We start from the raw sequence: 144179 nt of genomic DNA on the forward strand, positions 1-144179 counted from the left end.
TTAAAGCTGCGTAAGGAAGCTGAATTTTTTTTTGGTGTAAACTTGGGCTCCGCTCCTTTATCTGTAGTATTGGACACGTTTAAAGCAGTCATCCGCGGGGAGTTAAGGAGTTGTTCCATCCAGAAACATAAACGGCAGAAAGAAGAGATTTATGCGCTGGAGCAGGAAATGCGAAAATATAAAGTCAAAATAATTGAAGCAGGGGAGACGGAGGCTTTGAGGTCCAGCTGGGATGGGTTGAGAAGTCAGTTGGAAAAGATACTACAGGGAAGAATTCAAAGCAAATGGGAAGCCAGCAAACTGGCCCATTTCGAATACGGAGAAAATGCGGGGAAGTTGTTAGCCTGGAAAGGCAAAGCTGACCGTGTTAGGAACTACATTAAGGAGGTTGAAGAGGAGCATTCAGGTGAAAAAAAGAACAGATGAGGCGGCAATAGAATCGGCTTTTCGAAACTTTTTTTCGCACCTGTATTCGGAAAGGCTAGAGGTGGATGAAGGTATGGTAACGGACTGGATAGGGGCTGATAGATTTTTAGGTTTATCATTTCAGGAGAAGGAAGCTTTGAACGCCCCAATAACGGCTGAGGAAATTAGGAGAACTCTGACTAGTAGTAAGTCGGGAATGGCGCCTGGCCCGGATGGTATTCCAGTGGAAGTTTATAAGGTATTAGGGGATTCAGTTATCCCAGTATTGACAGAATTGTTTGGAGGGATCCTGGAGTTTGGCAATGATATTCCTCTTTCATGGAATGAAGCGGTGATCTCCTTAATTTTGAAACCGGATAAAAACCCAGTGAATTGTGCCTCATGCAGGCCTATATCATTGCTGAACAGCGATTATAAACTGCTAGCTAAGCTTCTAGTGGATAGGCTGAGTAGGATAGCGAATAATCTAGTGCACCCCGACCAGAAAGGCTTTTCTAAAGGCAGATATTTGCATGAATTAACTTTCGAACTAATTGGGGCAATAGATATGGCCACAACGTTTGGTTCGCCTTTGGCAGTTATTATGTTAGACGCAATGAAGGCTTTCGACCAAGTTAATTGGAATTTTTTGAAATCGGTTTTGAGGCGGGCCAATTTAGGCTCCAAGTTTTGTGGGGTAATTGACCGGATTTATACATCCCCTTGTGCTAAGATTTTGGTGAATGGTAAACTTACGGGCCCTATTACTATTTCAAGAGGTACAAGGCCGGGTTGCACCCTGTCGCCGGTATTGTTCAATCTATATATTGAGCCATTTGCTAGAAAAATCTGACAAAACCCTCTTATCTCACCCTTCTGCTGCAATGGTTGGGAAAAGAAAATTTCTTTATATGCAGACGATGTACTAATATATACTAATAACCTGCCCCTTGCCTTTAACACAGTCAAAGATCTGGCTGAAGAATTTGGAAGGATATCAGGGTACCGGATTAATGTGGGGAAAACAGAAACTATGCAGTGGAATATGGAAGGAGGGTCAATAACAAATAAGCAGGAAATACGGTACCTGGGTATTTTAGTGACCCAAAATTTGAAGGACTTAGCAGAGAGGAATGCTCGAAAGTTATTAGCGGAATGTAAAATTATGCTACAAAAATGGGCATGTCTCCCTTTGACGATTCTTGGGAGGATAAATCTAATTAAGATGTTTATTTTGCCCAAATGGAACTTTGTGTTTTCAGCTATACCCTTGGCAATGCACAAGGGGCACCTAGATAAAATGCAACAAGCGATAAGTAGTTTCATTTGGAACTCAAAGGGGCCGAGGATATCATGGAAAAAGCTACGCAGAAGGAGGGAAAAAGGAGGACTGGCTCTCCCTGATTTGACATATTATGCGTGGGCTTTTTTGTTTAAAAACTCAAGGATGCTGTTTATATCCCCAGACGGCTCAGCACTAGGCAGAATGTACAAGGCTATGGTTTTGTCTGAAAAAGGGGGCTTACAGTCTTTTCTATTTAAATTTGGTGACCCTAAATTCTTCAAAAAAGTTCAACTAAAAGTGCTGCAAGGAATGGCAAGGAGCTGGTACCAGTTGAGGCGGCGGTTAGGTGTACATTATTATAGCTATCAGGCCCCTATCTGGGATTCCCCGGGCACCCCAGAATGCTACCAGGATATTCTCGCATTACCACTTAAAAGGGCAGGTGTGGAAAGGTGGGGGGAGATTGCGCGAGATGGTACTCTACTTTTTTGGGAGGAATTGGTAAGAATAACGGACGGTTCTCTGTCCAGGTTAAAATATTTACAGATAAGACAGTGGGGAAAAGAAACTAAGGGGGGATTAGGAGTGGTAAATGTCCTGGAGGATTTTTTTTTAGACCTGGCGGTCTCGGCTTCGGGGAAGAGGGTGGCGGTTTGGTATTGGGAAATATTAGAAACTCTGGATGAGAACTTTGACCTACCAAGCAAGTTATGGGGCAAGGTGATGTTAGGTGACAAGATTGGGTTATGGTGGAGGAAGTCGTGCTCGACACTGTATGAAGTAGTGAAACCGGCCCCATTAAGGAAAAATCATCTTTATACTTTACATAGAGCATACATATCTCCGGCAAAACTGTCCAAATTTAAGAAGGGGGAGGTGATCAAGTGTCCGAAATGTGGCGGGTTAGGAGCAACGGATAAACACATGTTCTGGAACTGCCCCTCTGTTTGGTTGTTCTGGGAGGAGGTTTTTAGGGCATTATCATCTATGTTAGGCTGGAAAATTAATGTAACACTCCCATTAATTATATTCGGGCAGCTCCAGGATGAGGGGATATGGAAAAGGGTGAACAAAACTAATCGTTCATTTTTGTTCTATGTAATTGTGTTGGGACGGAATGAAATTTGCAAAAAATGCTTGAAGGAGCACTCGCCGAGCTATACAGACTGGTTGAATGCGGCTCTCCGTGCGGCAAATATGGACTTAAATGTGCAGGGCTCAAAGAAAAGCGTAGAAATATGGTCACCATTATTAAATTGGCAGGGAATTGACTAAATCTGCTCCCTTGCTAAAGTTTACTGCGGGTATTTATGTGAAAAATGTCATAATTGAACTTTTCTCTGCTTTAGTCCAATGATTAAGCACCGTTCGACGCATCGGCGGATCTGTTTAGGCAGACCAGGAGTTACAAAGGTGCACCCCCTGACTTGAGTCTCTCTTCGTAGTCAAGAGGCCGAAAAGGTTACAGGAACGAAGAGGGGTCTCAGTAAGCGGGGCTGAATGAGGACAACAACATTTTTTTTATTATCTGGCAAAGCAACATTAGTGCAACTTCCATGAGGCTATTTAGACAATGGACATATTGTGAAGTGACCATTGGTGTGTTCTTACAGTGTGACATGGTTGTTTCCATGACACCTACTTCCTGCTCTTGTACTTCTTACTGCAACATGTCTAGATTATTTGTCCATCATTTCATCATGGTGTGATATTCTGTATATGAACATTTGCTGATTACAGAACTTTGGGCCAGATGTTTCAAGCATTTTTGCATTAGCAAACAGTGCGAATGGCCGTTTGCGAATGGGAACATTTCTTTCCTTAGGTATGAAAGGCGTTCGCAATGCAATTTTAAGGAGTCGCTAAAATAGCGATTCCTTAAAATTGCGAGCCCGTTTAGAGAATCACAAACTGCGATTCTCTGAATAAGAGATTGCAAATAAGGAATCCTTATTTCTTGAGCACATGTATCAAGCTTTTCCTTAATGCGAATTGGGTAATAAGGAATCGCAATTACCACCAAATAAAAATTGGTGGTAACCATGTACAAATTTTAAAAATGCATTAAAAATGCATTTTTAAAATTGACTTGTAATGCACACATGCCCCTTTGGCATGTGTGCGCCTTACATGTCCTGAAATATTTTTGGAGGCTCAGCAGAGGGGGCGTTAGGCCCCCAGCACCCTGGGGTTTTGCATTTCCTAAATTGCGAATTTCAGTTAGGAATTCGCAATTTGGGAAATGCAAAAAAATTGCAGATTTGTGCCTACAGGCCCATAGGTGCGAATGGGTTCAGAATCGCTATTTACGATTTGGTAATAGCATTTGCGATTTAAAAAAAATCACTATTACCGAATCGCAATATGATACATACCTTTTTGCGAATCAGAAATAGCGATTTCTTAAAAAACGCTCTTAGAGAATCGCAAAGTGGTTTCTTCATACATCTGGCCCCTTGTGTGGAATCTGGCATTGCCATGATATTTGATGCCAACAGGTTACTGAGGGGTCCTACAAGAGCAAAACCTTTCAAGGTGACAAGATTTCCTACTTGATCCATGGGTACTGTGATTGGACAACTTCACCCATACAATTTAAGTTGCCTGTGAATCTGATGTTTGGGCAGTTGTTTGCAGTTCATGTAGCATTTATGCATGTGGTGTTGCCAATGTTGAAGCCACTTTGGAGGTCCTTGTTTCCGGGGCTACTGTACATTATGGCAATGTTATCAAAGCTGTTGTTCAAGTGTGTTCAGGCACATTAAATGACCCTATTTGTCTTTGACATTTCAGCATCATCACAGGTAAGTGGAGGAGACAGGGTTGACATCAGTGGGGAAGCGAAGCAGCTGGCCATGGTACCATGGTCATAAAACATCTGACATGGGGGGGGACCCAGTGGCCCAGAGGGTGAGGGGAGTACCATTGAGGACACCGGTTCTATATCGTCTTCATCAGATTCGACCTCCAGTGTACACTTCCTAGTGGTGGCGGAACCCTCAGCACCTACACCTGTTCCATCCTTGTCCACCACACCCAGTTCCATCTCCACCTTCCACATTGCTCCCCACCCAGTTGGCCGGGCTCGCTCCCCCAAGAGGGTAGTTATCTCCTTCGTGCCAGGTGCCTTACCCCCATATATCTCTTGGTGTGTGAGAGATTAGAACGAATCAGTCTATGGATTTGTAGAAGACGTTTGGAAAAATGAGTAATAGCGGGCAAGGGAGTGGGAGACCGAGAAGAAGTAGGAAAAGAGGTAGGATGAAAACCATAAGAACAGAAAAAAGGAGTGGTCTTGGAGGCACTATGGACTGAATTATTGTAAGAGAATTCAGCAATAGGGAGATAAGTGTTCCAGTTGCTTTGAGTTGAGTTGCAAAAACAACGAAGGTATGTTACCCCTGCTGTCCTGAGAGAAGATGCTATTGACCTCCTCAGGAGCATCTCTGTGGGTCAGACCTGCCATTCTGAATGCCATCAAGGTGCCGGGCACCCAGATCCAGCAGATGGTTGCGTACCTGGAAGGCATTCACAATGCTATGTCTGGCCCACAGAGATCTTTTCAGGCTCTGGCCTCCTCTCTCACGGCAGCCTTCCACCCCCTACAAACTTCCCTCTTCCTCTTCCCAGTCCAATTTCCCTATTCCCATACCTGTCCCAAGCACACTCACACATATGCGCACACTTCCCCACAGCTACAGGCAGCACACATAAACACAAACATGACAAGACATACAAGCATGCAAGCACTCAGCAGACATTTAACCCACTTACACACACCATCATATGCCTCATCCTACTCCAATACCCACAGACACAGCTGCCACTTACACCATACCCCAGACACCACCTGAGCACCCACAGACACAGTTACCACTCACAACATACCCCCAGATACCTCTGAAACACCAACAGACACAGCAACCACTCACCCCATACCCCCAGATACCACTCCAACTGCCACAGACAGAGCACCCACTCACACCATACCCCAGACAACACCCCACCACCAACCACTCACAACATACTCCCAAACACCACCCCCACCCACACAGACATATCCTCCACTTCCACCTTACTCATCACATCCATTTCACAGTCTACCAAGAGACACAAACACCCACACTCACACATGCAACAGACACCAACAAAACACAAACATACTTCAGACAAACACACACACACACCAGCACCATCAACAGCCAGACCCACACCTGACAAAAGCACTTCCTTAACCTCCCAACCCCTAATCCCTCCTTTTCCCCAAAAAAAGTTTAATGTTTGCCCTTGCCCTTACCCCTGTGAAACCCCCCTCCCAAAGCAAAAAGACCCCATTGTTGGAAGGTGGGTCATTAGTTGTATGACCTGCACAAGTAATGGGTCCGCACATGATCACCACTGGGAACCAAACACCCCATTGTAGCGCTTGACTCTCATAGGGTAGTGTTGCAGAGCAGTCCAAGGCTTACTCAAAGGAGGTGGTGTGGGCTAGTAATCCCCATTCCTGTGCACACGCATGACACTCAATAAATGATTGTCCAGTCTGTGCTTTTTATTTTGATAAAGTAAAGGTACATTTATTACACACACACTATTCAATATTATGCAAGAATTTACAAGTATACACAACCTGATGGAATTACTCTTGGACGGCATTGTGTAATCATTCTTGTCCCCCCAACAATCCACATGGCAAAACATTTCCTGGTATCCCAATGCAATATTTGACTGTAAATTGGAATGAGCTTACCTAAATGTGGCAATAAAGTGCATTTATTTTAATAACTGATGGCTGTTAGTTTCATTGCTCAAATAGACATGAACAAGGAACACATAGAGACATATTGGAATAATTTGGAAACTAGATAACCTTTTAGATTACTCTCAGATAACTTTCAGTTTATTCTTGATTAACCTTGTGCAATACCATCCTACACCCCTAGAGAATGCAGTTGCACAAGCAACAAACAAATATTCCAAGAAACTTGTGTTCCACATTGCTTCGGAACCCTTGGGGGGTTACAATTCTTTTGTCCCACCCAACCTAGGGTGGGGACACAAACTTTGCATTGGGAGGAGGCTGTGCTGCTCCTGTGGCTCCCCCTATCCATGGGCACTTGGTTGGTGGTGGCTCCATTTTCCTGGGGCCACCATGAGCTAAGCACAAAGCTCAGAAAGATGTTGGGCCTCACAAGGTAATATGCATCAGTAATGAGTGGCTTTCCCACTGTGCCACGGAGAGCTGCGATTCCATCTGAGTTGGAGTTCTGCAGCTGGGGGGTACCCGGTCCCACCCAGACACCCCCACACTAGGTATGGTTTCCCTCACTGGGGGACAGCACATGGTGTCACGACTCACGTGCTGCTTGCGCCTGGAGTTTGCAGATCTTGAGGCGTGGATCTTGAGAGTTCGACTTTGGCCCAAAAAGGGGCGACTCTTTCTGGTAGCCACGGTGCTGTAGGCAAGGGAAACGCCAAGGACAGACCGTGACCGTGAGAAAGTAGCGCCAGAGGGAAAAAACCCCTTCAGAAGAAGAGGAAAAAACCTCCAAGAAGATTCGCAGAGGATTCCTGAAACAAGAACAGAGGAACAGGAATCAAAAAGAACTGACGTAATAACACAGAAATGGCGAAATCCAGAGCCAAAGGCTAGGAAATCAGGAGCGAGGACACTAACTGAACAGAGAGTGTTGCAGCGCAAAGAGGAAAAGAAAACACCACCCTTAAATACCATAAAACAGGAAGTGACCCACAGGAAGAAAAAGGGCACCATCTTGGATAGGGAAAAGTAGATAGAATAGACTGGAGCAGAAACCATAGAGAATAGGGAAGGAGGAATGCTGGGAAGACAAGGGTAACCTGGGAAGGGGAAAAGACATAAAGGAAAGAGTAAGAAACAGACCCAAAAAGAAAGAAGACAGAAGAAAGAAGAAAAGGAGCCCAAACAGGTAAGAGGGGTCAGGAGACCCCAACAAAACGGAGGGAGAGAGCAGCGCGAGGCCCCAAGTAAGCCTTGGGGCCTCGTAGGGTGCAGGAAAGGCTCGGGGCCCGCCGCGTCTTAAAGACGCGAAGCGCGGCCCGAGCCGAACGCGCGGCTTGTGCCGAACGCTCGGCTCGCGCCGCGCGGTGCGGCGCGACAGTAGGCCCCCCTCCCGAAGGCCCTGGTTTGAAAGGAAATAAACGGTGAAAGCGCTGAGTCAGAAGAGGAGCATGAACAGAAGATGCATCTTCCCAAGATCATTCACTGAGAGGATAACCCTTCCAATGAATCAAATACTGCAGACGGGTGTGAAAAAGACGAGAGTCACAAATCTCCTGAACCTCATATTCAGGAACATCATCCACTAAGACAGGAGGAGGACAGGAAAACTGACGAGAATACGGATCTGGTACATAAGGTTTGAGTTGGGAGACATGGAAGACTGGATGAATCTTCCACGTGTGAGGCAAGTGAAGACGGACAGTGACAGGATTAAGCAACTGGAGAATACGGAAAGGCCCGTAGTAGCGAGGTGTGAATTTGTTCTGAGAAAGACGTGAGGGTAAGAATTTTGAAGAAAGCCAAACTTTATCTTGTGGATGGTAGTCCGGAGTGGCCCTACGTTTCTTGTCTGCTACTTTCTTCATATATCTCTTGGTGTGTAAGAGATTAGAACGAATCAGTCTATGGATTTGTAGAAGACGTTTGGAAAAATGAGTAATAGCGGGCAAGGGAGTGGGAGACCGAGAAGAAGTAGGAAAAGAGGTAGGATGAAAACCATAAGAACAGAAAAAAGGAGTGGTCTTGGAGGCACTATGGACTGAATTATTGTAAGAGAATTCAGCAATAGGGAGATAAGTGTTCCAGTTGCTTTGAGTTGAGTTGCAAAAACAACGAAGGTATTGTTCTAAGCCTTGGTTCAGACGCTCGGTCTGTCCATTGGTCTGAGGATGGAAGCCCGATGACAGAGCTCTATCGATATTTAGTGTCTTACAAAAATACCTCCAAAACCGGGAAATGTACTGAGGTCCTCTATCAGATATAATAGTATGAGGAAGTCCATGAAGACGGAAGATATGTTCGATGAATATCTGGCTTAATTCTTGGGATGTAGGTAGCTTTTTCAAGGCAGTGAAGTGAGCCATCTTAGTAAAGGAGTCCACAGTGACCATGATTACCCGGTTTCCTGCTGAAAGTGGTAACGAACACATAAAATCAGTAGAGATGGTGTGCCATGGAGTTGGCGGGACCGGCAAGGGCTGGAGTAATCCTGCAGGTCTGGTTCGGGGAATCTTGACTTGAGCGCATGTGGGACAAGCCTGAACGTATGTTTCAATATCCTGTTTCCAAGTAGGCCACCAGAAAAATCGTGATAACAGTTCTTGTGTGGCCTTGATGCCTCTATGACCAGCAACCGGTGAATCATGACACATTTGTAATGCCTTTTCTCTAACTCTGTTAGTAGGGATGAATAACAGATCGTGATAATAATAGTATCCTTGTCTCTTATGTAAAAGAGGCCTTAAGTTCTCTACTTCATCATCAGATAGATTGGAGTATTCCAGTTGTGCCTCCTCCAGAAAAGACTGAGCTACCCCAATGATCTTATTAGGTTCCAGTAGGGGTTGAGCTGGGACAGGAGTACAATCTGGATAACGACGCGACAGAGCATCAGCCAGAATGTTTTGGGAGCCAGGAATATATGTAATGTAGAATTCATACTGGCTGAAGAAGAAGGCCCAACGAGCTTGACGACTATTTTGGCATACGAAATTTCGTAAACATTGTAAGTTTCGATGGTCTGTTCTCACTTCAAAAGGCTCCTTGGAACCCATCAGAAACTGTCTCCATTCAATACAAGCTGTTTTCAGAGCCAACAATTCTCTTTCCAGTACTGAGTAATGTTGTTCTGCAATAGAGAGTATATGAGACAAATAGAAAACAGGATGTTCAAGACCATCATCCTCTTGTTGTTGGAGTAGGACGGCACCAATGGCTTTTTCAGAAGCATCGGTGACGACAATAAACTGTTTGTTGGTATCTGGATGTCTTAAGATGGGAGCTTGTGTAAATGCCTTCTTTAAATCCTGAAAGGCTGTTTCGGCAGCTTTAGTCCAGACAAACCCTTTAATAAGATTTTCCTTCTTTAAAGTGTGAGTTATATGGCTAGTTTGTTTTGCAAAGTCTGCGATGAATTGTCGATAGAAGTTCGCTAATCCTAGAAAGCATTGTGTTTCTTTAATAGAAGATGGAGAAGGCCAATCTAGAATAGCTTGTATCTTTTCTTGATCCATAGCTACACCGGTGGTACTTAAATGATATCCTAGATATTTGACTTCCGTCTTGTCAAACTCACACTTTTCGGGTTTGCAAAATAGTTGATGTGCGCGGAGTCGTTGAAGGACTTGTTTCACATGGGAAGAATGGAGTTCGGGATTTCTAGAATAAATAAGAATATCATCAAGGTAAATTACAACTGTCTGATTCAGGAGATCCGAGAATACTGAGTCCATAAATCTCTGAAAGATTGCCGGGGCATTAGTAAGACCGAAAGGCATTACCCTGTATTCAAAGTGACCAAATGGACTCCTAAAGGCCGTTTTCCACTCATCTCCTTCTTTAATGCGTAAAAGGTGGTAGGCTCCCCGTAGATCTAGTTTGGTAAACCGTTGGGCCCCTCTGACTGCCTCTAAAATGTCCCTTATGAGAGGCAAAGGATAACGATCTTTAATAGTTATTTTATTCAGGCCTCGAAAATCCAGGCAAGGGCGAAGATCCTTTATCTTCTTGGGTACGAAAAAGAGAGGAGCCCCGGCCGGAGAAGACGATGGAACAATAAGACCACTTTGAATATTTTCATCCAAATACTCCTTTAGTACTTCCTTTTCAGTTTCCGTGAGGGAATACATCCTGCCAAAAGGAACGATAGTGCCAGGTTCCAAGGGAATAGCACAATCGTAATCTCGATGTGGAGGTAACACAGGTTTGGAAGGTTTTTGGAAGACATCTTGAAAATCCAAATAGTGTTCAGGAACTCCTTGGACTGTATTTATGGTCGAACCGGTAGTACCCTCCGTGATTATTGATCTCTTAGGCGACCAATACTTGTCTGAAGCAAAACAGTGCTCGTGACAGAACTGTGAAGACAAGGAAACCGTCCGGGTAGCCCAGTTCACATATGGATTATGTCTGATGAACCACGGGATTCCAAGAATGATGGTATGGTTGGGGGAAGTTATAAGATCAAAGGAGATGTGTTCCTGATGGTTACCGATCTGTAGATTCAGCATCAGGGTAGTTGTATCAACTGGGCCCGATGATATCAAAGATCCGTCCACCGTGTGTACTTGTTCTAGAATCTCCTTAGGTTGTATAGGAACTTGTTGAGTAGTGGCCCACTTCTTATCCATATAAATACCACTAGCTCCACAATCTAGTAGTGCCATAGTCTTCTCTTGACGGCCATCAGGTAATTGTAACATGACTGGTACAATGAACAAGGATGTGGTATTGTCATTGAAAGAACTGATGGAAGGTATAGCTGCTAATCCCGTCCCCTCCCTTCTTACAGAGGACAGGAAGCGGCGTTTCCGGATGGCCTTGGTGGACGTACTGGACAGGTACGCAGTATGTGGCCGGCAGAACCGCAGTATAAACACAAACCCTTCTTTCGTCTATCTTCTCGTTCGCTAGCGGAGAGAGGGCCTCGAGTTGTATCCACCTGCATGGGTTCTCCTTCGGTGTCTCTGACAGGAGGGCGAGGTTCCTCAGATCGATGCGGAAAAACTCGTGAGGTGCTTGGTTGAAAAGACCCTCTGCTCTTTCTCTTCTCTGCTCTCCGTTCCTGAAGGCGATACTCAATGGAGAGGGCTTGATCGATCAGGCCACGAAGATCTTCCACTCTGGTAGAATGTACTAGTTCATCTTTTATTTCTTCTTTGAGTCCTCTACGAAACAAAGTCACCAAAGTACGTTCCACCCAGGTGGTCTCTGCCGCTAGTTGACGAAAGCGTGTAATGTATTGAAGGACATCTTGTGAACCTTGATGAATATCGCATAAGGCTTCTTCCGCTGAAGCCTCCAATCCCGGATGACTAAACATCAGCTTGAAGCGGTTCACAAAGGCGGAATAATCCGACAATACCGGATCGTTAGATGATACCATCGGGGTTGCCCAGGCCAAGGCAGGACCGGATAAGGCACTGATGAGATAACCCACCTTTGTTCTGTCATGGGAGAATTGGGTGGGTCGGAAGGCGAAGTACACTGTTAAGGAATCAAGGAACTCACGCAGCTTGGTTGGTTGACCAGAAAAACGATGGGTAGAGGCGGAGAGCGTCGGAACATCACCACTACGGAAAGCCAAAGCCTGTCGCAGCGCAGCATTCTCACTACGTAGTTGCTGTAATTCTTGAGCTTGTTGCTGAATTGTAGTTAGAAGAGCTTGATCCGGATCTGCAGCAGCTACCACAGTGTCTTCCATGGTGTTAGAAGACGTCGGGATGGTTGGGCGCTGCAATCTGTCACGACTCACGTGCTGCTTGCGCCTGGAGTTTGCAGATCTTGAGGCGTGGATCTTGAGAGTTCGACTTTGGCCCAAAAAGGGGCGACTCTTTCTGGTAGCCACGGTGCTGTAGGCAAGGGAAACGCCAAGGACAGACCGTGTCCGTGAGAAAGTAGCGCCAGAGGGAAAAAAACCCTTCAGAAGAAGAGGAAAAAACCTCCAAGAAGATTCGCAGAGGATTCCTGAAACAAGAACAGAGGAACAGGAATCAAAAAGAACTGACGTAATAACACAGAAATGGCGAAATCCAGAGCCAAAGGCTAGGAAATCAGGAGCAAGGACACTAACTGAACAGAGAGTGTTGCAGCGCAAAGAGGAAAAGAAAACACCACCCTTAAATACCATAAAACAGGAAGTGACCCACAGGAAGAAAAAGGGCACCATCTTGGATAGGGAAAAGTAGATAGAATAGACTGGAGCAGAAACCATAGAGAATAGGGAAGGAGGAATGCTGGGAAGACAAGGGTAACCTGGGAAGGGGAAAAGACATAAAGGAAAGAGTAAGAAACAGACCCAAAAAGAAAGAAGACAGAAGAAAGAAGAAAAGGAGCCCAAACAGGTAAGAGGGGTCAGGAGACCCCAACAAAACGGAGGGAGAGAGCAGCGCGAGGCCCCAAGTAAGCCTTGGGGCCTCGTAGGGTGCAGGAAAGGCTCGGGGCGCGCCGCGTCTTAAAGACGCGAAGCGCGGACCGAGCCGAACGCGCGGCTTGTGCCGAACGCTCGGCTCGCGCCGCGCGGTGCGGCGCGACACATGGAGCCCAACCTTGGCCACCCCGCTGGCTTCCCACAAGGCTAGCACCTCCATGTGCTGCTGTGGGAGCCTGCCCTTTATTTGGTGTCTGCCCTCTCCTGCCTGGACTCCCCACTCCTCTCCTGCAACATCAGGCCCCGGGATGAGGTCTGGGGCCCCTTCTCACCTTTCCAGAGAGCGCAACAGCACTCCCCCCTCTCCTCCTCTTCACTGGACCTCGATATGGGCTCCAAGGCCCCAGGGACAGCTTCATGGGGGCACAATGGCAACCCCGACTTTGTCTTTCATATGGGGCCCTGGGATTTGGACAGAGGGCCCGTGAGGTACTTTCATGGGGAGTGCGACAGTGCTCCCTGGCTTGGTCTATGGCCACCGGCCCCTCCCGTAACTGTCAGCCATCTTCACGAGGATGCAATGGCACCCCCTGGATTTTCTTCTTGGTGTGGCCCTGGGATGGTGCCTGGGGCCCCTTCTGCACTCTTCACGGGGAACGCGACAGCGCTCCCCAACTCATACTTCTCTGTGGAGCCCTGGGATGGGGTCCAGAGTCTTTTTCAGCACCCTCATGGAGAGTGCAATGGCGCTCCCCGAGTTTACTTCTATTTGGGGACCCTGGGATGGGGTCCAGGGCCCCCCTGCTAGGTTTTGCAGGGGGTGCCACTTCACCCCTGGCTTTAATTCTTCTTGGGGGCATGCCCTGGCCCACCGTGGTGGCATCAACCAGAGCAGCAGCAGAGCCCCACATACTTCGCCGCTTGCTCTGAAGTAGGTCAAAGGTCACAGACCTTCTCCTCCTCATATCACGGGTCCCCGTGGGCTGTTTTTGACGATCTTGGTGTCATTTCGCTCTTGGTGACAATCCCTTGCCAGCAGGAGCACTTTTGTTAGGCCTTCTGACCTAGAAGGTCCCCAAATGGTAGGAAGCCACTCCCCTCTGACTCCCTGTGCCAGCCTTTCCTGTGGGTGCCTTTCTTTTCTTCTGGGCAGCTTTCCTTGCCCCAGTCCTGTCTTTCTCCCCAACTGGTCCTCAGGGTGGGTAAGGGGGCAGCTTACCTGGCCCTGGCATGGCCTCTCTGGGTCTCAAGTCATTCAGAGGCAGAGTCTGTGCCTCAGTGGGCAGTCAGAAGGTTCTTCCTTCAGTTGCCCATGACGCCCGTCTTCAGTCCCAGTGTCCAGAGGTGAAGCACAGCCAAGAGAGAGGCCCTCCCCTGTGCAAGCCCTTTTTAGGGGTAGCAGAAGTGAACAGGAGGCCTGCACATCTGGCCAATCCAGAGGTGTCACATCACTTCCTTACCCCTGCACCCTCCTTCCTGCACAGTCTTCGGGTCAAAATGGCATTGTCCATGAGCTAGGGCCACATGTGCTCTAAAGCACAGCCCCTCCTCCTTGACATTCCTTCTAGGACCTCTCCACCCATTTCCTGGCAGGGGCTGACAGCTGGCTGATTGATGCAAGGCCCTGCTCCAGCAGCTGGGCATGCCAGGAATCCTACCCGTGCAGCCCTCACACATGTGCACATGTGTGCGCTCCCGTGATCAAAGGGGAACCAGCACGGGGCCTCCTACTCTTGCTGCACCACAGCAACCTTTCCTTAGCAAGGTGGCACCGGCGGTAAACATGCTCAATCCATTTTACCATGAGTTTACTGTGCGTGAGTCCCCAACTATGAGGTTCCTCACAGTGAAAGGTCAAAAACCAGGTGATCAAAAAGTGAAAAATCAGGGTGGATCAGATAGTCAAAACCTTCCTCTCACACCGATCCACACACCAACCCATCCCTTCCATGTCCAAGTCCTCCCCTGTGGCACCTGCCCCCCGAACCCAACCATACCCCTACCAAAATCCAAAAGAAGCCCATCCCTCCCAAGGGAAAGCCACCCCTCCCAAGACCAGACCCCACCCCACCCTAGGGTGATCATTGAGATGCCTGAAATGCCCAGTAGATGCCCCTCCCTGTGGAGGTACCTGTGGCAGTGATATGTGAGGAAGACCACGGCTGAGCACACTGCTTTGGGGCGCAGCAGTGTGTTTAGCACACTTGAGTGATGGACTGGCCTTTGGCCTTTTCTCCATTTTTGGAGGCATGTAAATAAACCTCAATTGAATGCTTTGGTACACATTTGTCCTGCTGTTACTTTTCTACCTTTTTGATGTCCTTGAATAATTAGTGATGTATGACTACAGTTGTATTTGTTTCACCTTGTTTGAAGGTCCTTTTGATGTGGTTGGTAAGATCTGACTTTGGAACCAGTGCTGGAATCACCCAGGACAAAGGAAAATGTTAAATGGATGGATGTGTGTGATGTAAACCAATAGGGGTGACATTGCATTGGGTGGCGTTTCATATGGTAAGTATTTCATCTTGGCTTGGCCAATGTCAACATTTATTGGGTTAGTACAGATGTGTATGTTATGTCACAACAGGCCACTGTATGTGAACACTGTGAAAGTGTCACTTTAATTTTTAAGTGTGATAATGATGAGGATTTGCTGTTGTGTGACACAATGTTATGGACTTATCACTATGCTTGAAACTGGTAAACTTAGAACAAAAGTTTCAGTTTAGACAAGAAGTCTAAGTTTAGACATAGTTTGCCTTTGTGAATCAGGCTCAATGTTAAGAATATGTATATTAGTGAATGAATGTTGAAAAAATGCTAAACAATGGGAAAAAAACTGAAAGATTTAAAACATACAAAACTATTTGAAAATGATTAATATTGTTTTTTTAGTATTAAGAATTTGTGAAAAATGATTTAATTTATCAGGTTATAAATATTAAAATGTAACAATATACATTACAAAAACCTTGAAAAACGAATAATTGAAAAATGTGTTACATACCTTCATTCTATTAATATATTTAAAAAGTAATGATATTTGTTACAAATATTCAACCAACTACTATTCTCATTAACATTCTAAAAATCAACAATACAAATTAAATGACATAAACTGCCCCTACTAAATAATTTAACAAAGGAAATTAACACCTAAATGGGCAAAATACAATTTCCCACTGCAACGTAAACCATTTTGGACAAAAAAGTTGGACACTAAAGTGATAACATTTACTATTCACATTGTAATTTAAAACAATTTGGGGAAGGTGCTGGATACTGAAGAGGTGACATTTTTCCTATTTCGACTCCAACCTAAACCAATTTGGGGAAGGTGTTCAACACTTAAGCAGTGAAATTTACTGTTCCCACTCTAATCTAAACCAATTTTGAGAAAGTGTTGGACACTAAATGGGCAGCATATATTATCCCTACTCTAAATTAAACCATTTTCAGATAGGTGTGGACACAAAAGGGGCAACATTTACTATTCCCACAATAATCTAAGCCATTTTAAAGAAGGTGTAGGACCCTAAAGGGACAACATCTACAATTCCAACTCCAAACTAAATCATTTTATGAAAGGTGGTGGACTCTAAGTAAGGTACATTTACTATTTCAACTTATATCCAAACTATTTTGGGGAAGGTATTGAACACTAATGAGGCTGCATGTATTATTCCAACTCCTATCTAACCCATTTTGGGTAGGATGTTGGATGCTAAAGGAGCAACATTTACAATTACCACTCCAAACTATGCCATTTTGAGGAAGGTTTTGAGTACTAAAGGGTCAACATTTACGATTCCAACTTCAAAGTTAACATTTTGGGGAAGGTGTTGGAAGCTAAAGGAGCAACATTTACTATTCCCATTCCAATCTAAACCATTTTGGGGAAGGTGTTGGACACTAAAGGGGCAACATATGCTATCCCCACTCCAAATGAAACCATTTTGGGGAACGAGCTGGACGCTAGGGGGCAACATTTACTATTCCCATTCCAATGTAAACCATTTTATTCATGGCGTTGGACACTGAAGGGGGGACATTTATTATTTCTACTCCAATCTAAACCTTTTTGGGAAGTTGTCAGCCAAGGTGACACTTAAAATTCCCACTCCAATGTAAATCATTTTAGGGAAGGTGATGGACACTAGAATGTATACTCATACATAATGTTTTATGTCCAACATAAAATAAAGATTACTCAGAAAATACAATAACAAAAACGAAAACCTATATTTTTAAAATTAAACATTAATATATAAAACTATATTTATCATTGTAACATGTATATATATATATATATATGTATATATATATATATAAATATGTATATATTTATGTATTATATTGTTACAGCTTGAAACATAAAATAAAAAAATCATATTCCAAATTTACAAATAATTCAATATATAAAGAGACATATTTTTCTAATTATATAATAAATACATATTTTGTTACATTTACATTATTTTATTTTAGACTATGGTGGTCATTATGACTGGCTGTCTTCCTTGAAGACCGCCAAAGCCGCGGGCCGGAAGACCTCCAGTGCTGGTGGTCTTCTGCCCACCATATTACGGGTGCTGCTGGATTTCTGCCACACTTTGGGCAGAAATCCAGCAGTAGTTGTGCTGGTGGGCGGAGGCATTGGGGCGGTTCCACCACCGGCCCGCCCCTCCAGAAGGACACCGCCCACCGTATTATGAGCTATAATATGGCCTGGCGGTGTCCTGCTGCCGGGGAGCTGCCGGAGGTGGAAGTGCACCTTCTCGTTCCCTGCTGCACGACCTCATCCCCGGACCAGGTAAGTTGATCGTCTGACAGAGGAGGGGGGTGGCAGGGTGGGGGGTGTTGTGTGTGCATGTGTGAGTGTGCGTTGTCTGCGTGTGTACATGAATGTGTGTATGCATGGTTGTATGCATGTCTGAATGTAGAAGTGAGTGCATGTATGCATGTAAATGTGCATGCGTGTATATGCTAGTATGAGTGTTGTGGTGAATGCATGTTTGCGTGTGAGTATGAGTGTTTGGATGAGTGTGCGTGGTTGAATGTGTGTTTGAGTGCTGAGGTGAATGCGAGCATGGATGCGTGCGAGTGAATGCATGTATGGAAGTGTTGGTGAATGAGTGTATGCGGGTTGAATGTGGGTGTCTGTGTGCATGTGCATGTATGCTGGGAGGGGGGATGCTGTGTCTGGAGGGAGGTTGGGGGCGCTGTGTCTGGAGGTGGGAGGGAGGGTTTAGTGCTTACTGGGGGAAGGGAGTCGTCTACCGGTGACAGAGAAGAAATTCCCTGTCACTGGTAGCCTTTCTGCCAGGTTTTTTGTGGTGGTGCTACCACAGCAGAAACCCTTGTGGAAAGGCGGATCCTTATATCACCAGCGGTCTTCTGTGGATCGCCGGGTCAGAGATGCACAGCTCTGGCCCAGCGGATCTGACTGCCCTGGCAGTATCAGTGGAGATGTGGCTGGTTGGCAGAGGCAAACCCGTCATACTCATAATGTGGCAGTCTTCACCGCCACTTTCGCCCTGGCGGTCAGGAGACCACCAGAGTCATAATGACCACCTATATATTCCCAACAACATAAAGTATTCCAATAATAGAAATAATGGAAATGTAAGTATTATGTATTTAATAAAATGTAAATAAAAAAAATTTATATAACTATACAAATACATTTTAAAAAATGCATAAAAAATTATATATTATAATAATAAATCATAAATTATATATATGTATAGATAGATAGATAGTTAGGTAAAGATATATTTCATAACCACTCCACATTGAAGAAGAAAGGCTCAAGCACTCCTGGAATGTGCATACTACTGGTTTATTCGTGGCTTCTCCTGACGTGTTCGGCTCGACGGGGCCTTTCTCATTGGTAAACAGAATTCAGTTCCCCACAGTGAAGATAACTTAACAAACAACATAGTGAAAGGACTAATTCAGTACGGATTGATTCATAAGTAAACATGAGCGCCATATTGAACTGACAGCTTAATCATAGCCCCAACGTGGTTTGTATATATCAGTTGCAAGAACGTAATCCAATAGAACAAAGTCAGTGTGCAAGCATGTTCCAAATCACAGGATTAAACATGTTACAACTGTAAATATAGCAATAACATACATATCATCGATGTCATTTTACTATCAAAAATATTCTTTTCATACCCATTCTAAAATCATTGATGTACATCCTAAAATAGGATCTCTATAATAGCATTCTATGGCTCATGAGCGTCTTATAGGACACATTGGGGGTCATTCCGACCCTGGCGGTCCATGACCGCAAGGGCCGGGGACCGCGGAAGCACCGCCAACAGGCTGGCTGTGCTTCCAGGGCCATTCTGACCGCAGCGGTAAAGCCGCGGTCAGAAAAGGGCAACCGGTTTACCCCTGGCCCAAGGAATCCGCCATGGCGGCGCTGCTTGCAGCACCGCCATGGGGATTCCGACCCCCTTCCCGCCATCCTGGTCCTGGCGGTAAATACCGCTAGGAACAGGATGGCGGGAATGGGTGTCATGGGGCCCCTGGGGGCCCCTGCTCTGCCCATGCCACTGGCATGGGCAGTGCAGGGGCCCTCTCACAGGGCCCCATAATGATTTTCAGTGTCTGCAAAGCAGACACTGAAAATCGCAACGGGTGCCACTGCACCCGTCGCACACCAGCAACTCCGCCGGCTCCATTCGGAGCCGGCTTCATCGTTGCTGGGGCTTTCCCGCTGGGCCGGCGGGCGGCCTTTTGGCAGTCGCCCGCCGGCCCAGCGGGAAAGCCAGAATGGCCGCCGCGGTCTTTTGACCTCGGTGCGGTCATTCGGCGGTAACCGCATGGCAAGCGGCTACCGCCGCCCGCCGCGGTTGGAATGACCGCCATAATGTGCCACATATTCTTTAGAGTTTTTTCATGGTGTAACAATATTGCATGAACACATAGTAGCAAAGTACAGTGGTGCACTAAATATCAATCACCTGAATCACAAATCGCTCTTATTCCTGTGGCCCCCACAAAAAATATAAGTGTGCCCTAGTAACACATGGATAAAGCCCTAGTGGGCAGAATTACTGTACTAAACAGAAAGCAATCTAGTAGCCGATTACAATGAAAAATAAATTGTATCTCACTGACAGCGAATGTGACACGTCGATGTGATCATGATCCAGCCCAAGTGGGCATACTCAACAACATACATTCCCACCAGTAGCATCCAAAACATCATGCACTGACCTAAATGAAAAATAGAATTCAATTGTATTAAAAACAAAAGCTTACTGAACATCCTGTAAGTAAAAAAACAGAGAAGCAGCCCTTTACACCCCTTTAATATAACCATACTGCATCTCCTCAACTGAATTCAAACCCTGGGGTGTAAGGGTCTCAAAATCCAGTATGTATCTGGATTGTAATTTGCACAATTAATTGCTCTTATCTCCCCCATGCTGTTGGGTAAGACTGTGTCAATCACCATGAATCAAAGTAGGCTTGTATTACTGGAATGAGCATCTGCAAAATGTCTAGCTACAGGATATGCAACATCATGATGTCCTAAGGCCCTCATGTGTTCCAGTACACATTTTTAGCTTTATGGATGGTACTGCCCACATACAAAGTCTCACAGGGACAAATCAAGCAGTAAATACCATATTCAGTGTTACAGGAGTTGTGTTTTCTGATCACAAATTTCCTTACTGTCTCAGGTATTTTGAATCTTCTGGTGTCATGACTGTTGGTACATGCTTTGGATTTGTTGCAACAGAAAAGGCCCTGTTTTTATTTGGGGGGGGTACCATCTCAGTAAAAAAATATTCTGTAAGGTATTCTTCATTGAGCAACAACGTCTAAAAGTAATCTATGGTGTGGTGCCAATGTATTTGCTTAGAGTCCCATCAATGCATAATGTACGCCAATTTGTATTAGGAATCTTCCTTATTGCCTGGGCTTGGTTAGAGATTGTGTTGATAAATCTAATTACATTCTGCTCATCCTCTGGTTGTTTTTGCTCAGGTATAATAAGCTTGAGTTACTTCCTCCACTTTTATAGCAGCTTGATTAATCGGGCTACCCTATTTCTCTAAATCTGTCTTCCATGAGTTTCTTTTCACTTTCAAAGGCAGTAGGAGAACTACAATTGTTCTTGGCTTTTAGTAGTTCTCTATAAGGAATGCTAAAAATCAGACTCTTTGGGTATGCAATAGCAGCAAAAAGACGATTAGTACCAGAGGTGGGTTTGTTGAATAGTTTGGTTTCTAGATTGCCATCCCCTCCCTTGACTTTCACATCTAGAAACTCTACCCTGCATTTATTAATTTTGCTGGTAAAGTGTAAATTGTAGTTGTTATCATTAAAACCTTCAAAAAATGTCAAGTAGAGTCTCTATCACCTTTTCAAATGGCAAACACATCATCAATATGGGGGTCATTACAACATTGGCGGTAAAAGGCGCTTACCGCCGTGCAGAAGACCGCTAACACACCGCGGCGGCCGCAGAATTCCGCCACAGCTATTATGACCCACATCTTGAAATCCGACAAAATTCAGACACCCACACAACTCCGCCACACCAAAGGTCAGTGATAAACTGGCGAAAACAAAACCGACACCCTCACGCCAACAGAAATACGCACACACTATCACGACACACGAATCCACGTGGCGGTCTTTTAACCGCGGTATTCCATTGGCGGTACACACCGCCGCGCTCAAAATACACACACTTCTACAAAACACTGCCACATTGGACAATTCGAAATACACACACCTGATACACATACACACACCACTCCCACACACCCATTGCAATATATAACACACACCCACAAACCCCCACGAAAAAAAATACAGAAATAAGGCCAGAGAGAGACATCACCATCCACAAACTAGCAGCCACAGGCACACAACACCATCACCCACACAACTTCCACGCACAAAACACCACTGTAGGAGGCTGGCCTGGCTTGTAGTGGGTACCAGAGGTACTTACACCTTGTGCCAGGTCCAGTTATCCCTTATTAGTGTAGAAGAGGTGTTTCTAGCAGCTTAGGCTGATAGAAGGTAGCTATAGCAGAGCAGCTTAGGCTGAACTAGGAGACAGGCAAAGCTCCTACTATACCACTGGTGTCATATGCACAATATCATCCAAAAACACAATACACAGATATACTAAAAATAAAGGTACTTTATTTTTATGACAATATGCCAAAAGTATCTCAGTGAGTACCCTCAGTATGAGGATGCCAAATATACACAAGATATATGTACACAATACCAGAAATATGCAGTATAGCAAAAGCAAGTAATGCAAGCAGTATAAAGTTACAATAGATTGCAATAGGAGCACATTGGTATAGGGGCAACACAAACCATATACTCCAAAAGTAGAATGCGAACCACGAATGGACCCCAAACCTATGTGAGCTTGTAGAGGGTCGCTGGGACTGTAAGAAAACAGTGAGGGTTAGAAAAATAGCCCACCCCAAGACCCTGTAAGGTAGGTGTAAAGTGCACCTACAACCCTCAGAGAGCACAGAAGTCGTGATAGGGGGATTCTGCAAGGAAAACCAACACCAGCAATGCAAGAACAGTGGATTTCCGGACCTGACTACCTGTAAGACAAGGGAACCAAGTCCAAGAGTCGCAACAGTGTCGAGAGTGGGCAGGAGCCCAGGAAATGCAAGCTGAGGGTGCAAGGAAGCTGCCACCGGATGGAAGAAGCTTAGTGTTTTGCAAGAACGAAGAGGACTAGGAACTTCCCCTTTGGAGGATGGATGTCTCACGTCGTGACGAAGCTTGCAGAGGTGTTCCCATGCAGAAATACCACAAACAAGCCTTGCTAGCTGCAAGGGTCGTGTTTAGGGTTTTTGGATGCTGCTGTGGCCCAGGAGGGACCAGGATGTCGCCACTTGGATGAGGAGACAGAGGGGGCGCCCAGCAAGTCAGGGAGCCCTCACAGAAGCAGGCAGCATCCGCAGAAGTACTGGAACCGGCACTTAGAAGAGGAGTGAACCGGAGTCCACCCGAAGTCAGACAAGGGAGTCCCACGACACTGGAGGACAACTCAGAAGGTTGTGCACTGCAGGTTATAGTGTCGGGGACTCAGGCTTGGCTGTGCACGAAGGCCAGAAAAGGAGGTTTGGCTACCTAGGAAGGAGGATTGGCTACTAAGAGAGGTAAGAGCCTATCAGAAGGAGTATCTGACGTCACATGATGGCACTGGTCACTCAGGGCAGTCCAGTGTGCCAGCAACACCTCTGTTTCCAAGATGGCAGAGGTCTGGGGCACACTGGAGGAGCTCTGGGCACCTCTCTTGGGAGGTGCAGGTCAGGGGAGTGGTCACTCCCCTTTCCTTTGTCCAGTTTTGCACCAGAGCAGGGCTGGGGGATCCCTGAACCGGTGTAGACTGGCTTATGCAGAGATGGGCAGCATCTGTGCCCATCAAAGCATTTCCAGAGGCTGGGGGAGGCTACTCCTCCCCAGCCTTCACACCTATTTCCAAAGGGAGAGGGTGTTACACCCTGTCTCAGAGGAAATCCTTTGTTCTGACTTCCTGGGCCAGGGCTGCCTGGACCCCAGGAGGGCAGAAACCTGTCTGAGGTGTTGGCAGCAGCAGCAGCTGCAGTGGAGACCCCGGAAAGGCAGTTTGGCAGTACCCGGGTTCTGTGCAAGAGACCCGGGGGATCATGGAATTGTCTCCCCAATGCCAGAATGGCATTGGGTTGACAATTCCATGATCTTAGACATGTTACATGGCCATGTTCGGAGTTACCATTGTGACGCTATACATAGGTAGTGACCTATGTATAGTGCACGCGTGAAATGGTGTCCCAGCACTCACAAAGTCCGGGGAATTTGACCTGAACGATGTTGGGGCACCTTGGCTAGTGCCAGGGTGCCCACACACTAAGTAACTTTGCACCCAACCTTCACCAGGTGAAGGTTAGACATATAGGTGACTTATAAGTTACTTAAGTGCAGTGGTAAATGGCTGTGAAATAACGTGGACGTTATTTCACTCAGGCTGCACTGGCAGGCCTGTGTAAGAATAGTCAGATCTCCCTATGGGTGGCAAAAGAAATGCTGCAGCCCATAGGGATCTCCTGAAACCCCAATACCCTGGGTACCTCAGTACCATATACTAGGGAATTATAAGGGTGTTCCAGTATGCCAATGTGAATTGGTGAAATTGGTCACTAGCCTGTTAGTGACAATTTGGAAAGCAGAGAGAACATAACCACTGAGGTTCTGGTTAGCAGAGCCTCAGTGAGACAGTTAGTCATCACACAGGGAACACATACAGGGCACACTTATGAGCACTGGGGCCCTGCCTGGCAGGGTCCCAGTGACACATAGACTAAAACAACATATATACAGTGAAATATGGGTGGGGGTAACATGCCAGGCAAGATGGTACTTTCCTACAACCACACACCACTACACATCACCACACTTATCACCACACACACCACCCCACACATCACCTACACCACCCCATGGCACGGCAAAGACACCCCAGGTTTTCGGAGGAGGAGCTCAGGGTCATGGTGGAGGAAATCGTCCGGGTAGAGCCACAGCTCTTTGGAGCACAGGTGCAGCACACCTCAATTTCAAGGAAGATGGAGCTATGGCGAAGAATAGTCGACAGGGTCAACGCAGTGGGACAACACCCAAGAAATCGGGACAACATCAGGAAGAGGTGGAACGACCTACGGGGGAAGGTGCGTTCCGTGGTATCAAGACACCATCTGGCGGTTCAGCGGACTGGCGGCGGACCCCCACCTCCTCACCCACAACTAACAACATGGGAGGACCAGGTCTTGGCGATTCTGCATCCTGAGGGTCTCGCAGGAGTCGGTGGAGGAATGGACTCCGGTAAGTCAAACCTTTAACTACCATGTCCCCCACCCTGCCTGCATGCTATCACATACCCCCACCCTCGGCCCCACCCCTATCACTCCAACTTCTCACAAATGTACCAATATCACAAACCACACATCCCAACACCAAGCCCTGCATGCAACAACAACGCATGGACACTCATCACTAAAGCATGCCCACTGCACATACCCATACACCCCCCTAAACCATCATCACACAAGCCCCCACACAGGAATGCCAGCACTGGGGTACACGCTCACCCACCCATTGCACACCATGACCCACACAGATGCAATAATCATGCTTTTACACCCCTGCAGGACCACTACCCAACATCACCAGACAGGAGGGTCCAGACATCTCCACCCCACCCACAGAAGAGGCCCACAGTGATGACAGCAGCTCTGTCCAACTGGATCTAGATGACCAGCCCGGACCGTCGTGGGCCTCGGGACACTCGGTTCCCCTCATACAGGCACAGGCCACTACAGACCTTCCCCCCTCTGGTAACACCAGCACAGCACCCACCCAGCGGGCCCATACCTCCGCCCCCAGGACATGTCAATCAGCTGTGTGTCCACCACTACAGGGAAACCAGGATAACCCACCACCCCAACAACAACAGGGAACTGGGGGCAGTGGCAGTGGGCACACGGTCCAGGGGACCGAGGCCCATGAACACAGGGGAACTGGGAAGGCTGCTGTGCGACAGGGGGTGGACAGGCCAAGGGAACCCACTCTCCACGAGGCCCTCTCCTCCATCATGGGAGCATACCACCACTCCCAGGAGACAATGGCAACAGTCCTGGCCAAGTTTCAGGAGACCCAGCGCATGCAGGAGGAACAGTATTTGGGGTTCAGGGAGGAACTCAGAACCATCAGCTCTGCCCTAGGCATCATCGTAGGGGTGCTGAAGGAAATACTCAACACCAGGAGGGACACTGTGGCACTCCAAGGGGCCCCTGACACTAGCATGGATGATAAACTGCCCACCACCTCCGCCGGCGCTAGTGGACAGGAGGCACCGCCACAGGACCACCACACCAGCACCCCACCCCCTGCAGACGGAGAACCACCCGCAAACAGTCCCTGAGATCCAGGAACAAGACAGAGCACGATGCCAAGACCCCCGCCAAGAAATGAGACCACCCTGATTGTCAACCCACTGTCCCACTTTGTCCCCCTGTCCATATTGAAACTGCCCCAGCTCCACTTCCTATGCCCATATGGGCAATGCACCTATGAGACAAATAGACTGGACTCTGCCATGGACACTCCTCCGCCATCACCCCTCACCATTTAACTTCCCCCTCCAATATTTTGTATGTAAATAAACACACCTAAAGCACCAAAATATCTGGAGTCTGTCTGTGATTTTGAAATAGTGTATTTGCAATTACAGTGACAAAATTTTCAGGAAATAGTAATGTCAACATACCTATGTCACACAGCTCTAATCCCTGAGGAATCTAAGCAGATGACACACGTTGGGACCCACACCTGTAAAACCGTAAGGGAAAGTGACAACTCAGTGACCATACACTGGGTGAAATTGACAGACAGGATAGAGGTAGAAGTGTAAAAGTACTTGTAGTAGGCAGGAATGTATTCTCACCTGTGTGTCACTGGAAATATTGCTGGATGACTGAGTCCCTGTTGTCAATGTCTTCTTTCTCTGCTTCCTCCTCATCACTGTCCACAGGCTCCACAGCTGCTACAACACCGCCATCTGGACCATCCTCCTGCAGAAAAGGCACCTGTTGTCGCAAAGCCAAGTTATGAAGCATACAGCAGGCCACGATGATCTGGCACACTTTCTTTGGTGAGTAGAATAGGGATCCACCTGTCATATGGAGGCACCTGAACCTCGCCTTCAGGAGGCTGAAGGTGCGTTCGATCACCCTCCTAGTTCGCCCATGTACCTCATTGTAGCGTTCCTCTGCCCTTGTCCTGGGATTCCTCACTGGGGTCAGTAGCAATGACAGGTTGGGGTAACCAGAGTCACCTAACAGCACACACGGTGTCTCTGGAGTTGACTCATCACATAAGGGATGCTGCTATTCCGCATGATGTAGGCGTCATGCACTGAGCCAGGGAACATGGCATTCACATGGGAGATGTACTGGTCTGCCAAACATACTATCTGTACATTCATGGAATGATAACTCTTCCGGTTCCTGTACACCTGTTCACTCCTGTGGGGGGGGACCAAAGCCACATGGGTCCCATCAATGGCACCTATGATGTTGGGGATATGTCCAAGGGCATAGAAGTCACCTTTCACTGTAGGCAAGTCCTACACCTGAGGGAAAACGATGTAGCTCTGCATGTGTTTCAGCAGGGCAGACAACACTCTGGACAATACGTTGGAAACATAGGCTGGGTCATCCGTGATGCCATGACCACAGTTGTTTGAAAAGACCCACTTGCAAGGAAATGGAGCACTGATAGCACCTGCACTTGAGGGGGGATTCCTGTGGGATGGCAGATTGCTGACATCGGGTCTGGCACCAACTGGGTACACAGTTCCTGGATTGTGGCACAGTCAAACCTGTAGGTGATTATCAGATTTCTTTCCTCCATTGTCGACAGGTCCACCAGCGGTCGGTACACCGGAGGACTCTGCCATCTCCTCACATGTCCCAGCGGACGGTGCCTATGAAGGACAACAGCGACCAGAGAGTCAAACAAGTCAGCGGTATGTACCCACAGTCTACACAGAACACGATTCATACACAAAATCTGGCCTGTATGTGTGTTGAGAGTAGGCCTAGGTATGTGTGACGCAGTTGGTAATTGGGCCATGTGGGCCCCTGAAATGGCGGCTGCCTGACCTCTAAAGTGGGACAATGGGATGTGAGGTAACTGTTCTGGCGTCGTACACCGTTGCAGTAGGCGGTCGAAGACCGCGGGGCAATGCTGCATTGGTTAACATTGGACCCTATGGGTCCCAGGAGCCAATGATGATGTACGCCGGTGGTGATGGTACGCACCGCCGCGGACGTGACCGCCATTTTTTATCTGTTGAATCACTCGATACCTGATCTTCGACAGGAGAGGACCTACACTGCAAGTGCTGCTGTGACCTCGGTCTGGAAGAGACAATGGCTTGTGCATCTGGGGAAAGGGCCCCTGCCTTCACATCGGAGGAGTTGGAGAAGCTCGTTGACGGGGTCCTCCCCCAGTACACGCTACTCTACGGTCCTCCAGACCAACAGGTAAGTACACAGGGGGCATGTTGTATGGGCTATGCCTGTGTGGAGAGTGCTTGTTGTAATAAGGAAGGGGGCAGAGTTCTGAGTGCATGAAAGACGGTGGGTGCATGTGCCACATGGCAAGGGTAGGGATGGGGGCCACACACTTTGACGGCGCAGTTAGTAATGACTTCTCTTCTTCCCCTGTACATTTCATGTAGGTCAGCGCCCACCAGAAGAAGGATATTTGGCGTGCCATCGCCAAGGACGTCCAGACCCTGGGAGTGCACCACAGACGGAGCACCCACTGCCGGAAGAGATGGGAGGACATTCGCCGCTGGAGCAAGAAGACGGCGGAGGCTCAGCTGGGGATGGCCTCCCAACGTGGGAGGGGTGCCCGTCGAACCATAACCCCCCTGTTGTTCCGGATCCTGGTGGTGGCCTACCCGGAGTTGGATGGGCGCTTGAAGGCATCACAGGAGACACAAGGGGGTGAGTACACTCTCATTCAGCTGACTTTGCGCGCAGTGGAGGGGTCTGGGTAGGGGAGGAGGGCTGTGGGTTTCCCTAGGCCAGGGCGAGTTCCGTAGACTAGGCCCCTCCGTAAGGCATGGCCCTGTGGCCCCCACCCCACCTCTGTAGAGTGCCAAGTACAGTTATTCATGCACCTGTGTCATCTATGTGTGCAGATGTCGTCCATAGCCTTGTAGGCCATTTCCCAGGAATTGCACTGTAGAGCCCATCAGCGCGACTTAGTGCAGGGGGCTGCTGTGTCTGTCTTGTCCGCCAACGGTAGCGGTAAGCCATGCACTCAACCTGTCTTTCTTCTGTTTCCCCCCCTTTTTTGCGGTCTGCCTGTTCTTGTGTGCATTAGCATCATCAGGCGGAGGAGCAGTGGCACCGGAGCACGAGGGAGCTGCGTCCCACATGGCCATGGAGGGCCACACTACGGACTCTGAATACACCAGTGGGACGGAGGGCGAGGGGAGCACCATGGCGGTGACAGGTGCTGAAACCAGCGACACGGACTCGTATTCCGATGGGAGCTCCCTTGTGGTGGCGGCAACATCTGTGCCCCCCACTACTACAGGTACGGCCGCCACCCCCCCTACCAGGACCGCCCTCCCAGCAGCCCCTCAGCGTGTGCCCCGTGCCCGCTCACCCAGGAGGGTGGGCATCACCTTCACCCCAGGCACCTCAGCCCCTGCCCCTGTCACCTCTGCTGCCCTCAGTGAGGAGGCCATTGACCTCCTCAGGTCCCTCACTGTTGGGCAGTCTACCATTTTGAATGCCATCCAGGGTGTAGAAAGGGAGTTGCAACAAACAAATGCATTCCTGGAGGGCATTCATTCTGGTCAGGCTGCCCTTCATCGAACCTTTCAAACTCTGGCCTCAGCACTGATGGCAGCCATTGTCCCTGTGTCTAGCCTCCCCCCTCCAACTTCCTCCTCCCAGACCCAATCCCCTGTACCTCTGCCTATCCCAAGCACACCTTCAGACCAGCCTGCACACACCTCACCACACAAGGGTAGCTCAGGCAAACATAAGCACCACACATCCCACAGGCACTCACAAAAGCATCACACACATACAGACACACCAACATCCACTGCCTCCACTGTGTCCCCCTCCTCGTCGTCTCCCTCCTCCCTCCCAGTCTCGTCTACACTCACACCTGCATGCACTACCACTACAGCCACTACGTCCCGCACCAGCACACCCACCAGCACACCCCGCTCACGTGCAGTCACTACCCCCACTACCATTCACAGGTCCCGTGTCCTCTCCCAGTGTGTCTGTGACGCCCCCTCCCAAGATACACAAACGCAGGCACACACCCACCCAACATACATCCACCTCACGACAGCCTCCAGCGCATGCAGCTGCACCCAAAGCCACAAAAGTTACACCTCCTACAACCACCACCTCTTCCTCCACTCCCAAACCCCCACCAGCTACCCGTCCCAGTGTCTCAAAACAACTTTTCCTGTCCACCCTTAACCTATTTCCCACCACCCCCCGTCCAACTCATAGGTCCCGTACTAGCACCTCAGCCACAAAATCACCGGGACCAGTGGTGCCTGTTGCCACAGGTATGTGGAGTGCACCGGCCACCAGGCCAGACAGTGTTTCACGGAGCCAGAGCACAGCCAGTCCCCCCCCTGTGAAACACCAGAAGTTGGCCAGTGCCCGGCGGGAGAGGGGGAAGACTTCAGCCACCCAAGCGCTCACAGGTGTCCCGGGGGGAGTGTGGACTCAGCTGGGACTCCTCCCAAGGTGGGGAAGGGGCAGAAGAAACCCACAAAGTCTGGGAGGAGCAGCACGGCGGAGAAGACCGCCATCATTCCCGCTGGCCAGGAGGCCACCGCCAGCCCCATCATCACTGCCCAGGATGCCACTGCCAGCCCCATTGTCGCTGTCCAGGAGGACCCCGCCAGCCACAGCCCAGCTGCCCAGGAGGGCCCCGCCAGCCACAGCCCAGCTGCCCATAAGGGCCCCGCCAGCCACAGCCCAGCTGCCCAGGAGGGCCCCGCCAGCCACAGCCCATCTGACCAATGAAGGGCCGCCAGCCCCAGCCCAGCTGGGCAATGAAGGACTGCCAAGTCAAGCACCGCTGAACAGGGCAAGGACCGCCAAGTCAAGCACCGCTGAACAGGGCAAGCACCGCTGAACAGGGCAAGCACTGCCGAATCAAGCACCGCTGAACAGGGCAAGAACCGCCAAGTCAAGCACTGCTGAACAGGGCAAGCACTGCCGAATCAAGCACCGCTGAACAGGGCAAGGACCGCCAAGTCAAGCACCGCTGAACAGGGCAAGGACCGCCAAGTCAAGCACCGCTGAAAAGGGCAAGCACCGCTGAACAGGGCAAGGACCGACAAGTCAAGCACCGCTGAACAGGGCAAGAACCGCTGAACAGGGCAAGCACCGCCGAATCAAGCACCGCTGAACAGGGCAAGGACCGCCAAGTCAAGCACCGCTGAACAGAGCAAGGACCGCCAAGTCAAGCACTGCTGAACAGAGCACCGCCATCTCAAGCACCGCTAGCCCATGAGCGGCAGGGGCAGTGACGCAACTGGGACCGTCACGGGGTGAGTGATGCACTCTGGGCACCAGTCCCCCTCCAGAACCAGTGGGGACATTCATCCACTCCGTCTGTCCTGCACAGGATGAAGCACTCTGGACCCCAGTCCCCCTCCAGAATCAGTGGAGACATTCATCCACTCAGTCTGTCCTGCACAGGATGAAGCACTCTGGGCACCAGTCCCCCTCCAGAACCAGTGGAGACATGCATCCACTACCTCTGTCCTGCAAAGGATGAAGCACTCTGGGCACCAGTCCCCCTCCAGAACCAGTGGAGACATGCATCCACTCCGTCTGTGCTGCACAGGATGAAGCACTCTGGGCACCAGTCCCCCTCCAGAACCAGTGGAGACATTCATCCACTCCGTCTGTCCTGCACAGGATGAAGCACTCTGGGCACCAGTCCCCCTCCAGAACCAGTGGAGACATGCATCCACTACCTCTGTCCTGCACAGGATGAAGCACTCTGGGCACCAGTCCCCCTCCAGAACCAGTGGAGACATGAATCCACTCTTTCTGTCCCGCACAGGATGAAGCACTCTGGGCACCAGTCCCCCTCCAGAACCAGTGGAGGCATTCATCCACCCCGTCTGTCCTGCACAGGATGAAGCACTCTGGGCACCAGTCCCCCTCCAGAACCAGTGGAGACTGTCATCCACCTGAGAGACTGTGGCTTTGCACTCCCCAGGATTGAACAGTGGGCAAACCACCCACTGTAGAGACTTGAGAGACTGTGGCTTTGCACTCCCCAGGATAAAGCAGTGGGCAAACCACCCACTGGAGAGACTTGAGAGACTGTGGCTTTGCACTCCCCAGGATTGAACAGTGGGCAAACCACCCACTGTAGAGACTTGAGAGACTGTGGCTTTGCACTCCCCAGGATTGAACAGTGGGCAAACCACCCACTGTAGAGACTTGAGAGACTCTGGCTTTGCACTCCCCAGGATTGAATAGTGGGCAAACCACCCACTGTGGAGACTTGAGAGACTGTGGCTTTGCACTCCCCAGGATACATCAATGGGCATGGAGCCCCCTCGTGGATCTGGCGTTGTGCACTCATCCGGCTGAGGTGCCCCCCCTTCACTTCCCCCTGAGGTGCCTGTTGTATTTCTATCTGATGCCCCTGCAGTGTTCTCTCCGTCATGTTCGGGTATCTTGTGTGGGCCTCGCCCATGCATTTTGGGCCCAATGGTCCATGGACTATGAATGGTGCAATACCTGGACTACTAATCGTGGTGTATATTTTGTTAATAGTGTATATATGTATATATTTGCTTACTGACTTTTGATATTTTACAATGGTTACACTCATTTCCTTTTGTCTTTGCATTCTTCTGGGGGGGTTGGGGGGTGTTACTGTAATGTTTGGATATGCATTGGTGTGTGTGTTGTAGTGGGTGAGGGTGGGGGTGGGGGTTGGGGTGTTGCGTGTGTGTGTCCCTGTTTTTTGCCTCCCCCCTCCCCTATGTCATAGGTGCAGTACTCACCGTGGTCTTCGCCACCAGCGTTGGTGCTCCTGGTAGAGTAGCAGGAAGACTATCGCAGGAAGAATATGGAGTTCCGGCTCCATGGTGTCGTCGTTCCTCGTGGAGTGTGTAGAGGTGAGCGTTTTCCCTTCGAAATGCCTGTTCCTGCTGTGTTTTTATCCGCGGTGAATCCGCCCCGGAAAAGGTGGCGGTTTGGCCTGTCATAATAGGGTGGGCGGTACATTGTCTCCCGCCTGTCTGATGGCGGTGACCGCCGAGCTGTTTGTTTGTACCGCCGTGGCCGTCGGAGTGTTAAAGTGGCTGTCTTTGTTAGCGGTTTCCGCCATGTTCGTAATTGCAACATTTTTACAGCCGACCTGTTGGCGGTCTTACCGCCGATTTAACACAGTCCGCCAGGGTTGTAATGACCACCTAAGTCTTATCCACAACACGTGTTCTGCAAACTTTATGTGCCCACTCAGCACCTGCTACTCTCACCAGCCTACAACCAAATTTACATAGTTTGGGGCAAAGCAGATTCCCATACCTGTATCTTGAATCTGTCTGTACACCCTATTGTCAAAAATAAAAAGTTATTATTGAGGCAGAATTGAATCATCTCCAGTATCATTTCAGAATGCAAAAGTAAGATAGAGATCTAGCTCTCAGGAAATGTCTGCAAGCAACAAGACCTGTCTCATGTTGTATAGTGGTATAAAGGCTAGTAATGTCCAATGTTACCAAAACAAAATCATTTTCCCAATGAATACCCTCTATGATGGTAAGAAATGTTGTAGTGCCTTTCAAAAAAGGCTGGTAATGCTAAGACAAACAGTCTAAGGTAGTGATCAACATATCTAGACGTGTTCTCCAAAGGAGACGCTATAGAGGATGCAATAGTTCTCCCCGGAAGATTTGTAGCAACCTTATGTAACTTGAGGAGCAGATATAGGAAGGGAATCTTAGATTTATCATATTGTGAAAAAGGTATTCTTCCCATTCCAAAAAGCCCTTATCCCTTCAATTTGTAAGCATTTCAAGATATATTTGTACTGCCTGCCTAAATTGTGCCATGCTGGAAGCTTTATGGTATGTTCCATCAGCCAATTGTATTCTCTTTAGATAGTACAAAAACATTTCCTCCTTAATCAGACTGGTGTATAACCAACTCAGGGTCAGATTTAAGGCTCTTAATTGCTTTAAATGGGTTCAACATCAGATTTTTGTGTTTGTGAGACCGTCCATATCTAATGTTTTTGAGATCTTTGATTACACCCACCTCAAACACATTGATAGCATCACATGAAATTGTATGTAGAAAGGTAAGGTTGATTTAGGTTTAAAGTTACTGGGACAACTCACCCACATTAATGCCAAAATTAAGCACATTTAAGTACAGGTCTTCATGATGAGAACCACTATTTTCTAAGTAAGATAAAGTGTGCAACACTTCAATATCACCAATATGTAAATTACTGACACTCTCTGTAATTTGGTATGTTCTTGATGTCTTGGTTTTATTTCAAACCACTTTTTAAGTTTTAATTTCCATGTAAAGTGAAATCAATCCACCCTGCTTTTTTCCTATTTGAGATGTGTAGAAGGGCAAAAGGCCTGTCCTAAAGAAAGCAAATTAAAATCTGTATCGGTTAATGTATAGTTGGAAAGATTTACCATGTTCATAGTGCTTTTGCCTGTCCCCTCATTGTCATTCCCACTGGGGCTTTGCATTCCAATCTTTGGTTGTTTCCTGGCTTTCCTCTTCCTCTTTTTCTTCTGGATCCTCTGCCTCTTTGATAACTTTATTCTGAGCTTTGTTATGCCCTGTTTCGGTTTAATAGTTGGAATTGCTTAAAATTAATGTTGCCTTGAGCTTCTCTGTTCCATCCGAGTAAGAGTTGTTTCTGAAGCATCACAGCCTGAACTTTCATTCTTCGATGTGGTTTGATAACTCTTCCCTGGATTCCCCTTTTCAATTGGTTCCTCATCCTTGTATAGAAGGGAAAAGACCACAGACACACCTGGAGTAGAACTCTCAACATTCAGAGTGAGGGTCTGTGGCCTTAACAATTACACCACAGGTGACTCCTTGCCTTGCTGTTTCCATAGCTATGACATTCAACCCATGAATGTTATAGGAAAGAAACTTGAATGTTCCATCACTAGGAAGGTTTGACAGTCAAAACACTAGTGAATCCACAAACATACCGCCAAGTGATACTAGGGTTTGAACCTTCATCCCACTGAATGATAGCACAAGACCTTGACCATTAGGCCAGAAGTGACTCTGTTACACGCTCTTATTTTTTCTTCTTTCCTGCTCTCCTGGCGGGCCGAGGAGAACACACCAGCCTATCGGTAAAGGGCAGGAGCCCTTTAAAAACAGCACAGCGCTCCCGCCTCGCGGGACGCGCTCTTATTTTTTCTTCTTTACTGCTCTCCTGGGGGGCCGAGGAGGACACGCCAGCCTATCGGTAAAGTGCAGGAGCCCTTTAAAAACAGCACAACGCTCCCGCCTCGCGGGACGCGCTCTTATTTTTTCTTCTTTCCTGCTCTCCTGGGGGGCCGAGGAGGACACGGCAGCCTATCGGTAAAGGGCAGGAGCCCTTTAAAAACAGCACAGCGCTCCCGCCTCGCGGGACGCGCTCTTATTTTTTCTTCTTTCCTGCTCTCCTAGGGGCCCAAGGAGGACACGCCAGCCTATCGGTAAAGGGCAGGGGCCCTTTAAAAACAGCACAGCGCTCCCGCCTCGCGGGACGCGCGCGGGCAAAGCCCGGGCCAAGGGGGGGCCCATCCTGTGCCCGTCAGAGACCGGAGGAGACTGGGCTGGGCCCCCCCTCTTTCATCTATAGTAAGAGACCAGACTGCTACCCAGTATTGAGACTTTACATAATTTAATTTGGGCTATAGTATCTCTAGGCAGCTTTATTAATCTCCCTTCCAGCTCTCCTGTTGTTTGATACCTAGAATAACTTAAATAGTGTCACCAAGTAAGAGCCTAGAGCCCCCATATTAGATATTAGATTTAGTAAAAAGCGAAGAATCAAATAGTTGGCAAAGAGGTATGGGGAAACGCAAGGCACTAGAACCACCACGGGGAAAAGAGAAAACTACAAAAAAACGTAGAAATTCGGGTGAAAATTGTACGATATCCGAAATTGATGACCTCATAGAGGAGGTAGAATCTTTACTAAGTAATAGGACTACATCTCGGGAGGGTTCGGATAAAAAGATAACTTCATATTATACAAAGAAAACAGAAGTAGGGAAAGCGGAACCAATTGATAGGAAAGAGAGTGACAGCCAGCAAGAGGAAAACGTATCCCCCGTTAATAGGATAACTAGTCACAAAGGTGATATCAATCGGGCCAAGCGCCATTCTCTAATTACACTAGAAAGCATTAAGAAGAAGGACCATGTGCATAAGAGTGACATAGTGTGTTCTAACAAGTATGCAGTTCTGGCAGAACCTGTTATAAGTAAAGCGCAGAAGGCCCAAGAGAGGAAATCTGTGGGTATGCACGATCAAATCACCCCCTTGGAACAGAAAGCTACAGATAAGGCACCATTAGCTAATCAAGATCTAGAGACCTGCTTAAAATGCAAAACAAGGAGTTTAACAGATTTTTATGATCTAATGACTGGACTAATCCAGGAAGTTAGAGAGCTTAAATCCGAAGTGGGAAAACTATCAGCTCTTGTGAAAAAGGGTGTAGAAAGGGAGTTGCAACAAACAAATGCATTCCTGGAGGGCATTCATTCTGGTCAGGCTGCCCTTCATCGAACCTTTCAAACTCTGGCCTCAGCACTGATGGCAGCCATTGTCCCTGTGTCTAGCCTCCCCCCTCCAACTTCCTCCTCCCAGACCCAATCCCCTGTACCTCTGCCTATCCCAAGCACACCTTCAGACCAGCCTGCACACACCTCACCACACAAGGGTAGCTCAGGCAAACATAAGCACCACACATCCCACAGGCACTCACAAAAGCATCACACACATACAGACACACCAACATCCACTGCCTCCACTGTGTCCCCCTCCTCGTCGTCTCCCTCCTCCCTCCCAGTCTCGTCTACACTCACACCTGCATGCACTACCACTACAGCCACTACGTCCCGCACCAGCACACCCACCAGCACACCCCGCTCACGTGCAGTCACTACCCCCACTACCATTCACAGGTCCCGTGTCCTCTCCCAGTGTGTCTGTGACGCCCCCTCCCAAGATACACAAACGCAGGCACACACCCACCCAACATACATCCACCTCACGACAGCCTCCAGCGCATGCAGCTGCACCCAAAGCCACAAAAGTTACACCTCCTACAACCACCACCTCTTCCTCCACTCCCAAACCCCCACCAGCTACCCGTCCCAGTGTCTCAAAACAACTTTTCCTGTCCACCCTTAACCTATTTCCCACCACCCCCCGTCCAACTCATAGGTCCCGTACTAGCACCTCAGCCACAAAATCACCGGGACCAGTGGTGCCTGTTGCCACAGGTATGTGGAGTGCACCGGCCACCAGGCCAGACAGTGTTTCACGGAGCCAGAGCACAGCCAGTCCCCCCCCTGTGAAACACCAGAAGTTGGCCAGTGCCCGGCGGGAGAGGGGGAAGACTTCAGCCACCCAAGCGCTCACAGGTGTCCCGGGGGGAGTGTGGACTCAGCTGGGACTCCTCCCAAGGTGGGGAAGGGGCAGAAGAAACCAGCAAAGTCTGGGAGGAGCAGCACGGCGGAGAAGACCGCCATCATCCCCGCTGGCCAGGAGGCCACCGCCAGCCCCATCATCACTGCCCAGGATGCCACTGCCAGCCCCATTGTCGCTGTCCAGGAGGACCCCGCCAGCCACAGCCCAGCTGCCCAGGAGGGCCCCGTCAGCCACAGCCCAGCTGCCCAGGAGGGCCCCGCCAGCCACAGCCCAGCTGCCCATGAGGGCCCCGCCAGCCACAGCCCAGCTGCCCAGGAGGGCCCCGCCAGCCACAGCCCATCTGACCAATGAAGGGCCGCCAGCCCCAGCCCAGCTGGGCAATGAAGGACTGCCAAGTCAAGCACCGCTGAACAGGGCAAGGACCGCCAAGTCAAGCACTGCTGAACAGGGCAAGCACCGCTGAACAGGGCAAGCACTGCCGAATCAAGCACCGCTGAACAGGGCAAGAACCGCCAAGTCAAGCACTGCTGAACAGGGCAAGCACTGCCGAATCAAGCACCGCTGAACAGGGCAAGGACCGCCAAGTCAAGCACCGCTGAACAGGGCAAGCACCGCTGAACAGGGCAAGGACCGCCAAGTCAAGCACCGCTGAACAGGGCAAGCACCGCTGAACAGGGCAAGGACCGCCAAGTCAAGCACCGCTGAAAAGGGCAAGCACCGCTGAACAGGGCAAGGACCGCCAAGTCAATTACCGCTGAACAGGGCAAGAACCGCTGAACAGGGCAAGCACCGCCGAATCAAGCACCGCTGAACAGGGCAAGGACCGCCAAGTCAAGCACCGCTGAACAGAGCAAGGACCGCCAAGTCAAGCACTGCTGAACAGGGCACCGCCATCTCAAGCACTGCTAGCCCATGAGCGGCAGGGGCAGTGACGCAACTGGGACCGTCACGGGGTGAGTGATGCACTCTGGGCACCAGTCCCCCTCCAGAACCAGTGGGGACATTCATCCACTCCGTCGGTCCTGCACAGGATGAAGCACTCTGGACCCCAGTCCCCCTCCAGAATCAGTGGAGACATTCATCCACTCAGTCTGTCCTGCACAGGATGAAGCACTCTGGGCACCAGTCCCCCTCCAGAACCAGTGGAGACATGCATCCACTACCTCTGTCCTGCAAAGGATGAAGCACTCTGGGCACCAGTCCCCCTCCAGAACCAGTGGAGACATGCATCCACTCCGTCTGTGCTGCACAGGATGAAGCACTCTGGGCACCAGTCCCCCTCCAGAACCAGTGGAGACATTCATCCACTCCGTCTGTCCTGCACAGGATGAAGCACTCTGGGCACCAGTCCCCCTCCAGAACCAGTGGAGACATGCATCCACTACCTCTGTCCTGCACAGGATGAAGCACTCTGGGCACCAGTCCCCCTCCAGAACCAGTGGAGACATGAATCCACTCTTTCTGTCCTGCACAGGATGAAGCACTCTGAGCACCAGTCCCCCTCCAGAACCAGTGGAGGCATTCATCCACCCCGTCTGTCCTGCACAGGATGAAGCACTCTGGGCACCAGCCCCCCTCCAGAACCAGTGGAGACTGTCATCCACCTGAGAGACTGTGGCTTTGCACTCCCCAGGATTGAACAGTGGGCAAACCACCCACTGTAGAGACTTGAGAGACTGTGGCTTTGCACTCCCCAGGATAAAGCAGTGGGCAAACCACCCACTGGAGAGACTTGAGAGACTGTGGCTTTGCACTCCCCAGGATTGAACAGTGGGCAAACCACCCACTGTAGAGACTTGAGAGACTGTGGCTTTGCACTCCCCAGGATTGAACAGTGGGCAAACCACCCACTGCAGAGACTTGAGAGACTCTGGCTTTGCACTCCCCAGGATTGAATAGTGGGCAAACCACCCACTGTGGAGACTTGAGAGACTGTGGCTTTGCACTCCCCAGGATACATCAATGGGCATGGAGCCCCCTCGTGGATCTGGCGTTGTGCACTCATCCGGCTGAGGTGCCCCCCCTTCACTTCCCCCTGAGGTGCCTGTTGTATTTCTATCTGATGCCCCTGCAGTGTTCTCTCCGTCATGTTCGGGTATCTTGTGTGGGCCTCGCCCATGCATTTTGGGCCCAATGGTCCATGGACTATGAATGGTGCAATACCTGGACTACTAATCATGGTGTATATTTTGTTAATAGTGTATATATGTATATATTTGCTTACTGACTTTTGATATTTTACAATGGTTACACTCATTTCCTTTTGTCTTTGCATTCTTCTGGGGGGGTTGGGGGGTGTTACTGTAATGTTTGGATATGCATTGGTGTGTGTGTTGTAGTGGGTGAGGGTGGGGGTGGGGGTTGGGGTGTTGCGTGTGTGTGTCCCTGTTTTTTGCCTCCCCCCTCCCCTATATCATAGGTGCAGTACTCACCGTGGTCTTCGCCACCAGCGTTGGTGCTCCTGGTAGAGTAGCAGGAAGACTATCGCAGGAAGAATATGGAGTTCCGGCTCCATGGTGTCGTCGTTCCTCGTGGAGTGTGTAGAGGTGAGCGTTTTCCCTTCGAAATGCCTGTTCCTGCTGTGTTTTTATCCGCGGTGAATCCGCCCCGGAAAAGGTGGCGGTTTGGCCTGTCATAATAGGGTGGGCGGTACATTGTCTCCCGCCTGTCTGATGGCGGTGACCGCCGAGCTGTTTGTTTGTACCGCCGTGGCCGTCGGAGTGTTAAAGTGGCTGTCTTTGTTGGCGGTTTCCGCCACGTTCGTAATTGCAACATTTTTACAGCCGACCTGTTGGCGGTCTTACCGCCGATTTAACACCGTCCGCCAGGGTTGTAATGACCACCTAAGTCTTATCCACAACACGTGTTCTGCAAACTTTATGTGCCCACTCAGCACCTGCTACTCTCACCAGCCTACAACCAAATTTACATAGTTTGGGGCAAAGCAGATTCCCATACCTGTATCTTGAATCTGTCTGTACACCCTATTGTCAAAAATAAAAAGTTATTATTGAGGCAGAATTGAATCATCTCCAGTATCATTTCAGAATGCAAAAGTAAGATAGAGATCTAGCTCTCAGGAAATGTCTGCAAGCAACAAGACCTGTCTCATGTTGTATAGTGGTATAAAGGCTAGTAATGTCCAATGTTACCAAAACAAAATCATTTTCCCAATGAATACCGTCTATGATGGTAAGAAATGTTGTAGTGCCTTTCAAAAAAGGCTGGTAATGCTAAGACAAACAGTCTAAGGTAGTGATCAACATATCTAGACGTGTTCTCCAAAGGAGACGCTATAGAGGATGCAATAGTTCTCCCCGGAAGATTTGTAGCAACCTTATGTAACTTGAGGAGCAGATATAGGAAGGGAATCTTAGATTTATCATATTGTGAAAAAGGTATTCTTCCCATTCCAAAAAGCCCTTATCCCTTCAATTTGTAAGCATTTCAAGATATATTTGTACTGCCTGCCTAAATTGTGCCATGCTGGAAGCTTTATGGTATGTTCCATCAGCCAATTGTATTCTCTTTAGATAGTACAAAAACATTTCCTCCTTAATCAGACTGGTGTATAACCAACTCAGGGTCAGATTTAAGGCTCTTAATTGCTTTAAATGGGTTCAACATCAGATTTTTGTGTTTGTGAGACCGTCCATATCTAATGTTTTTGAGATCTTTGATTACACCCACCTCAAACACATTGATAGCATCACATGAAATTGTATGTAGAAAGGTAAGGTTGATTTAGGTTTAAAGTTACTGGGACAACTCACTCACATTAATGCCAAAATTAAGCACATTTAAGTACAGGTCTTCATGATGAGAACCACTATTTTCTAAGTAAGATAAAGTGTGCAACACTTCAATATCACCAATATGTAAATTACTGACACTCTCTGTAATTTGGTATGTTCTTGATGTCTTGGTTTTATTTCAAACCACTTTTTAAGTTTGAATTTCCATGTAAAGTGAAATCAATCCACCCTGCTTTGTTCCTATTTGAGATGTGTAGAAGGGCAAAAGGCCTGTCCTAAAGAAAGCAAATTAAAATCTGTATCGGTTAATGTATAGTTGGAAAGATTTACCATGTTCATAGTGCTTTTGCCTGTCCCCTCATTGTCATTCCCACTGGGGCTTTGCATTCCAATCTTTGGTTGTTTCCTGGCTTTCCTCTTCCTCTTTTTCTTCTGGATCCTCTGCCTCTTTGATAACTTTATTCTGAGCTTTGTTATGCCCTGTTTCGGTTTAATAGTTGGAATTGCTTAAAATTAATGTTGCCTTGAGCTTCTCTGTTCCATCCGAGTAAGAGTTGTTTCTGAAGCATCACAGCCTGAACTTTCATTCTTCGATGTGGTTTGATAACTCTTCCCTGGATTCCCCTTTTCAATTGGTTCCTCATCCTTGTATAGAAGGGAAAAGACCACAGACACACCTGGAGTAGAACTCTCAACATTCAGAGTGAGGGTCTGTGGCCTTAACAATTACACCACAGGTGACTCCTTGCCTTGCTGTTTCCATAGCTATGACATTCAACCCATGAATGTTATAGGAAAGAAACTTGAATGTTCCATCACTAGGAAGGTTTGACAGTCAAAACACTAGTGAATCCACAAACATACCGCCAAGTGATACTAGGATTTGAACCTTCATCCCACTGAATGATAGCACAAGACCTTGACCATTAGGCCAGAAGTGACTCTGTTACACGCTCTTATTTTTTCTTCTTTCCTGCTCTCCTGGCGGGCCGAGGAGAACACACCAGCCTATCGGTAAAGGGCAGGAGCCCTTTAAAAACAGCACAGCGCTCCCGCCTCGCGGGACGCGCTCTTATTTTTTCTTCTTTACTGCTCTCCTGGGGGGCCGAGGAGGACACGCCAGCCTATCGGTAAAGTGCAGGAGCCCTTTAAAAACAGCACAACGCTCCCGCCTCGCGGGACGCGCTCTTATTTTTTCTTCTTTCCTGCTCTCCTGGGGGGCCGAGGAGGACACGGCAGCCTATCGGTAAAGGGCAGGAGCCCTTTAAAAACAGCACAGCGCTCCCGCCTCGCGGGACGCGCTCTTATTTTTTCTTCTTTCCTGCTCTCCTAGGGGCCCAAGGAGGACACGCCAGCCTATCGGTAAAGGGCAGGGGCCCTTTAAAAACAGCACAGCGCTCCCGCCTCGCGGGACGCGCGCGGGCAAAGCCCGGGCCAAGGGGGGGCCCATCCTGTGCCCGTCAGAGACCGGAGGAGACTGGGCTGGGCCCCCCCTCTTTCATCTATAGTAAGAGACCAGACTGCTACCCAGTATTAAGACTTTACATAATTTAATTTGGGCTATAGTATCTCTAGGCAGCTTTATTAATCTCCCTTCCAGCTCTCCTGTTGTTTGATACCTAGAATAACTTAAATAGTGTCACCAAGTAAGAGCCTAGAGCCCCCATATTAGATATTAGATTTAGTAAAAAGCGAAGAATCAAATAGTTGGCAAAGAGGTATGGGGAAACGCAAGGCACTAGAACCACCACGGGGAAAAGAGAAAACTACAAAAAAACGTAGAAATTCGGGTGAAAATTGTACGATATCCGAAATTGATGACCTCATAGAGGAGGTAGAATCTTTACTAAGTAATAGGACTACATCTCGGGAGGGTTCGGATAAAAAGATAACTTCATATTATACAAAGAAAACAGAAGTAGGGAAAGCGGAACCAATTGATAGGAAAGAGAGTGACAGCCAGCAAGAGGAAAACGTATCCCCCGTTAATAGGATAACTAGTCACAAAGGTGATATCAATCGGGCCAAGCGCCATTCTCTAATTACACTAGAAAGCATTAAGAAGAAGGACCATGTGCATAAGAGTGACATAGTGTGTTCTAACAAGTATGCAGTTCTGGCAGAACCTGTTATAAGTAAAGCGCAGAAGGCCCAAGAGAGGAAATCTGTGGGTATGCACGATCAAATCACCCCCTTGGAACAGAAAGCTATAGATAAGGCACCATTAGCTAATCAAGATCTAGAGACCTGCTTAAAATGCAAAACAAGGAGTTTAACAGATTTTTATGATCTAATGACTGGACTAATCCAGGAAGTTAGAGAGCTTAAATCCGAAGTGGGAAAACTATCAGCTCTTGTGAAAAAGGGTGTAGAAAGGGAGTTGCAACAAACAAATGCATTCCTGGAGGGCATTCATTCTGGTCAGGCTGCCCTTCATCGAACCTTTCAAACTCTGGCCTCAGCACTGATGGCAGCCATTGTCCCTGTGTCTAGCCTCCCCCCTCCAACTTCCTCCTCCCAGACCCAATCCCCTGTACCTCTGCCTATCCCAAGCACACCTTCAGACCAGCCTGCACACACCTCACCACACAAGGGTAGCTCAGGCAAACATAAGCACCACACATCCCACAGGCACTCACAAAAGCATCACACACATACAGACACACCAACATCCACTGCCTCCACTGTGTCCCCCTCCTCGTCGTCTCCCTCCTCCCTCCCAGTCTCGTCTACACTCACACCTGCATGCACTACCACTACAGCCACTACGTCCCGCACCAGCACACCCACCAGCACACCCCGCTCACGTGCAGTCACAACCCCCACTACCATTCACAGGTCCCGTGTCCTCTCCCAGTGTGTCTGTGACGCCCCCTCCCAAGATACACAAACGCAGGCACACACCCACCCAACATACATCCACCTCACGACAGCCTCCAGCGCATGCAGCTGCACCCAAAGCCACAAAAGTTACACCTCCTACAACCACCACCTCTTCCTCCACTCCCAAACCCCCACCAGCTACCCGTCCCAGTGTCTCAAAACAACTTTTCCTGTCCACCCTTAACCTATTTCCCACCACCCCCGTCCAACTCATAGGTCCCGTACTAGCACCTCAGCCACAAAATCACTGGGACCAGTGGTGCCTGTTGCCACAGGTATGTGGAGTGCACCGGCCACCAGGCCAGACAGTGTTTCACGGAGCCAGAGCACAGCCAGTCCCCCCCCTGTGAAACACCAGAAGTTGGCCAGTGCCCGGCGGGAGAGGGGGAAGACTTCAGCCACCCAAGCGCTCACAAGTGTCCCGGGGGGAGTGTGGACTCAGCTGGGACTCCTCCCAAGGTGGGGAAGGGGCAGAAGAAACCCGCAAAGTCTGGGAGGAGCAGCACGGCGGAGAAGACCGCCATCATCCCCGCTGGCCAGGAGGCCACCGCCAGCCCCATCATCACTGCCCAGGATGCCACTGCCAGCCCCATTGTCGCTGTCCAGGAGGACCCCGCCAGCCACAGCCCAGCTGCCCAGGAGGGCCCCGTCAGCCACAGCCCAGCTGCCCAGGAGGGCCCCGCCAGCCACAGCCCAGCTGCCCATGAGGGCCCCGCCAGCCACAGCCCAGCTGCCCAGGAGGGCCCCGCCAGCCACAGCCCATCTGACCAATGAAGGGCCGCCAGCCCCAGCCCAGCTGGGCAATGAAGGACTGCCAAGTCAAGCACCGCTGAACAGGGCAAGGACCGCCAAGTCAAGCACTGCTGAACAGGGCAAGCACCGCTGAACAGGGCAAGCACTGCCGAATCAAGCACCGCTGAACAGGGCAAGAACCGCCAAGTCAAGCACTGCTGAACAGGGCAAGCACTGCCGAATCAAGCACCGCTGAACAGGGCAAGGACCGCCAAGTCAAGCACCGCTGAACAGGGCAAGCACCGCTGAACAGGGCAAGGACCGCCAAGTCAAGCACCGCTGAACAGGGCAAGCACCGCTGAACAGGGCAAGGACCGCCAAGTCAAGCACCGCTGAAAAGGGCAAGCACCGCTGAACAGGGCAAGGACCGCCAAGTCAAGCACCGCTGAACAGGGCAAGAACCGCTGAACAGGGCAAGCACCGCCGAATCAAGCACCGCTGAACAGGGCAAGGACCGCCAAGTCAAGCACCGCTGAACAGAGCAAGGACCGCCAAGTCAAGCACTACTGAACAGGGCACCGCCATCTCAAGCACCGCTAGCCCATGAGCGGCAGGGGCAGTGACGCAACTGGGACCGTCACGGGGTGAGTGATGCACTCTGGGCACCAGTCCCCCTCCAGAACCAGTGGGGACATTCATCCACTCCGTCGGTCCTGCACAGAATGAAGCACTCTGGACCCCAGTCCCCCTCCAGAATCAGTGGAGACATTCATCCACTCAGTCTGTCCTGCACAGGATGAAGCACTCTGGGCACCAGTCCCCCTCCAGAACCAGTGGAGACATGCATCCACTACCTCTGTCCTGCAAAGGATGAAGCACTCTGGGCACCAGTCCCCCTCCAGAACCAGTGGAGACATGCATCCACTCCGTCTGTGCTGCACAGGATGAAGCACTCTGGGCACCAGTCCCCCTCCAGAACCAGTGGAGACATTCATCCACTCCGTCTGTCCTGCACAGGATGAAGCACTCTGGGCACCAGTCCCCCTCCAGAACCAGTGGAGACATGCATCCACTACCTCTGTCCAGCACAGGATGAAGCACTCTGGGCACCAGTCCCCCTCCAGAACCAGTGGAGACATGAATCCACTCTTTCTGTCCTGCACAGGATGAAGCACTCTGAGCACCAGTCCCCCTCCAGAACCAGTGGAGGCATTCATCCACCCCGTCTGTCCTGCACAGGATGAAGCACTCTGGGCACCAGTCCCCCTCCAGAACCAGTGGAGACTGTCATCCACCTGAGAGACTGTGGCTTTGCACTCCCCAGGATTGAACAGTGGGCAAACCACCCACTGTAGAGACTTGAGAGACTGTGGCTTTGCACTCCCCAGGATAAAGCAGTGGGCAAACCACCCACTGGAGAGACTTGAGAGACTGTGGCTTTGCACTCCCCAGGATTGAACAGTGGGCAAACCACCCACTGTAGAGACTTGAGAGACTGTGGCTTTGCACTCCCCAGGATTGAACAGTGGGCAAACCACCCACTGTAGAGACTTGAGAGACTCTGGCTTTGCACTCCCCAGGATTGAATGGTGGGCAAACCACCCACTGTGGAGACTTGAGAGACTGTGGCTTTGCATTCCCCAGGATACATCAATGGGCATGGAGCCCCCTCGTGGATCTGGCGTTGTGCACTCATCCGGCTGAGGTGCCCCCCTTCACTTCCCCCTGAGGTGCCTGTTGTATTTCTATCTGATGCCCCTGCAGTGTTCTCTCCGTCATGTTCGGGTATCTTGTGTGGGCCTCGCCCATGCATTTTGGGCCCAATGGTCCATGGACTATGAATGGTGCAATACCTGGACTACTAATCGTGGTGTATATTTTGTTAATAGTGTATATATGTATATATTTGCTTACTGACTTTTGATATTTTACAATGGTTACACTCATTTCCTTTTGTCTTTGCATTCTTCTGGGGGGGTTGGGGGGTGTTACTGTAATGTTTGGATATGCATTGGTGTGTGTGTTGTAGTGGGTGAGGGTGGGGGTGGGGGTTGGGGTGTTGCGTGTGTGTGTCCCTGTTTTTTGCCTCCCCCCTCCCCTATGTCATAGGTGCAGTACTCACCGTGGTCTTCGCCACCAGCGTTGGTGCTCCTGGTAGAGTAGCAGGAAGACTATCGCAGGAAGAATATGGAGTTCCGGCTCCATGGTGTCGTCGTTCCTCGTGGAGTGTGTAGAGGTGAGCGTTTTCCCTTCGAAATGCCTGTTCCTGCTGTGTTTTTATCCGCGGTGAATCCGCCCCGGAAAAGGTGGCGGTTTGGCCTGTCATAATAGGGTGGGCGGTACATTGTCTCCCGCCTGTCTGATGGCGGTGACCGCCGAGCTGTTTGTTTGTACCGCCGTGGCCGTCGGAGTGTTAAAGTGGCTGTCTTTGTTGGCGGTTTCCGCCACGTTCGTAATTGCAACATTTTTACAGCCGACCTGTTGGCGGTCTTACCGCCGATTTAACACCGTCCGCCAGGGTTGTAATGACCACCTAAGTCTTATCCACAACACGTGTTCTGCAAACTTTATGTGCCCACTCAGCACCTGCTACTCTCACCAGCCTACAACCAAATTTACATAGTTTGGGGCAAAGCAGATTCCCATACCTGTATCTTGAATCTGTCTGTACACCCTATTGTCAAAAATAAAAAGTTATTATTGAGGCAGAATTGAATCATCTCCAGTATCATTTCAGAATGCAAAAGTAAGATAGAGATCTAGCTCTCAGGAAATGTCTGCAAGCAACAAGACCTGTCTCATGTTGTATAGTGGTATAAAGGCTAGTAATGTCCAATGTTACCAAAACAAAATCATTTTCCCAATGAATACCCTCTATGATGGTAAGAAATGTTGTAGTGCCTTTCAAAAAAGGCTGGTAATGCTAAGACAAACAGTCTAAGGTAGTGATCAACATATCTAGACGTGTTCTCCAAAGGAGATGCTATAGAGGATGCAATAGTTCTCCCCGGAAGATTTGTAGCAACCTTATGTAACTTGAGGAGCAGATATAGGAAGGGAATCTTAGATTTATAATATTGTGAAAAAGGTATTCTTCCCATTCCAAAAAGCCCTTATCCCTTCAATTTGTAAGCATTTCAAGATATATTTGTACTGCCTGCCTAAATTGTGCCATGCTGGAAGCTTTATGGTATGTTCCATCAGCCAATTGTATTCTCTTTAGATAGTACAAAAACATTTCCTCCTTAATCAGACTGGTGTATAACCAACTCAGGGTCAGATTTAAGGCTCTTAATTGCTTTAAATGGGTTCAACATCAGATTTTTGTGTTTGTGAGACCGTCCATATCTAATGTTTTTGAGATCTTTGATTACACCCACCTCAAACACATTGATAGCATCACATGAAATTGTATGTAGAAAGGTAAGGTTGATTTAGGTTTAAAGTTACTGGGACAACTCACTCACATTAATGCCAAAATTAAGCACATTTAAGTACAGGTCTTCATGATGAGAACCACTATTTTCTAAGTAAGATAAAGTGTGCAACACTTCAATATCACCAATATGTAAATTACTGACACTCTCTGTAATTTGGTATGTTCTTGATGTCTTGGTTTTATTTCAAACCACTTTTTAAGTTTGAATTTCCATGTAAAGTGAAATCAATCCACCCTGCTTTGTTCCTATTTGAGATGTGTAGAAGGGCAAAAGGCCTGTCCTAAAGAAAGCAAATTAAAATCTGTATCGGTTAATGTATAGTTGGAAAGATTTACCATGTTCATAGTGCTTTTGCCTGTCCCCTCATTGTCATTCCCACTGGGGCTTTGCATTCCAATCTTTGGTTGTTTCCTGGCTTTCCTCTTCCTCTTTTTCTTCTGGATCCTCTGCCTCTTTGATAACTTTATTCTGAGCTTTGTTATGCCCTGTTTCGGTTTAATAGTTGGAATTGCTTAAAATTAATGTTGCCTTGAGCTTCTCTGTTCCATCCGAGTAAGAGTTGTTTCTGAAGCATCACAGCCTGAACTTTCATTCTTCGATGTGGTTTGATAACTCTTCCCTGGATTCCCCTTTTCAATTGGTTCCTCATCCTTGTATAGAAGGGAAAAGACCACAGACACACCTGGAGTAGAACTCTCAACATTCAGAGTGAGGGTCTGTGGCCTTAACAATTACACCACAGGTGACTCCTTGCCTTGCTGTTTCCATACCTATGACATTCAACCCATGAATGTTATAGGAAAGAAACTTGAATGTTCCATCACTAGGAAGGTTTGACAGTCAAAACACTAGTGAATCCACAAACATACCGCCAAGTGATACTAGGGTTTGAACCTTCATCCCACTGAATGATAGCACAAGACCTTGACCATTAGGCCAGAAGTGACTCTGTTACACGCTCTTATTTTTTCTTCTTTCCTGCTCTCCTGGCGGGCCGAGGAGAACACACCAGCCTATCGGTAAAGGGCAGGAGCCCTTTAAAAACAGCACAGCGCTCCCGCCTCGCGGGACGCGCTCTTATTTTTTCTTCTTTACTGCTCTCCTGGGGGGCCGAGGAGGACACGCCAGCCTATCGGTAAAGTGCAGGAGCCCTTTAAAAACAGCACAACGCTCCTGCCTCGCGGGACGCGCTCTTATTTTTTCTTCTTTCCTGCTCTCCTGGGGGGCCGAGGAGGACACGGCAGCCTATCGGTAAAGGGCAGGAGCCCTTTAAAAACAGCACAGCGCTCCCGCCTCGCGGGACGCGCTCTTATTTTTTCTTCTTTCCTGCTCTCCTAGGGGCCCAAGGAGGACACGCCAGCCTATCGGTAAAGGGCAGGGGCCCTTTAAAAACAGCACAGCGCTCCCGCCTCGCGGGACGCGCGCGGGCGAAGCCCGGGACAAGGGGGGGCCCATCCTGTGCCCGTCAGAGACCGGAGGAGACTGGGCTGGGCCCCCCCTCTTTCATCTATAGTAAGAGACCAGACTGCTACCCAGTATTGAGACTTTACATAATTTAATTTGGGCTATAGTATCTCTAGGCAGCTTTATTAATCTCCCTTCCAGCTCTCCTGTTGTTTGATACCTAGAATAACTTAAATAGTGTCACCAAGTAAGAGCCTAGAGCCCCCATATTAGATATTAGATTTAGTAAAAAGCGAAGAATCAAATAGTTGGCAAAGAGGTATGGGGAAACGCAAGGCACTAGAACCACCACGGGGAAAAGAGAAAACTACAAAAAAACGTAGAAATTCGGGTGAAAATTGTACGATATCCGAAATTGATGACCTCATAGAGGAGGTAGAATCTTTACTAAGTAATAGGACTACATCTCGGGAGGGTTCGGATAAAAAGATAACTTCATATTATACAAAGAAAACAGAAGTAGGGAAAGCGGAACCAATTGATAGGAAAGAGAGTGACAGCCAGCAAGAGGAAAACGTATCCCCCGTTAATAGGATAACTAGTCACAAAGGTGATATCAATCGGGCCAAGCGCCATTCTCTAATTACACTAGAAAGCATTAAGAAGAAGGACCATGTGCATAAGAGTGACATAGTGTGTTCTAACAAGTATGCAGTTCTGGCAGAACCTGTTATAAGTAAAGCGCAGAAGGCCCAAGAGAGGAAATCTGTGGGTATGCACGATCAAATCACCCCCTTGGAACAGAAAGCTATAGATAAGGCACCATTAGCTAATCAAGATCTAGAGACCTGCTTAAAATGCAAAACAAGGAGTTTAACAGATTTTTATGATCTAATGACTGGACTAATCCAGGAAGTTAGAGAGCTTAAATCCGAAGTGGGAAAACTATCAGCTCTTGTGAAAAAGGGTGTAGAAAGGGAGTTGCAACAAACAAATGCATTCCTGGAGGGCATTCATTCTGGTCAGGCTGCCCTTCATCGAACCTTTCAAACTCTGGCCTCAGCACTGATGGCAGCCATTGTCCCTGTGTCTAGCCTCCCCCCTCCAACTTCCTCCTCCCAGACCCAATCCCCTGTACCTCTGCCTATCCCAAGCACACCTTCAGACCAGCCTGCACACACCTCACCACACAAGGGTAGCTCAGGCAAACATAAGCACCACACATCCCACAGGCACTCACAAAAGCATCACACACATACAGACACACCAACATCCACTGCCTCCACTGTGTCCCCCTCCTCGTCGTCTCCCTCCTCCCTCCCAGTCTCGTCTACACTCACACCTGCATGCACTACCACTACAGCCACTACGTCCCGCACCAGCACACCCACCAGCACACCCCGCTCACGTGCAGTCACTACCCCCACTACCATTCACAGGTCCCGTGTCCTCTCCCAGTGTGTCTGTGACGCCCCCTCCCAAGATACACAAACGCAGGCACACACCCACCCAACATACATCCACCTCACGACAGCCTCCAGCGCATGCAGCTGCACCCAAAGCCACAAAAGTTACACCTCCTACAACCACCACCTCTTCCTCCACTCCCAAACCCCCACCAGCTACCCGTCCCAGTGTCTCAAAACAACTTTTCCTGTCCACCCTTAACCTATTTCCCACCACCCCCCGTCCAACTCATAGGTCCCGTACTAGCACCTCAGCCACAAAATCACCGGGACCAGTGGTGCCTGTTGCCACAGGTATGTGGAGTGCACCGGCCACCAGGCCAGACAGTGTTTCACGGAGCCAGAGCACAGCCAGTCCCCCCCCTGTGAAACACCAGAAGTTGGCCAGTGCCCGGCGGGAGAGGGGGAAGACTTCAGCCACCCAAGCGCTCACAGGTGTCCCGGGGGGAGTGTGGACTCAGCTGGGACTCCTCCCAAGGTGGGGAAGGGGCAGAAGAAACCCGCAAAGTCTGGGAGGAGCAGCACGGCGGAGAAGACCGCCATCATCCCCGCTGGCCAGGAGGCCACCGCCAGCCCCATCATCACTGCCCAGGATGCCACTGCCAGCCCCATTGTCGCTATCCAGGAGGACCCCGCCAGCCACAGCCCAGCTGCCCAGGAGGGCCCCGTCAGCCACAGCCCAGCTGCCCAGGGGGGCCCCGCCAGCCACAGCCCAGCTGCCCATGAGGGCCCCGCCAGCCACAGCCCAGCTGCCCAGGAGGGCCCCGCCAGCCACAGCCCATCTGACCAATGAAGGGCCGCCAGCCCCAGCCCAGCTGGGCAATGAAGGACTGCCAAGTCAAGCACCGCTGAACAGGGCAAGGACCGCCAAGTCAAGCACCGCTGAACAGGGCAAGCACCGCTGAACAGGGCAAGCACTGCCGAATCAAGCACCGCTGAACAGGGCAAGAACCGCCAAGTCAAGCACTGCTGAACAGGGCAAGCACTGCCGAATCAAGCACCGCTGAACAGGGCAAGGACCGCCAAGTCAAGCACCGCTGAACAGGGCAAGCACCGCTGAACAGGGCAAGGACCGCCAAGTCAAGCACCGCTGAACAGGGCAAGCACCGCTGAACAGGGCAAGGACCGCCAAGTCAAGCACCGCTGAAAAGGGCAAGCACCGCTGAACAGGGCAAGGACCGCCAAGTCAATTACCGCTGAACAGGGCAAGAACCGCTGAACAGGGCAAGCACCGCCGAATCAAGCACCGCTGAACAGGGCAAGGACCGCCAAGTCAAGCACCGCTGAACAGAGCAAGGACCGCCAAGTCAAGCACTGCTGAACAGGGCACCGCCATCTCAAGCACCGCTAGCCCATGAGCTGCAGGGGCAGTGACGCAACTGGGACCGTCACGGGGTGAGTGATGCACTCTGGGCACCAGTCCCCCTCCAGAACCAGTGGGGACATTCATCCACTCCGTCTGTCCTGCACAGGATGAAGCACTCTGGACCCCAGTCCCCCTCCAGAATCAGTGGAGACATTCATCCACTCAGTCTGTCCTGCACAGGATGAAGCACTCTGGGCACCAGTCCCCCTCCAGAACCAGTGGAGACATGCATCCACTACCTCTGTCCTGCAAAGGATGAAGCACTCTGGGCACCAGTCCCCCTCCAGAACCAGTGGAGACATGCATCCACTCCGTCTGTGCTGCACAGGATGAAGCACTCTGGGCACCAGTCCCCCTCCAGAACCAGTGGAGACATTCATCCACTCCGTCTGTCCTGCACAGGATGAAGCACTCTGGGCACCAGTCCCCCTCCAGAACCAGTGGAGACATGAATCCACTCTTTCTGTCCTGCACAGGATGAAGCACTCTGGGCACCAGTCCCCCTCCAGAACCAGTGGAGGCATTCATCCACCCCGTCTGTCCTGCACAGGATGAAGCACTCTGGGCACCAGTCCCCCTCCAGAACCAGTGGAGACTGTCATCCACCTGAGAGACTGTGGCTTTGCACTCCCCAGGATTGAACAGTGGGCAAACCACCCACTGTAGAGACTTGAGAGACTGTTGCTTTGCACTCCCCAGGATAAAGCAGTGGGCAAACCACCCACTGGAGAGACTTGAGAGACTGTGGCTTTGCACTCCCCAGGATTGAACAGTGGGCAAACCACCCACTGTAGAGACTTGAGAGACTGTGGCTTTGCACTCCCCAGGATTGAACAGTGGGCAAACCACCCACTGTAGAGACTTGAGAGACTCTGGCTTTGCACTCCCCAGGATTGAATAGTGGGCAAACCACCCACTGTGGAGACTTGAGAGACTGTGGCTTTGCACTCCCCAGGATACATCAATGGGCATGGAGCCCCCTCGTGGATCTGGCGTTGTGCACTCATCCGGCTGAGGTGCCCCCCCTTCACTTCCCCCTGAGGTGCCTGTTGTATTTCTATCTGATGCCCCTGCAGTGTTCTCTCCGTCATGTTCGGGTATCTTGTGTGGGCCTCGCCCATGCATTTTGGGCCCAATGGTCCATGGACTATGAATGGTGCAATACCTGGACTACTAATCGTGGTGTATATTTTGTTAATAGTGTATATATGTATATATTTGCTTACTGACTTTTGATATTTTACAATGGTTACACTCATTTCCTTTTGTCTTTGCATTCTTCTGGGGGGTTGGGGGGTGTTACTGTAATGTTTGGATATGCATTGGTGTGTGTGTTGTAGTGGGTGAGGGTGGGGGTGGGGGTTGGGGTGTTGCGTGTGTGTGTCCCTGTTTTTTGCCTCCCCCCTCCCCTATGTCATAGGTGCAGTACTCACTGTGGTCTTCGCCACCAGCGTTGGTGCTCCTGGTAGAGTAGCAGGAAGACTATCGCAGGAAGAATAGGGAGTTCCGGCTCCATGGTGTCGTCGTTCCTCGTGGAGTGTGTAGAGGTGAGCGTTTTCCCTTCGAAATGCCTGTTCCTGCTGTGTTTTTATCCGCGGTGAATCCGCCCCGGAAAAGGTGGCGGTTTGGCCTGTCATAATAGGGTGGGCGGTACATTGTCTCCCGCCTGTCTGATGGCGGTGACCGCCGAGCTGTTTGTTTGTACCGCCGTGGCCGTCGGAGTGTTAAAGTGGCTGTCTTTGTTGGCGGTTTCCGCCACGTTCGTAATTGCAACATTTTTACCGCCGACCTGTTGGCGGTCTTACCGCCGATTTAACACCGTCCGCCAGGGTTGTAATGACCACCTAAGTCTTATCCACAACACGTGTTCTGCAAACTTTATGTGCCCACTCAGCACCTGCTACTCTCACCAGCCTACAACCAAATTTACATAGTTTGGGGCAAAGCAGATTCCCATACCTGTATCTTGAATCTGTCTGTACACCCTATTGTCAAAAATAAAAAGTTATTATTGAGGCAGAATTGAATCATCTCCAGTATCATTTCAGAATGCAAAAGTAAGATAGAGATCTAGCTCTCAGGAAATGTCTGCAAGCAACAAGACCTGTCTCATGTTGTATAGTGGTATAAAGGCTAGTAATGTCCAATGTTACCAAAACAAAATCATTTTCCCAATGAATACCCTCTATCATGGTAAGAAATGTTGTAGTGCCTTTCAAAAAAGGCTGGTAATGCTAAGACAAACAGTCTAAGGTAGTGATCAACATATCTAGACGTGTTCTCCAAAGGAGACGCTATAGAGGATGCAATAGTTCTCCCCGGAAGATTTGTAGCAACCTTATGTAACTTGAGGAGCAGATATAGGAAGGGAATCTTAGATTTATCATATTGTGAAAAAGGTATTCTTCCCATTCCAAAAAGCCCTTATCCCTTCAATTTGTAAGCATTTCAAGATATATTTGTACTGCCTGCCTAAATTGTGCCATGCTGGAAGCTTTATGGTATGTTCCATCAGCCAATTGTATTCTCTTTAGATAGTACAAAAACATTTCCTCCTTAATCAGACTGGTGTATAACCAACTCAGGGTCAGATTTAAGGCTCTTAATTGCTTTAAATGGGTTCAACATCAGATTTTTGTGTTTGTGAGACCGTCCATATCTAATGTTTTTGAGATCTTTGATTACACCCACCTCAAACACATTGATAGCATCACATGAAATTGTATGTAGAAAGGTAAGGTTGATTTAGGTTTAAAGTTACTGGGACAACTCACCCACATTAATGCCAAAATTAAGCACATTTAAGTACAGGTCTTCATGATGAGAACCACTATTTTCTAAGTAAGATAAAGTGTGCAACACTTCAATATCACCAATATGTAAATTACTGACACTCTCTGTAATTTGGTATGTTCTTGATGTCTTGGTTTTATTTCAAACCACTTTTTAAGTTTTAATTTCCATGTAAAGTGAAATCAATCCACCCTGCTTTGTTCCTATTTGAGATGTGTAGAAGGGCAAAAGGCCTGTCCTAAAGAAAGCAAATTAAAATCTGTATCGGTTAATGTATAGTTGGAAAGATTTACCATGTTCATAGTGCTTTTGCCTGTCCCCTCATTGTCATTCCCACTGGGGCTTTGCATTCCAATCTTTGGTTGTTTCCTGGCTTTCCTCTTCCTCTTTTTCTTCTGGATCCTCTGCCTCTTTGATAACTTTATTCTGAGCTTTGTTATGCCCTGTTTCGGTTTAATAGTTGGAATTGCTTAAAATTAATGTTGCCTTGAGCTTCTCTGTTCCATCCGAGTAAGAGTTGTTTCTGAAGCATCACAGCCTGAACTTTCATTCTTCGATGTGGTTTGATAACTCTTCCCTGGATTCCCCTTTTCAATTGGTTCCTCATCCTTGTATAGAAGGGAAAAGACCACAGACACACCTGGAGTAGAACTCTCAACATTCAGAGTGAGGGTCTGTGGCCTTAACAATTACACCACAGGTGACTCCTTGCCTTGCTGTTTCCATACCTATGACATTCAACCCATGAATGTTATAGGAAAGAAACTTGAATGTTCCATCACTAGGAAGGTTTGACAGTCAAAACACTAGTGAATCCACAAACATACCGCCAAGTGATACTAGGGTTTGAACCTTCATCCCACTGAATGATAGCACAAGACCTTGACCATTAGGCCAGAAGTGACTCTGTTACACGCTCTTATTTTTTCTTCTTTCCTGCTCTCCTGGCGGGCCGAGGAGAACACACCAGCCTATCGGTAAAGGGCAGGAGCCCTTTAAAAACAGCACAGCGCTCCCGCCTCGCGGGACGCGCTCTTATTTTTTCTTCTTTACTGCTCTCCTGGGGGGCCGAGGAGGACACGCCAGCCTATCGGTAAAGTGCAGGAGCCCTTTAAAAACAGCACAACGCTCCCGCCTCGCGGGACGCACTCTTATTTTTTCTTCTTTCCTGCTCTCCTGGGGGGCCGAGGAGGACACGGCAGCCTATCGGTAAAGGGCAGGAGCCCTTTAAAAACAGCACAGCGCTCCCACCTTGCGGGACGCGCTCTTATTTTTTCTTCTTTCCTGCTCTCCTAGGGGCCCAAGGAGGACACGCCAGCCTATCGGTAAAGGGCAGGGGCCCTTTAAAAACAGCACCGCGCTCCCGCCTCGCGGGACGCGCGCGGGCGAAGCTCGGGCCAAGGGGGGGCCCATCCTGTGCCCGTCAGAGACCGGAGGAGACTGGGCTGGGCCCCCCCTCTTTCATCTATAGTAAGAGACCAGACTGCTACCCAGTATTGAGACTTTACATAATTTAATTTGGGCTATAGTATCTCTAGGCAGCTTTATTAATCTCCCTTCCAGCTCTCCTGTTGTTTGATACCTAGAATAACTTAAATAGTGTCACCAAGTAAGAGCCTAGAGCCCCCATATTAGATATTAGATTTAGTAAAAAGTGAAGAATCAAATAGTTGGCAAAGAGGTATGGGGAAACGCAAGGCACTAGAACCACCACGGGGAAAAGAGAAAACTACAAAAAAACGTAGAAATTCGGGTGAAAATTGTACGATATCCGAAATTGATGACCTCATGGAGGAGGTAGAATCTTTACTAAGTAATAGGACTACATCTCGGGAGGGTTCGGATAAAAAGATAACTTCATATTATACAAAGAAAACAGAAGTAGGGAAAGCGGAACCAATTGATAGGAAAGAGAGTGACAGCCAGCAAGAGGAAAACGTATCCCCCGTTAATAGGATAACTAGTCACAAAGGTGATATCAATCGGGCCAAGCGTCATTCTCTAATTACACTAGAAAGCATTAAGAAGAAGGACCATGTGCATAAGAGTGACATAGTGTGTTCTAACAAGTATGCAGTTCTGGCAGAACCTGTTATAAGTAAAGCGCAGAAGGCCCAAGAGAGGAAATCTGTGGGTATGCACGATCAAATCACCCCCTTGGAACAGAAAGCTATAGATAAGGCACCATTAGCTAATCAAGATCTAGAGGCCTGCTTAAAATGCAAAACAAGGAGTTTAACAGATTTTTATGATCTAATGACTGGACTAATCCAGGAAGTTAGAGAGCTTAAATCCGAAGTGGGAAAACTATCAGCTCTTGTGAAAAAGGGTGGGGAATACAGGAACCCTTAGAGACCAGAGCACAGAGGAGACTTTATTAGTATCATCACATGTACAAGGTAAACGCATGTCCCCCCAAACTCTGAATGCCCAGCCCAACTCTATTTCAACTACAGCCAGTATAACACATGCACCACAAGAATGTGTGAGAGGGGAAAATTAGTGTAGTAGAGGGAATCGTATTTACTCCGCAGTTAAGGCAGGAGAACTACGACAAGAACCTGTGAATCCCTTAAGGGAGTCACACTTGGGAATAGGGCCACAAGAAGAGAAGATGGAAAGTATATTTAAACCCTATACTCTATCACAAAATGGTAGCATGGATTCTCTTATAAGGAGTAGACACCATGAGGGAAAAACAAGGTCCCCTAGGACTGATGTAGTTTACTTGTTAAATGTTCCGAAATTGGCTCAAAACCGTATTGAGGATGAGGATTCCCTAAAGAATAAACTTACACATTGGATCAGACATAAACGACACTGTTTATCCTTAATCCGCTCAGATATTATGAGGGCGGAAAGGATTCCAGGAGAGGTTGGGATGCAAGACGCTGTCGCTCTGACATTAAGGGATGAAAGACTAAGGTGGTCATTCTGACCTCTGTGGTAAAAGGCGCCTACCGCCGGTCAGAAATCCTCCATAATTCCGCCGCGGTCGCGGTAACCCGCCACGGTCATTCTGACCCGCAGCAGCCAAAACCTCCGAAAATCCGACAGCCACAACAGACCGCCAGACCAGCGGTCGGCGGAAAAGTGGAGGTGACCAAACCTCCACCGTCACGCCAACAGAAATACGCCCATGCCATTACGACCCACGAATCCACGCAGCGGTCTTTCAAACGCGGTTTTCCATTGGCTGTACACACCGCCGCGGTCAGAATACACACACACGAACAAAACTCAGCCACATTGGCCGATTTGAATTCCACACACCTGATACACATACACACACCACTCCCACACACACAATACAATATAAAACACACACCCACATCACCCACAAACCCCTACGACCAAAAATTCAGAAAGAAGCACTGAGAGACACATCAGCGATCACAGAATACCATCACACAGAGGCACACTACACCATCACCCACACAATATCCACACACAAAACAACACACACCACCACACTCAACACACTTAACTACACATACTCCACCCCACACATCATACACACCACTCCATGGCACCCCAAAGACACGCCCGCTTCTCAGACGAAGAACTCAGGGTCATGGTGGAGGAAATCGTTCGGGTAGAGCCCCAGCTCTTCGGCACACAGGTCCAATACACCAGCAATGCCCGGAGGACGGAGCTATGGCAGAGGATTGTCGACAGGGTCAACGCTGTGGGACAGCACCCCAGAAATCGGGAAGACATCAGGAAGCGATGGAACGACCTACGGGGGAAGGTGCGTTCCATGGTATCCAGGCACAACATCGCCGTGCAGAAGACTGGCGGAGGACCCCCACCTCAACCCCCACAATTTACAACATGGGAGGAGGAAGTCTTGAACATCCTGCATCCTGACGGCCTCGCAGGAGTCGGCGGAGGAATGGATACTGGTAAGTTGAAGCTTCACTACTGCTTCCCCCCCACCTGCATGCCAAATCATACCCCAACCCTCACCCCCATCCTCGAACCCCACCCTCACCCCCACCCCCATCCTCACCCCCACCCTCACCCCCACCACCATCCTCACCCCACCACCATCCTCACCCCCACCCCCAGCACACCTATTCCCTGCCAATGTCTCACCATCACAACCCACACATCCCAAAACCTAGGTCTGCATGCGTCCACTAAGCATGGACAACCATCACCAAAGCATGCCCAATGCATATACACATCCCCCCCACAAGCCACCCTCACCAAAGCCCCCACACACGAATGCCAGCACTTGGGGACACGGGAACCCACAGATACACCCATATGCCACACATTGAAACTATAACCATACCTCTATACCCCTGCAGGACCCGAACGTCAACACACCGCCACGGAGGGCCCAGAATTCTCCACACCCCCCACCCAAGAGGCCGTCAGCGATGACAGCAGCTCTGTCGACCTGGACACTGATGACCAGCCCGGACCATCGGGGACCTCTGGACAGTCGGTTCCCCTCACACAGGCACAGGCCACTACAGACCCAAACCCCTCTGGGAACACCAGCACAGCTCCCACCCAGCGGGCCCATGCCTCTGTCTCCAGGGCGCGTCAATCTGCGGTGTGTCTACCACTACAGGGCACCCAGGATAACCCACCACCCCAACAACAACAGGGACCTGGGGGCAGTGGTAGTGGGCACACCGGCCAGGGGGCAGAGGCCCAGGGAAACAGGGCAACTCGGAGGGCAGCTGTGCGACAGGGGGGGGACGGGCCCAGGGAACCCACTCTCCACGAGGCCCTCACCACCATCATGGGAGCATACAACCGCTCCCAGGAGACGATGGCGACGGTACTGGCCCGGTTCCAGGAGATCCAGGTACTGCAGGAGGAACACTATCGGGGGTACAGGGAGGACATCAGAGCCCTCACCTCCACCCTGGTTACCATGGTAGGGCTGCTGCAGGACCTCATCAACACCAGGACGGACACTCAACAACAACAAAGGGCCCCTGCCACTAGCCTGGACCAAGAACAGCCAACCACCTCCGCCGGCGCTAGTGGACAGGAGGCCCCCGCACAACAGCAGCCCACCAGACCCCCACCTCCTGCAGGAGAAGAACCACCCCGCAAGAGGGCCCTGAGATCTCGCAAGAAGACAGAGTAGGATGTCAAGACCCCCGCCAGCAAAGGATACCACCTGATGTCATCCCACTGTCCCACATTGTCACCCTGTCCATCCTTGAACTGCCCATGCTCCATCTCTCCACAGGCCTCTGGACAATGCACCTGTGTGACTGTTACTCTGGACTCTGCCATGGACATTCCTTCACCATAGCCCCCACCCACTTGAAACCACCCATCCCATTTTGAGCACTGAAATAAACACCTATTTTCCACAAAACTATCTGGAGTCTGGCTGTGATTTCAAAATATTGTAATTGACATGACAGTGCAAATATGTCCTTGTACATAGTGAAGTCAACAAACAGCTGCCACAAAGCTGTAGTCCATGGGGAAACGAAGCACAGGACTCGTAGTGGGGACCCCAGATCTGAAATAGGGACTGGGGCAAATAGACAGGCAGCAGAGATGCAGGAGAGTAGTTCACATTTACTAAATTATGTTTGAATTGTTACCTGTGTCCTATTGGAAGTACTGTTCAATGATTCTTTCCCTGTTGTCTGTTTCAGCCCCATCGTCTTCCTCCTCGTCACTCTCCACAGGTTCCACAGCTGCCACAACACCACCGTCTCGACCATCCTCCTGCAGGAAAGGCACCTGGCGGCGCAAAGCCAGGTTGTGAAGCATGCAGCAGGCCACGATGATGTGACACACCTTCTTAGGTGAGTACATTAGGGATCCACCTGTCATATGCAGGCACCTAATCCTGGCCTTTAGGAGGCCAAAGGTGCGTTCGATCACCCTCCTAGTACGCCCATGGGCCTCATTGTACCGTTCCTCTGCCCTGGTCCGGGGATTCCTTACTGGGGTCAGTAGCCACGACAGGTTGGGGTACCCAGAGTCCCCCAATAGCCATACACGGTGTCTCTCTAGCTGTTCCATCACGTAAGGGATGCTGCTATTCCTCAGGATGTAGGCGTCATGCACTGACCCTGGGAATTTGGCATTTACATGCGAGATGTACTGGTCAGCCAAACACACCACCTGGATGTTCATGGAATGGTAACTTTTTCTGTTCCTGTACACCTGCTCCCTGTCTCTTGGGGGAACCAAAGCCACATGGGTCCCATCAATGGCACCAATGACGTTGGGAATATGTCCAAGGGCGTAGAAATCACCCTTCACTGTAGCCAATTCGCCCACCTCAGGGAAAATGATGTAGCTCCTCACGTATTTCATCAGGGCAGACAACACTCTGGATAACACCTTCGAAAACATGGGCTGAGACATCCCAGAAGCAATTCCCACTGTTGTCTGAAATGACCCACTTGCCAAGAAATGGAGTACTGACAGGACCTGCACCAGAGGGGGAATCCCTGTGGGTTGGCGGATGGGGGACATCAGGTCGGGCTCCAGCTGGGCACACAGTTCATGTATAGTGGCACGGTCAAGCCGGTAGGTCAGGATAATGTGGCGTTCTTCCATTGTCGACAGGTCCACCAGCGGTCGGTACACGCGAGGATTCATCCGTCTCCTCGCCAAACCCAGCGGACGGTGCCTAGGAAGGACAACATGGAGCACAGAGTCAAGCAACCCACAGGTACGTACTCACAGCTTGCACAGTAAACGATTCTCTATGCAGTGAATGGCGTGTCTGAGTGGCTATGCAAGGCCTAGGCCTGTGTGACGCAGTTGAAATTGAGCCATGTGGACCCTCGAAATGGCGGCTGCCTGACCTGTGAAGTGTGACAATGGGATGTGAGGTCAATGCGCTGGCGTGGCACACCGCGGCGGTCGGCGGACGAAGACCGCGGCGCGTAGCCGCATTGGTTAACATTGAAGCCTATGGGTTTCAGGAGCCAATGGCGAAGGGCGCCGGCGGTGGCGGTACGCACCGCCGCGGTACGCACCGCCGCGGGCGTGACCGCCATTTTCTATCTACTTATCCACTTGCGACTTGAACTTTCACAGGAGAGGACCTATACTGCAAGTGTTGCTGTGACCTCGGTCTGGAAGGGACAATGGCTGCTGCGACTGGGGAAAGGGCCCCTGCCTTCACTGGAGAGGAGTTGGAGAAACTTGTGGATGGGGTCCTCCCCCAGTATGCACTACTCTACGGTCCTCCAGACCAACAAGTGAGTTTAATTCAATATGGATTTGGGGCCACTGGCTGGCTTGGGGGCCTGGCGGGGGGCCTGGCGGGTATGGGGGGCATGTTGGGGCTGGCGGGGGGCCTGGCGGGGATGGGGGGCATGTTGGGCCTGGCGGGGGGCCTGGCGGGGGGCCTGGCGGGGATGGGGGGCGTGTTGGGCCTGGCGGGGGGCCTGCAGGGGGGCCTGGCGGGGATGGGGGGCATGTTGGGGCTGGCGGGGGCCTGGCGGGGATGGGGGGCATGTTGGGGCTGGCGGGGGGCCTGGAGGGGGGCCTGGCGGGGATGGGGGGCATGTTGGGCCTGGCGGGGGGCCTGGCGGGGGACCTGGCGGGGATGGGGGGCATGTTGGGGCTGGCGGGGGGCCTGGCGGGGGGCCTGGCGGGGATGGGGGGCATGTTGGGCCTGGCGGGGGGCCTGGCGGGGATGGGGGGCATGTTGGGCCTGGCGGGGGGCCTGGCGGGGGGCCTGGCGGGGATGGGGGGCATGTTGGGCCTGGCGGGGGGCCTGGAGGGGGGCCTGGCGGGGATGGGGGGCATGTTGGGGCTGGCGGGGGCCTGGCGGGGATGGGGGGCATGTTGGGGCTGGCGGGGGGCCTGGCGGGGATGGGGGGCATGTTGGGGCTGGCGGGGGGCCTGGAGGGGGGCCTGGCGGGGATGGGGGGCATGTTGGGCCTGGCGGGGGGCCTGGCGGGGGGCCTGGTGGGGATGGGGGGCGTTGGGCCACTGGCAACGAAAATGCAGACAAACTTGAACGTGGTATTTCTCCCTCCCTGTACGTGTCACATAGATCCGCGCCCATGAGAAGATCGGGATTTGGCGTGCCATCGCCAAGGAAGTCCGGACCCTGGGGGTCCACCATCGACGGGGCACCCACTGCCGCAAGAGGTGGGAGGACATCCGCCGCGGGACCAAGAAGACCGCTGAGTCTCTGCTGGGGATGGCCTCCCAACGTAGGCGGGGTGCCTGCCGTCAACTGACCCCCCTGATGTTCCGGATCCTGGCGGTGGCCTACCCTGATTTGGATGGGCGCGTGAGGGCAGCACAGCAGACACAAGGGGGTGAGTACAAGCATTATCTACTCTGTTGTCGCGCAGTGGAGGTGTCTGGGTGGGGGAGGAGGGCTGTGGGTCCCCCTAGGCCAGGGCGATATCTGTAGGCTGGGCACCCCCGTAAGCCCCTGTGTCCCCAGCCACCACCCTCAGTAGTGTGTCAGTACAGCCATCCCTGGGCCGTGTCATCCATGGGTGCAGTTGTCAACTCTAGGCGTGTAGGGCATGTTCCCCGGAATGCGTAGCGGACCCCAAGTGCGCAACTTAGTGCAGGGGGCATCTGTGTCTGTCATGTCCGCTAACTGTACCGGTGATCCATGTACTCAAAATCTCTTTATTTCTCTCTCCCCCCCCCTTTTTGTTTGTCTTTCTGTGCTTGTGTGCATCAGCATCATCAGGCGGAGGAGAAGTGGCATCGGGGCAGGAGGGAGCTGCATCTCACATGGCCCAGGAGGGCCATGCCACAGAGTCTGACTGGACCAGTGAGACGGAGGGCGAGGGGAGCTCCACAACGGGGACGACTGGACCCTGCAGCGACACGGACACGTCCTCGGAAGGGAGCTCCCTTGCGGGGGTGGCACCATCCGTGCCCCCCGCCATTACAGGTACAGCCGCCACCCAGCGCACCATCTCCGCCCTCCCAGCAGCCCCTCAGCGTTCGCCCCGTGCCCGCTCTGCCAGGAAGCCGGGCATCTCCTTCGCCCCAGGCACCTCAGGCCCTGCTCCTGTTACCCCCGCTGCCCTCAGTGAGGAGGTCATTGACCTCCTCCGAACGCTCATTGTTGGGCAGACTACCCTTTTGAATGCCATCCAGGGGGTGGAGAGGGAGGTTCATCGCAGCAATGCGTACCTGGAGGGCATTCATTCGGGTCAGGCTGCCCATCAGCGATCGTTCCAGGCTCTGGCCTCAGCACTGACGGCAGCCATTGTCCCTGTCTCCTGCCTCCCTCTACTAACTCCCTCCTCCCAGTCTCCTGTTCCTCTGCCTGTCCCACCCACACCATCAGACCAGCTTGCACACACCTCAACACCCAAGAGCAGCTCATCCAAACATAAGCACCACAGATCACGCAGACATTCACGCAAGCAACATTCCGATGCAGACATGCCAACAGTCACTACCACCTCTGTGACCCCCACCTCCTCGTCTCCCTCCTCCCTCCCTGTGACGTCTACACTCACACCTTCATTCACCTCACCATCAGCCAGTGTTTCCATCACCAGCATACCCTCCACTACAGTCCGCACACGTGCAGTCACCACCCCCACTGCCATTTACACATCCCCTGTGTCCTCTCCCACTGTGTCTGTCACCCCCTCTTCCACACCACACAAACGCAGCCACCCACCCACCCAACAGCCATCCACCTCACGACAGCCTCCCGCTCCTGCACCTGCACCCAAAGACAGCAAACTTGTCTCGCCTACAACCACATCCTCTCCCTCCACTCCCATACCCACTGTACCTACCACTCTCCATTGTCCCAAGAAAATCTATCTCTCTACTGCTACCTTCTTTCCTGACCCTGAGCCCCCCCCTCCTTCTCGTCGGGGTAAAAAGAGCACCTCAGCCACCACCAGCCCTGCAGCCCCCTTGACAAGGGTGCAGGGGTATTGGAGCCCACCAGCCCCCAGGTCTGGATCTTCGCCCAGCAGCAAGGGGACAGCCAGCCCACCCCCTGGGAAGAGGAGCAGAAGGCGGAAGGGCCGCCGCCGGAGCCCGGATTCGATATCCCCCCAGGACACTAGCCAGCCACCGTCAACAGCCACAGCTCCAAAGGGAGGAAAGGGCCACAGACTCCCGACTAAGGAGGGCAAGGGCAGCAAGGCGGAGAAGTCAGGCAGCAGGCCTGCTGCCCATGGAGGACCCGTCACAGCTGCCCAGGAGGAGCCCGCAACCCCCATAGCCGCTGCCCCGGGATGAACCGGCACAGCTGCCCCGGGAGAGCCCACCACCCCCATAGCCGCTGCCCAGGGAGGACCCAGCCCAGCTGGCCAGGAGGGCCCCACCACCCACAGCCCAGGTGGGCATTGAAGGAGCACCATCCCCGCTGCCCAGGAGGGCACCACCAGGCAATGAGCAGTTGGCCATAGAATGGCCGCCGTCTCCAGCACCGCTCCGCTGGGGACCGCCGTCTCAAGAACCGCTGAACTGGGCCCTTCAAGGCAAGAACCGCTGAACTGGGCCCCGCCGTCTCCAGCACCGCTCCGCTGGGGACCGCCGTCTCAAGAACCGCTGAACTGGGCCCTTCAAGGCAAGAACCGCTGAACTGGGCCCCGCCGTCTCCAGCACCGCTCCGCTGGGGACCGCCGTCTCAAGAACCGCTGAACTGGGCCCTTCAAGGCAAGAACCGCTGAACTGGGCCCTTCAAGGCAAGAACCGCTGAACTGGGCCCTTCCAGGCAGGAACCGCTGGCCCTTTGGCAGACGTGGCAGGGCAGGATCTGTCTCGGGCAGGGCTGCAGGATGTCCTCTGGCCAACATGCCTCCTCCAGTGGCAGTGGAGTCTGTTATGGACTGTTTGGACTGTGGCTTTGCTCTCCCCAGGATGGCCCAGTGGACAGGCCACCCACTGTATGGACTGTTTGGACTGTGGCTTTGCTCTCCCCAGGATGGCCCAGTGGGCAGGCCACCCACTGTATGGACTGTTTGGACTGTGGCTTTGCTCTCCCCAGGATGGCCCAGTGGGCAGGCCACCCACTGTATGGACTGTTTGGACTGTGGCTTTGCTCTCCCCAGGATGGGCCAGTGGTCATGGAGTCCCCTCGTGGATCTGGCGTCGTGTACTCAAGTGGCTGAGGTGCCCCCCCCTTCCCCCTGAGGTGCCTGTCCTTTTTTCTTTCTGATGCCCCTGCAGTGTTCTCTCCGTGGAGTTCTTGTCATGGGACTGGGCCTTGCCCCTTTGCTCAGGACCCCTGTGGTCCACGGACAGTGGTTGGACTACATTTAGTAGCTGTATATATTTTGTACATAGTTTATTTATTTATTTGGATTACTGCTGTCCATTTTTCAATATATCTGCCCGTTTGAGATCTCTTCTTTTGGTCTTTGCATTATTTCGGAAGGGGGGGGTTTGTGGGTTGTGACAGTGATCTGTGGGAATGCATTGATGTGTGTGTTGTAGTGGGTGTTGCCGGTAATCTTTTCCCTCCCCTGTGTCGTAGGTGCAGTACTCACCGATGTCTTCCGCGCCGCCGGGCGTGCTCCTGGTACAGGAGCAGGTATAGGAGTGCGGGGATGACCTGCAACTCGGGTTCCATACTGCCGGAATCTCGCGTGGTGTATGTGGAGTTGAGCGTTTTCCCGTTCGTAGTCTGTTTCCGCCGTGTTTTTATCGGCGGTGCTCCCGCCCCGGAAAAGGTGGCGGATTGGTGGGTCGTGATAGGGTGGGCGGTACATTGTCTGCCGCCTGGCTGTTGGCGGGGACCGCCGCGCTGTTTGTTTGTTCCGCCGTGGCGGGCGGAGTGTTAATGTGGCGGGCTGTGTTGGCGGTTCCCGCCAGGGTCAGAATTGCATATTTTGGACCGCCGGCCTGTTGGCGGGTTGGCCGCCGCTTTATCACCGACCGCCAGGGTCAGAATGAGGGCCTAATTGAAGGTTTGATCATCATGGAACAGAGAGCCAGCGCACCCATGGAAAATGCTATGAGATTTAGCATGGATCATTATATTTGTAAGTCTATAGCACAGAGGAGCAAATCTGGGGATGGGAGAGCGCAAATGAGAAAAAGAGATTCTCACCTTGAAACAGTTGATTGACTGAATCAAGTATTTCTGAGACCAATTAGAGACCCAACAGTAACAGAGATCCAGGAAGAAACTAGTTATCAAGACACAGGGGGAGGAAGTATTGAGGAGTACTTACCCTGTAGAAAGGAATTGACTATATCTCAGAGCCCTACTACCAGTGAAATGATTACAATTAGAAGGGGGTTGGTCTCTATGGTCTCCTGGAATGTAGCAGGCTTAAAAAGTAAGCTTATAGATCCTGACTGGCATGTTTACATAGAACAGTTCCATGTCTGTCTCTTTCAAGAGACTTGGCTAAAGGATCTACCGCATAAGCTGGGATACAAAACTTTTTTTATTAGAGCAACTGCTGCAGCGAGAAGAAGGCTGTCTGGGGGGCTGGTTATATGGGTAAAAATGTCCCTTAATATCGAGATATGTAAACATGATACAGAGTCTGCTGACATTCTGTGGCTAGAATTAGGGGGAAAAAATAAGGTGCTATCCCATTTGTTTAATGTGTACACAAGGCCCAGAAGATCAAACCTGGAGTCGCATGAAATAGAAATATTAGATGGCACGCTGAAAAAAATCTCGGTAGGGGAGGCAATCAAGATTGGGGGAGATTTTAATTGCAACTATGAGCCTATAATTGGTCTTGAGCATCTGGCAGAAGAGGAAGACCTAGCAAGAGCAGTCACCCGCCTTTCAATCGAAGAGTCGGTCCACGGTACGGTTGCTGCATTGCAACTCATGGGCCTCACATTAAAGCATGGATTGAGGGCGTGTAATGGTAGAGTGGGCCAAGGTGGTCTTAATATGGACACTTTTCAAAGAGGTAATATAGGTTCAAAATTATATTATATTATGCATAGTACTAGTACGTGGGAGAGAATAGTGACCTTTAAAATAGATAAGAGGAGGGAAAGTGATCATTTTCCGCTAGTAGTTGAACTCAAGGGTTACCTCACGGAATTGAATTGCATGGAAAAGGATAAGGTGGAGTTGCAACCCACTCTTAGTAATATTCGAAGGGCAGTAAAATGGCCGGTGATATTGGGCAATTTGGGTGCCATGACTAATATTTATAATACATACATAGAATTAATGGAACCCCACACCCATAAAATTTGTACTGATATCCCTATCATGGATATTTATCAATTCATGAGTATTGCACTAAGACCTTATTTCACTAAACAGGCACAACAACAAAATAAAAAGGGCAAGGAGCAAATTACCTCATCTAATCCTTGGTATACCATTGAATGCAGAGAGAGGAAAACATTATTGGTAGAGGCCCTTAGACAGAAAAATCCAATAGCCGTGCAACAGGCAAGGGCTGGTTACAAGAAAACTTTGGCTACAGCACAAAAAAACTGGGAGGTTCAAAAATGGCATGACCTCTTAGAGGCAGCCAAATGCAATGATACAGTTGCTTTCTGGAAAATAGTTACTCACGGCAGGAAAGAGGGAATATACAGCACTGAACATCATATAGATCCCAGTGCCTGGGTCAACCATTTTACGTATCTCTACTCTGACTCGACCAACTTTGATGTATATCTTGCCTGGACCAAAGAAGTATCTTTTTTGAGTAGTTTTCCTATTATACAGTTTAGCCTGAAAGAAACGTTGGCTGCCATTGAAGCGATCAAACTTGGCAAAGCCCCAGTTTTGGACAAAATCCTTGGGGATCTGTTCAAGCATAACATAGAAATCTGGGCACCTTATGTAAATTTACTCAGTAACGCCATAGCAAGGGGGGAGCCAGTTCCTGAGACATGGAAAGGTTCAGAAATAATCCCTGTCTATAAAAAAGGATCTAGGGAGGACCCTGGGAATTATAGGCCAATTAGCCTTATTGATGTTATGCAAAACATTTATGCTAGGCAGCTGCTGAATAGAATAGGTTATTGGATAGAGGAAAAAAAAATCTTGACAATATACCAGGCAGGCTTCAGGCAGCAGACAAGCACAATTGACCAGGTCTTCAGGCTACTAGCAATAATGTGGAAATACACAAAACTAAAGAAGGGCCACTTGTACATTGCATTCGTGGATTTGCGTGCGGCCTTTGATCTGGTTCCAAGAGATTCTCTATGGACTGCACTGGAGAAGCAGGGTATGCCGGGGAGTCTGCAGTTCCAGATAAAGAGGTTGCACAAAAATACTTACGCAAAAGTACGGTGGGGCCCAAATGGAGAGTTGACTGATCCAATACCTATTAAAAGGGGAGTGAGGCAGGGCTGTGTGCTTGCTCCGACTCTCTTTTCGTTGTATATCAACGACCTGGTAGAGTATTTAAAAGAGAGTAATCATGATTTGCCAATATTGAATGGAGAACCAGTTCCTGCTCTCCTCTTTGCAGATGATACTATCTTATTACCGCAAACTCCCATGGGTCTACAATCCTTATTAGGAATGTTTAGCAAATACTGTAATCTGAAGGGACTGGAGATAAACGCAAACAAAACAAAGTATTTGACTGTTAAACCTCACAAAGCACTTAAAAGGAGTATTGTGGTTAATGGGCATGAACTAGAACGTGTAAAAAAAAAAAATTACCTAGGGATATTGCTGGATGCTAAACTGTCCTGGACGCCACAGATTAACAAAGCTGCAACTTCTTTAATCTACAGCTCTGCGGCTATAAACAACAACTATAAAAGTTCAAGAACTGGGATTGTTTCACCAGTGTTTGAGGTCTATAGATATAAAGCGCAGGCTGCTGCCTTATACGGTGCCGAACTTTGGGGAAGTGTAAATCTAAACTCACTAGTATCCCAAGAAAACAGCTTTTTGAGGGGGGTATTGGGAGTGCCACCATCTACTCTGTTAATCCCTCTCATTTATGACATAAATGTGAAGCAAATAGGTAAATTGGCAGTTTTGAGGCCATTACTTTACTGGTGTAGACTTTGGACAATTCCAGAACTGACTCATTACAAGCAAGCACTAATGGAGATAATGGACCTTGATAAATCAGTCTCTCTCCCGTGGCTACATCATGTAAGGTACTGGTTCTATAACTTAGGGCTGAAACCCTATTGGGACGAACCCCATACACTTACGCTACAATCCAAGATTAGATTAAAGCAAGTCTACTGGGAATTTTCCTTGAGTACTCTTTTTCGTAACAAGGACTTGGGTAGATTGACGTCGAGCTTTTTGGATATTAAACCAATACCAAGAGCTGAGGACTGGCTAGATACAATCCACCCTAGGCGAGCGAAAACACTATTCATGAAGTTTTGATATGGGATCCTTCAGATTAAGGCTTTTACTATTAAATGGAGTCCCCAGAGTGAGAATAATCATGAGGTGAAGTGCGGGTTATGCAATATGGAGACTATTGAAACAGTGGACCTTGTTTTGTTATTCTGCAAAGCCTACGATAAACCAAGGAAAAAATGGATTCGACCTATCTGTAGGAATGAAGGAATTAGAAATTACAATGAAGCGACCAGATTGCTTAGGTCTACCATCACCCCATCCATTGTATTTGGAATAAGTCGCTTTCTCTTAGCGACTTCATTTATCAGGGACAAGGAGGGCCTGAGGTTTTAATAAGCTCAGATTTAATAAACATCTATAGATAAATTTTATGAAGATCAAATGGTTAATAGGTTCTCCTTCAAGCAAGTAAATAGACCCTAGGAAATTACCTTGTCTAAGATGTAATTTGAGTCTTTTATATGAAGGAAAATATAGGTATTTATGCATTTTATGAATATTCTTCTTATCTATTTATTGTCTTATATAATGGTCAAATAGCTCTCTATTAGCTAGCTAATAAAGTAGTGGTAGTATTTTGGGCAGGAGATTAATTTTAAGAATTTTTATAACTCTCAATCAAAGTAATGATGAAAATGATTGTTATTTATTGATTTTAGGAGCGTCATCTGTTATTTATTTATGCAAATTGGTTTTACTATTCATGTGAATAATTGCTGCTGAAACAATGTTGTTTTTTCTTTGATTGTACTTTCCTTTTATGGCTCATAGCCGAATAAAGGTGTGATGATGATGAGACTCTGTTACACTCTGCATCCAAACGTAACTATAACATTTGTACCAAACATATTTTATTTAACCAAGAGCTTAAACCAGCAATATTCATAGACAGTATTTATCCGGAGGAAAAAAGGGCTCTCTACTTTAAATTCCGTATGGGCACACTACCAGTGACAGCGGTGGTCAACAGATGGCAATCCGCTCCTCCGTGTAGTTTAGAATGTTGTCCATGTCTTCATGGTGGTCCGGAAACACTTTCCCATTTCCTTCTACTATGTCACTTTACGCTCAGACTCCGTAAATTGTACCTTCGTCCACTTTTCAGAACTTTCGGAGTTAGGAAGTGCAAGGAGGCGGAAGCGCTATGTATGCGTTCAGATGAGAAATACATTGTGATAAAGGTCTCAACTTATATCTTGGAAGCATGGAAATTACGTCTATCAATGCACCTACAGTTGGCACAGGCACAATAGCCTATGTTATCCCGTACCTATTTAGCTTGGGAAATCGGTGCAGGGCAATGTAAACTGGGTTAGGCCTCGGTCTTTTATTAAATGGCTGGAAGGCAATGCAAGGCCCCAAATGACTCGTCCCATAATAAGACATTTTAAATATTAGATTCATAATGTTTTTCTAGAATAAGTTAAGTTTTTATGTAAATTATGGTCAAATCAGGTTTTACGATAATGCATGGTAAATTGGATACATTTTGGCACATGTTAAATCTAAAATTCAAGCATAGTTCCTTTTATTGAGATGTTTTTATCTTAATGTGATTTTTATTGAGTTCGAGGGATTGATATCTATTGTGTGATTATTGTTAAGGCCGGATAGGCTAATAACAATTAAATAAATGGTAATGGTAATGGTACCAAACATCTTGCTAGTTTTTGAAGTCATTGCATGGAGAGACCATTGAAATGAAAATCTCTCACTCTTCCATCCCATTATGGGATTAAAGAGAGAGAAAGAGAGGACCACAGAGGAGCCTCAAGGCCTCCACGGTCCGAGCCGGCGTCCCACATCCTGTGGGAGCCGGCATTGCTCCCACAAGCAGGGAGCTACATTGAATAGCAGCTCTCTCCTTGCGGGAGCAATGTTTTCTTCTGCTTCCCTACACGCATATTTGCGTAAAGGGAAACAGACGAAAATGTCATTTTCTGCAAGCGAGAGCTGTTTGGCAGCTCTTAGTTGCAGAAAGTGAAGTATTTGCTTTGACGTGGCGAGAGCTGTCAAAGCTCCCGCCAAGTCAGGGCAAACAGCTATGTGCTGGGGGTGAGCATCCTGGAACATAGCAGGATTTGGCTATGGGGGTGGTGGTCCTCAGGGCCATCAGTGACTCCTCGAGGGGCGGCGTGTGGCATACCTCCAATGTAGATAGCCCCATGATGGTGGTGTTCTATGGAGCTATGGGGGGTATGTGGCCCCCCACAACCATTTTGTTTGAAGCCTTGGGGAGGTGGTGGTCCCCAGGGCTACACATTCATTTTGTTTGAAGCCCTGGGGAGGTTGTGGTCCCTGGGCTGCCCTAAGGAGGTAGTGGTCTCCAGGGCTATGCAGGGTCCACATGGCCTTCTGCAGTAGATTTAATTTGAGCCCTGGGGAGAAGGCCGTCCCCGGGGCTGAGGGGGGACTGCATGACCCCTGCATTCTCTTTCATTAAAGCCCCATGAGGAAGTGGTCCCTGAGGCTGTGGGGGGTCCACATGGACCCCCCCACAATATATTTCATTAAAGACCCAAGGAGGTAGTGGTCCCCGGGGCATGGAGGCGCACCCCGCTACACATATTAGAAATGATAAGCCCCAGGGGGTGGCTGTCCACTGGCCAGTAATAAGCTCAGGAGGGGGAGCCTGTGCATTTTTTTATATGCCCCCAGGACCTTGCCCACCCGGGGGCTGTTATACAACAAGCGAGGGAGACAGCAATTGATTTTTTCTTAATGTTTACAGTAAATTTGCAGCAGCATTGCAAATTCACAGCAACATTTTTTTTTTAAAGTGCTTTTTGGCCTGGCGTGGTCCCTCTTGGACCCCTGCACCAAAGTTAAGGAGTCAGGGTATCACTTGCCTGGCCTCTTGCCCTTTTATTACTATTTTCTAGTGGGACTCGGCTGAAGCTGAGTCTCAGTGTGGCTGCCAACACTTCCTGGTTCAAGTGTTGGCAGCTGTGCATTTCCCTGCACGGGCTCATCATTGTTCGCGAAGTCAACGGGGAAGCTTGTGGCTCTAGATACACAAATTTATTTTCCCTTTAATATCTCCAAAACTACTGGACAGATTTACACAAACTAAGTAAACACGTAATCTGCGTACTAAAAGCTAGCTTTCTGACAAATTTGGTGTAATTCCATCCTGCGGTTCGGCCTATAGTCGTGTCGGGAATTAACATGGGAGATGCAAAGTTTTTGCCCCCCCCCTTTTTCTCAGCCCCAGATTAATGGATCACCCCGAAACTTTCTGTGCGCAACAAGAATCACAGGGGCACTTTTTCAGGAACATTTCATGAAGATTTGTCAAACAATGCTAAAGATATAGGCAAGTCAAAAAATGCTTTTTCTATGGAAACATGGTCCTAACTATAAGTACTGACTGGCGACCACCATGATGTAAGATATAGCTATAACTCTTACTATAACTGGTAAATTTTTATAGTTCTGTACTTTTAAAATGTGAGCCTATCTATAACATCCCTGTAACTATAGGTTTCTTAAGTGAATTTCTATGGGTTTTTTTTAAATTCTATTTCCTAAATATAACGTCCCTGTAACCTTGGATTTTTTTCAGTGAATTATTTTTTTTTTTTATACAGTAAAGTCATTTTCATTACTATACGTTAATCCAATCACTGCTGCGCATGACCTTCGGCCTGTGACCAACCCCCTATATCCACCCAATCATGTGCCATTCATGGCAGTCAGTCCTGCACGGTGGGGATGGCCACAGGCATGGCCTGCACCCAGTCCCTGTGGCCAACACCCCTAACCACATAACTCTTTGGCCATGTACAGCAGGAGTTCGTCGCAGATCTGCATGGTCCCCCTCCCTCTGAAGATTTTGGTCCCGGGGACCCAATCCCCCGGAGCCCAGCCTTCTAAAAAAAAATTGGGGGGAAGGGGACCATGCAGCCACTCTTCCCAGGCCGAGTTTGGACCTGTGGACTCCATCACCAGGGTCCTGGCATTTATATATATATATTTTTTTAGGGGAAGAGGACCACATGGCCCTCCTCCCAGGGCCAATCTCTGCCACAGGTACCTCATCCCCCTTCGGACAGCCTTATAAATTTTTTATTTTAGGGGAGGTGGGTCACGCTACCCACTTTGCCGGCCGATTTCTGCCCTCAGGATCCCATCCTCTGGGTCATGGCATTAATATACTTATTGGTTTGGGAAAGAGGGCCCCCAGTCCTGGGCCGATCGCAACCCCAGGACCCCATTCTCAGGGCGTAGCCTAAACATTTTATTTTTGGGGGCTGAGTGGGGCCATGTGGTCCCCCTCCCCATGTGAAAATCGACCCTAGGGACCCCATGCCTAAGGGCCCAGACATGTCACCTGGGCACCCAGTCATAATGGTTGGGGACTGCTGTTGGAACCTAAAGGCCCCAACAGTCCCAGCCAGCTTCCCACCTCCTCCGGGAGCCAGCATTGCTGTCACAGAGAGGGAGCTGCTAAAGCTGCAGATCCTGTCCGTGAGAGCAATAAGTTCCTCTGTTTTTCTTCCAGCATCTCTGTAGGCAAGGAAACAGAGGAAACCTCCACTTCCAGCAAGTGAGTTGTTTAACAGCTCTCTCTTGCTGAAACCAAAGTGTTTGCTGTGAAACTCCCACCAAGTCAGAGCAAACAGTTATGTCCCGGGGTGGGCATCCTGGGACGTAGCAGGATCCAACCCTGGGGAGTGGAGGTCATCAGGGCCATCTAAGGCTCCTTGAGTTGGGCTGCACAGCTCCCACCAATTTAAACAGCTCCGGGGAGGTGGTGATCCGTGACCGTCCCCCTTAATTATTTTAATTCATCCCCTTGGTGGTGGCTGTCTCAGGACAGTGGGGCCATGCAGCCCCCCGCACACATAATTTCTTTGGCCCCTGGGAGGTGGCAGTACCTGGGGCTGTGGGAAGGGCCATGTGGGGAGGTGGCAGACCCCGGAATGCGGTGGTGCCACACAGCCTGTCACATACAAAATGTATTTTGCCCCAGGGAGATAGGGTTTCCCAGGGCTGCAGGAAGCCATGCAGCCCCGCATTCATAATGTATTCAGCCCCGGGGAGGTGGCTGTCCCCTGGAATGCGGGTGGGGGGGGCTTTTTCAATATCCTCGGGACGTGCCCTACCAGGAGCTGTTTACAAAACAAGAGCAGCGCCCCACACTTGTTTTTAAAAAAAATTATTTTCACCAGCTCCGTAGATCCGCTGCGACTTAAAGCTGAAGCTGAGATCCAAGATGGATACCAACACTTTCTTGTTGAAGTGTTGGCAGCCAATCAGATCTCAGCACGAGATCGAGAGAGAATGCGGAGCCTTTGTGTCCCTATTTATAAATTTGTTTTATTTCTTTCATTTCTCAATAACTACTGAACGGATTTACACCAAATACCAAAATGGGCACTCTCTGGAATAAGAGCTACCCTTCTGCCAAATATGGTGTAAATCTGTCTGGTCGTTGGCCGCTATTCTGGTTCAAAGTCCCTATGGAAAAATGGATGGGGAAAAAGCATTTTGGGACCATTTTTCTTGATGGATCACCCCAAAACTTTCCAGACAGGAGCTGAAGTGAGTGTTGTATTTTGTTTGGAAAGGTAGAACAAAAAAATGATTTTTCTACAGAAACTAGGTCCCACCTACAGCTACATAGTGGCGACCATAACAGTGGTATATGTTTTTTTAATCAACTATTGATTTAGGGATGGCCTTGAATTAAATGTTAAATTCTTTTTTGGTATATTATGCTTTTCTATAAAGTGAGCAAAGAATTTTGATGGGGTAATTTTTGATGCGTTTTTGAGATGTTTGTGGCTGGTGAATTTTTAAGGTTGACAGATAATACATTTTCCTTTTGGTATTGGTGAATGGTAGTGTTTTCATTTTTGTTTACTATGTGTCCTTTCATTGCTGGCCGAGTGGCCAATTTTTTTGTATGGTCAGTGTATGTCTGTGTTTGCTATATGTCTCCATTTTGCCTTTTCTCTCCATGTCATTTGGCAGAGTGGCCATTTTGTTTTGTGTAATCAGTGTGCTTTGCTATTGCCATAGGCCTGCAAAATGCTCTTTGTTGTCCATGTCTTCGCCTTTGGTAGTCATCTGGCCTGCAGAAATTTTATGTTGCTGTGGGCTCCTTTTTGCACCTACTTTTGCCACCCTTATTTTTGGTCTAGGCCCGTAGTCTATGCCCTTTTACACACATACACATTTATTTGTTTATTCATTTTATTGTATTTCAGCACAGTGTGCTTTTCAGCTTGATTGTTTATATATTTTAATCAGCTGCCTTTCTGAGAAGGCACAGTTGTTTGTGTTTTACATTGATCAGTCCTTTGCACGCATTTCTTTCTGTGCCCCTCTCAGCATTGTCATGTTCTATACACAATAAGCTTTCCAGGGATTGTCACTACAAGAGTTACGGAGTCAAACCTCAACCCTAGACATATCATCACGTCAGGCCTGTTCTTAGAATAGAACATATTTTGTTATATAAACACTGTATAGGCTCAAGGAGGACAGAGGACATTCGATCCATGGCCGTTTGGGAATGTACATCTTTCCACTGACAGCTTTGCTGATCCTAACCTTTTCTTTCCAGCCAACCGAGAGGATTGCCAGCAGACAACAGGAAGACCTTTACCCACCTTTCAGATATGGGGTTGAGGCTCCTCCCATAGACAGGGATGGGCAGAAGGACCAATATCACTATTCTCTCAGGTTTAGACATGAGGGTGTAGGTGGGAATCATTAGATTTTATGATTAGATCAGGATAGTGTGACTGATAATATGTCTTACTCTAATGGTCACAATAATACCTGTATTAGGTTTCATCTTCCTAATAGTTGCAGGTCATGCTTTTTATCATCAAATGCAATTGCTTCAATAAATATTGAAACTTATCCTGAATCTCTTTGTCTGCTTTAGAATGTGTGAGACTTTGTGCAACTGAGAAAAAGGGAATATGGTCTGTTCTACGACAACTTTCCTGAGGAGTCAGGGTGTCATGATTCTGGGCTGCAACAAATCACCTTTACTTTCCAGGTTTTGGTATGGTGCTGCTTGCTAGCAGACAAAGTCAGGCTGACAGCTTTCAGTTGGTATAGAACTAACTCAGTCACCCATACTCTCTGGTGCTGCTGCCCTAAACTTAGCAGTCTTACCCCATGCTAAGACCCCTACAACAATGTAGTCAGTGTGCTTTTGCCATAGGCCTTAATGTGTTCTTTGCAATCCATGCCTTTGCCCTTGGTGCTCATGTTACCAGCCAGCTGGCAGCCATTTGCTATTCAGTGGGTTTCACTTTTGGCTTAGGCCTGCATGTGTTCTTTGTTATCCATGCCTTTGCCTTTGGTGGCCATATGTCCGGCAGCCATTTCGTAGTCAATGTGGCTTGCTTTTGTCATAGGCCTGCATGTGTTCTTTGTTGTCCATGCCTTTGACCTTCGTGGTCATACGGCCAATTGCCATTTTGTAGTGATTGTGCTTTGCTTTTGCCATAGGCCAGAATGTGTCCTTTGGTCCATTTCTTCTTCCTTGTTGTTCTGAACATGTGGCCAGCAGCCAATTTGTGTAGTCAGTGTGTCCCATAGCATTACACCAGCAATACTTTTTTAAAGAATTTTTACATTTTCCCCTGGCCTGACCTTCACTTGCCCCCTGCCATAGATGCACATTACTAATAGGTTTTTTGTAAGGATCATAGGTTATAGGTGCACAATACATATTTTTAGGAATCATTAATCCATTTTCCCCTGGCCTGCCCTGCACCCACCCCTTGCACTAGGCCATAGTAGCACACCACAAAAAAAATGTAAGCACCAATGATCCATTTTCTCAGGCCTTGCCTGCCCTGCACCTGCAGCCTGAGTAAGCCACAGGTGCACACTGGCAATCATTTTTTGAAGGAGCATTATTACATTTTCCCTTGGCCTGCCCTGCACCAGCCACATTCCACAGGCATCTCATAGGCTTAGAGGCACATAAAGTAAACATGATAATTTGTATGTTATAGAAATGTTATCTTAACACGGTTTGAAATACATACTCTCCTGTTAACTATTTGTCATGCCACCTCACTATATTATATTGTATGTAGATTCACACTGTAAATGCCATGTTTCACTGACTTTTTACATTTTTTTCTTGTCTTTTTGCTTTTAGGTGCACAAAAAACATTATCGCACACAGTACAGCCAGACAGAAGGCGGTCAGTGATACTTGTGCAGCTAAATGGCAACTGCAGGACCTAAGAATGAATTTGAAAATGGCTTCAAGGAAGGGTGCTCCTGCAAATAAAGTGCCAGTGAGGAGAATAAAGGTGATGGTGCCCCCACTGGTGTGCCAGCCTCCACTTTTTCAGGAAACATGATGCACCTGCTGCACCCTCTTCTGTTCAACAAAAGGCTGGGAGCAGCACTCCCACACTATCTAAAGTACAACCCCAACTCAAGTTGAAGCTCAAACTCATGTCTCTCAGCCACTGCAGTCATGATAAAGAGCAGTGAGTGTGAATTAGATTTGTCTCAGCCTCAAACCTGTACCCAATCATTGCAGGAAAGTGGACAACAGGAGCTGCAGCCAGCAACAGTTCTTCTTGAAGTAGGAGTAGAACAGGAAGTTGAGCTTCCTTCAAAACAAGATGTTGCTCTTCAATCATTGGCAAAAAAAGAAAGGGCACTCCATTATCTTCTCCAAGTTCTCCGTCTGATGATCACAACATGTATTGGACCCCGACTGAGTCTGAGACTCACTCTGAGGGGCATGGGAAAAGGAAAATTCCTGAAAGACTTAGGGGCATATTAACAAGGAAGTAGCGCATTGGTCCCGATGCTCCACTTTTCTTATGTCTCCCCTGCCCCACCTAAAAACACCATGGTTGCACCAGATTTACAATACAGTGCACCATGGAGGTCATTAAGACAATAGTTTCAAATGTTTTGACACTATTGTGGTGTTTAGCTGCACTAGCAACAAAAATGTTGACTCTAGTGCAGCAAAGCACAGGGAGACCCATTGATTAAAATGGGACCATCATCTTAACGCCTGGTCTGAGCAGTCATTAAAAATGAAGTAAAAAAATAGTGCAGTGAAATTAATATTTTCACTGTGCTATTTTTTCATGCCTCCATGCGTCAGAAGGCCCCCCTTACATACATTATGCCTGGCGCAGGCATAATGTGGTGTAAGGGTTTGCAAAGTGGCGCAATGCAAGCATTGCGCCACTTTATAAATACGGCATTGGAGAAAGACCACCTTACCACCATCTTAGTGTAAAAAAAAATGATGCTGGGGAGGAGCAAGGTGGAGCTAGGGGCTTGTAAATATGCTCCTTAGAATTATTGAAAGTGACAGTGCTGACAACGAGCCAGTGATTTTCAGAATGGAGGGCTGTTTAGAGGATACCAGGGTGACACCACATATTCAACCTGCTCAGGGATGTGATTCCACCACTACCACCGCTGGTTTCCATATTTGTGAGACCCCCATGAAGACCTGCATCCTCCACTACCTAAGTTCGCCATACAGAGAGGCAAAGAACACACCCACCTATCTCCAGTTTATCAGGCATTGGCAGTGGCACATTAAAAAAGTTCTCCTCCCCAGTTTGTGACTTCTATATGATTAGCAAGTAGAAAGATAATATTGCAATATGATCCATTTGCCATGCGAATGTACATCAAGGTAAGCCAGGTTTGCACTATACATACAGTGATTGCCCCAAAATGCACATTGAGTCTACCACCTCCTGGTTCTCTCCGGAAGTTGCCTGTGTGAGTGGCACCACAAACTAAAAAACATCCAAGCTACTATTACAAGCATGTTTAGGCAGTAGATGCTCCACGAACCCAATCACCCAATAGTACATTTATACACCAGAAGTTGGCTAAAATGGTAGCAATAGATATCCTACCTTTTTCTTTTGTGGAAGGAGTGGGATTTTTAGAATATGTGGCGGCCATCTGCTCAAAATGGAAGATTCCTAGCCTGACCTATTTTGCAAGAGTTGCTGTTCTAGCACTCTATCATGATGTGTTGCAATTGGTTTGCCAAGCTGTGCAACAGAGTGCCATTCATGCTATCCACCTGACCACAAACATGTGAACCAGTTGTGAAGCAACTGATTACGAGTGTATCACTGCACACTGTATCTCTTTTGTGGGAGTTAGTCAATAACTATCTGCAAGTCTCAGTGCTGAAAAATGTTTTAAGGACATTTGACGGCATGCAACAATAGTGAGGTACATCATGGAGAAATCACATACAACTGCAAGCATCACAGAAGAATTTAACAGCAAAGTATTAGAATGACTTCTACACAGAGGGTTCAGAATTTGATTTTTTGCCACAGACAATGATAGTAATATAGTTAAGTTCCCCTCCCCCTCCCCAGAATCCCCACACCCTCCCTCTCCTGCCCCCTGCAGATCTACACACCCCACCCATATACACACATGCACACATGCATACCCACCACCACCTACGCATACACACATACATACTCACACACCGCAACACACACCAACATACCTTGTCGCACACATGCATTCACAACACACAACATACACTCACATTCAGTCATTCACGCATGCATTGAACGCGACTCACACCTGCATGCACGCATACCAAAACATACACACAACACCCACCACATACACACAACACCCCTCACCCCCCTCTCCTGTCGGAGAACCCGAATTACCTGCTTGCAGGGGGTCCTCCATCTGGAGACAGTCCGCGGCGCTGCTGTCAGCAGCAGCGTCCGCCAGCTAAAAACCGCCAGGCCGTATCATTGGTCATGTCACCAGCGCCGCCTTACCGCCGTCCTCCGCCATGACCGTTGGCGGTATTCCACCAGTCGGCGGTCATAATACGCGTATAATAAGGGCCATAGTCAGCAACATACAGGCCACCTGATGAAGAATCTGCACTCATTTCAATCATTCTTTAAAAATCCAAAACCAGTTGAAGATCATTCAGTGTGCTAATAGAGTACTGGTTAAAGCCCTCATACAGGAGGTGTCAACACATTGGAAAGTGACTTCCTACATGTTGCAATGCCTGTTTGAACAATATGGGATGATCATAGACTATGGTGGTCATTATGACCCTGGCGGTATTCCGACCACCAGGGTTAATGTGGTGGTATCACCGCCAACAGGCTGGCGGTAAGGACCGTCAAATTATGACCATGGCAGAGATCCCTTCCATAGACAGCCAATGTACCACACCAACCGTCAGCATGGTACGAACACAGAAGACGGTGGTAGCCACCTACAGGCAGGCGGAAGACAAGGATGCACCCACCATATTATGACATAGCACACTGCCAGGATTTCCGGTGCAGTAGCAACAACACCAAAAGCCTGGCAGGAACACATCATTTAAAAGGAGAAACTCACCTCCAAGGACACACAGGAGTCCACGTCCGCCATGGAACCAGAGCTGCAAGTCTTCCTGATGCTGTACCATGCCAGGGCCGTCCTGGAGCACCATCTCCGACGAAAACGACAACAGTGAGTACAGCCGCCTAGCACACAAGGGTGGAAGAAAGGTGGGGAGAGTGAGACACACACGCACAACACACGCCATACACACACCACACACCCAGAAACACATGCCCAGGAATATAACTGTAACAGGATCCCAAAGTAAATAAATCCAGGACACATACACAGTTCCAACCACTGTATTCCTTTTGTATGAATATGTAAAATACAAAAACATGCACAACTGCAGAAATAAATAAATGCTGGACCAAATGCCAGTCTAAAGTCATTAATGCCCAAAGGGCAAAGTCCAAGCCCCAACTTGACTCCTGACATCGGGACTCCACTGTTCAGGGGCATCATATTGGAATCGGGCAGGCACCTCAAGGGGTGGAGGGTTTGGTGGGGTTGCAACTCATTGTGAGGGGGCTTCCTGCCCACTGGTTCTGGAGGGGGCTGCTTGCCCACAGAATGAGGAGGGGCCTGCCTTCCCACAGGATGAGGAGGGAGCTTCCTGCCCACAGGATGAGGAGGGGGCTTCCTGCCCACTGGTTCTGGAGGGGGGTGCCTGCCCACAGGATGAGTAGGGCTTTTCCTGCCCACTGGTTCTGGAGAGGGCTGCCTGCCCACTGGTTATTGATGGTGCCCCTTGGCCCCTGTTTCCGAATGCTGCTCCTTGGCATCTGGTTCCAGATGCTGCTCCTTGGCCTCTTATTCCGGATGCTGCTCCTTGGCCTCGGGTTCCGGATGCTGCTCCTTGGCCACAATTTTTAGTGGGGGATGCTTGGCCATAGTTTCCAGTGGGGCCTCCTTGTCCAGGGATTTCTGTGGGGCCTCCCTGTATGGGGATTTCTGGGGGGCCTCCTTGGCCTTTGATTAATTGATGGCCTCCTTTGCCTTGGATTTCTGAGGGGCCTCCTTTGCCTTGGATATCTGTGGGGCCTCCTTGGCCAGGGGTTTCTGGGGGACATCCTTGGCCTTTGATTTCTGGGTGGCCTACTTTGCCTTGGATGTATGTGGGGCATCCTTGGCCAGAAATTTCTTTGGGACCTCCGTGGCCCGGGGTTTTGGAGGTGGCCCCATGGTCTTGGCAGACTGTTTTGGAGGGGACGGCACTTTAACCCTCCGTTTTGGGGGGAGGGGTGTCCTTGTTGCGGGGGCCGGCTTCTCCCTCGTGTGTCCCTTAGTGGCAGCTGGAGACTTTGGGTTTGGAGCTGTGTCAGACTGGGTGCTTGAGGTACTGGGCTGGGTTGGTGTGACCTTCCTCTTATGGACAGGAGGGAGGGAGGGAAGAGGTTAAGGCAGGCAAGGAAAAGCGTCTTAAGAACAATGGGGTGGGATGTGGGAGGAGGGATGGGAGTGGAGGTAGAGGGAGTGGTTGTAGAAGGAGGAGGTGTGCTGGACGTGGGTACAGGTGCGTGTGTGAGTTGGATGGCTGGGGGAGGACAAACGTGACATGTGTATGGATATTGTGATGGTGTCTGCAAGTGAGGTGGGTCTGCTGCATAAGGTGGTGGTCGTGGTGACTGAGCAAAAACAACAAGTGATGGACGGAATGCTGAACATTGTCAAACATTCACCCCCAGTACAGTGATCTGGGCCTAAATCCATCGTTTTTTTGCTGCCCATGCCATTCCAGTTTGGACCCAGCCTTATGCAAATCAGTCTTGACCCTGTTCCCCATGGGAACAGTCCAGCCCGAACTGCTAGGCCAGGTCTTCCCTGGACTGGAAACAAGCATCCTGGGATCGGTTTCGGGGTTTCACCCCTCATCAGCCAGGCTAGCTTGAATCCAGTGGCATGGGAAGCACGGGTCGTGACTGCACATGTGGTGTGTGGGGTGCATGTCTGCGGGTGTGCTGTTGTGGTGACTGTGGGCAAGGCTGTGCAGGTGGCAGGATCTGGGACTGTTGAAGCAGTGCATGCAGGTGTGAGTGCAGATGTGACTGTGAGGGAGGAGGAGGGGGAGACAGTGGAAGCAGTGGATGATGTTGTGTGTGCATCTAGGTGTTGGTTGTGTGAGTGCTTGTGGACTTAAGTGTGCTGCTTGTGTTTGTGCGAGTCGTGTGTTGTTTTGGGTGCATGCTTGTCAGAATTTGTGCTTGGGATGGGTTGGGGGTGAGGAGACTGGGAATGGTAGTGGTATTTAGAGGGGGGACGGATGAAACAGGGACACGGGCTGCCATCAGAGAAGACGCCAGACCTCTGTAGTGCCACCTACCAATCATGGATGCCCTCCAGGAAGGCATTACATTGCTGCATCTGGGATGCCAGTCCCTGGATGGCATTCACTATGGTTGACTGCCCTACAGAGATGGATCTCAGGAGGTCACTGAGGGTAGCAGGGCTGACCAGGGCAGGGCTTGAGGTACCTGTGGCATAGTATATGCCTACCCTCCTGGGTGAGCAGTCATGGGCAACTCGGTGGGGTACTACTGGGAGCGCGGAGCTGGTACAGGAGGTGGTGGTAGAACCTGTAGCTGGGGTGGTCCCAGAGGCGTCCGCCTCCAGTTGGGAGCTCTCTACGGAGGACGAATCAGAGTCAGTGGTGTCACCTCCTGTCCCTGCCGTGGTGATCCCCTCGCCCTCCATCCCACTGGTCCCCTCGGCATCGGTGGACTCTGCCTCCTGGGTCCCATGGGCTGCAGCTCCCTCACTCGCCGATGCCCCTGCTCCTTCGCCAGATGATGCTAATGCACACATGGACGGGAAGACAAAAGGAGAGAGAGGGGAGAGAGAGAAAGGGAGCACAGGGTCAATCTCAGCACCAACAGCACAGATGGCAGACACATCACTGTCACACACTGAGACTGAAAATGGACAGTATGGACCATACTGGTATACCACTGGCTAAGTACCACAACCGGTAGGAGCCAAACACTGTCTGATACACACCAAATGGGACCAGCTAAGCCCCGTCTGAGATCGGACGCCACCTACCTAGCTACCTAACACATGCTTTCTACCCAATTGCCCTGAGGTGGACAACACAGCAATATCTGAACTGGCATCTTGGAGCATCTACTGACTAGTACCCTGCACAAAAGTCCCATGCCAGGCAACAGAGATGGTTGACAAACACACTGTAATCACCCCCTTTTGGCTGCTGTGATGCCCTCAAGAGCCCATCCAGCTCTGGGTAGGCTACTGCCAGTATGCAGGCCATCAGGGGAGTCAGGTTCCGTCGGGAATCCCTCCCTAGTTGAAGGCCACCTCAGCTTGGCCTCCACGGTCTTCCGGACCCAGCATCTCATGTCCTCCCACCATTTCCTGCAGTGGGTGCTCCATCTGCTATAGACCCCAAGGGTCAGCACGTCTTTGGTGATGGCACACCACAATCCCTTCTTCTGATGGTCACTGACCTGCAGAGGAAACACAGAAGGCGGTACACCATGAACCTGACATTCCAGGCTGTCCCACATATGGCCCACAAAAAGCATTTCCCTTCATCAGGCACACACTTGACCCGTACCCCTGCACTGAGGCTGCCACCAGCCATACTCCCCCAACTGACACACTGCCAACACACACACACATCTCTATGAAGTCATGTCACATGCAAAGTATCCATGTTGTACTCACCTGTTGGTCTGGAGACCCATACAACTGGCTATACTGGGGTAGGACGCCGTCCACGAGGCACTCCAATTCCTCCAACGTGAAGGCTGGGGTCCTTTACCCTGTTGTATGAGCCATGGAAGGTTCCTGACACAGGTCACAGCAGCACACGCAGTGGAGATGTCGTTCTTTGGAAAGTCAGGAATCAAGTGAAGTGGTAGAAAGGAAATGGTAGTCACGTCCGCGGTAGTGAGAAACGTCAACGTCGGTGTTGATCGTCATTGGTTCCTATCGTCCATAGAGGGCCATGTTAGCCAATGAGGTATTGCACAGCGGTGAAGACCACCTTGCGCCATGACGTGAACGTCAGCGGTGTGGGGTCACTTCCACCTGTCTCTGAATACAGGGCAGGTGGGTGCCATTTTCTAATGCAGTTACACATTTACAGATTAACTAGTGCATCATTGTAGTCTAACGTACTCACCTACACAGATCCAGTGTCATTCATACACACATGCTCTGTGTACACTGCTGTTATGTGTTCATGGTTCCTGCTGTCACTCCTTTCTTACATTTGGGTCCCTTAGGTACCAGCCACTGTGGAGGAATAGGAGGAGGCACACACCGGTGTACAGACCCCTTGTGGACTTGGCTACACTGGTGGACCGGCACATCATACTCACCTATTGTCTGGATAGGACCACAATCACAGAGCTGTTTGAACATTTGGACCCTGATCTGCTACCTGCTATCCGTAGCACCACAGCAATCCCCCCTCTTGTGCAGGTACTCTCAGTGCTCCACTTCCTGGCAACTGGCTCTTTCCAAGTGACAGTGGGTTTAGCTGCAGGGATGTCACAGCCAATGTTCTCTATTGTGCTTGTAAGGGTTTTGTCTGACTTGCTTAAACACATGTGCAGCTACATCGCATTCCACCAGGTAGATGATTTACCCACTGTGAAGCCTGGATTCTATGCAATGGGACATATACCTTATGTTATTGGGGCCATGAAGTTTCCACTCACTCAATGTCCAGATGGTGTGCCTGGCTAACCAGTACATCTCCCACATCACTGCCAAGTATCCAGGGTCAGTGCATGATGCCTTTGTCCTGAGGAATAGCAGTGTTTTCCACAGCTGATGGCACATTCACAGAGGCACAGAGTGTGGCTAATAGGTGAGCCTGTGTCCCCACCCAATGTATGTTAGTGTATGCCTTCCGGAGTCATGGCCCATGCTATTGTGCAGGGCTAATGTGTGTCCCTTACTTCTTGCAGGTGATTCCGGCTATCCAAACCTGTCATGGCTCATGACCCCTGTTAGGAATCGAAGAACAGGAGCTGAAAATAGGTACAATGATGCCCCTGGGCGTACCTGGAGGTTTGTAGAAAGGACCTTTGGGCTCCTGAAGGCTAGGTTCAGGTGCCTCCATCCAACAAGTGGATTCCTATGCTACTCCCTTCAGAAGGTCTGCAGCATCGTTGTTGTGTGATGCATGTTGCACAATTTGGCGCTAAGATGGCATATACCCTCTCTGTAGGAGTAGGGGGTGACAATACAGATTGGCAGCAGAGGACACTAAGGACAGTGAGGAGGAGGAAGAGGAGGAGGATGTGGACAACAGGTCACATTTGATCCAGCAGTACTTTCAATTACACTCGGGTAAAACCATTGAACTGAACATTTCTACATTTTAGTGTTGTACTGTGTGACTGCAGCATAATGCCAGTCATTCCCTTTGCGTCCCACCCAACTGTCACCTATGCCTTCCCTCATTGCAGATGTTGGTGTTGTTCCAACAGTATACAGATGTGATGCGTACAGACTGCTGAGACACATTTGTTGGATGGATCAACATATTACTGGACACAGGATCATGCAGTTCATTACTGTTGATTACATTGTACATTACCTGTAGTTAAAGCACTATTACTCAAGTTGTGTCCAAGGGTGTTTATTGAAAATTGTTCTACAATGGGAAGTACAATAGAGTGGGGTGATGGTCGGGAATAGCCCAGGGTAGAGGTCCAGCCTGTTTGTAGCACAGGTCCAGTGCCCAAGGGGCCATAGGAAGGGGAGCAATGGCAGTTCAAAGTGGACAAGGTGACACATTGGAACACAAGGGGGACATTCGGGAGGGTCTCATTTCCTGGCAGTGGTCTTGGTCTAGACAAGTGTCTCTGGTGTCTGTCTGGGTTGCAGGGAGCGCTTGCGGGGTAGTTCACCTTCTGCAGGGGGATGAGTGCTGGTGGCCTGTGGGTCCTGTGGCAGGGCCTCCTGTCCATTAGCTGCAGCAGATGTGGAGGGCTGGTCAGTTGACTGGCTAGAGGAAGGGGACTGCTGCTATGATGTGTAGTCCCTCATGATGATGGCCAAATCACCCAGCACCCCTGCAATGGAGACCAGGGCGGTGTTCAGGGCCTGCAATTCTTTCTTGATCTCCTGGCGGTATTCCTCCAGCAGCCGCTGGTTCTCCTGCATGATGTCTGTCACCTGACCCATCTTGTCCTGGCATTGTTGGTAAGCCCCCAGGACACTAGTGAGTGCCAACACAGGCATCTTGCACCATAGTGCAAGAGTGTCTGTGTTGAGGGGATAGATTATTTACGTGCAGGAAGGGACACCTTCCTGGGCATAAACAATCATCCATGGCATCTTGCTTCTTCAATGTGTGCTGCACAATGCAGCACACATATAAAAAGCAAAAAATGAGGAGGAATAAAAGCATTCCTCCCTGTTTTGCCATGCTAACACCACCGCTGGGGTGGTGTTAGTTTTTGGCGCTGCCACAGATTTATAATTTCTTGTAAATCTGGGGAAACGTCAAAAGCAAAGGGTGTTGTGGTGGAACGCCAAATGTAACACTCACTGCATGCCCCTCTGATGCAGAAAACTGCATCAGAGAGGCCCATATTTACAAGGAGGCGTAACGCCACAAAAAGTGGCATTATGCCTCCTTGTAAATATGGAGCAGTGGTTAATGCTGGTGGTGCTAGGGGCTCTTAAATCTGCTGCATATTGTTTTACATGAGGAAACCCACCCTCTCCACCCACACCAGGGACACTCCCTCCCCAAGCAAAACCCCTCAAATGTCTTAAGTCTGACCCTTTTCCGAACTCCCTTCCCAGTTCCCACCCTCTCTACCCACAACACATTTCCACCCAACAGACAAAGTTCAATGAAAGGGCCTTGAGGTCATCCATTTCAAAGTTTAGGTGGCCATATGCCGAGCCAGGTTCTGCTGCCCATTCCAGACCAGTGCTAGCTCATGCAGGGCATGGCACAGAAGGCAGTCTGTAGATCACAAAGTAGAGGGGAGGGGTGGCGTTCTTCTGGCAGCAGTGGACCCCGGCTGTAGGCAGAACCGGTGTTGATGTGGTTGGAATGGAGGAAGGACAGGCTGGCAGCCCAAGGAACTGAAGGCTTGTGCCTTCTCTTCCTCTGAGGCCATCAGCTAGCAGTATTTGGTCACAATGGCCTCCAGGCTCTGGTACCGCAGCTGGGTGGCTATCTCCTGCTGGGAAGGGTGACCTTTAGCAGAGAGGAGTAGCTATATCAACAAAGAAGAACATGAAAACCACAAATTGTAATACTCAGAGTAAACACTTGCTTGAAATATAGTGGGACAGTAACATAACATTGCTGCTTACCAAGGGCCCTTGGAATTGTTGATGTGATTAGTCACATGGCCACCTTGTTCCTGCACATGCATCATATAATACAATAGCATTGACTGCAAGGAATTAAGCCAGAATACCAACATTATGAAAAAGTGATTTTCATTTAAAGGATTTAATTGAGAAACTGAACACTTTGGGCCAAATTACAATCTTAGCGGATGTGATACTCCATCACAAATATGACAGATATCCTACCCACCGTTTTACGGATATAATGGAACTTATAATACAGCGGGCGGGATATCTGCCACATTTTTGACAGAGTATACCACCCGCCAAAGTCGTAAGCAGGCCCTTAGTGTGTTATGATGAATAGTCTCTCATTAATGAGTAAAGCGTATATTCCTGGTCGCCTGGGGGCTGAGGGGGACTCCAACCCCCAGGATTCTCTGCTGTGACTGCCATCTCCCCAGCAACGTGGACGCTTTAAAGCATACCATGCATCGCACGGCTGCTCTTCCTGGTCACCTGGGGGCTGAGGGGGACTCCAACCCCCAGGATTCTCTGCTGTGACTGCCATCTCCCCAGCAACGCAGATGCCTTAAAGCATACCGCGCATCGCGCGGGACGCGCGCGGGCCAAGGGCAGGCCCGTCTGTGCCCGTCAGAGACCGCCTGAGGCTGGGCTGGGCTCCCCCTTTGGGCCCCAAGGTATTGTTTTGGGCTCTCTTTGTGACTTTTAAAAGTATTATTGTTATCAGCGCAGAGTTCCTTATTCATAATGGGGAAGCGTAAGGTGAAGGGCAGTCCTGATCTGAGCCCTGTTAAATCGAAAATTTCAAAATCCAACAAAGTCAAGCAACCCCACACAAATTGCGTGTCCAAAGAGATTGACAATCTGATAGAAGAAGTGGAACTGATCCTTAACAAAAAAGAGAGAAATGTACGGAAGGGGCTGAAATCGGGTACCCTTATTCCGTTTTTAACAGCTGGATCTTATTCCATCTCTGATGTCCAACCTACTAGTGCCCTTCCTCAGGTACTGCTCCTCAAAACTTCTCTCGGAATGTTAGTCCCCCCACACATTCCGTATCCATCCCCAATCCTGAAGTTTTAAAAACTGATGCAATCATTCATGGGATCTCTTGTTCCAACCGCTTTTCCATACTGGAATCGCAAGACTCTGATAATGTCCAACAGATTCTCTCTGTACCATTACCTCCTGAATGTGGCCCCCCCAGAGAAGACCTATTAGTACTGGTGTTTAGTTTAAAGAGTGAAGTAGGTGAGCTGAAGCTTCTATTGTCTGAAGTTCTTAAGCTTCTTAAGAAGAACGACTCACCTCCTTCTTGCGAACCCAAGTTAATTCCCTTGTCAACCAATCATCTTCCCGCTTCCGGACCACTGCGAACTGGTTTGTCGTTGAACTCTGAGGTTCTTCTAGGTTCCAAACAAAGGACTTATTATAGGAGACCTGCTGCGCCCCTTTCCGGAAAGGTTATGCCTCCTCTTTTCCATGCAGACTTAAAATGGGACACTTCATTGGTACCCGGTCGGAGCCTTCATATGAACAACGACAACTGCATCTATATGTGCAATGTCCCTCCACTTCCAACAAAATCGTGGGAAGACAAACTTTCACTTATCAACAAGGTCTCATATTGGATTCGCCATGACAGGTTGTGGTTCAATTATCCATGCTGACATTGTATCGGCTGAACGGTTAAGCGACCTACCCGGTGGGCGGGACACCATAAAACTTAATCTTACAAGTCCCCATCTTGTGACGGGCCTATTGCACATGGAAGCACGTAATCATATGAGGAAGGAACATGATATCTTTTTTAGCAACAGTTGCCCCGTTTCTGGAAATACGAGGCCAAATCTTCCATCATGCATGACTATCCACTACCGACCTCAAATCTGCACTTCATGATGAGCATGCCAATAGCTACCACCTAGATGTGACATCTAGCGAACCCAACTGTTCCTCCGCACACCCAACTGGGAAGCTTCTGTCCTGGAATGTGGCTGGCATTAACAGCAAACTAGCTGACTCTGAATGGGGGGTTTATGTTGATGATTTTAACATTTGTATGTTTCAGGAAACATGGGCCATGCACAGTGTGTACAGGCAGGGGTACTGCTCTTTTATTAAAAAAGCTATGCACCCTTCTGCAGGTAGAGCAATAGGGGGATTAAGTACCTGGGTAAAAATGACAGAGGTGGGCGAAGTAAAGGAGATACATGTAGATTCTCCTGATATTTTAGCTATAGTAATACAGCCAAATCTAGGCATCCCTGTCCTGTGTATAAACATCTACAATAGACCAGGCCCTTTTAACCAATGGTCTGCCACCATAGGTCTCCTGAACACTATAATTTTAGATCGCCACCCTAAATATTGCATCATTATTGCGGGTGATCTTAATGCGCCAATCGAACTTAACTCTGCTTTTATTGAGGCTACTCAGACTGAAGATGAAGCATGGAACATTCCTTCTCTCCTAACCCAGCCAGTTTTATCTACTGTTTGCAGCAGGGTTTTGCAGATAACAGACCTCATGATACTTCATGGCCTTCGTCTTGGTTATGGCCGCTTTCCAGCTGACACCCCTGCTAGGCCAACTTTTTTTAGGGGATCATATAGTATTACCCTGGATTATATTCTCCTAGATTTAAGGGTATGGCATAATATAATAGATGTGAAAGTGGGCCATCCGTATACCAGCGACCATGCGCCTCTCCAAATTGTATATGACAGAATCTTTCTATCAGGAGCTGTGTCTTTCCCTGCTCCGGAATTTCCTGGCGTCTTGAAGCTATCTAGCAATAGGTGCACAGTGAGATGGGATTCTTTCCAGAGGTCTAATAAGTTACAGGACAAACTCCATGTATTAGTCTCTAGACATCAGCTCTTTGACGACCATCTTTTACTAACTCCGTTGGAAGTCATGTCCTCTCACTCGGACCTCTTTGCCGCGCTCAAGGAGCTGTTTTTCAAATCTGTTAGGAATCCAAGCAACCCTTTTTTTCAATCTAGCAGCAAGTGGTTTGACAAGAGGTGCACAAAGGCCAAAAGTACTCTGATTAAGGTGTTAAGATCTAAAGATAGGGAAGACATCGTTGAGGCAAGAAGAAATTATGGGCCTCATTATGACCCTGGCGGTAGAGAACCGCCAGGGCCAACGGGGGCGGGAGCACCGCTGACAGGCCGGCGGTGCTCCCTTGGGCATTCTGACCACGGCGCTTTGGCCGCGGTCAGAAAGGGAAAACCGGCGGTCTCCCGCCGGTTTTCCACTGCCCCTAAGAATCCTCCAAGGCGGCGCAGCTCGCTGCGCCGCCGAGGGGATTCTGACAATCCTTACCGCCATCCTGTTCCTGGCGGCTCGCCCGCCAGGAACAGGATGGCGGTAAGGATTGTCGTGGGGCCCCTGGGGGCCCCTGCAGTGCCCATGCCAATGGCATGGGCACTGCAGGGGCCCCCGTAAGAGGGCCCCGCTAGTATTTCACTGTCTGCATAGCAGACAGTGAAATACGCGACGGGTGCAGTAGCACCCGTCGCACCTTCCCACTCCGCCGGCTCGATTACGAGCCGGCATCCTCGTGGGAAGGGAGTTTTTCCCTGGGCTGGCGGGCGGTCTTTTGGAGACCGCCCGCCAGCCCAGGGAAAAACTCATAATACCCTCTGCGGTCTTCTGACCGCGGAGCGGTATTATGGAGGGCAGCATCCTGGCGGGCGGCCTCCGCCGCCCGCCAGGGTCGTAATGAGGCCCTATGTCTCCGTATGAAAGATGTGTAAACTCAAGCATGAGGGGAGACTATGGGGTGAACTGGCAGAGGCTGCAAGGGCCCATGATTCTAAACGCTTCTTGTTCCTGGTTGCCCATAGCGACCGAAACCAAACATTTAAGCCAGAGTTCCACATCGCCCCTGACATCTGGCTCTCTCACTTTAAGGAGCTGTATGGCTCTATATCTGACCTTTATGCCATCAGCTCTGGAGAGACGTTGTTACTCCATTCAGCAGCGATTCCTTTGCCTCCCCACACACAAAAAGAAATTGAGTTGGCAATCATCGCTCAAAAAACAGGGAAGGCTCCTGGTTCTGACGGAATCCCCTCAGATATGTATAAAGCAGACCTGAATAATTGGACCCCGTATGTAAACAGGATTTCGAATGTTGTTTTGACTAACAGGTCCTATCCTGATTCTTGGAAGGAGGCAATCATTGTCCCAATATACAAGAAAGGGGAGAGAGGTCTACCAGGGAACTATAGACCCATCAGCCTATTAGATGACTTACAAAAAATATTTTGTTATCAGCTATTAAGTAGTTTGAAGAAATGGATAGCGAACAATCAGGCAATAAGCCACCTCCAGGCAGGGCTCAGAGACAAGGTCAGCACTATCGACCAGGTTTTCCGTTTTACTACCATAAAGTGGAAGACTGTAGATGTGGACTCAGGCCATCTTTTTGTGGCATTTGTAGACCTGAAATCCGCTTTTGACCTAGTCCCACGCCACAAACTGTGGGAAGTTAAGAGTAAAGCAGGGGTTCCCTGTTCTATGTTAAATATAATCAGAGATCTTTATACTGGCAATCGCGCCAGAATTCGATGGGGACCGGAAGGTGAACTGACTCCTGAGTTTCCCACAGATCATGGCGTAAGACAGGGTTGCGTACTTGCGCCCACATTGTTTCTTTTATTTATTAACGCATGTATTCCCTACCTTTTGGATTGCTCTAGCGATGCCCCTAAAATGGGAGGGCAGAAGATTCCATGTCTTTTATTTGCTGACGACACTTTGCTAATATCCCAAACAGCTAGAGGCCTCTCAAACCTGCTTGCGAGGTTTATGGATTTCTGCAAAGACCACGGTCTGGAAATTAACTCATTAAAAATAAAATACATGGTGTTTGGAGATAAAAAGCATAAGATGAGAAGACCCGTTTGCTTGGAGGGTGTCACATTGGAAAGAGTGGGCACTTTTGACTATCTAGGCCTCAAACTAGAAGATTCGTACAAATGGCAAGGCCATCTTCAGAAATCAACAACGTGTCTGAAACAAAGGGCGGGTGGTATTGTGAGATTTGCAGCTAGATCCTCCAGATTTGCTTTGACTCCTGCTCTTGAAATATATAAATCTCAAGCTGGGGGGGCTTTATGTGGAGCTGAGTTATGGGGCCATTGCAATCTGGAGGATTTGGCAAGGGTGGAAAACTTGTTCTTAAAGATGCTGTTAAGAGTTCCTTCAAGTACCCCTTCCTTGCCCATTCGAATGGACCTAAATATTCTCCCAATTAACCAGATTGCTGCCCTAAGGCCACTGTTGTTTTGGATCCGCTTATGGTCATTAGACGTTCTTATTCCATTTAGATGCAGGCTGACCAACTTGATGGGCACTAATTTTACTACTAGAATTAAGTGGTGTGCCTATGTTGAACGGTCTTTATTTCATCTTGGTTTGGGGTTCTATTGGAAGGATCCTTCCTCTATTCCCAAAAATGCCGCTCAGATTTTGAAGGACGCATTCTGGCATAATGTCCAAACTGTGCAACAGGCCGAAGTCTCGCCCTTTTCTATGACCAACAGTTTTCTCCAAATCAAATGCCATTATGAGTTCGAGCACTACATGGATGTAGTACTCTCTCCATTCGTGCGTGCCCTCTACACCAGATTTAGAATAGGGTCTCTTCCTCTGCGCACCCTAACTTATAAATGGTCCAACATAAACAACAGGTCCAAGTTATGTCTGATGGGCTGTGAGAATGAAGAGACTGCTACCCATGTTCTTTTTCAATGTCCTGCATATCGTAAACAGAGGGCACTCTGGATTATACCTTTATGCAAACAAATGGGCTTTAGGAACTGTTTACCTGCTTTGAGAGTACTCAAGTTAGATTCATCTGTACAAATTGTGTGCCCTTTGGCAACATTTTTTGAATCTATTTGGCACTTTAGACTCGGGATTTTAAAGAACAAAACTCAGTAGTAGACACTAGAAGTAGGCACAGCAGAGCATAGCTGTAATACATAAGTACATGGACACCAGCTTATTGTATTTATTATCTAGCTGAGGTTGTATGTTTTCTTTATATTTTATACTCATGGACATTTTTTTAGCTACTGTTTTACTCTGTCTTAAACTTCCTTGATTTTAGAGTTCGATTCCAATTTTACTTATTTTTATTCCTATTTGATTTTCTGGATTGTTTTGTACTGTACTTTTATGGTATGTTTTTACCGAAATAAAGTGATGATGATGATGATGTTGCAAAATTATATTTGATTATAGTATATGTGCAGCATTAATGGGGGCATGCTGGCATGTCTGCTACTCTGCTCCCTGTTTTTGGGGCAGCTGTGATGGCATGATCATTTATTAATGTTATAATTAATTGCACCTTCCTTGCTCTTCTCTTCCTGCCTCTACAAATCTACCCTGATTCCGAATATAGGGGCAAATTGGATAGTCCGCCACACACCTGAGGTATAACGGATATTCCATCCACCTTAAGTAGAAAGGGCACAGATTATAAATGATGCACTGCAGCACATCGAACAGGATATATTTGATTTGCTACATTTGTCACCGAGTAACCTATCTACCAAACTCTAAATTTGGCACTTAGGGGCTCATCACGAAGCTGGCGGCCATGAGACCAGCAGCCTTGCGGTGATGGTCAGACTACCTCACTCCAGCAGTCCGACCACCCCTTTATGACTCTGGTGGTCTGACCACCAAGGGACCTCTGTCCACCCCAGAAACATGGTTCCCCATGGGCTGACAGCAGTCTGAGTTGTGGTCAGCCATGGTGGTGCTGTGCAGCGTGCCGCAGAGGGGTCCCTCCACTGTGCCTATGACATGGGCATGGGCAATGCAGGAATACCCCTGCCCAGAACCCTCAGAATGCGGACTGTATGCTTTGAGAACAGTGCACATTCCGAGGGTACTGGTGTGCTATGGTTTTGGCCTTGTCTTACTTAAGGGAGCCAAAACCAATACTGTAGCACTGTTCCCACCCGGTGAGAACATCATAATACAATGTTACCACTGGTCACCCCGGAGGAACATTGTAATGCAACGGGGGCATGGGCGGCATGACAACAGCGTCCTCCCTGCAAGTTTGGTGGTCAGCTAGTTCGACCTCCAAACTCATAATGAGGCCCTAAGACCCACATTACACCCTGACCTCCATCAAAAATGATTTTCAATAAATACCTTCACTTGGAAGTAGAAAAAGTTATTATGCAAGAAGGTAAGTTAGAAGAATTAAACTAGGTGGAGGTTAGTTATGGAATGGTTGGGTTAGACACATTAGTTGATGACTTGACAGAAAGAAAAAGTTGGAATAGGTGTAAATCCATCATGGAAACCATAAAATATAAGTAACTTGGGCAGAGAAATGTGGCACATGCAGTGATGAAATTTACATTTTTTGGCAAGTTGGGAAAGAATGATGACGTGACCTAGTAGTACGTGACAGAGTGAGCACTTGGAAACACAACTTGTGTTTGGTTTGAATACTTTACAAACTTTGTAATGCTGCACTGTCAACTGAAGTGATGGACATTTCAACACCTACACTGCAGAACCAAATTAAACAAGGCTCCAGTTTTAGGTGGTGAAATGCAGTGAGCAGGGAAGTAATGGGTGGAATATTTGCCTTGCTTAAGAAATACAGTATTTTAAATCAGAAAGCAAGATGACTTACCACTTGTCCTTGCCACTGCTGGGACTGCTCCTCCTCCAGCTGCCTGGGCCTCCTCAGTCCCTGGCTAGCTGCTGGCACTTGCTGAGGTACTGGTGTTCTGTGCGCCTAGAGAAAAAAGATGATGCATTCATTTTAGATACCAGATTAACCCCCTAAATCATTATTTTGCACTAAGTACAACAGCAATACCTCACTACAGGTTTGGTTAGCAGTTTCTTCCATCAAAACTAATACTTTTGGAGGTTTGTTGGTTGAAAAGATTTTAAAAAAGCCAGGTAGTCAAGTCAACCAAAAACATTTTCTACTAGTGGAAGGTTAAGGCTAGGAAAGGAGGATGAGAGTGAAATACAATGAAAGAATGGAAGGGAATGATCAATGAAGGAAAGGAAAACAAAAAACAAAGTACATACACAGAAATGTAACTACACACAGGGAAAGACAGACAGTATTAAAAATAAGTAAACAAAACTTGGGATTGGGAAGTGGGTGACCAGATGAGGGTGGACTAGATAGATTTGAGTTGAGAAAGAAAGCAGGCAGGAGTAGCTTGGCAGAAGGAATGAAACAACAAAATGGCTGTGCACTTGCACACCACGTAGTGCTGTTGACACCAATTTTTCAGAGCGAAACATGCTACCAGCACAAAAACTCAGCCTGAGTAGCACAATGTTTATTTTTATGTCTGTTCACGGAAATCTGAGGAATCCCACTGAGTTGTTTTTGTAACTCTGCAGAACACCATAGAGTGAAATTCCTCAAGTTCTACCCCAGCCTACTTATGACTGAAATGTTGTTATATATTTTTGCTATGGGTAGCACAATGTTTATTTTTATGTCTGTTCACGGAAATCTGAGGAATCCCACTGAGTTGTTTTTGTAACTCTGCAGAACACCATAGAGTGAAATTCCTCAAGTTCTACCCCAGCCTACTTATGACTGAAATGTTGTTATATATTTTTGCTATGGGTAGCAGATATACAAACAAAATACAAGAGCAGTAATAAGACTATTTTTGCTTTTCACACACCTGTCTCAAACATTTGACAAACTGTCTCGAATATTTATCAAACCTACTGTAAAACACAAATTTATCTTTTATGTTGAAAGGTTGAGAGGGAGAATCACTGTTCTTCGGAGGGTTATAAAACATTTAAGCCTTCATTACAAGTTATACAGAGTAGGTGAGTGTTTGACCTGGCTCTCTCTGCTGGGTCACCCCCAAACCTTTTGCCTTCACCATTCCTGTTTTCTGAACCCATTTATGCTAGCTTTTAGGACTCTGTGCACTTTAACACAGCTAACAAGGGCTATAATGCTTATTCCTGCTCCTTTCAACATGAAAAAATTGGTTTACACCCAATTGGCACATTTAATTTGCTTGTAAGTCACTATTACATTGGTACTACAAATACCCAGGGCTGTAAATTAAATGATATAGTGTGCCTGCAGTGCTTTTTGTGCCTTCCACTTAAGTAGCCTTTTGAAACAGGTCACAGGTCTGCCATTGCAGCCTGTGTGTTATTTTAAACTGTCAATTCAAGTTGACAAAAAATACCTTTTGCCAAGCTCAAAACTCCCTTTTCAATACATAAATGTCAGTCGTAGGGTAGGCCCTGGATAGCCAATATGGCAGGGTGCATTGTATTTAAAAGTTGGACATGTAAGTTTAGGTTTTCTAGGTCCTGGTACTATAAAACTCCCAAATTTGTTGTTTTACTATTGCAATACCTAGCTATCCCACAGGATAACGCTGGGTTTTCTTATTACATTTATCAAGGGACAACTTTTGTTTGGGAGCAGGTAGGAACATCATGTTTGGTGTCTGGAGAATTGTAATTTAAAACCTTCCTTAATGGTAAAATCAGTTTTTGAGTCCTGATTTGGAAAAGGACACTTTTAGAAAGTTGATATTTTCTTGTCCTAACCATTTAGCATCTGCAGCCTGTTTCTTGGGTCACGTGATTATGTGCAGTTTGCAGTAGGCTTTTGTGTATTCCTCACGGGCAACTACACAATAGAGGGTATGGGTGTTTGAAGAATTGGTCATCCAGAATTGACAAGAGGGGCAGAGTGTCACCTGTCACACTTGCACTTCAAAGACACTGCCTCATCTCAGACGCAAAAGACTTCACACTAAGGGAGGGTGAAATATACTTTTCTTCTGATGGAATTGTCAGAATTTCGGCAACTAATGGGGCATTCTGGACAAATTACGCCAATCGCTGCATAGCAGAAATTATTCTAATGCAGGGCTCCACAACTGTAAGTTGGTGACCATGAAAAGAATTTGGTTCCCCTAGCATGATTTTTAGGAGCTCGGAGGCCATCTGGCAATTTTTTTTTAACATGGACAGGCACCACTATTCATGGTCAGAGGGCTGCCACTCAAGGAGAAAATCTACTCGACCAGCGCAGAATATGCCCTCAACATAAGACCACAGTGCTAGCAGCACGATGTGCCTATTTCCACCTATATGCTGACCTCCGCAGAATCTTGCTGAGTTTTTATGTAACTCAGTGGAATTCCATAGAGTCAAATTCCATGAGTTCCACCTACCCCTACTTCACAAAAGACTATTGTGCCTGCAGAAAAACTGAGACCAGGACAGAGAGGTAGACATTTCAGACAATTCTATAGGGGAAAGGCTCCAGAAGTTTCTTTGACTTCAAAGAAGATAGCAGCTATAAAAAGAGGACCCTCAGACCAACTCTTCAGTATATTCCTGGACCCGTGGATATTATAGGAGAAGAAATGCCTTGCTGCCAAGGCACTACCCTACTGCTTGAGGATTGCCCTGCTGTCTGCGTAGGAAGACTAGACCTGCACACTTCTTCCCAGGCTGAAGTGTCTCTAGGGGTCAACTGTCAGAGTCACCAGATCCTCGGGGTCTGTGCACATTCGCAACACGTCCACCACTGAACAGCTCCAAGACTCTGATAGATAAATCACAGAGGCTAAGAGAGTTCAAGAGGGGAATAGGGGATTAGGAAGGGAAACAGCTGGGAAGGAGAACTGTAGTAAGAAAAAGGTTAGAACACACAATCTGAAAATGATATCTCCTGAAATCAATACTAGACTATGATTCTAAGCATAGTCATTCTGAAAACATGAACAATCTAAGAATTAAGTTTAAAATGACTACGTTTCAAGATGGCCAGATACCTGTAAGGGAATCAAGATGGATTAAATGAAAACCTTCTCATTCAAGTACTTTCCTTTACATGAGAATCAGAAAAAACATTCTGACTAAATTTTAAACCAGTCATATAAATCCTTTTTGAGAATGCATACTAGGACCGTACAATATTGCATCTAGAAACTCTGATCTTCTGTGTACTCTTAAAATGTTTCAACACAAATTGCGCATATTGTAGATTTATATATATATATATATAGTAAACACCATAAAAGGATTGTGCACCATGAATAACACAATATGGATTCAGGAAAACAAATCACATAACTTGTCAACTCGAATATTACATGATAAATATCTTAGAATAGTGGCATACAATAAACAACATGAATTAAACTCGAGGAGAGAATCGTGCGTCTTGCCTATTCGAGTATCACCATGTAAAATGCCAAGAAATGTTAGTACGCAATGAATATCAAAGTCAAATCATCATTAAACGAATCGCGCGTCTTGCCGATTCGTAAACCACAATGCAAATGCCAAGAAATAACAGCTCACAATGAATAACAAGATCAAAGTACAATTAAACAAATTGCGCGTCTTTTGCCGATTCTGAAGCCACCATGTAAAAGTCAAGAAATGGTAGCGCACAATGAACAACAAAGTTAAAACACCATAAAACGAATCGCGCGTCTTGCGGATTCTTAAGCCACCATGCAAATGTCAAGAAATGGTAGCATGCAATGAATAACAAGATTAAATTATCATGAAACGAATCGCGCGTCTTGCCGATTCGCAAGTCACCCTGCAAATGTCACAAACACTCAAGCGCATATGTCACACGCGCAATGTACTCTGTCAAATCATAAAAGAATTAGGCCCAAGAACATGAGAGTTCTCGATAACGGCGTCGGGAGGCCAGCCCAACCACCGTCTTACCGCCCAGAACAAGGATCTCCAAAGAAGAATGAAAGTCAGATGTCTGAAAGATCAATTAGGCCACCGGGACAGGAGCTCAGGAAATAGCTGCTGCTATGCACCGGGACCTCTGAATAGTGAGCACTTGGAGCTGGGCTGGCTCCTCTTTATAGAGTCTTGGCCCAGCCCACAACCACACCCAGGCATGTTGCAGGGAAAGTCTCTAGAAGGCCCTGGAAAGGGGCCAAACCCTAACACACTCTGAAAGCCTGCAGCAATACATTGCAAATGAACAGCATTTGTAAGCACATTAAAAATAAGTCTTCAGGATTGAACTGCAAAAGGTTAAACAACAACATATCAGCACAATGCATAAATTACATTGTTTTGAGAGTGCTGGGTTTTTGCTTTCTAGTCGCCAATAGAGCGCACACTGCCCTGGTGTTGACATCAACTGACTGATCTCCTTTTCAGAGCCACAGGGACACAACAAGCTCCAGAGGCCCCCTTCAACTGACCCGCTGACCAGCTGCACTGGCTCTGCCTGGACCTTGCTGAGTCCTGCTGGCCTCTGCTAGAGTGAGTTCCTGATCCCCAAGAGGTGCCTCGCAAATCTTGGATCCTTGGTGTAGCGTCCGTTAGGCTCCTCCTAGAAGAAAAGGAGAAATCCCAAAGCATTGGGATCTATGCATCTAGGAACAGACCCATTCACCCCAAGGTCATACCGTTTGCACCAACTGCCAATGCGAAGATCCGGTGAAATGAACTTTTCATGCTACAGTGACTGCCAGCAATGACCAGCAATGCAAGATTCTATCTGATGTGAATGCTAATGCAAAGCTCTAGCAACGACCATCGACAATGCCCAGCCAGCTCCTTAGGCTACAGTGATGACCATCCACAATGCTTTCCATGCTCCTTGCAGCTTCCTCGAACATGTACTGAACTCGTTGTGATGGGCTTTACATGGTAACTTTTTCCGCTGGACTAACCTGATCCCTGTATCCGGCCTACATGCCATCATGGTTAGCCTGAACTTCTGACTTTCACCTGGTCTCACATGACCACATAACCACAGGTGGCACTTTGTGCTTTTAGGCACCATGCTTATCTTAAATTCTTATAATTGCTCATCTCTAGTTCTACTGAATCAATTGTTGTCATTTTAGTGTGAAATCATTTTAAAAACGTTACTCTATTTTTCTGAATTGGTGTGTGATTTTTCTGATGTTATGTTTTCAATTTCCTACTGTTTAAATGCTGAAGAAACACTTTACACATTGCCTCTATGTTAAACCTGACTGCTTTTGTGCCAAGCTACTAGAGTGTTAGCACAGGTTAATTTGGTGACTTTCTGTGGTTCACCCTGACAGGGAGCAAGGCTGTTGCTTGAGACGGGCTCACATCCCCCTCAAACTACAACCCAATTTCTCACAGTGATGTATTTACCACATGTGGTAATTACCTTACCCCAGAGTAAGGTATTGACAATGTGTGGTAAAGACCTCTTATTCAGACTTTTTAACTGGCAAATGAGGCATAAAATGTGGAATCTGTATTTGATGCACCAAAATCCTCATGCCTTGCCTTTTTTGTGCAGCTTTTCTACCAATGTATTTTTACAGGTTTGGCGTGTTGGAGTTTATCAGGTCAAAACTGTGAAAGTGTGATGATTACCACACAACTCATAATTCCTAGCCCTGTATGAACACATGGTAAGACAGGGATCAGAATTTAGCCCTGTCTTTTTATTTAAAGCCTTAGCTAAAAGTCAGAGTCATAAGAGTCACATGAAGAAATACAGAAAGAGAACTTGGTTTATTAAGCTAAAGAGAAATATCTGTCAAACAGGGTGCCTGTCCCAGATAGAGAAACAGAAATATGCTTGTTGCAGAGGAGAAATACCTAATATAATTTCATTTTATTGATGTTATGTTCACCTTTCCATTAAAGCCCTGACCTAAAAATTAGATAATCAAAATTACAATGCTGATGCACTAATATGATTGCAGGTGGCACAAGGCAAAGAATATAACAAATACACCTTGCATGGATTGTGTACAGAAAAATGTACCTGAGTAGAAGAAACTTTACAAGGAGGAGCATTGCATAGCTTACAAAGAGGATGAAAGAGCAGGTATAACAAAAAATGAACTATAAACAATTTCTAAACTATAAATTATTTAATCTAACAATGTAACATTTAAAATAATTTTTAATGTGGACATAACGTTTACTATTAAAGTTCAGTTAGAAAAGGGAAATACATACATTTGAGGAAGTCAGATTGGAAAAAATGCAAATATTTGGGAGAGGACATAATTACTGTTCTATCTCCAGTCCAATGGATATTGCAGAAAATGGTCACATTTGAAAATGTCAAATTTACTATTTTAACGCCAGTCCCACTAAGACTGTGGTAAGGGCTTATGTTGGTGGCAGCTTATTTACTACTTTACATCTAGTCCAGCAAACATTGAGGAAAGTGCATGTATTGATGGGTGGTAATATGTATAATTCTAACATAAGTCATACAAACATTGGAGAAAGTTCATAGGGCTGGGGACTTATGGCCAGATGTAGGTAGGTCGAAAATTGCGACTTGCACTTGCAAGACACCTTCTGCAACTCACAATGGGGTCGCAAAGACCCACCTCATTAATATTAATGAGGTGGGTCGCAGTTTGTGACCCCATTGAGAGTATGGGCACTCACAGGGATGGTGGCCTGCTGGAGACAGCAGACCACCATGTCCGTGACTGCTTTTTAATAAAGCATTTTTTTTTTTTCCATCTGCAGCCCGTTTTCCTTAAAGGAAAACGAGCTGCAATTGGAAAAAAATACCAAAACCTTTAGTTTCGGGTTTTTTCAGAGCAGGCAGTGGTCCATTTTTGTTTCCATTCACAAAAGGGAAGGGGTCCCATGGGAACCCCTTCCCGTTTGCGACTGAGTTACCATCCACTTCAAGTGGATGGTAACTGCGATTTCATTTGCGACCGCTTTCGCGATCGCAAATGAAATTGCATAGCGTTGCGAGTCGCAAATAGGAAGGGGACACCCCTTCCTATTTGCGAGTCGGAAATTAATTTTGTGAGTGGGATCCAACTTGCAAAATGCATTTCTGCATCGCGGGGCGGCTTTTGCACCTCGCAAACAGCGTTTTTCGCCGTTTGCGAGGTGCAAATCCTTTCCTACATCTGGCCCTTATTTACTATTCCAAATCCAATACGAGAAACATTGATATAAGTGCATATATGTGTGCTGTCAAAATTACTATTCTAACACCAGTCCCACTAACATTAGGATAATGGCATTAATTGAATATAGCACACATGTATATTCTAACTCCTGTCTTATAAACATTGCAGTAAGTGCATATAATCAGGTGAGGGAGATAGTTACTGTTCTAACTCCAGTCATATAAACAGTGGTGAAAGAGCATGTTTATACTTATTATTATGAATCCTGTCACACAAATATTGCAAACAGCACTTATATTTTTGATTTAGATATATAGTACAAATTCTCTCTTGATTAAAACTTTCACATTTTTAAAAACATTTTGGTGTGTCACAATTAATAATGACACTGCATCCCACACACATTACATAGAAAAATAAATGATGCAAAATATTTAATTGGAACACATTCATTGAGTATAAATTTAGCAAATTGTTAAAGCTGGAGCTTTGAAATTGTTTATTATATTTTGTTTTTTTGTTTTTTTCTAACCTAATTTTATATATATGTTTAAATTAGATATAATATTTCAAGAGAAAATAAAAACAACATTATTAGTAATGGTAAACATTAGAGACATATTTTGCACAATGTTTAAAATAATTATGCTTTACGTTTGAATTATTGTAACAATCACTGCATATTTAAAATATTTCTAATTTTTTTTAAATCAACATAAACATCTATAGTTAAATACATTTAAATAGATATATGTGCTAATCTGACAAATTCATAATATTTAGACTATTTTAAAATATTACCCCCAAAAACACATTACCACAGATGGATACTCTCCAAACCAAAGAAAATAACTTCCTCAGACACATATCTAGACTGGGGAGGGGCACGCCAATGCTCCCCCTCAGACTGGACCTGGGCTTAAATAGTATCAAAGACATAGCATATCTAAGACCACTCCTGTATTGGGTCAGACTATGGAAAACAGACGAACTTGAACCCTACAGGGCAGCAGTTAAAGAACTATTACCACCTCATCACGGATGGGAAAAGGTACGGTGGCTCAGGGAGATGAAAGCGGCATGGACCAAACTGAGTCTATCCCAGTACTGGGAGAACCCCGAGATGATTCATGGCAGTGCTAAACGCCTGATCAAAGAACATTATTGGGCAAAAATCAACGAGGAATCTCTCGGTTCAAATGTGTCAGGTCGGCTGACAGCAGAATTCCTGCTGGTCAAACACGTTCCCTTCCCTGAAAGCTCCCTGGATCTACCCATACCAGCCCGTGCTCGCTCTCTACTACTCCAGCTCAGGTACGGGACATTGGCGGTTAATAGCTACACGGCTGGTTGGTCGACTAACAGTTCCCCATCGGACAAATGCATAAATTGTCATTTATGCAAGGAAACAGCTGAACACATCCTATTCTTCTGCCCTCTGTACAAAGGTCCCCGAGGGAAGTGGATTATTCCCTTGTGCAGAACACTCCAACCACTATCCCGCAACAGTCTATTCAGAATATGTAAATACGACACTTCCATACTGATAATCAGCGCTGTTTCTAAATTTCTGGCAGCAGCATGGAAAATTCGTAATAGGACTATTCTAGACTTTAACTCACTGTTTGAAGAGCTGTCTTGAAAACAGTAAATCAGCATCCTGTTATATCAGCCTTGGGCTCTAATTGTAAACCGCGACTTATTGAGCCCAAAAGACCGTATTTCTGAATTAGTGCTACATTGAGTTATTTTAACTAAAGTGTTTTATAAATTTAAAATTATATTTAATTTTATAACTGTCAAGATGCAATTTATTGGATTAATTAACCCAAAAGAACTAATTAACCTAGAGCATCTTCTACCACTGTCTGACTTCTTAAAATTTTTAATCAGTTTTACTGTCTGGAGTTTCAATGCCTGATTTTATATAGAGATGTGCCACACAACAGCTTTTACGTTATTATTATTTTACTGTTCAGGGTTATGTACAGGGTAAGATCCAGAGCCTATTCCGAGCACCTCTTTCACCCCACCTATTTATGTAATCTTTCTCAGGCAGCTACTGGACCCCTACTTTTTTTTACTATTGTTCCTTTTATTGTGTACTGGTTTATGGTTTTTATCTTTTTGTACGTACGTATGTATATATTTTTTTTAAATCTTTTAAATGGCCCAAATTTGGACCGAATAAACTATTGATTGATTGACATTACCACAGTAAAAATCATAACAAGTGATTTTGAAATTATTACAAAAGAAAAAAAAATCATAAATGATTAATAGCTACCAAGATTAATTAAACTTCAAAACAAAATTCAAAATAATACATATTTTGATATTAAATCTCTTTTTAAAAATACTCTCGTCCACCTTCTATAATAAAACCCCATAATAATAAACTAATTAGAAAGTAATACAATTTAACAAATTAATACATTATTAGTACTTAACATAATACATTAAAACATCAAAAAAGTTATCCACCAAATATTTCAACTCCAGAACCTGAAAAAAAATCTATTGAAAAGTATATATTTTACAAATAATTGCATGCGATGATTTTACAAATTTATCAAAATATATAGTAAATACCATCAAACACAACAATAATTCACATAATATTGTAGTAATCAACATTTAAATCCCTGTTTTTATTGCTAAAAAATAATTATTGTTAAAAAAAGGCATACCTGTCCCCAATATTCCAGTCCTCAATATTTTTGTAGTGCCAATATTCTGACAAAAATATTACGGTCAGTTGATATACTGAAGTCATTATTCACAAGCCATACCCTGAATAATATAACTAGCATAACTACCCATTATACAATTCACAAAAGCTTATACAGAAATACGCGCACAGTAGTTGCAAGCATTTCTTAATTTGTCATATAGCAAATTACATACACAATAACATATTGACAAGGTGTGAATGTGGGTCTGTTTAGGAACAGACCCAAAAAGAGAGAATGTCTCCTCCAACGTGAGTGTGCCAAGTGAAAAATTAAGGAAAGGCATGTGGAGGGTGATGTAAACAGAAGTGTAGAAGAAAATATACATTTTACAATACTTGCTCACCCATGCCAATCCAGCAGGGTGCTTTATTAATAACATCAGCACCACACTCTTCCATGGCTGCTTTTCATCAACCCACAAAGCAACCACACATAGATCAGCACAATAGTTGAGCTATCCACTGGCATAGGAACATTTCAACAGTGTTGATGTGTTTTTGCATTGGCCTTCAGACATTTGAATCAATAAAGGGAGAGGATATACAGACTGATATTCACTCTCTTTGGTATGTCTGAGAAGGAGGTAATAAGGAAATACAACAGTGTCACTTATGGCAGATGACACAGACTCACAAGTGTGTATGGTATCTCTAACAAGTTCTCAGTGCATCAAGTACTGTTATGTCCCAACTCCTCCTTTATTTTTTTGTTAACAAAAGGTTATTGCATTTTCATATTATCAGTGGACATAGCAGCTTGAGTTGACATCCATATACATTGGAAAACATATCTTCTATTCTATTTAAGCAACATACTGGACACATCAATCAAATATATAGCATAAAGAAGCATTCAGGATGGTTAACTCGCTCCCAAGGTCCCCAAACCGTCCTTCCCACCTCCTCCTCTTTCCATCATTTAATCCCTGCTTCTTTGCACATCCTCAACAGTGTATGTGACTATATTGGTCACCCAGTGATGAATCATTGTGTAGACCAGCCCACAGTCTTTCAGCTTGTATGATCCTACATATGTATTCAGTTAGACCACAGCCTTGTTTAGTTCCTGGTCATATAACAAGGAGCTGTCAGGGGATGCCGGTTCAGGGTCCTTCAGTGACTCCACCAGATTATTCCATGCCATGGTCTTATCCACTGTACAAAAGCCATGCTTCGATTCCCTGAACAAGACAGCACTTTCATACCCCACCCGTAGCAGTAGGGCATCCTTCCATGTATCCACCTGAGGGCTTTTGGCTGCCTTCCAGCATATCATAAGTGCATGTTCGGCAAGTATTAGGGTGAGGTCCACAAACGTAGTGGTCACTGATTTTTGCGTGTTGTGGATATCCTCCAAATAGATATGCCAAAGGGGTGCAAGGGACCACGCTCTCATCACCTTGTTAATGCATTCTACTACCCCTTCCCAGAATGTAGCCAATGCCAAGCAAGACCACACCCTATGGAGTATCTCTCAATCAATCAATCAGGGATTTTTATAGTGCGTCTACTCACCTGTGAGGGTCTCAAGGCGCTGGGGGTCATGGGGGGTGTGCTGAGGATAGGTTGAAGAGCCCCATCTTCCCTGCATCAGGGACAGAGGGCCTGCCACACCCAAGTGTTCATTTTATCTTGTCCAGTGGAAGGTATGCCCTATGTAGATTTTAAAAAAATATCCATTTAAACCTGGCATTAAGGGAAATATTATTTGTATTCATTAGAATCTTCTCCCAGTCAGTGTCTGCAAACAGGTTTGCAAGGTCTTCCTCCCATTTTTGGTGCAGGCCTTCCAGAGGGGTGATAATATTTGTTCTTAATGCTTGGTAGTAGATAGTAAATGCTTTCACCCTGCCAGATGTGGTACAAATTACCCGACAACTGTTACGAGCCACTGGTTCCACCACTCATATTTGCCAATGGTTCTGTATTGTCTCAACTGCTGCACAATGAGCCAGAAATTGTCCTTTGGGTAGGTCAAACATCCCTGCGAGGTTGTCAAAAGTGAACAGTCCACCCTCTTGTATAGGTCTCCTATTTGCCTAATGCCAAAAACCAACCAATCCGTCAGTTCCCTCATCGCACCCCTCCTATTCAGTATTGCTAGACTACTCAGGGGAAGTTCAGGCATACTAGTGCACTGGAGGCATCGCCACAATCAATGCCACGCCACCAGCAGTTCAGTGGACTCCTCCATAAACGGACACCCAGGGGTCAATAGCATGTGAAGTAGCACCTGGTGCTCCAGAGTCCTCTACAGGATCAATCCATCTGGGTGTAGGCACAAGTGGATCCACTGAGTAAGCAACTGAAGATGGGCCACCAGGTAGACGTTTTCCAGATCTGGCATTGCCAACACCCCGTCAGTGATAGGGCAGAGTAGCTTAGCCATCACCACCCTGAGTCTCCAATTAACGCCTGTGAGCTCAACCATTAATGAGTCCAATTCCTTGAACATTTTGTGGGGAATGGAAATGGGCAGAGTGGAAAAAATACAACACGTGAGAGAGAGCCACCATTTTTGCCACTGAAATTCACCCCACCACTGATAAGAGGAGACATTTCTAGAATCCAACATGGGCACGCAGTGACCGTATGGCCACCCCCTATATTGCCGTCTAGTACATTGCGGGAGTTATGATAAATTCGAACTCCCAAATATTTCATACATATTCCTTCCCAGGAGAGTCCATGCAGGTTTCTAGGTTGGGTCACATCCTGCTTAAAGGTAATCAATGTGACTTCTTAGTACAGAGGCCAATGGCGGTCCCAAATAGCTCTAGAAGGGATATGGCCCCCGGTAAGTCACATTCTGCATTGTGGAGGAACAATAGCATGTTGTCTGCATATAAGCAATGTGGTATGATATGCCCTTTTGCTCTAACCCCCAGAAGTAAGGCCCCATGCACGCCCTGCTAGCCAGGGGCTTCACCGCTATTGTGAACATCAGTGGCGAGAGAAAGCACCCCTGTCTTGTTCCTCGTCCCACAGTGTAGGCATCAGCAATGACCCCACCAGTTTGGACCTGCGCCATGGTAGTGATGTAAAGCAAATTAGTCCTTTGGACAAAGCCCCATTTCAGTCCCATTTTGATCATTATCTGATACAGGTCTCATCGCAGGCTATCAAATGTTTTTTTGCTGTCAGCTGATACCACCACTGTACCAGGATCGAGAGTAATTTATGAATAATGAGTGCTGTGCTGCATTTTGGGATGAACCCACTTTGATCAGTTTGGATGAGTGCAGTCACATGTGTTAACAGTCTAATAGCCAATATCCGGCTCAGGAGTTTATAGTTCATGTTAAGCATTAACAATGGGTGATATGCCCTGAAATCTCAGGCAGGTTGTTCCGGATATAGCAGGGGGATCACAACGCCTCACGGGTGGTGGCTGGAAAGTGTCACGTCTCACTGTGGCAGCGTAACGATCAACCGGTTTGGCTACCAACTCCTCTTTATATGTGGCCTAGAATTCTACTGGCAGCCCTTTGGTCCTGGGGACTTTGCCACGAGCAATGGATTTTAGAGCGGATCAGATTTCATGGAGTGTGATCAGACCCACCCCAATGTCTCCCCACCTCTTCTCCCAGTTGCAGCAGTACCACCGGATCCAAAAAGGCAGCTGGTACCTCCTGTGCCAAGGCATCTGGGCAACATACAACCTGGGTACAATATTCTTCAAATCTATGTTAATATTTTTTTTGTCCAAATGAGCTCTCTCCCATGGTGGACTCTACCTCCAATATTTACAACCCTCTGGTCGTGGAGCTGGAGAGCCATGCTAACAGTGTGCCTGCTGTGTCCTGTTCTTTGTGGGCTCTGACCATGTATTCATGGCAATTGCAGCAGCAAAGCTTATCTGTGACCACAGTTAAGAGTTCCTTCGCGTCACAGAGCAGCTGTTGGAGCTCCGGGCTGCCAGAAAGTGCCTTCTCTGGCCTTCTCAATTCCGCCTCTTGGACCTCTACCTCCTTTATCAGGGTGCATCACACTCCAACTACATCTGCAATGCAACATCACCTTGAGGCCACCATAAAGGCATCTCATTCCAGCAGTGGAGATGCAGTTGAATGTGCTTTATCTACAAAGAAGTCTTTGATATTCTCCCCATGGTTTGGCGAAAGACAGATTCTTCCAGGTTTTCCACCCCTAGATGTCAGCCAGGGATACAGGGATGCTCCCAGTGCCAGACAAGGGATAACACGAGTGGGTTATGATCTGATATTTTACGATAGACAGATTCTGTGTTACGGACAATATCATGTACCCATGGGGAGCTAAGAAACATGTCTATGCCAAACATGGCGTGGTCTTTCCTGTCACAATCCAGGGGAGATTTCAAATGTTCAGGCTTCCCTCTTTGGACACTAGGGTTATCGCAGGGGCCAGATCTGCAATATTGTGGAATGGGGCAGGTTATGCAGGTCAGGATGGGCCCAGATGGGATAGTTAGACCAGGAGCACTGCTACCTGAATATTACAAAATCAGCGTCAGGCCACACCCCTCCAGCTCCTCCTTTCTGTATCTGTTTTTGTTTTGCCTTTTTTAGATTTTAAAGAGCAGATTTTTACGCTACATCGTGTATCATACTGCACCAACCCAACTAACCCAGTAGGGACCAATATAGATGTACAAGACTGGACATTCCTGAGCTATCCAGTCAACTGATAAGTATCCATCTCCATTCTGATGTTGTCATTTGTGACTGTTACTAACGTGGTTGAGCTCCAACAGTGATCCTAAGTGGATATTATGTGGTATGCGGGTCCTCAACAAGATGTTTCCTCAGCTTATTGAGTACTGTGAGACACATTTTAGCCAATACAGAATGCTTGATAATCTGGTAAAATATCACCAGGAAGTACACACTGCAGTGTGGATTTACATCCAAATAAGCCAGACATCCATGTGTGCTGAGATCATGTCTGCTAATGTTCCAAGATCAAGACCCTGGACACCCTGGAATTCCCACCTGGTACCAAATTAAGTACTTCTTGCAGCTCACCCAATTGCAGCAGAGTGTCCCGGAGAAGCACTGGTGGGACCTTGTTGTTTAATTGCAGATCAATGAGGTGCAGAATATCATGAGTTCATTTTCTACATATTGCTAAATAAACCAATGTATAGGTCATGCACCATGATCTCATGTGGCACCTTTACACCAGTATAATTTCTATATTGCTAGGTGAGCTACATCATACTGCAAAATATTTATGATACAGTCATGTATGCTGACATATGCAGTCTCTGGCAATCAAATGTTTTTAGCACAATGTAACACAGACAAATAGCTTGGGTGAGTAGAACAACTGTGTGTTTTACTTTTGAGTGTGGGCCTCACATTATTGATGATTAAAGATGTTGATACAGAAGGGAGATACATGAACAGTGTAGGATTAGATTTCATGACCCCTATAAAGGTGGGTCTATGTGATATTCTTATTTGAGATGCACTTTGAATGGACCTGTAGCAGTTTAATGTATAACATAAAGGTGGTTGTCAGATCATGTTCAGGGGTCACAGGGCTACCTGGGCCTCAAACCTCATGGTTGAGGTCGCTTGCCAGTGGTATCCCAGGTCCATCCTACTACGGCTCTGTGAATTGGGCCAAGTACAACCCTTACTGCATTCACTCTCATAGTAGCATTGGCAAGCAATCACAGGCTCTTCAGGGATAAAGTGTTGGGGGCAAATGCGCAGCCAACAGATGCAATAATATACTGTCAATCTCTAGTTTTTCTATGGCAAAAGAAAGTACTTTAATGTCACAGCAGATGTGATACTACACAATTCAATATGTGCAATATGAAGGGATACCAAAGTTCTATACTTACACTGAGGCCTTTTGCTCCGGTAATCTTTCTGGTAATTTTCTACTCTCCCGCTGGGTCAGGTTTTTCCATTGCTATCACCCTTGCCCATCTGTGGAGTTAGGCAAATTAGGCTCGCTTTCTCAAGGGACAATTTGATTCAATGACTCTTTTTGATTCTTTACACAACAGAGTCAGACAGGCACCTTATTCTCTTGTCTGTCTGTACATTTTGAATCCTCCAGTTTACCAGCATTTGTTCACAGTGAACCAGGCTGTGTGGCGGATGCAGGTTACATATACACTCTCACAGCTTGGCTCTTCTACAGCAGAGGATGCAACAGCAGTGGCCAACTTCAGGGCAAAGGTCCCAGGTTAGTCTCAGGAGGCAGCTTCCATGGCAGTGCCCAACTTCAGCAGGATGGCCCTTTGAGGTGGCTGGAGTCTGGCACATGGTACTGGCAGTTGTGGTCTCTAGGCCCACTGTGCAGGCAGTTGTGGGCTCAGAGCTGATCAGGATTCTCCAATTCAGAGGTGAGTAGTCACATTTTCCTTGTTGGCAGCAGCAATTTCCATCTCTTGAGCCTGCAGCTGACTGAAGAGATATATACTTCACTAAAGACTTTGTATAGCTCACTCCTGAACTGCACAATGAGACTAAAGGACCCTTTTTACAGCACAAGTCACTCCTGAATCACTAGTTATGGTTGTCAGCTTCGTCTGAGGCTGCTCAGACTGTGAGTATGATGGACTTCTCTTCCTGTATAGTCCCTCATCCTTTAGAGCCAGTCAGATGTCTTCCTTCTTTCAGCAGGCAAGTAGGCATATGCACTGTTTAGACCCATAGCTCCTCCAGCAGAAAGTATTAACTTCAGGTGATGTACTCCCACCTTTGGGAAACTTGCTGTGAGGCAGATACAATCCTTGTGTGCACAGCAGTTATCCGAGTACTCTGTGTAGCACTCCCCTCCTTTGTCAAGATAATGTTGGAGCTGAAACAAAGTGGGTTAATGTGGATTCCAAATTTATATACATTTTCCAGACAGAAAATGTGAATTCACTGTATCCTGCTCCAGAACTACTTTGGGATGGTTCTCTTTCAAATGTCATTTCCAGGATACTCTCCAGAAATAGCCTTAGTATAAAGTGATGCTCCCATAGCAGGTAGACATGGGGCTATCTTCAAACAGGGACAATCAAAACATGGGCACAACAAGATGGAAGTTCTTTGCACTTGGCTGCTATCACATTTCTAAAGCAACAATTAGGGGCAGACAGAAAGACAGGTCCTACCACATTTTGGGCACCAATATCAGCAGTCCCACCTTTGACCCTACATTCCATGTAATGGCAATGTTCTGGAAGAACGTGTCAGCAGTGCTATGCTAACAACCCCTCATGGAATTCTATTGGAAGCCTTGTTTCCACTCTCCTCACTAAAGCATGTTTCTGTACCCCCCAGCCACATGAATGCAGGCAATATACTTTCACTGTCCGGGGTAGCCATCTTCAACCTCCATCATGTGCCATCTTAATGCCAGGGACACCCAAAGTGTATCCCACTGGTTTCAGTACCCAGTACCCCCTTCTCACACACACACACACACTTGCACACCTACACACAGACACACATACAGCTGTATAACACATTCACCGAACACACATACCCTCTTGACATGCACACGAGATAGTAGCACCATGTTCTGGATTTCAGATAACAGGACTACTTCACGCAAATAGGGTCAGGAGACCACCTTTTCACTGACAAAGAGAAAAAGGTCTGGTTTCACTATAAATCACAAACATGGTATGTTGTCACAACTACTTTATGCAGTATGTCACATAGTCCATTTGTGTACTATGTGGGCATGTGTGGCTTGCCCAGGCACCACAGAATAGGTCCTGGACCTTGCAATGTCATGAGCAGACCGAGTCTAAATTACTGGGGCATCAGAACTCAGCCTAATAGTCAGAATACAAGTTTCACACAAAGTCGGGCACTCAGCTCCCCATGAAGGACACATTCCCTTCCCAACAATGGACATTCCACGTTATTCCTGTATCATTTGTAGGACATAATGACATTCACAGCCATACTTATGGGTCTTCCTCTTTTTCATTCTCCACAGTGAGGACAGAGCGGACATGCAGTACAAGATAGGAAGAAATTAGCAGCTGGTTTGAAGAATCATCACAACTGCCAAGAAAAAGAAGAAGCGGGAGTGCACCTCTGCAATAATATATTTGCTTTCATGTCGACATGCCATGTGGACAAACATATTCAACAACTCCATCCAAAGTGGAACCTTTCTAGACAATTGGAAACATGCAGAAGTCATAGCTCTCCTGAAGAACCCATGGCAGACACAAAAGAGCTCAGCAACTAGAGACCCATCTCATTCCTGCCCTTCTCAGCCAAGGTTGTGAAGAAAGCTATCAATAAACAACACTCCAACCACCTTTAACGGCACTACCTACTAGATATCTTGCAGTCTGGATTCCGCAAAAACCACAGCATTGAAACCACTCTCATCACAGTAATTGACAACATCCAGAGCATTATGGACAAAAGAAACCACCACACTCATACTATTCAACCTATTTGCAGCCTTTAACACCGTCTCCCACATCACCCTCATCCGGAGACACCACAACTCCAGAATACATGGCCCCACCCTGAGCTCTCTGGCCTCTTCTCTCTCTGACAGGGCACAGTGAATTAGGCTGCCCCCTACACCTCCGAAGAACCTCCCCTGCAGAGTCTCTCAAGGATAATCGCTGAGCCCTACCTTCTTCAAAGTCTGCATGTCGTCACTTGCCCACACCATAAGATCTCACAGAATCAACAATATATTCTACACAGATGACATCCAGCTCATCCTCTCCCTCACACACAACATCCACACCACCAGGACCAAGGTTAAAACCAGAATGTCTAATGTAGTAAACTGGATGAAATAGAAAATCCACCATGGGGTTCAGCAGATACAGATTTTAGAAGAGATTATCACTTTTAAATGCAACCGCAAAATAACATTGGTTAACAAATGTTTGTAAACTTTTGAAAAGTTTGAAGAAATGAGTTTGGCTACTCTAACCTGGCTTGGAGAACCAAATCTGACATGATGGAGATCTATGGGGCCAGAAAGGATACTTTGGACAGTTACCTGACCACCAGAGCATTTTTAAGGAAAGTTCCAAACTTTACAGGACGACCACCATTGACTTCAATGGAGTGGTCCTGATGTTAAGGATGTAGGTGAAAAGATGCTCAAAGGTGAGGTGGCGTCGATGGGAGTGCTTTGTGGTTATTCCTCAGTTCACAGTTGAAGTGGGGCAACTTTGGCCACAGAGATCGAGGTCCCTCAAAGACCTCTATTTTTCAGCAGCTGGCCAGTCAATGCTGGGCTTCTGGTCCCCTTGCACAATCAAACAAAATCTTTGAGTGGGGGCTGGTGCCCCTTTTAGGTGACAAATGCAGACTCTGATAGCACTCCTGTGTCTGCCAGACACAGGTGCAACTTTTGGCTATCTTGGATTTGTCTTTTGGTGTGCCTGGCAACTGGTAGCAACAAGACCTGTATGGTGGCTGCCAACTTCTCCATTTGGGCTTCTTCAGCTCTTTTGGAGATGGTTCCAGTGGATCAGAAAACTGATCCTTGGAGTCACTGCATTGATCGGGTACTGTAAATCAAGTTTTCCCCAAGCCAGGAGCAACAGACACAGTCTAAACTTCATTAGCCCAAAGTACAGTAGGTACAGTACCTTCGGATGCTGCAGCCTCTCTTCATGCAGGTTTAAGGGTAACTTGGCAGTCCTGCTTCAGTCTTTTCTCCACATCCATTGTGGTTTGAGGGGAAGGATACCAGAGGTACCTTCTTTAGCCCAGAAAACTGCCCTGATGGGACCTTGAGGTCACTAGCCAATGGGCTTCTATGTCCCCTCCCTTCTGGTGATGTGTTTCCTGCATTGTGTGGCATCCGGCTATCCCAGAGTGTACTATTCTGGCCACTCTCAAGATGACAGAACCCCTCTTTGGTCATCAGGAGCTTGGTTGTCCACCCTAGAGGAGTGGCTACCTGAGGGCTACATGGCAACAGGACAAACAGTTTGGGCACTGGATTACCTTCTCTCTCCCTGTCTCCAACTTGACTACATGAACAAAAAGCAGCTTGCCCAGGAGTGTTATCACCATTTGCCCAACAAATGGGGCTTCCCATTCGAAGCTCACCTTTTGAACTAATGCCCGTGGGACCATCCTGGGAGAGGAGTTCATATCTCAATGTGTGTCAACTGTCTTTGTTCTTAAGCCTGCAAGTCATTCACACATCTACCCAGCCAGGCAGAAGCTGTCACTGTGTCAGATCACATGTGATGCTACGGGAACTGCAGGGGAACATAATGGTAACTTTCTCAAACAAACAGAACTTTAATTGTGACATTAAATTCAACCTGGCCATCAGATCAGGTCTAATGCCATATTTAATTTGATACCTTACAGTACCCAGTTAGGTAGTCCCATTCAGGAGTTAGCGAGGCTAGGGTGCAGGCTGGTAATCCTAGCTAATGGAGCTACTAAATTCTACCCAGCAAAATGACAATTTAAAAGTGTTGCTGTTAAGACATACAAAAAATATATGTCTTACTTAACAATATATAGCTCCCTGCCATAGGGCTAAATAGGAGGAGAGGATTACATTTAAGGTTCTAGGAAGTGGTGGCTTTGCCATTGTTTTAAATGTAAAGTCAAAATAGCAATGTAAACACTGCTCTTCCAGTCTGCAGTGACAGACTGGAAGACTAGGAGGTATTTTATCATTTATCGCAATCAGAATGGCATAAACAGTGCTGCAGCCTTGAGTGGACACTCTCTCTTACATGCCCAGGGACCTATAAGCCAGCAAGCTCTTGCCAATTGGGTATAGATAAATTAGTATATATTTTGTAAGGGCTTAGAACTCTGGCACGGAGATCTGATTAGCATGCCACCGTGCATTCTCAGAGTCTAAAAACCAGCAGCATCAGTACAAAAATGTGTGGGTGAACATGTAAAAACAGGCATTTCCTTACAACAGCCTAAAGCTCAACACAGATAGAACTGAAGTTTTGGCCTTTGGGAAAAAGAGCTCTCCATGGGACTCCTCTTGGTGGACAACAGACTTGGGACCCGTGTCCACCCCCACCGACCACAGCAAAAACCTTGGCATCACCGTGGATGACAGACTCACAGTGGCCAAAAAAGTGAACACTGTCATCTCCTTCTGCTTCTTCATCCTATGTTTGCTCTGCAGAGTATTCCATTAGCACATAGTCACCCAGGCCCTGTTCACCAGCAGACAAGGCAAGTGCAAAGCACACTATACCAGCATTACAAATCAAGTCATATATAGAATCCCCAGAATCATGCCACCAGAATCATCCTCAACATATCCGACAACACACACAACATGCCCCACCTCAGAGACCTACACTGGCTACCAAACCAGAAGTGATGCCAATTCAAATTTCTCACTCACACATACATTAAAGTCCTCCACAGCGTCAGACCTGCCTACCCCAACTCACCAGGCAATTGCACTCACTTTCACCTCACGCAAATACCCCGCATTCGCTGGAGCAAGTCAGGGGAAAGCTACTTTTCCTACATTACCCCCAAATCCTGGCATGACCTTCTACACCACCTCATGACCTTCCCATCCCTTCTTGAATTCTGCAAGAAATTGAAGACCTGGCTATTCAATTAAGAACCCGGTTGGCCCATTCATCTACTCCAGTGCCTGGATGCCCCTCTGGTAATAAGCATGCTCTACATTTCCTCTTACCATAACATAACAGATCATCTGACAAACATCTCTGGGAGACATCCTCACGTTTGAAAAATATGGTGAAGCTGGACACTACCAAGTGTCAGGGGAACATTGACAAAGGCCTCATGTGCCCTCATTGTTCCAGTCTAACCAGTGTCCTCCCTAGTGGGGACTTGTTCAGGCAGGTGCAACAGGTAGCAGGCACTCCTGTAGGCAGTAATGAAAGATTGTGTTGCATTCTTGGGTGAACATGCTACAAACATATGGAGTTTACCTACCTCTTCTCCTTTTGAATAGCACCGAAGCCCTCTTTAGGAGCATCATTTCTCACCACCTTTCATCTTTGTTAGCCCCATTCATTCTGCCACCCTTTTCTCTATCCTATCACACCTCTCAGGAGGTGTGAAAATATCCACCTAGGGCAGCTTTCCATTATCCTTTCACGGGGCACTTTGCGCACATGGAAACATTTTACGCATGCTGAGACCTAGACGGTGCCCTCAGAAGATGTTCATTTGAGGGTGATGTGTTATGAATTGTTGAATGCATTTTATGGGTTTATTTCATAAAGCTCTCTTCCATGACGTGCCTAGTGTCTTTAAAATTATAGCTTTGACTGCATGTTGAGTTCTGTGATTACAGTGTTTTACTGTATTTGAGTTGTAATCAGTCCATGACCTCCTGGAGTAAGCCTTAACTGCTTACCATCACTACCCTTAGCAAATACAGTGTACAAAGGGTGTAACATTGTTATTGAATTGGGACACTGAGAAACCAATGGTAAGAAATAGTATCTGCCAAATCTATAGAGAAAAGGCCTCAAAATCTACCTCTGGCTTTATTCCCTCATCCATGAACAATGGGTAAAATAAGAATCGGGCTTCACTCTGGATGTGAGCGCTATAATAAAACTTTGACAGGATCCACAACAAGGTAAGCACTCAGATAGGCAGATAGGCATGCAGTATCGCCTGAACACCTTGATGTGCGAGCAAGTTTTACCTATGACACTGGACATTTAGTTGTGAGTTTATCATTTAACCATTATAATTTGGTAACAATCAATGCTTTAAAAATCTGTGCCAAAACTAGTGGTATTTCTTAGGGAAGGCAATCCACATGCCATGTACTCAGAACTACCCCTCCCCAGTTTTGGTTGTTATCACTTGTCACAGATCCTCTCCCTAATTCCCATCCACCTCTGGTCCTGGGAAATGTAATCCACCCCTTCTGTCTCTTGCCTAAGGCATTGCCACTCAGAATGTTACTAATGCAATGGCACAGGAGTCATGCGATCCAGTATCCTTATGCTCTGTTTAGAATAAAAAGGTTCTCTAGTAAGAGAGTACAGAAAATATGAAGCTATGTGATTACAATTCAATAATGTCTCATGTATGCCTTGTCTCATATCCTTGTTTCCTTCACATATATTTCTGCCATCAAAGATGAGCATTCAGTCTTGTTGACAGGGGAGGAGAGTGGTGGGATCCAAATCATTACTACACCAAAATTCCTGTCAGGTCAGTGGTGACGTGAGTCTGACAGTGGTGCAACAGGCAAGTCAGTGAAAAAGCTTGGGACAATGATTAGCAATACTATGAAGTTACCAAATGGGACGACCTATTTTATTTTGCTATAGCTCAGTATCTAAAACTCACAAAAGTAAAGTGAAGGTGAGCACTATGCACACCAATGAGTTGGGTGTCTCAAAATAGCTTTCTCTTACAAAAAAAATCCACCACTGTCAAAGTACTCCCTGGCACTCTGCAGCAGTTCACTATAGGACAATAGGGCATAAACTGAAATTGCAGGAGCCGGGACAGTTGACCATCCTTCCTCCACCTTTCTGCTCACATCTCATACTCACCATATATGTATATTTTATACTACCTTCATTGAGCACATGAGGGAAGAAATGTTATTATTTATGCAAACAATTTATAGTAACATTTAGTGTGAGATGGTAAGTGACTATATATATATATATATATATATATATATATTGATATATACTGTATATATATAACATGTATTTATTGCAAGCAACAACCACCTATGCATTTCGACTCTCAAGAAGTCTTGTTCACGGTAAATGAGTCCTTCCTTTCTTTCCCCTTTTATCCTCAATATTCATCCCAACCATTACAATGCATTCTGGATATTGTAGTTAAACAAATCTAAAAAAACTTTAACATTTCAATTCAAACCATCAAATGTTACCTTCCAAAAACCATATATACTTAATTCCTTTCTGGCTATTTCTACCAATGCTTTTTAACTCCTCATTGGCAATCCACCAAGATATTTATGTCACTCCATATGTTCCATAATGTATCAAGTTCATAGTTGATTGAGGGCATTATTTAGTCACATAAGCATTTTATCATTTCATGTGGGCATAACATTCTGCTCAAGGACTTATTATTATATATTATCTGTAACCAAAATTTCTATTAATTCATTTTTCACCAGACCATAATAATTACCTGAGCTTAGTACTATCACATTAAATGATACACTGTTACATCCAAATTGTTTTATCACTGCCATTTTTAAGCTCCAATAAAATGATTATCTCAATATAGGCTAAGTGCCACTATATCTGCCCAATTTTTTTTCTACCTCAATTCTTCTCTATGTATATCTAATATAATAAACCCTCAAAAACTTCTTTAACAACTATAAATCATTATTGAACATATAATTCTTCGTCCATATTTAATCCATTTTAGTACGAAGCTGAATGAGATATCTACTATGACCTCCTCGATCATTTTTGTTGATCTGTGCTAGGCCAACGAACCGAGTTCCTCTCAGTCCTTTGTATGTTGTTTAAAAAATGTTTTGCCACAACATAGCTCAGATCCTGATTCGTTATAGACCTGATATGTTCAAGAATCCTTTTCTTTAACGGACAAATTGTGCTACCTATATCTTAGGCCACATTCACATTCAAGCATGTACACTACATATTGGCTATTGCATGTGATCCTTTGAGAGATACGTATCGTCTTCCCTTTGTAATCTTGACAATATTTACGAGATTGGTCTCCTCCGTCAGCTGGCACCGGCAGTGAAGTGTGCTGCCCAAAAACCTTCGACCACATTATATATATATATATATATGTGTGTGTATATATATATATATATATATATCATAAAAGAAGAAGTAAGGCTGTGCGTGAGACGGTTATATTTATTATTAATCAGTAACATGTTTTTAAAATGGTGGGAGCTGACGTCTCTGTCCACAGTACAGGTCCTGCATTCAGTATGAATTGAGTATGAGGTCTTGTTGTATACAGGAGAAAAAGGTGGGTGGAGTTTGGAGTTCATGCTGGTGTTTCTGGGTCATTAGAGATACAAGGGGCATGACTTGATCCTGCAGATGTGGTTTTTTTAACTATCCAGCAGGGCCTGAATGAGATGTTGACCCTCATTTTGCCATCTGGTCTTCTCCATCACCATTTAGATATGTCCGATGTACAACTTGAATGCATCCTGCAAAAACTAATGTTGGCTCCTCATGAGGTAGTTTTGCTTCTCAGGTCCCCAGGTATGTGGTGAGGGAGCACATGGACTCCACCAAGTCAGTGATCCCACATCACATAGACTATTGGGGGCAAAGGAGCCCTCCTCTCAGAGAGTTGCCATTCCCCTACCCATCCTATCAAGCATGTGTGCTTATCTCACTCAGTTGGCTAGTGGACTATGAGCTGGAGGGCTGACCACAGGGGAATGTACAATTGTGAGTATTAGATGGAAGCTGACCATTGTTCACCTGGGGAATCCTTTCTCTTCAATGCCAGTGAGAACACTGAACCTGCACCTTTTTGGAGGTGGGGTTGGTGATTCATCACAGGAAGCACCTCGGATTTTGCAATGAGCAAGACAAACCTGTTGATCAATGGACGTGTGATAGATTGGAGATTTGAACAAAATCAGGCTTTGCTCATGGTAAAATGGCAGAAACAATATCCAACTAATCAAGACCTGCTTCATGATGCTTGTAAAGAACAGAGTGATTTTTCACACTAACATGTCTTTCTTGACAGTTCCACAGGTGGTCTGCTTGGCGACAGGTCCTATGATGTCATCTGTTCCAATACAGTGCAGTAACAGGGTTGGAGATATGTGGACTTAAAAAATAATTTTTTGTTGAAATTTAGAGGGGTAAATAAGTTAGAAGCGTTCACACCTGACAATTATGGGATTGATGTGAGGAAAAGTGTCCTGAAAAATTGATGTAAAGTCTTGGCCAACAAATTTCAACAACACAAAGGTGTTATCTGTTGTCAGTTCACGTTGTACTGCATCAGGTACCACAGTGCTTTTGAGGCTCTATGGCTACACATATGTCTGACTGATTGACAAATGACATAGGCTGATGTCCTGTTTGAAAATAACTTCCTATGGATGAGAAGCAGTGATGAGATTAGGAGGTGTTGGTTTTCTGTAGCTGTGTCAGGCAGCTATGAACAAACACATATTGCAGCATGCCACTGGTAAACAGACCATATTGCTAATGGTAGAAAAATGTGCACAGAGAGCCTGGGCATGTGCCTCTTCTGTCAGCTATCTTGTTAGATTGGTTTTGTCGTTTAGTTGATTAGCTGGATGTGGCACATATGCTCACATGACATTCTGGAATTCAACGCTAAGTACAATCACTTCACATTCCGTGACAGATACATTATGTTATATTACATACAGTTATTTTGATGCATATACATCAGGTATCAATTAGGACCTCCATAGGCCTAAGTGAAATGCTGCAAGTTACATTTTGTGGACATCTTGGCACACTCACATTTGCTATTTGCAGGACTAAGTTTTGGTGACAGAGGTGGACATGGCAATGAGGTGTGCTGTGTTGGGACAATATATACATGACACTTTCATGAATCTTGAAAGAATCTGGTGCTCTTCTACATAAGGCAGGTGTTTTTATCATTGTGTGTGTCAAACAGCATACACAATAATCAGACAGTAACTTCACAAAAACATTTGGGAGAAAGGCCCATATGTATTTGGTTTGTGGCACAGGGCAATCCAGCAATTGACCTTACTGTACTGCCCTGCCTCAGAGGATAAGTGAAGGATTGTGTTGTATCAATCCAATACGGTTCATTCCTGTTCTTTCCTCCTCAACTGGCGCACAATGGGCTGCCTAGTGCCAGCGCAGACACTTTGCGCATTTCATGCAGGATTGTTTTTGTGCAGGAAGGAGCACCTTCCTGCACAAAACAAAACCTGAGAGGCTTTTTCCTCTTTCTTCCTCTCGAACAAGACCCTCAACACAAGAAACAAGTTCACTGCCTGCATGACTACAGTCACTTACTGGATGAAAGCCATCTGTCTCAAGCTCAACACCAACAAGACAGAAGTGGTGATCTTTTGCAAGAACACCCCACTATGGGACGCCAGCCAGCGGCTGACCGAACGTGGACCTATACCCACACACAGAACCCACTGCAGGAATATTGGAATAATGATCAAAAGCAAACTGGACATGACTGAGCAAGTGAACGCAGTCACTGCATCCTGCTTCCACAGCCTGAAGATGCTGAAGAAGATCTTCAAATGGCTTCCAAGCACAACTAGGAAAAATGTCACTCACACCCTAATCACCAGCAAGTTAGACTATGGGAACACTGCACCGGGATCACCAAGCAGCACACTAGAAGACTACAAGCTATACACAGACTTGGGGCCAGATTGGCACATGGCCAAACATAATATTCCAAAACCTGCTGGTAGGAAGGATAATCTAAACTAAATAGTGGGAAAAAAGTGTGATACACAACTATAGTCAATTAATTGTTGAGGTAACCTGCCCGGTCATAGCAATAGATAACAAATACCTAGCCCTTTAAGATTTTAGTGTCATAAATACACAAACATAAGGATGACTTTCATCACCTAATTGAAAACAAAGAACATCAATGACCAGAAAACAGTGTCAAAATGGGTAGAAATAGGATATTTCTGCCATTGGTTTTGACGTTATTTATGTCAGTAACTAAGCTCCATTTTTCTTACAATTCCTGAAGACTGATTGGCTCCAGACAGATTTTTCATTGTCTCATTTGCGAAGAGAAATTTACCTTGTCGAGAAGAAATTGAAATGTTTCAATACAAAAGTTGGAATGAAGTTGAGAGGATATGTAGTGGCGATAAAATATGAAATTCGGGAGCACTTGTCATAGGGAGTTGTTCTTCTGTGACTATTGACATGCTGTAGTGAACTAATGATTATAGGATTTTTTTTTATCAAATACAAAACATAAAACGAAATACGCTCGATTATTTACTTTATGTACATTAATAGACCACATGTTTACTGCTGCATTAGGGAATAGCATTTAAAAATATAACTCAGGCACCTTGCAATGTATGAAGAATAAATGAACTCTTTCTATTTGAAAATTCAAAAAAGTCTGCAAGTGACCAAAATATATATCAGATTTAAGTGAAAATTTGATCTTGCATTACAGTTTAGTTTGCTATCATTTGCTTGTTCAGATTCTATTCTGGGAGCTTCTCTTGATTACATGTCATTATTGAAAGTTAAATATTGAAACTTGATGTTAAACCTTGCTAAATGAATAATTACCATGTCTCGTGATTTGATATACACGAGAATTACAATTGTTATATAAACGATCAGCTTATTTGAGCAATTCCTAATGTGTTTGTCAATAATGAGACGTTATTGTTTGCAGAGGGCTGTTCATTGTATTTTCAGCTTTTATTCCATGGGCTGCAAGTGAAATGCTGTGCAATTAAACACCTACACAGCACATGTAATTGAGTCTTAACACCTTGGTTTCAATGACAGGGCTATAATTTGTTCAATCGAGTGAATTCTTTAACCGTTGTGCCTGAAGGGGAAAGTGCACAGAAGGGAGGAAGTGAGTCAACGGAGAGAAAAAAAAATATCTAAAGGCCAAAAATAGCTCATGAACATTTATCACCTATCCTGGAATCACTTGCTGATAAGAGACGGTAGCCGTATCTATACAAAAAAACATAGATTACTTTAGATCTCTGATGAAAGGGCCATCATACATGCATAAGTGTATTTCTATTTATCTGTGTTTGCATTTATGTTTTTTATACCTCTCCATTTATAATTTTTTTTGTTTGTTTGTTTGCTTAAATATTTATTGCGCGCAACGTGCAGCAGAACAATTTAATTTCATGGCGCCGGGAAGAGAGGGCTATGGAGAGTGGGGGAGTGGGAAAGACCCTTGCATGAAAACAGCTATTCAAGTTGGAATATGTAAAACTGATCAGGATTTCATTAGGCATCTAAAGACAGTCCGTTCAGTAGAAGTTTTTTCAGAGTAGATTTGAAAGCTGGTTGAGTCGGGATGTTTTGTATGATGGAAGCAGTCCTTCATCGTTCTGTACCTGCTATGGTGAGTTTTTCCCACCTAGTCTTTTTTCTCCATTTGGAGCTGGAGAACTTGGTTCCTTTCTTGGAGCATAGCAGTCTTCTGGACTTGAACTGAGTAGGCAAGTCTAAGATGTATTAGGGGGTTTGTGACATTTGATTTTTTTATACATAATACGCAGAATTTCAGAAAACATGTGAAATGCATATCTGTCATTTGATGCTGTATTTTAGCGCAAAATATGCCCTTTGCGTCCATTTCAGAACGTGAGAATCCATTTCACACAAAAATAGTTCAAAGAATCAAGTGCCTTCAAACAACAGCTGCTTGCGTTCTGTTCGTTAGCATTGTTCCTGTGCGCCAAGGATTGTCTTTTTATCTGAATTGACTTGAAATTACACTATGTGGCAAAATTGTGTCATTTCTGGTATTTTGTGTAACAAGTGTAATGCGTGATTACACCAATGCAAAACAATAGTCTCACCCGGGCTTATTCGCCTTCCCAGAATTGGTCCCGCTTCCATCTTTTGGGAACATGAAAAGGTTTTTAAAAAAATCACAGTTTCCTAATGGACATGAAGATGATGCTTACTGGTAAAATGAGTCCAAAAGTGAAGAGCTGCCTTCTTACAGCTGTAGTACCTGAGGTGAACACTACCATCTCTCACCTTAATAAGCAGTGGCAGTGCATACTTGACACATTCCAAGCTAGATGATATAATCTGCCTCTACAGAGCCTGCCTAACAAATTTATAAATTTTCTTTTACAGAGTTGATCGTTCTCAAAGACAACCTGCAAATCTTAAGGATTGGAATCCTACAGTGATATCTGTTGTGTGGGGGGTCACACCTACGGGGGTAATACTGGGGCACAATAAGACGCATACACCAAGTTACTGTTTCTGTCCCTTGGCGCCAAACCATGAGTTCTTTTATTTTCTCAGCTCCTTACATCAGGAGCAAACGAACATTCCGTTCCCACACGGGGTCCGGTATATTTCCTCGTCGGTCTCCAACCCCACGTGAGTGGAGTGGTCCCATGACACAACATTCCTCCTCAAACCTCAAAACAGAAAACACCAAACAAAAACAGAAGTTCAAAAACACCTCTTGGCTTGACACCCAAGGCAGCAGCTCAGTTCTTGGGGCACCAGGGAGATGCTTCAGATGACCTCTTAATTCAGCACAAAGTCCCTCAACCTCACGGCAGCTGTGGGGTGAGGGCGCACATCATACCTGTCCAGTCCCTTCCTTGAATGGTCTGCACTTTCCGTACCAGGGGGTGACAGGGCGTCAGGCGAACATCCTCCTTCTTTGTTCCGGGGCGCAGATGGAGTACCAGAGTACAAATGTAGGTCATTTTGTGACAATTCATTCTCATGGGAACCTTTCACATCCACAGGCGGAACCTTGACAAACTCTGCCTCGTCCGCAGTTGACTTTGATGTGGCGTCCATTGCAGAATCAGACCTGAAGAGGGGATGGTGATATTACTTGAAGAATGATAAGTGTCAAGTCAACAACTCATGGCCCTTCTTGGCTGTGACCAGGGTTCCCCTTACTTTGACGACAGTCCACGTCTCTGGCTTGAAGGGAAGTTTGAATTTTCCTACAGGAGGCTGGTTCTTCACCCGCACCAGGTCACCCCCCTGAAGCTTTCGGATGTTGGCACGCTCTTTTCAGACATCCGGTTGTTTAGGATATAACGTTGGTTTAGTCTTGTTGCTACTTGGTCCTGGAGCCGAATCGGACTCTCGACATGTGGAATGTCTCTCACCCGGTGCTGCATACACACCGAAATGGCTGTAGCACCTGTGGTGACGTGAGCAGTCAGCCAGTACTCCCTCAGGAATGCAAATAGGGTGCAATTAATGTTCTTTCCTTGAGCTACAGCAATTCTGAGTACCTTATTGAGTCTCCTCATAAAATGTTCAGCCTCCCTGTTGGGTTGAGGCCAGCGTGGTGTGATCTTCCTGTGACGAATGCCGCGGGAGGCCAGATAGGATAGGAGGCAAAATCCTGGCTCGAGAAGGGAGGGCCATTGTCTGTCCTCAGTTCTTGGATGATTCCATGGGGGGCTAGCATCTTTTCATTGCGGGGAATAACATGCCCTGTTGTGGTGGAATCCAGGATTTCCACCTCTGGATACTTTGAAAAATCGTCAATGATGACGAGCAAGTGGCGCCCATCAGGTAGACTCTCTAGGTTGGCACAGGCACAATGCCAGGGAGTAGGCAAAATGGGTTCAGTGATGATGGGTGCTGGAGGATCCTCCGGACCAAGGGTTTGTCAAATGTGTCAGTGTTGCACCGTCTGTTCCACTCGTGGATCTAACCCAGGGAACCACACTTTGCATCGTAGTTGGGCTTTGGTTTTTACCACACCCTGGTGAGCGGCATGGGCCTGATCAATTACCCTTTGTTGCAGTGACTCAGGGATTACCAGCCGGGGCCCCCGCAATAAGCATCCATCTGGGGAAACGGCCAGTTCCTGTTGAACATGATGCAGTGATGACAGTGTGGCGTGGGCTTCTGCCATTCTTCAGGACAGGTGGTGCCTCAGTGAGTGCCATTTTTCACTGCAGAAGCAGGATATGGTCAGCTGCAGGGCCTCATTGGCCTGGGCAGCTGTCTTGATTCCTTCCAACGAAATGGGAAGCAGTTGTGATCTCTCCACCACTAGCCTTACGTATTCTTCCACGTCCACAGCACTGGCATCCTTCTGGGCCGTGGCTGGTTTGGCATGCCTCGAGAGATAGTCTGCTGGATTTTGAGCTCCCGGCCGATACACCATGAGAATTGGTATTCCTGAAGCTGGAGAATCCATTTCTCAATTTGGGGTGGCGGTTGAGAGGATGACCCATTAAATAGGGGTACGAGGGGCTTGTGATCAGTGTGTATGGTGAAAGGCTGGCCATAGAGGTAAAGGTGAAAGTGGCGACAGCCCCAATGTACTGCTATTGCCTCCTTTTCTATGAGGGAGTACCCCTGCTCCATTTCGGTTAAGGCTTGACTGGCATATGCGACTGGAGCCCACTCTCCTTCACCTCCTTTTTGAGACAGAACAGCACTGAGAGTTCTGTTTCTTTGGACAGGTCAAAATACACCAGCGTGGTGTCGGCGGACAAGGCTTGCTTGGTCGCTTTGAATGCGGCTTCTTGGGAGGGGGCCCACTCCCAATTGGCATTTGCCTTGGTTAGTTCTCTTAAAGGCACAGTGAGGGATGTCAAGTTCTGAATAAATCTTCTGCAGTAGGTGACCATCCCTAAGAAACTGTGGACGCCCGTGACAGACGTGAGGGATGAGAGCCGATTGTTTGTCCCTCACTTTCTCAGGGTCAGATCGGACCCCCCCTTTTCTAAGAACTGGTATCAGAAAAACGCTATGTCCTGTTGTAGAAATTTGCATTTCTCCCAGTGCAAGGTCAGGCCATTTTTTATGTCAGTGATAGAACGTGGTGCGTAGTCTTTCAAGGTGCACCTCAACAGTGGATGCATGCACCAGGATGTCGTCACTCACATTGATTACGCTCTTGAGCCCAGCCAGCACAACTCTTATGGTGTCCTGGAACATTTCCACTGCACTCGATACTCCGAAGCTGAGGCGTATATATCATCTCAGTCCAAAGTGTGTGGAGAACGTTGTGATTCTGGTGCTCACACCAGTTGGTGGTACCCCGCTCGGAGGTCCATCTTGGAGAACCATTGCGACCTCCATACCGAATGGCCAAGTTGGGTAGGCGCATATCAACACAGATACTCACCCCGCCAGGTTGTTTAGGTTTGTGAGTCACAACAATGGGTGAGACCCAGGGGGTTGGCCCCTCCACCCGCTCAATGATATTCGCTTCTTCCAGCTCTTTCAATTCAATTTCTACCTTAGGGTGGAGGTGGAACGCTATGTGCCGATGTTTCAATGACACAGGCTGAATGGAATTGTCAATGTGTAGATTCACAAGCCATCCTTTCAGACACCCAGTGCCGTAGAACAGTTCAGAGTATTCCCTTTCCAGGTCATCAAGGGCCCCTAACAGCCCTATGTGTACGCTGAAGGCCAATGATGCCAATTTGAGTTCCTCTGCAGTGCTGCAGCTCAGTAGTATTCTTGTACCTGCTTTGGTGACATAGACTTTATCCCAGGTGGTAATTGTTTCAAGTGTGATGTCCGTTGTGAAGACCCCTGCTAGCGGGAACGTTCTCGAGGACCCGAAGGCAAACACTTAAACTGCGGTTGGGCAGAGTGAAGGGCGAGTTGGCATCAGTGTGAGCACTGAGTGTGCTAGGATGTTAATCACCTCCCCAATGTCAATGAGAGCTGACACTGGACTTGGCACCTTGGAATTCTTTTCCGAGGAAGGCTGCCGGGTTGCGTGGTGTGGATGACGTGAATGGCCCCCTCTGGTTCATCATCATCATCCATGTCTTGATCTTCCTCCAGATAGGGGGTGCCTACGCAGCATGCATTGTTTTCGTCTTTGTGGACTTCGGCGCAGGCGTGGAACAACATACTTTAGCAAAATGGTTAAGCTTTTGGCAGTTTGTGCATTGATTTCCTAATGCTGGGCACATGCTTTGGTGTGGGTAAGTCCTTCCCCACATGTAACATGTACGGGTCGAGCCTGGTGGTTTTAATTTGTCTCTTTTCTTTTCTGCCGCCCCTGCCGTTATCACATTTATGGGTTCTGTCTTCACAAGTTTCTGTAACGCCGATTCCATGTGTGCAGTGCGCACTCGGGACAATTCCTTGGACCGACCCATGGTGAATATACCTGCCATGGACATGCCCGGAATCTGCAGATTGGTTCGAATAGTTTTGTGGAGTGGCACCCCTGAATAAACTGTGCTCGTATTTCATCCCCTAGGTCTGGCAGAATGCAGGTGCTGGCTAGGTCCTTTAGTCTAGCATAGAAGGTATCCACGGATTCTTCAGGGAGTTGCCTAGCTTGCCTGAGGAGGAACCTCTCCTTGTGTGGATTTGTGAGGGGTTCAAAGTACGAAGTGAGGGCTCGCTTCAGAGTCTGGTTTGAGAAGGGTGGGCCCTCTTCCACCACTGACTTACTGTTTTATGTATCGCTGCACCCCCAAGGTATAGAAGCAGGGGTCGTTATCTGGCAGGGTCTAGTGCCATTGCTGCAAAATAATTTTCCAGTCTTTCCACCCACATCTTCCATTTTGTGGCTTGGGCTGACAAGGGCCCTTCTACCACAAATGCCTCCAGGGCTGGAATGGACGCCATTTGTTTGCAGTGGGGGCTTAAGCTGGTGCAAATATACAGGCAGGTTGTGCGCAGTTGGCGAGTGCCTAGTGCTGCCGTGAGTCACTCCATGTGTGTGATGACTGTGCTGTGTGTCAGGACTGTCCTTGATGTGATACTTCTTCTTGTTTGTTTTTTTTTTTTTTTTTTTTTTTAAATTTTATTGGGACACTGTGTTTTATTCCATCCAGGTCTGGTGTGGTGGCCATGCTCAGGTCACTGGGCAGCAGGCATATGGGTAGTGGAACGGCCCTCCGTGGCACAGACTCTATAGATGTGGCTGGGGGAAAAGACTCACTTGCTCGAAGAGTGTGATCCCTCCGGCAGCTCTTCTTTCTGGCTCTTCCTCGATCCAGAACAGCAGGGGGTAGGGCTGCAGCCATGTAGTGCAGCACAGAGGACTCGCTTGAAGAGCGTGGTCCATCCAGCGGCTCTTCTTTCGGGCTCTTCCTTGATCCAGAGCGGCAGGGGGTGGGGCGCAGCCAAGTAGGGCAGCACGCTTGTGCCTCTGCAGACTGAGCCGGCACTCGGCGAGGCACGCAGCGTCTCAGCCTTCACCGCTCATGCCCCACACGTGGACCACTTGCCCCGCCTCCGCAGCCACTCGTTGCGCCCAGCAGAGGGGACCACCGAAGCCGCGCTGGACATGCGAATGAGCCTATGCCCAGGTCAGTGCTAACCCACGTAGGAGTAGGGTGCGAGAGCCATCTCCATTGCCCTCGTCTCCAACTTGATGTGTGGGGGGGGTCACACCTACGGGATAATACTGGGGCACAAAAAGATACGGACACCAGTTTACTGTTTCTGTCCCTTGGCGCCAAACCATGGGTCCTTTTATTTTCTCTGCTCCTTACGTCAGCAGCAAACCAACATTCTGGGGGTCATTCTAACCCTGGCGGTCGTCGACCGCCAGGGCTAAAAAGACGGGGGCACCGCCAACAGGCTGGCGGTGCCCCGCAGGGCATTCTGACCGCGGCGGTTCGGCCGCGGTCAGAAGTGGAAAACCGGCGGTCTCCCGCCGGTTTTCCGCTGCCCTTCTGAATCCTCCATGGCGGCGCAGCTCGCTGCGCCGCCATGGGGATTCAGACACCCCATACCGCCATCCTGTTCCTGGCGGTTCGCCCGGCAGGAACAGGATGGCGGTATGGGGTGTCGTGGGGCCCCTGGGGGCCCCTGCAGTGCCCATGCCAATGGCATGGGCACTGCAGGGGCCCCCGTAAGAGGGCCCCACAATGAATTTCACTGTCTGCATTGCAGACAGTGAAATTCGCGACGAGTGCCACTGCACCCGTCGCACCTTCCCACTCCGCCGGCTCCATTCGGAGCCGGCGTCCTCGTGGGAAGGTTGCTTTACACTGGGCTGGCCCGCCAGGGTGAGAATCACCCCCTCTGTTCCCACAAGGCATCCGGTATATTTCCACGTGAGTGGGCAAGAAAGAAGGCACACTTTATAATTTCCTATTTTCTTACTAAACTCTCAATAGCAATAAAGCTAAAAAAGCACCATTCTTCTTATCTCTTGTTTCAAGCACCCTCAGAAAGACCGGTTCTACTCCTGCTTTCTTTTTTAGTCCTAAGCTGTTCTCAATCTCGTTCTGGTTCTCATTTATGTTTCTCTGCATTTGAGAGCCCTTCGTTTCCATTCTCAATTTGTGTGATTTTGATTTGAGCCTCTTCAGCCCATCACTTCTAATATTCCCAACCCCCATGATTGACCCTTTCTTCTTGACCTCATTGCCTGCCCCTTTCTATGTTACTCTTCCCTAGGGTGATTCCCAGTTTTATTCTCTTTCTGTTTTTGCCCCTCCGTTTCTGTCACTTTGAGCTTCAGCTACCACTTTTTACTAACTTCCAAGCTGTGCTTGTTTATTGCTACCTTGTAGATTGTTAGTTTAATCATGTAGGTTTGGAGCAACGTATTTGGTGCCCACCAGCTCACATGCTCTGCCTGTACTGTCCTGTTTGCCACCTAGAAAGGCCCTTGCACTGAGCATTGGTTTGGATATACCTAAGGAGCAACCATTGTTTGCATCCCTGAGGACTACTCAACATAGTGGTGCAGCACAAGGATGGGTGGGGCCATTTTTTTCATGTCTTCTCTTGGGTGAGCCATTTCTCTTTTGGGTCCAGATGTCATAACAACCAGAACCATAGAGACAGTATCATCCTCTCATTCAAGAATGCATGTTGTCAAATTACAGACTTCAGGGCTTACCAAAAATTGTAATTTGAATGGTGGGACAAGATCTGGCTATTCAATTGCCGAAGTGGCTATTCTGCTGCCGAAGTGACTATCTGTCATACATGGGATTATTAATTTGGGAGGGGGCATCCCACCAAATCAATAAACTGACTCTGGATGGGTCATAATATGGCTCTGAGATACATTGCTATGGCAAAGAGCAGCAGGTAATCCCCGTGAAGTGTGGGTTGAGTTCATGCACCACCAACATTTTTCAAGTAAAGAACACAATAAAATACAATTGCCTTACCAATTTAGAAAATAGAGAAAAACATAATGTGCAAAGACACGAAAATCACCAAAACAGGTTAAGGGGAACCAGAGATAAGAATTTTAAAGTTTTAAGGCAAAAAGCACCAAGTAAAAGTCAAGCACTATCGAAAGACAACTGTACATGGTGGAGCAGGAACTGCGCACAATTTCATGCTGAACGCAATGGATCAGAGTTCAAATACATCAAGTGGATTGTCCCAGTAAAGGATTTAACCTTCAGACTTTGGGGGTGATTCCAAGTGGGAACCGCCAGAAGACCGTACCGCAGTCAAAAGACCGCGGCGGTCATTCTGGGTTTCCCACTGGGCTGGCGGGCGACCGCCAAAAGGCCGCCCTCCAGCCCAGCGGGAAACACCCTTCCACGAGGAAGCCGGCTCCGAATGGAGCCGGCGGAGTGGAAGGGGTGCGACGGGTGCAGTAGCACCCGTCGCGAATTTCAGTGTCTGCTAAGCAGACACTGAAATTCTAAGTGGGGCCCTCTTACGGGGGCCCCTGCAGTGCCCATGCCATATGTGGTTGCAAAGAGCAAAAAAGCTTGATTTCAAGAGCTTGAGAGCCACACTCAGGGCCCAGGACCTGAGAGGCACCACGTGGGGGTCAGGAACTCGCTAAAGTCAGGTCCAGGAACTCCTGGGAGCTTTTTCATGTCCTTAAGGCTCAGGTTACGAGACCAGCAGGCTATCCCTTAGAGTGACTCTGGGGTCATGGGTTCAAGATGCGGTTGCAGGTCCAGTTCTTCTTCCCCAGGCAGGTGGGCAGCAGGCAGCAGCTCAGCACAGCAGGGCAGCCGTGCCTTTAGAACAGCAGTCCAGCAGAGTGGCAGTCCTTGTAGCAGCACAGCAGTCCTTCTTCCTGGCAGAGTATCCAGAGGCCAGAAGTGTACCGAAGTGGTGGTGTCCAAAGTCCTTCTTTCATATACAGTTGTACGTTTAAAGGGGGTGGTGCAGTCTGATATACAGTTGCTGAATGAGCTTAGGTCATTCTGCAGGTTTCCAGTAACAATAGGCTGGTTGGATGCGAGGGTGTGGGTCCAGTTCATCTCTGCTATTTTTTTCAGTTGCTTTTGAGGTTCCTGGCTAACTTTGGCTTGCTGGAGTTTGGTGTGTTGATGTAGAACTGTACAGTAGAGTTGTTCATGCAGGTGAACGAAGGGAGGTGGATGAAGGAGATCTTGTTGCTGGATGTGAAGATGGGGCTACGGGTGTGTCCTGCATTGTGAGTAAAAAGGGAGTGATGAAGTTGGTGAGGAGGTTGCTGAAGATGGTGCATGGTCCTGGTGGTCTATAGGCGAGGGTGCCTGGGATGGTCCTGGTGTGGCTGACTTGTAATCAGAAATGCATGTACACCATGAACACAGTGTGTTTGCCCCTGGTGTCTTTGTGGATGATGGCGAGACCTCCTCCAGGTTTGTGGTGCCTCTCTTGTTGGGTGATCTTGTAGCCAAGAGGGATAGCTTTGGGATGGCAGGGGTGGATGAAGGGTAGAGCTCAGTTCCTGTGACAAAAGGAATGTTCGGGGAGTGTGTGTTGATGAGGTCCTAGACTTTGGTGGCATGCCTGCAGAGAGATCTGGTTTTGAGGAGCATGCATGCAATACAGGGTGAGGGGTGCAAGGCAGGTGGGGTGGGAGATACTAGGAGGCGGGGCTAGGAGGGCAGGTATCAGAGGCGAGAGAAGGCATGAGGAAGAAGCATGAGAAACAGGTGAGGAGAGGGTGAAGAGTGAGGTGGGAATCCACTGGAGGTGGGGGGCGAGTCCCAAGAGCAGGGATATAAACAGGGGGCGAAAAGAGGAGAAAATAGTCCTGGGCACAGAAATGAGACTGAGTAACAAAACGGGCACCAAAGATGATACAGAGCACAAAACAGGCACAAAAAACAAGGCAGAGCACAAGGTTGACACAAAAGAAGAGACTGAGCACAAAACAGGCACAAAACAATAGAAAGAGCTCAAATGGGCACAAAAGAAGAGACTGAGCACAAAACAGGCGCAATGTGAGCAAAAGGAAGCAATAATGAGCAGTGTGAGAAGAAGCAAAGAGTGAGTGAGGGAAGAAGACAGCAGAGAAAAGCAAGAGGACAGCAAAGAAGAGTCCATAAGGCCAAGAGTGGGTTAGGGCAAGAGCTCAGCTGTGGGAGAGAGAAGAGGAGCACAATGAGGTGGGGCCATGAGCCAGACTACTGTGTCCAAAAATGCACAAAAAAAATGCAAATTTGGCATAAATGGAGTATAAATATGCCAGTAAACATTTAAAATGCAGACAAAAATGCAGTACATAGACATGCTTAATCATCTCCTTGAAGGATAAAGTGCAAAACGACTACAACACTGAAGTTCAGCAGCTAGATTAAGTGAAATAGTGCTTCAACATATTGGCAGCTCCACATTAAAGGGCGTTAATAACACTTACAAGGCCCATCAGATGGAACCATTAGTGATACAGTTATTGCAGGGAACTAGTCCTTTAAAAAGTATGAATATCTACTCTGAGTTATTCTCAAAAGGTTCGAATGATTTTCAGATAGTTGAGAACCTTTTGGCATTCACAACATGTCTTGCTAATACTTTCTCAAAAGCTTTAGGGGCATATTTATAATGCCTTAGCGTCACCTTCCTCCACATTAACGTCATTATTTTTTACGCTAATGTGGCCCAACGAGGCCGAAATCCCTGCGTCGTATCTACAGAGTGGCACAATGCAAGCATTGCGCCACTCTGTAAATTGTTGTGCTACATTATGCCTGTGCCAGGCATAATGTATGCAAAGGGGTCGTTGGCCCATTAAGGGAGCCGAAAAATGGCGTAAGGAAATCTATGTGTTTTCCATGCTCCATTTTTTACAGCACTTTCAACGCCTGCTCTAAAAGGGGGCTTCCATTCTTTAGAATGGGGCCCTATGTACTCTGCAAGAATAGCGCCAATATTTTGGCGCTACTCCTGCAGAGTACATCAATAGCATCAGGAGAAATTACGCTATTGCCCCCTACCCTGTGCCATGGTAAGCTGTATTTTAATTATGGTGCACACATGCTGGAGGTAGGGGGGTGCCAAGGGGCGAAGGGAAAGTGGCACTGCACTCGGTGCAGCACCACTTTCCATAAATCTGCCCCTCAGTCCAAGTCATTTTTTAACACCAGACTTGCAAAGTTGCAATATAAGATGTTCTTCAATATCGACAGCATGAAAGAGTGAGCAACCATAAAGCTATAGAAATAAAATATTGCAGATATGTATTCACCTTCCTACATATATTGGAGGTGCCAGTTAACATTAAACTAGCTTCAGACATAATTCTAAATTGCGCACATTTGCTAAGGGCTTGAGACAACTCTCCCCAGAACTGATGAAGATTTGGACATGTAAAAAATATGTGTAGCCAATTGCCTGTTCCATGTAGTTGGCATTGGAAGCATTGATCAGGGACTGACGGGAACAAAGCTTGTGGAGTGTGATATGCCCTCCATCTTGAAAGAAAACACATTCTTTTAAAGTTCCCTGTATAAGAGATTTATGTCTCATTTCTGAACTAAACTGCCATTTGTACTTTGTTATTCTACAATTAGTTCTCTCATTTTATCCAGGAACTCAGGAATTAAAGCCTGATCAGAATATTTCCACAGAACCCTACACCAATTGCCAACACCCATCAGCTCACTCTTTGCAAAGTTACAAACAACTGCCTGAATCTCTTCGCTCAACTCCTGATAGTTGCGTGTAAAAAAGCTAGTTAGCTGAAGAAAACTAAACGCAAACTGATAGCATGCTGTCCTATGGAGCAGTTTAATCTCCACCCATTTTATCTGATAATGGCCTATTGAAAAAACGATAAATCCCTTGGATTTCTAAAATCCCACAGTAGTCCTAGACAATTTCAAACCTAAAAATTTACAATTCTGTGGTCGAACAAACCTATGACAAGCTGGAACATGCCAGGATTTAAAAAAAAATTAATTTGATTTTCTATTGCTTGTATCACATTATATCTAGTCTTTTTGATACGTTTCACTATTGCTTATTCTTGCAACATAGGCTTCAATTCAAAATTATCAAGCACTGCGATCCCCTTAATGAGTCACGTCATAATATCAAGGTGCTGCCTTATAACAAGTCTGAAAATTCGATAAGGCTAGACCAACCTGGCCCCGATTCACAAAGGTAAACCTTTGGTCTGTACATAGATCAAAATTCTGAACTTAGACCAAAAGTCTAACTTAAATACAAGTAAACTTAGGCTTTTGGTCTAAACTTAGGTTTTGGTCTAAGTTTACCTTTGTGAATCGGGCCCAATGGGTTTTGTCTACCTGCACATCTGAATATTTAACCCTGGAAGTTTTTCTAATTCCATATAAATCTTCTGATGAGGGAATCTAGGGCCAGAAGCATCAAAACATTTTGCATTCGCAAAGGGTGGGGATTGCAAGATTTCACAGTTTGCGACTGCAAAATAACCTTTGACCATGCATCAAAGGCATTGCAATACAAATTTTAGTGAATTTGCCATTTTTAGCGATTCCCTAAAATTGTGACTCTGAATAGGGAATCACAATTTGTAATTCCTTCAATAGGAAATTGCAAATAGGGAATTCCTAATTGCGATTTCCTATGCACATGTATCAAGCCTTTCCTAAATGCGAACTGGGCAATTAGGAAATGTAATTACCACCAACTCCAAGTTGGTGGTAACCATGTGCACTTTTAAAAAATGCATTAAAAATGCAATTTTTAAAGTGCCATGTGGCGTACACATGCCCCTAGTGCATACATGTGCACAATTTGTTTGGAGGGGGTACATCAAAAGGGGTCTTAGGCCCTCCGCATCCTTGTTTTTGCATTACCTAGTTGCGAATTCCTAATAGGAATTTGTAAATTAGGAAATACAAAATGTTTCGCACCTCTGGGCCAACGAATGGAGTCACATTGCCTAATAGCTATTCCCTAATAGCAATTGTGAATTTTTAGAAATCGCTATTAGGGAATCGCTATTTTGCTACTTTTCATTCTGCATTACCTGAACAGCAAGTCCTTAAAATTTGCTATTTAGATAATGCAAAATGGAACTTTGATACATCTGGCCCCTAGTTCTTTAAAATATAAACTACTGATCTTGATAGTAAGATTGAAAAAAAGAAATAAGAATAAAGGCAGTATAGACATCTTAATTAAAGCCACCCTACCAATCAATGTCAAAGGAAGTAGAGCCCATCTTACTAATTAACTTTAGACTTTCCACAACGTGGAAACATAATTCAATTGGAATAGTTGTGAATATCTATTTGTAACACAAATCCCTATACAGGGAATTGGACACTGAGAATTACGCTGGAGCAGCAAGGCTTGCAGGAGATCGATGAATGATGCATTAAACAAGAGCAACTCTGTTTTTTTTTATTGATCTTGTAACTGCCTATATTGGTAAAATCTTGGAAAACAACTATTGCCCCTGAATACTAGCCCTATCAGCTTTCATTACATCATCTTCAAATAGTTTTATTTTCGGCATCCTTTCTAATGGTGGAAGAATAGACCCAGTACTACAAACTATCACTGGCAGTGGCTCGATAAAAAAGTGAAAACAATAGGAGACTTAGGGCACCCCTATCAGGTATCTCCATTAAGTTTCACAGAACCTCATACCTTTCAATTAACACTCATTTTTAAGCATTTTTATAAATTGATTGGTTAAACCACATTTTACCCAAAATGCGGCATAAGGCATCCCAGTTGACCAAGTCAAAAGCCTTTTCGGTGTCCATCTTCACTATTGCCTCTCTCACTTGATTACAAGGGTAATAATCTATGGCTTGGACCAGAAAATGTGTGTTTGCTGCCATTAGCACACTTGGTAAAAACCCACTCTGATCTGTGAATCAAAGTTTGGCCTATGGGAATAAACTTAGATGTCCATACCTTGGCAACCAATTTACAATCTGCATTTAAAAGATTTAGCGACCAAAACAAATTAACGTTTGCAGGGGATTTATCTTTTTTAAGAAATCTTACTATGATGGCGGAATCTCAATGCCTTTCCTTATTACATTCAGGAAATCAATAAGAAAATGGAGCACATCATTTGCAAATATGTTTGTGTTCCATCGTTCCTGCAAGCTTTTGATTCGGGCATCTTTTGAAGAACCAGTGCCATCTCAGAAACTGACATTCTCTCCATCATTGTGTCTTTTTTTGGGCCCTTAACATTCAGGGTAGTTATACTGAACTAAAATATAGTTCTAAACAAGAAGAGGAAACTGAGTAAACTCTCTCATATAAGTTTCTATAGTGCTGTAAGAAAACCTATGTGTTTTCTTCAATCTCAGTTATGACTGTATGCGTATCAGGATTCTCAATCTTATTAATCAACTGTTTATTCTGCTTGATCTCAAGTTCTCTTTTTAGGTGGCAACAGTAGCCTGCATAAATTGCTGCTATCTTTCTCGTAGGATCTCTTCTCTGCTCAGTGTGGTTCTGCTTCCGGTGTGGTCGGCAGTAGCCAGCGGTGTTCTACGGACCAGTGTGATATGGAGCTAGGTAGTGGCATGCACTGGCCACAAAGATCCTGGACATCAGTCTTATAGCCCTGCTGGCTATTTGGCATGAAAAGGAGCACCTCCGTGACTGCCAATGTGGAGATGTAGCTGTTCGACTGACCCGGCTTGTTGGAGACAATGAGGTGACTTCTACTGGCGTACAGGATGAGAGAGACTCTCATTGACTAGTCTTAGTTCCTAGACACAGAGATGAGTGTATACTGGCTGCGAGGAGTCAGGCAGGTTGTCACCTGTTGTCTCAAAAGTCTGGTTTGACTGTGTAAAGTCTGGGTTCTGCTTCGTTATTCTCCTGCTGATGCATCATAGAAAGGTGTCTGATTGAGAACCCATAAAGGAGCAGGAGTGGGAGTGAAGGAGTCTGAAGCCAAGAAGTTTAGACCCTGAAGAATATTAGATACAAAAAAAGAGGGCTACAAAAGTTCAGCTAGAGAATGCAACAGCAACATATGAGGGGATCTGTTGCTTCTAGTGCTAATACCGCTCACTTCCAAGTGATCAAAAAGATGTGCTGTACAGGTTAGGCAGCAGTGGCTCGTGCAGGCCATAGTCTACAGATGAGAATGGACTCTCAAAAGGTGGTGCTGATTAATGCCAGTAGGATAAGTACCCTGGCGTGAGTGAGAATAAAGCTGAATCCGAGAGGCTCTGGGTGTCTATGGATCGTTATCCTCGCACTCCTGGGCAGCCCTTCATGGGACAGGAATTTGTGGACTTTATAGTAGGAAGCAAGTAGGGCTTGCAATGGAGGCTGCTACAAATGAGACAAGGCTTAAAGACTATGCTCTCTTTGTGAAAGCCTCCCAAAATCTGTCCAGGTAAAACAATTTTGCTGCTTGGGATGATGTTGTGAAAGATTTAGATTCAGTATCTGCATTATTGATTGACAAAGATTCTTTTCCACACAACAGACCTCTCTATTGCCAGCATCTGGTCTAATTTCAGAAGCCTCCATGAGCTCAGAGTCATGGGTCTAAGCAATGGGGTTTTGAAGGTGAATTTCTCAAATCATACTAATCACAATCAATCTAGTCTTGAACACCAAGTGAATACTCCACAGGGGATAACCATTCTGAATCTATCAAGTCCTTAATAGACACTATACGGACTGAAATACAGGAGTTAGAGCTATCTTAAGCACAAAAGATCACAACTCTCCTTAATAGATTGTCTATAAGTGTGGAGAGCATGGCATTATTACAAGCTAGATTACAGGAGGCAAAATCAAGGATATCAGAACTCATGGACACAGTGGCATCTGTCCAGCAAGAAATGCACAGATTAAAGAAAGACAGGTCACTTTGAGAATAAAATTGATGAATTGGATAATTAATCAAGATGATCAAATTTAATATTTATAATGTTCTACAATCGGTGGAATCGCTGATGTTTTGCCTGAAGCTTCAGGATATCTGCCCATCATGAGGGCCCATTGAGTTCTCCTCACCTAATTTTAAATATCCATTTACTATTTTGGGGAACTTTGCAGACCACTGCATCAAGCAATAAAATATTAACTAAAGCAATTGAGAAGAAAGGTTTTTCCACTTTCGAGACTGTCCAATTTCATATTTGTTCAGATATGACTGCTTTTGCGGCTCAATGTGGCTGAGAATCTTTAAGATTTGTGAACTTGTTAAAAATCCATGGGCCCCAGGCATGTAAAGTACAACAGTCTAAGTTGAAGATTTTAGTGAAGGGCCAATTCTGTCTGTCTCAAGTGTTGAAGAATCTCAGGATTTATTGTCCAAGATGTAGATTCAATTCTTGTGCTGCGTTACATATAGCTAGATAGTGTGGCAGACAGAGGTGTCTGAGTGGGAGGGTCCCTCTCCTTTAGGGAGAGCACAAGCAATGTCAGGTGCATGGCACCATTTGCATGTGGTAAGGGCGTGGGGGTAGGACATGCTATTTCACCTCCTTTGGGTATTTGGGGTTTGGAGGTCACTGGGTTCCTGGGTGGTGGGCTCAGGGTGGGGGTCAGCAGGTTGAATAAAAATGGGCAGGGCTGAAAAGAGTATTAATGTTGCTATTCAGAGTGTGAGTTTAAGAAAGGAAGTGAGTGCACGAAGTAGTGAGGATCATCATGTGATTTATAATGTCAAGGAGCTGTTGTGTAATGCCAGTGGTGTTTCAAGTAAACATCAATATGGGGCTATAATGAGTTGGCTGTCCTTGCTTAGTCCAGAAGTTGTTTTTCTTCATGAGACACATCTTAAAAGTAACAACCCTAAACTCTATATCCCTAAGAAATGTTCCCATACATATTTTGCTTCTGCTGAGGTTGCAATGTGATTTTTTTGCTAAATCTATTAATTGGCATGTGATGGATGTAATTAGGGATGAATGGGGAAGGTGGCTCTTGTTAAAGGTCTCAGTTCAGGACTCTCCTTTCAATTCGGTGAATTATTATGGCCCTATCTCTGATGGTGTAGGACTGTTGATGCAGCTACACAATCTTGCTGGGGGGGCAGAAGGGCCCCAGATTTTTGGGGGTGATTTTAATTATATTCAAGATCTTAACTTAGATACGTCTAATTGGTCCAAATAGAAGTTAAAACCAAAAACTGTGAGGATTCTTGCTACTATTAAGGAGGATTTTCAATTAGATGATCCCTGGCGCATAGACCCCCCTTGTACTGCTAAACTCACTTGTTTTTCATGCCAGTTGCATAACAGTTAGATTTATTTTTAATAACTCAGGCAATCAGGTGGGGTGCAAAAGATATTTGTGCAAATACATTTCCTAACCACTCAGTGGTATCGACCCATTTTGATTTGGAAGTTCAAAGAAGAGAGAGACCTAGGTGGCAGTTAGATAAGTCACTGTTAGCAAATCAGAACTTGGCTGAAAAGAGAATATTTATGAAGGAGTTCTTTGAGCCCAATCGTATTTGACTTCTGACTTAGTAGTCTCGGAGGCCTTCAAAGCAACCTTCAAGTCCACCATTCATGGATTAGTTATAGCATACAAGTCCAATCAAAACAAGATGTGTGCTACCCAAATAAATGAATTACAATTGGTGGTAAATCAAGCAATATATGATTATATGGGTGCAGAGGACAGGTCTGGTTTAAAGCAGCACTTTGCTAGTGCTAACTAGAATCTTAGAGATTTCTTTTTGTTTGAGGAGACATGTAACTATAGAACATATTAGCAGCAAATGTGAGGAAAGCCAGCAAATAGGTAAATTCCTCACCAGAAATGTAGATATAGGAAACTTAAAATCCATTTTACAGCTAAAACAAGCTTCATAACTAAAATCGTTTGCACAAACAGACGCTGCCGCCACTCCTGCATGAACCTTGAAAGATACTCCAAATAAGTTGAACTAGTCCCCGTGGATACACTCGATGAAAGGCAGTCCATGTTCGGGACACCTGCACGATATCCTTCAATTCATGATTGACGCCCGCTTTGGTCAATTTCTTTGAATATCATTCAAAAATACCTCCAACTGAAGTCAGTTTCAACCACTACAGGTTTAATTTGAAATCATATAAGACGTTAAATAGAACTGGGCTATGTGTGAATAACGTTTGCTCAGAATCAGAGAACCCTATTTGAATACTGTGGCTTTTTTGTTGCTTTTATTCCAAACATCTATTTCCTGAGGATGGTCTTTGGATGAAAACATTTGGAAACCAAAATATCGGCGCATCAGCCATCTTTCTGTAGAACATTTTGGGACATTTGCTTGCCTTTTTTGCTACGTTTATTCAATGTACAACCTGAGAATAGACTTGAAAGAGGGTAGTGAGCGCATTGACAGATATGGATAAGAGTGGACTAGAAATGTAACAGACATTGTTAATGTGCATGAAACATCTTTGTTGGTGAACACCCACCGTTTATTTTTCTGATGTTTCATTTCACTGTACTCATTGCTTGGTTGTGTATTTTGTTCTAAATATATATATATACATATATATATATATATACATATATATATATATATATATGCAACAGTGAGACCTGCAGTCGCGACCTGTTGTTCATAGTAATTTACGATATTAATTTTGAATTGAATTCAGGTGCCAGTAATATGCATCACTGAAAAATCACAAATTGCAAAATATTTTTAGAACAATGTCCCTTGTTGGCACTCTTACCGGTTTGAATTTTAGCACCCAAGCCCACAAGGGTATACTGGGTTGTCCCTCTTGTTTGATATATGTAATCTGTTAGAAGCTTTATGGGCTGGGCACTACATTTAGCTATGGATGGATTTTATAATGTAACTTATACTTTCTGTTAGTTTAATAAGTAGATGTTTTAATGTCTAATATACAATAAGGATAGTGTGAAATGAGGGGACTGACTATTATTAT

Source organism: Pleurodeles waltl, chromosome 3_1 (genome assembly GCF_031143425.1).
Source record: "Pleurodeles waltl isolate 20211129_DDA chromosome 3_1, aPleWal1.hap1.20221129, whole genome shotgun sequence".
Classification (NCBI taxonomy): domain Eukaryota; kingdom Metazoa; phylum Chordata; class Amphibia; order Caudata; family Salamandridae; genus Pleurodeles; species Pleurodeles waltl.